Source organism: Sceloporus occidentalis, unplaced genomic scaffold (assembly GCF_023333645.1).
Source record: "Sceloporus occidentalis isolate IW3139 unplaced genomic scaffold, rSceOcc1.0.p SCAF_80, whole genome shotgun sequence".
Taxonomy (NCBI): Eukaryota; Metazoa; Chordata; class Lepidosauria; order Squamata; family Phrynosomatidae; genus Sceloporus; species Sceloporus occidentalis.
This window is the reverse complement of record NW_028317060.1, coordinates 2,292,696-2,436,874: the sequence shown is the minus strand read 5'-3', so window position 1 is coordinate 2,436,874 and position 144,179 is coordinate 2,292,696. Positions and strand designations below refer to the sequence as shown.

At 39.4% G+C, this 144,179-nt stretch overlaps 3 protein-coding genes across 6 annotated transcripts in view; all 3 read right to left on the bottom strand.

Annotated features, from left to right (window-relative positions):
• Positions 1–13,397, bottom strand: part of LOC149285340 (nuclear factor 1 B-type-like) — a 209,334-nt gene extending 195,937 nt beyond the window's left edge. For all 4 annotated transcript variants that reach the window (XM_089495456.1, XM_089495455.1, XM_089495457.1 and 1 more), the window contains exon 1: positions 13,302–13,397. In XM_089495456.1, coding sequence (XP_089351582.1) covers positions 13,302–13,397 — 96 coding nt within the window. The remainder of the gene's footprint in view (positions 1–13,301) is intronic.
• Positions 13,398–39,832: 26,435 nt separating this feature from the next.
• Positions 39,833–53,307, bottom strand: LOC149285339 (palmitoyltransferase ZDHHC21-like). Its single transcript, XM_089495491.1, has 7 exons — positions 53,154–53,307; positions 50,616–50,714; positions 49,058–49,169; positions 48,031–48,169; positions 46,333–46,449; positions 42,337–42,380; positions 39,833–39,965 (listed from the first exon to the last, which is right to left on the bottom strand). The coding sequence occupies exons 1-7, from the start codon at positions 53,305–53,307 to the stop codon at positions 39,833–39,835; spliced, it is 798 nt and encodes a 265-aa protein (XP_089351617.1).
• Positions 53,308–72,401: 19,094 nt separating this feature from the next.
• On the bottom strand, positions 72,402–141,610 carry LOC149285338 (FRAS1-related extracellular matrix protein 1-like). The gene is made up of 36 exons (XM_089495500.1): positions 141,371–141,610; positions 139,179–139,273; positions 136,966–137,267; positions 136,003–136,202; positions 134,482–134,805; positions 132,102–132,210; positions 131,475–131,606; positions 129,932–130,276; positions 129,487–129,629; positions 128,927–129,104; positions 128,126–128,235; positions 127,416–127,583; positions 126,536–126,744; positions 125,399–125,492; positions 121,584–121,836; positions 120,963–121,160; positions 120,552–120,737; positions 119,893–120,089; positions 119,031–119,259; positions 118,719–118,863; positions 110,743–110,884; positions 108,468–108,663; positions 107,506–107,770; positions 104,267–104,681; positions 97,523–97,724; positions 95,668–95,812; positions 93,127–93,256; positions 91,843–91,915; positions 81,420–81,569; positions 80,046–80,266; positions 78,626–78,673; positions 77,369–77,545; positions 74,334–74,462; positions 73,913–74,019; positions 73,315–73,400; positions 72,402–72,601 (listed from the first exon to the last, which is right to left on the bottom strand). Exons 1-36 carry the CDS (start codon positions 141,608–141,610, stop codon positions 72,402–72,404), a joined length of 6,543 nt encoding a protein of 2,180 aa, XP_089351626.1.
• Between the last annotated feature and the right edge of the window lie 2,569 nt (positions 141,611–144,179).

The following is a 144,179-nucleotide window of genomic DNA, read 5'->3' as shown; positions in this document are numbered from 1 at the left end:
CTCATTACCGGTAAGGCCAAACTACTGTGTTGTGAGAACACAACCCTATAAAATATCTATTGTTACAGTTGATTATCCAAATAGTAGATTTGGATAAAGAGACTAGAAGAAAAAAAGACTAGGCGTATTCCGTAAATAGTCCTAATTAATAGATTTCCAATAAATTCAGAATATTAATCCTCTTTATTAATCTAATGACCTATACATGCCATGTGGTAGAATAATACATTGAGATAAAAATCAATAACGGCTCTGTAACTGTAAACAGGGGTTATTTATATTGTTTTAAAGGACGCAGTTTAAAGGAATACTCAATAGCCGTAAATACTTGTGCTAAAAATCTATATGGTAAATCTATAAAAAGAGGGCTCATCTTACTGCTGTACATACTTATATACCAGAGTCCCATTTTATGCAAGTCCCATTGGCTTTGATTCAATGGATCTGACTAAATCTAGACATAGAAAATACAGACCTGTCGATCCAGTATGTATGAAGTAATTCAGTGCCCCTGACTAACAACCTACAAACAATAATTCCTAGCCAAAGTGCACATAAGAAGGAAGAGACCTTATCACCCAATCACACCACAATGTGCGCGGTGAGAATGGCAAAAACACTTAAGCACTAATTAGATCAAAGGAAAAAAATGTTGGAACCATGCACCGATGGTCACAGAAAGTGCTGATTACACCAGAAGTATTGGAGGAGAACGTTGCAAAGTAAATTGCATATAATACACCTTTCCACATATTACAAACACTGCATCCATAAACATTAACAAACACCACAATTTTTCAATTTTTACATAAACTTTTATTTGAGCAATGTGATGGTGTTAAATAGGAGTGATATGCATGTGCACATGGGTAGTGGTGCATTTGACATTCATGGTGGGATTTTGGGCACATACCTAAGGTGTAAGTAGGGGCAGGAGTAGCTTTATGATATCTTACGGTCAGGGCCGGCCCTACCATGGAGCAGAGTGGGGCAATTGAAGGGGCGGCACTTTCCCGCCCCAAGCCCTTTTTTTTAAAGCGGAGGAGAGAGAGGGGGGCGCCCCAGGAGGCATTATGTCTTGAGCCGGCCCTGCTTATGGTACACAACATGTGTCAGCTTTGGAAACATTAACTATCCTTGTGTTAATTGGCTCTTGTACAGTGTCTACATTTAGTTAAGTCAGGTCTAGTGGAGGTTAGACAAAGGATTCAGTGTTCTAAAATGTCTGAACAAAAATGTATCCATTTTAGTGCCCTTACACGCTGTGCACCTCGCTGAATCACTTCAAGGGAAGGGTTTTCTGTGTTTCACTGTAGCATTTTCTGTATATTCGTACTGTTGAATGTACAAGTGTTCTATCAAGTTTAGTCAAGCTGTTGACTTGCTTGCTCTGTTTTTTTTCTTATACCGTTTATTAACGGTATTAATTAATGTTTAGTCAGGTCATAGAATTGAGACCCTTATCTCTAGCATCTTCTGTCAGGTGCATTAGGAGGAATCAACAGCTTCCTTATCTCCGGCGCTCAGGTGAGTAATTGACCATACCATAGCCTTTATTATGCTTATTGGTTTCTGTTTTTGACTAAGGCTTTGATTTTCACTTTGGACATCATTCTGCTCAACTCCTTGACTTAAGATTCTTATATTGATACACAGGTAAAGGCCACAGGTGTCTTTTAGACAATGGTTAAGGCCTAATAATACCCTATATCACACTCACCTGAAACCAAGGGTTCAACCTCAAGTGGACGTTAGTAATTCCAAAATTGCTGACTAAATATTCTATAACATATCATACAAGGATGTCAATTTGAAATATTAACATTTTTAAATCAGAAATTGCTGTTGCATATCTATACCTTTTAAAGCAAATCTCTACATGTCATTCCCTGATACCAATACCCTTTTAGGCTGAGTTTGACACTGGAATAGTGATCTACAAAAGTGGTCATCTGTTCAGAGGACATTCAAATGCCCAAGTTGATATGTTACATCTTACATGCCGCTTGATTTAACCAGGTGATCCCAATCCATTTTTTTCTTAAGCCCTATCAATAAAGTTAGTTAAACCCAAAACCATAATGCTGTGACTTAATGGCTAAAACTTCCCAGGTACTTACAATTACTTGTTATGGTCTATGTAGGGCAGCCTGTTAACCATGGTACCACCAATCTGCTCTCTTCACATTGACTATAAAGTCATATCATATGGTGCTATTCAACATAAGCCATGTCTTCCCCAATATACAAACCCAATTAGACAATGCCCAATTAGACACCTTAGCTAATATGCAATGCCTACAGGGAGGTAAAGGGCTATGGCATGCCCAATGGTTCATGTAGGATGAAGTATTTGCTTCATAACATAAATTTATGATGGGAAGTAAATTAAACTACATTAGAATTTTAAGCCATTTTTTGAAACTCCATTCTTTTTGTTTTAATTGGGTTGCAATACAAATATTGCTTTGTTAGCATTAGCAAGCAAAGGGAACTTTTTTTGCTTGCTTTTGCTTTAATCTACCAAAATTCAAACTCAACTTAAGTCACTGTGGAGTTCAGTTACTTCACTTGGCTTCTTCGTGGTTGTGAAATTTCATAGACATCCCTGGGCACTGGACATTTTGGGGGACTTATTCTATCTGTGTCATAGCAGATCCTTTGTTCACTTGTCTGGCTTCACATGAAAGCTTATTGAGTTTGTGAAATTACAAAATGATTATCCACTGCTGGGTACGATGAATTATCCCTCTGTATTATGTATATACAAGTTAACATTTGCTCACCATGCTGCTTCTTATGAATTGCCTACAGTAACTGACTTTACAACAATAACTCTGCAATATAATTATGTAGCATTATCTACGCTTATGCGCATGATTATAATTAACATCTGAAATCTGATACAGAGTTTCCATGAGCCTGTGTCCTCCTACCATTCCTTGTCACCGAGGTACCTTCCTATTACACAGCATCACTGGCTCAAGGAAAAAGCGAAACACACAAGTGCCCACACAATGCCTCTCTACACATGTCCGATTGTTCTGCGGGTAATAGACAAGATAATTACATCCTGCCAATGTGTTTATAAAAAGCAGGAGATCAAAAGAATGACAGAGAGAGGAAAATGGTGGTGGTGAAAATCAGTATACTCTGCCTTCTAACTCCCTCCACTAGTTTTAACAATAGTAAAGTCAGTGGGATATAGCCAAGGTAGCCAATGCCACCATTGTTGCTTTAAATACCCTTACGGGAATTTACATTTTTCACTTACAAGCTTTTCTTGGTCTGTATATGAAATTATGTTACGTATTCAGGTAATGGAAAAACAAACACACAAAATGTAACTTAAAATGTAAAGGAATATGTGATAATGGGGACACTAAAAAAGTGCCAAATTTGCATAAAAAATGGTTTGTTCTGGTCATAATAGTAAAAAAACAAAAACAATAGCCAAAACAAAAAATGAATTTAATTAGCCTCCCCAGTTCCCTTTTTTATATTCTAAAAAGATGGTTTCTTTAGAATGCCAATGTGTTACATCAAGCAGCACATGTAGATATCAGAATATAATCAGTATATCTGTATTATAAAATGACATTATCTCTCTTGATAATGATTGTCATCAGTGCTTCAAATATATCACTTATGTTTAATCACCTTGGCATCTAGTTAATTGAGGACATGATATTATGACGTGGCATACACATATGGTCTTGTCCCACAGAGCCATGCCAAAGAAGTCGCAGCTGAGATGAATGCCCGGGGATCTGCAAACACACTAATTAGGGTATGAGATAATCGGAAATCACTTCTGCTTTACATAAACAACTGCAGTGTCCCCAGAAATAATCTGCTAAATTATCTCACAGTATGAGAAACAATCCTGAAGTCACTTTCAATGGTGACATTGATAAAAACGGTGATATTACAGATAGACTGGTATGTACCTGGGACCTCTGAAACCTCTCCGTCCTTGGCTTTTCCATATCTTATCTGATCTCATGCCTTTACTTATCCGCTAAGCTCTGCTTATGAAGGCATCTCATTTGCACTGTTTACCTTCAGCCTCTCATTGCAATGCTTGTGTATCTATGTATCTGTGTATCTGTTAATATGACAAAAGGGGATTAATACCTGGTTAATGTAACTCTATTGCTGAAAACCCAACAGGAGTCATTTTGGGACATGATGAAACAATGATTCACTAAATGACTTCAATTTAAAGAAGTCAATGAATGGAAACAACCCATTGCATATGTTGGTGCTATAATACAATAAATCAAATCTAATTACAATAATAATAACTGCTTTACTGGGTTGCTTGGTCAGGTTCTTCTTTCTCTGGACAGTCTAGGCTCTCTGACTTTCTGCTCACATGGCTAGACCTGTCCCCACATGAAGTCACTCCCCCAGAGAAGAGATAGAGAGCTCCAGGTAGCCTAACCTGTGAAGTTCCCATTTGTGATGGACTCAGACAGTCCATACCCTGTGCATTTAATGCCTATGGGCATAATACAACACCATTTCAATTCCTTGAAAAATAGTGTCCCTGCACTGTTCCATGCCAGGGTTATGAAGGTCTGCGAGGTTGACGTAAGGAAAGTGGGAGCAACAGTGATTATTTAATGTCTAGTATTATAAACCTTATATAGTAAAAAGCACATAGCCTTGTTTTCATTCGTTTTTCCCCCACAAAAGATAGATCAGTCTATGATAAAAAAAACATTAATTGGGATGGTGCAGGATATTTAAACAAACCTTAGAACTATTTCATTTTCCTGTGTTATAGTTTCTTTAATGGGCACAAATCATCAGTGTATATTGTATTACATAATATCGTTTCAGCTTATTATTTGTACATATGATATTGTTTTTGTTTTTTTTATTGGAGCCTAAGATCTGGTCCAACCTTTGAAGTTTCTTAGCCATTCACTGAAGAAAGATCATCTTGCACTTTAGTTAATGAATTCTTGCGAGACCTAGACTTAACATGCCGCTCTCAACCATTAAAATCTCTGACATGGAATGCAGACGCTGCAGCTGAGAATCCCAATCTGAAGAAAAGCTTCCAAGGAAAAGAAAAAAAGTGATATTTTATTTATAGATGCAACCAATATTGGTGTAATTATTCAGACATGAATAATTACACCAAGTCTAGTTTTTCTTAGCCTTTGCTCCATTACATATGCAAACCAGACTTAGAGCATTACATATCTTGGTTTAATACTAATCTTCAACCTTCAACAACTGACGTGGTAGGACATCTCCCATGATGCCTAGTCAGACATTGATATATACTCCTGATATGATCCAAGCTTATTTTTGGACTTCGCCGGATCATGCCAGAGTTGGTTTAACCCTTTGAGTGCCGGGGGTTGGGACAAATTAATTTCTCTCCATTGCACTGCAGAATTGTCAAATGATGTTTGCAGATGACGTCACTAAAGGAGCATAGTTATTATATTTAATCCCATTTAGTTCAGCAATATAAATGTCTTTGCAAATCAGTTGAAACATAAATGTCTCACAAACTCTTCCTTTACACAAGTAATGAAGAAAAACACATATACATCAGAAGTATGTATTATAATACTGAACCAGAATTTACTATTTAAGGTTATTCAAAACTAAGGTTTCTGTGACACCCGCCATCCAGTTGTATACTTGGAGAGTAAATAAGATATTCTTTCTCTGGTTTGTTAATTCAAAAATGCTTGCATTTAGGATTATAGGCTAAAGTGGCTTTACTGTGTGTGGCCACAACCGGTTATTTGGCCAACAGCTTCCTCTTCTAACCATATCTAAACATATAATGAGTGTAAGGTTTCTTTTAATTATTATTTTGGTCCATGTTGAAAAGAATCATCACTGCAAATTGTACCTCACAAGCTTCTGTAAACGATATAATGCCAATCTTGATGCAAAAATAAAATGTAATATGCTAAGCCACCATGAAATGGCCACCCATTCCAAATGAAGCCCTTCGGTGATATGCATCAGCACAAAGAACAGTTGTTGAGTAACACCACAGTGTCTTGAAACTTATTTAAACACAAAGAATTATCCCTCTAAATATTTTTTATTATAATAGATAATATGTATTATTTTAGGCTTTCTATTCCCATCAATAAGAAAACTCTAATTTAATTTAACTAATTTCCCCCCTAATTCACTTTCTTATATTCTTCTATTCAGGAATACATACAAACAGAAAGTGAGCAGTACAGAATAAAAGAAATATCTCAGATACAGGGTTTATGTTTCCCATCGGGATCCTATCCCTTTGATATGAGGAATGGGTGATCCAAAGCAGGTGGAAAATCAAAAGGCATGGGACACTTGAGATTGCACAAAGGCCCTTTCATTATCATACGAGAGGAGGAATAGTCTGGAGGAGGAGTGATCTGGATGACTGTCATAAAGCCCGTTATTGTAGCACCTGTTAAAGCTAAGTTGGTGAAGAATACGGTTAAACGTTTCAATTCCTCCACTTCTTAATGCAGGATTGCTTCAGCAAAAGTGTGAAATTTGACCATTCTTTCACCCAAAAGGAAAAAAACACTGTTCAAATGTACAAATGTTTACCAGACGCAGAAAAAAATGACTTGTTTCTTTTACATTGTCAGAAAAAGTGGTACTTACACAGTTTCCTCCCAACTAATGGTTTCTGTAATTTATATTACAATCAAGATCTTTTTTTTTTTTTTTTAAAGAAGATGATTGTTATGCAGTGTAAATGTTGGATTATAACCGTTACATGCCTATATGCACATTATGTTGCTGGTTAGGATCACCTTTGGTCTGTGTTGCCATCACCAACAATGGGGGGCGGTTAGACTTGATTGATTGTACTATTACATCAACATATAGTGTGGTAGATAGGTGGAAAAGTCTCCAAGCAAAAGTGGTAAAGGTTAATACGGGGGGGGCTGGGGGGGATGATATGCATGGGGTAGGTATACGGCTATCGTGAAGATATGATAAGAACAAGGACCAAATAAGGTTTGAATAATAGAAAGGCTAGGTGAACCAAGTGTTTTCGCCAGATTCTATGTGTCTGTTATTCTTCTGTATGTCCGTAACTCATTAACACATACAGAAGACAGTCCAAGAACATTATGTACATTATGTAGCTGTGTCATCTATGGATTAATGTTTTATTAATGCCATTATTAGATAGTGTAAAAATAAAAACACAGCACATTTGACATTTAGCTACTGGGTGCTACTTTAAGTTCCTTTTACTATTACATGTCGAGCAACATGCTCGTTATTATTTTCTGCATGAGCTATTACTCAGCCGTGTGTGCGTTAACCCGCTGTAGCATATGTTCATCTCCTCGAAGCAAACGGTCTGTGAAAGCTCATTATTAAGGTTAAAAATGTAGGCCATGGACACCAAAAGAAAGACTTGATGCTTTTAAGACTTATGATAGGATTACAAGAGACAAGTAACAAGTTAATTACTAATTTGTATGACGCAGGCTGTTATAGGGTTAACAAACAATGTGTCGCATGGTTAGCTGGACTTTAAAAGAAGAAAGAGACTTGGCTATACTTGTGGCCTGACAAAAGCTGACACTATATTGATTTTTACTGATTTCTTTTATAGTTAGGAACTTTACACCATGGTATCATATACCAGAAGGCAATTATAGCGTTAACTTGCTTTCACTAGAAATCTTGTAAATTAACACGTAACAAATTACTGAGAAGTTTAATTCCAGACTAGGGAAAAATCAATAAACTTTTTCGTATTATGTAAAAGCCAAGAAAAACAAGGGAAAGTAGGGTTCAGACGTTCACTTCTCTGCTGCTTGCTTTTTAATTTCCTTTACTAAATTATATTTTTTATATATATATATAAATCCAAATTTTTTTGGGATAGAGTATGTTTAAAAACCTATAGCAGCAAAAACTATTATATTTTTACTGGTCTTATATTTTAACATATTTTTATTTCAAACCATAAATTCAGCATCACAGATCTTGTTGGTACCTCAAAAATAATTGGAAAAAGGTATTAAAATGAAATTCTCACCTCTAAGATACAGTCATTACCAGATTCAGCATTGAAAACATATATTACTTGTGTTAATCTTATTTTTTTCATAAATGTTCCAGTTCGTAGAGATTCTGATTTAGATCTTCAAGCTTTAACAAAGAAGACTTAGCCAAAGTTAAATCCAGAGCATTTCATGCAAATGTTTCTTTATTTCCCATAATCTCTTAGACTACCTATGCTTTGGTGTATTGTTTTAGTACACTCATATCTGAGTCTCTAGTGGTAGAAACTTACATCTTTGCAGTTTCTCTGTAAACATTATTATATGATATTGGCGTATATGGCTATCATTATAGCCCTCTTCCTTCAACAAACGACATATATAATATACCTTGTGTCATAGGTTCCGACTATGTTTCTACTAAATATATATGACCTAATGGTTGGAACTATTTTTTCATCATTCAACTTCACTATTCCATCACGTGACAAAATCTCTTCCATACCCGGTGATATGACACTACCAGCCGTCCAACGCTAAGCAGGACAGGCCGAAGTCATATAAATGGCATATGACTGATGGGAATTATCAGTTGTGCCAGGCAGGGCTTAATGCGAGAGTTCAATCATAATACGCCAACTGTGCTAGGATTGGATCTTCGCCTTAAGATTGCCCAACATGACCAACAACTCCCAGTACGCCATGTCTTTTATATGTGCATATATTATTATGTGCTTAACTAGTATTTTCTTTCTTTAATTTCCCATTGCCTGGGTATTCTATGCAATATTAATATGTCGTTTCCCCCTTGGTGTTGCGCTTTTAACCATTGTAAGTGGCAGGCATCCAGTCACATTTTTCTTCTGCTGAGAGGCCTGGCCAATATTCATAGATTTTCACTACACAAGTCAAAAGCTTAACTACCATTTTTTATTTAAAAATATAAATATATTAATGAGCATTGGCTTTTTGAAATTATCATTTTTTATTATTTATTATTATTAATATTTTCTTTTATATATATATAAGGGGGGCTTTGACCTTTGTGATTTGTGGTCTGGTTATGTCACAATGCCTGACCCCTAAATGTTGGAAGCCATTGACTGTTTATCACAGTCTCTCTTCCTCAGATGACCTCTTAACAATTAAATGTAAAAGTGAGGGTTCCATCTATAATGGAAGTCTTGCATGTACATTTACATGTTGTTCTCCATGAGAAGTTTACATGGCTCCTGATTGGCAGCATCACTGCGCTACAGAAAATGTTCTTCATTTTTACATTAATTAGTAGTGTCACTACGTATGTGATATGTAGTTGATGGTCTCAGAACACTTTGCCATCAACATATCACATATGTAGTTATCACTCTAGGAGTTAAATGTCAGTATTTTCTTAGAGGCTCCAAACATCAGTCACACCTCATTCTTTCTCGTAACTAAATATAACATATTTCTTCCCATTATCGAGCATTATAACCTTTGCATTCAATAACCTAGTAGAGGTGCGACCGGCTTTTGAAAAAAACACATACTAGTGTGGATTTTCCTTAGATAGTCTCATGATCATTAGATTCATTTATTGAAATTACCTGTAGTCTGCACATTTCACAATCTAATCAATATATTTGTTTTAGAGGTATTTTGGTAACAAAAAACGCAAATATTATACCACACTTTGAGACCACTGACAAAAGGGAACCTGTATGAAACAGTACAGTTGCAGCGTAATTGTTCATCCCACAGTAAACTCGCAAAAACATGGCCGCTCGTTTCCCCATAATTAAGTCGCCATTGATATCAATGGATATGCAAGCTGGCGAAATACATGGAAGCGCTGTGGGTTGGGAATTCACAAAACGCACCAACATACCAAAGTATCCATATGTACTAGTCATCAGTATATATGTTCATCCCAATATTCTGTACTCATCCATGTATACTGTACTCAGATATATTAAATTCTGTGCTTATTTAGTTTACTTACTGTGGTTTTTGTACTCTTTAATTTTAAGTAACCAATCAGTCTATATTAGCTGACCCAATTGTTTCTACTTATTAATTCTTTAGGGTACTTTTACAATTATTCATTTATTCTTTTACTGTGTTTGACTGTACCAATACTACCACTGGTAGTCAATGCTAGGGATCCACTACTATTTCTGTAACGTATGATCTTCTCAACTTTCCCCCTAGTCTTCCACCCTATAACTTGAAATCGTGTACATGATTTTAACACTCCTCTTTATATAGAGAATCTGTCCCTCTTGGACTTTTATATAACTTATTGACATCATATTATGTGGCATTATTGAAAAGTAAAAGCAAAAAAAAGATGGAGTTGCTTGTAGACATAAAAATGCAATATGTTCTGTTTATTCATTGGCAAAGTATCGGCAAAACATATTTGCAAATTTTATTTTTTCTCTTGAAAGAACATGTAAGAACATCATATTGCAGGTATTGTTTAAAGTCACAATAATTTTAATGTTGCTAAAAAAATGTTAGGAAGAGACCTTCGGTAAAATGGAAAGATAATGTCACCAGCCTTCATTAAATAACTTGGATTTATATAACATGTGTGTCCCAAACCATAGTTGCAAGGTTTAACATCACCAACGCAATACATTTTCAACCACCATTCACTTTTGCCATAGAAATCTGATTGATCAATTAAGTTAAATAATTCATTCTATGACTGGTGTCCCCCCAAAGTTAAAGTTTAGCTATTTGTCATGAACATTAATCAGTTCTTATATGAATCTATAGCATTAATCTTGGTAAATCTGTGTAAATGTTACAATCTTATATATTTACAGTAACTGTATGATTTAACACAGCGGACAGAACATTCACACGCACATTCACACACTTCTAACATAGAACTCAATTCTAGAAATAGCACCATATATCAGTAAATGTCCAATGTTCATATCTCAGGCAAATTACTGTAAATCATTACTACTTACTCTAAAGCTTGAAGTGGCAATAGTTATTAAAACTCTAAAACAAGCTGGTTAACTATTACTATATGGAAAATCACCATTCCACATAAAGATTGAACTTTAAATTTGCAATATTTAATACATTTCTAATAATATTGTGCGGCACTACTATGAAAGTGACTTTAAGCAGAACATTACAAATGCTTTATGTATAATCTATATACACACACATATATATTTATATATATATATATATATATATATATGTGTGTATATATATGTATATATATATATATATATATATATACACACACACACATACTTACATACAGATACAGATGGACTATTTTAATTTGACTCATTCAGCTACCCATACTCATCTCCTGATAGCTTACATCATTCCGATTTTCACTGCAATATGCCATCTGTTTTGAGTGATTAAATAGATAATTGAAGCAGAAGTTAGCTTGTTGCGTATCATAATTAATATTTGTCTGGTTTCTTACATAGCATAATTATGTTTTGTTAAATCCACTTTTCCCCTCGTTTGCATGCGTGCATAAACACAAACTTTTGCAATGTACACGTGCTTTATTTCACACTTTTGGCTTAACAAATTTCTGAGAATGTAACATACAATCATCATCATATATCAACCCTAGCAAGACCATGCTATATATCACTTACCAACTACAGCATGTTTAAAATAACTCTTTTATAGTAGTATGGCATATATTACAAAAGCACCTCTTTGGTTTAGTTAGTAAATCAACTAAAATACCAAAGCTTTTAAAAAAAATTAACTTGCACTTACTAATAACAGGACGGTGTTAAATTTTAGTTTAACATTAACAAAAAAAATAAAAATAAAGGTTGTCTTAAACTCACCAGACATAAACTACTATTGTCAAGCCACATAACTCATTAACACTGTAAAGTTGATCACTCAGAAGTTGGTACTTTTGTTTGAGTTGAGTGTCTAATCTCAATTTCTAACAGCAGTATATGATGCATCGTATAGCAACAAGATTATACATGAACATCACAAGGTATATATTGAAAAAAATGAAAACAATACTCCCTGATTTGTACACCGGACGCTTCAGAAGGCTTGTTTTGCCGCAATACAACCTTTTCAAGTAATAAATTCGTTTTTTGTTTTAAAAAAAAATCCATTTCAGAATAATCATTAGCAATAATAAAAGAACTCCTGCCAATCCAGAGACTGGAACTCACTGTCCACTGGTGTTTCCCATAACAGCCAGCAAAGAATAAAGTGCCTATTGTACTGTACTAATTGTGAAAAGATACTCTGTGCAGTAAGCATAATAATTATCCAGAAAAACACAAGCAAAATGCAATCAAGTAGGGAATAAAAAAAAAAAAGAATGAAAAAAAGCTCTGCCAAACAAAAGAAACCCAATGAAAATTAATATTCATAATGAAATATCAGTCAGAAGTTTCTCCCATTCATAGCATCGTTGCCGGGTACAAGAGACCATTGTCTCTCTACAAGAAAATCAGTATCTGAAGAGGGGAAAAAAATCTCATGTAGCATTAGAGAGAAGAAAAGGCTTTTTCTTTCTCCAGACACTTGTTACCGATCCACTGTCCTCAAGCAAAGAAACTTCTAAGTTGTTCTCCGGCACCGGTGACATAAAAATTGGTTTCGAAGATCCACCCTCTCTATCACAGCTGCATTAATATGAACAAAAAAATCCATGCTCTACCAAAGAACGCGGGGAAAAAAAAGGATGGAATATGCATAAGCTTCATAACTAAATTTAATTACGCCAGGCAGAATATTAATCGGTGGTTGCTCCAATTAGTGTATTCACTGTTAGGAAGGAGGACTCCAAATTAAAGACAAGCGTGGAGAACAATCGCATACTGATTAGGAAGCTGTGTGCACTTTTTAAATAATTATTCAGAGGAAAAACAGAATAAAGAAACAGATTGCTCTGTTTTAAGACCAACTCAAGAACAATTAGCCAACAATGAGATGACATCGCAGCTTTTTTCTTTTTTTGTCCTCTGACTGCTTCCACTCCTGTACTCGCTCAACATTCATCTTGGCGCATACTAGAAACATTTGCATTTTTCTGCTCACAGTGTCCTTGCAGTATCTTTCAAAAGAAGGCCAAAACCGCATCAACAATAGAGTAGAGAAATCCTATCTAACGCACTGATACAGGCTCCGCAGAGTCGCTGAACTCGAGCCTGGGACTTTGGACAGACGGTGAACTTTATAACACGTGCATTGTAACAATGAAGGAGGAGTTCGAGGGGTGGGGGAGAAAAAAAAAAACTTTTGGAGAAAGAAAAAAAAAATATTATCATGCCAACTTACCATCCACCAGGTCCTGGCTGACATGTCATAACATAGTTGCCATTTTATGGAGCTGTCTGATGTTTTCCCAGCCATTACGCTGTCAGCAACCTTCATCAGATGCAGCTCAATGGGGAGATAAGACACCTAATCAAGAAACCCATCAGCAGTGGCTTGCTAGGCTACATGTAGGCCAATCCTTATCAGACTGCATCATGGGAAAAGATTCTTTATTAGCAAGAACTCCAACCTCATTGATATAAAGACAAGGATCAGTTTTTTCTTTCTTTTTTCTTTTTGGTCTGAAGGGGTTGGTGAAACGAACGTGTGCTCCTTGTGTATCATAAGCACCAGAATTAAGTAACTTCAAAGTAGGCGTCTGACTAAATTGCCTGGCTGTGCAGACTAAAGTTTATTTCCATTCTCATCTGTTGAATATTGTTTGACGTGGTCCTCACTGGGTAGATAAAGAAGGCATGTGGGGAAAAGAAGACAGAAGGGGGGGGTGCATTCTAAGAGCTATAATTGCTCAGTGTTAATATCACCCACCCCCTCAAAGACACAACAGTCCCTTTAATACAAAAGGGACATGGTTCATACGTCAGTGTTTCATACAGACACTCATAGACAAACAGAGCGGACAGAACACACAGGTAGAGGCTGCGGCTGGACAAAACCTTGCCCGAGGCTTCCTACCGCTGTTTACAAAGCTTTGACATATGGAAACAATTTAACTCTTTGAGAAATGTAACTTATTTCGTGTAAACTATCTTTTCATATGAAAAGAAGTTAAAGGTTTTTGTTGTGCGACAGCATGTAATACACCAGGGCACCTGTGTTTTAATATTGCTTATCTGATTTTGCTATGCTAAATTGGGTTACAAATATCTTTTTTTTTTTTTTTAAAGAAAGATGACAGTTGCTGTCCAGACAGTTGTTCAAAATGTGTAGATCTGTTAGATTCTCTCTTTGAAGATGATTTCTGAAATAAAAACAACTTTTAAAATGTTTTTCTCCTTGAAAGTTTATCTAGATCTAAAGTTGCCATAAATGTCAAAAATGTAATTAGATGTGGCAGAGGTTTTAATACAAATATAATAATGAAATAAAATTGATGTCAGTCTTTAACTATAATGTTTCTGCATTATCAGAACATACTGCTTCAATGAAATAAAAATATTTACTAATAACAATAAGTCAGCCTCAATCTTAATAACTTTTTAAATCTATTTTAGCAATAGAGATGCTGCATTCAATAAATAGGTAATTTGCAATACCTTTTTATTCAACCTCCTGTAATTAAATGTAAAACATTTAATGTAAAACACAAAGAATATAATTCGACACAGCATATGAGCGTGGTGGCATGGAATTCTAGTTCAATATAGTGAACTTAAACATTAAAGATATTAAACACAGCTTCTAATACGTCATCACCATAATGAATTTTACTTAGAATATGTTAAATACATGTACCCCTTAAAACGAGTGTCCATACAAATCATTTTATTCCTCTTTTACAAAATATAGACACAGTTTTCTTTTCTTACAACTTCTGAACATTTTCTGAACGTTTCAGGATATGGCAGCACTGTTAAATGTAGGAAATCAGTTCTATCAGTGCTGTCCATCAAACACTGTTACATTTAAAGCAGATCGATACAACTGGAATTATGGTCTTAGGGAGATGTAGTGTCCGGTGTCATTTAGAAAGTGAAGGGTTAATTACTTATCTTTACCTTTTTGGATGGGAACAGTGATTTAGCATAGGTTTCAATCCACAAGTAATACTTGAAGCGTTAACATGGACAAAGGCCCATTGTGGGGCTTATTCACCAGACCTTGAGTTTGCAGGTAGGTTTTAGTGATTTGAATTATAACCAACCTAATAATGCATTATGAAATGCAAGCCCTAGTGACTTTTTACTGCAAAAAGAAATGAGTTAGCCCAGCATAATGCCTGGCTTAATATGTGAGATGGTATCAAAGTAATCTCCACACTTGCATTATGTAAAGCTAATCTGGTCCACCACACAAGAGATAATTATCACAGATTGACCTTCAACTGGAATGCTCCTATACACCTACATATTCAGTTTAGTGAATAAACCTGTTATCTAAAAATGTTTATGCCATTGTACAAGATGATGTATTAAATTATTTAATTAAAAAAAATACAATTATTTAACTCTTGGTTCCTTATGTTGGCTACATGTGGTTCCTGTTAATTTCGGAATATTTCTTAATATTTGGTACAACCACCATTTGCTTTCTGCAGAATTTCACAATCCACATTATTCCAGCACTCCCTTAGAGCCTCACAGATTGTCTAGAGAGGCCACAGTGTGTTTCACCTTTTCAAATGTTCCCAAATACTGTACGTTCAGTGGAGGTTTTCAGTCTCCTCTGTGAAATGTCTGTATTGTTTGACCCATTGTTAAACATTTACACTTGTTTGTTCGATGAAGAAGTGGTTTAGAGAGCGTGACTTTGCCATAAAGGCAGCACTTTGCCAGTTATCATTTGACTTTGCTTTTGCTTACTGGCGTTGGATGTTGAATTGTGGATGCAGATGCTGTTCTATCACGTAACAATGTTAGCTTGATATTCTGGTCTTCTGATGATGTAGGGTTACTATTGGTTTGCCTAGCCTTGCTTTGGATGAAAGTAAATTGTTATAAGAAAATCTCATCAGTGTGTGTTGTACTGTCCCCTAAGAAGTATTAAACTTAGCTGCAATTTGTTCCTGGGAAAGTTTTTCAGCACTCAGAAGAACGGCTTATCTTCGCATCTGACATGATTACAAAAGGTATTTCAACTGATGTCCTTCTTCAGACGCCCTAACAGGAGCACTAGTAGAAGAATTAGCAGTACCATAGTAATAAATGGAATATCAGACGTTAATCATTAACAGACAAATACAACTCACATGTGTGCTAGAATGTTACCCGTTGAATGAAATATATAGTGTCACAACAGTTTTGGAAATGCATAATGTAGTTTGTGAGCTTAAATATTTACCATATATTTAGTTAATGCACCATTATGCCATGTTGTAAATACTAAACCAGGAAAATGTAGGAAGATCTAAATATTCGCTCCATCAAATTCGCTATGCATTATGAAGGGCCAACCCTGATAAGATTCTTCTGTGAGATGATGCATTATGCAGGGCCAGCTCAGCTCTTTTCTGGAGAAATACATTGGAGTACCTATTCATAATGCAACGCAAATTCTATCACCAAATTCTTACTGAGTTCATTGAAAGTAATCCTCCCTCTGTAATATGTAAGTCTTCAAATTGCTAGTAATACTTTGTCCAATACAATAAAAGGAAAAAAGGTAAGCGAGTGTCATACTGGGAAAAAAATATGCTTGTACACATGCATGTATGATGTTTTAAAGACTATTACAGATAACATGTAGCCTTGTATTCTTTAAAGGCCAGTATAGGGTATTGCCTACTGTAAGAGCATTTATTGCCTATAATAGGATATCTGAAAACTATGCAACGATTGCCTTGGCCATATTAAGGAAATATGAAACAATACATTAATCTTCTTTTTCTCTGTATTTTACAGTGTACATAACAAAATCATAATACAGGGAGCCAGGCCCGGACTGGCCATCTGGTACACCGGGCAAATTCCCGGTGGGCCACTGGCCGTCATTACTTCATACATACCCAATCCGCCTATCCAGAGACAGATAGGGTGCTACAGTTGTCACCAACTGGATATGACCGGCAGCACGCTATGTGACCGTAAACATGTAGAGTGTGACCTCATATCCTCCTGTCAGATGCACTTACATCATTGGCGGCCATCTGGCTTAAAGTTCTAGGGCTGCGTTGTCGTCCCAGTCCGGCCCTGCGAGTGCTGCTAGTAGTATGACAGTATACTCAAAAGAAGTGGGTGCGATAAAAACAAGCATTTATTGTGCTAGATGCTGGGAAAATTACATGGAAAAACTCCCACTTGCATTTCTGAATTCTGAATGAGGATAACTTCACATTGTGGGATTTTCCCTGTTCTTTTCTCTGTTTCAGAAAATTGTATCCAAAATAAACTTTTGATATTCACATAACTCAAATGTAAAATAAGACTATTGAGGCCCACAAGTATGTGGACGTGGTAGCATTTTTGTATTGCCTAAAGATTTTGTCAGTTGGCATTATGAACAGACTGTACTGTTACACAAATGGCATGGCCAGAGTTTGCTTTAGGTCTGATAATCAAGAACCTGTTCATACTTAGACCCCCTATTTTAGTTCTAAAGTGTAGAATATGGGGTTCCTGGCAAGGCCAACTAAAACGGTGAACAGATTGCATGATAAAAATATCAAGAATGACTAAGCAATCCCTCTCTATATAAAAAGCTTGGAGCAGAGAACAGATATAATAGGAATTATAAATACACAAAGGGATTTAACAAAGTACAAAAGGAAGTTTATTTCAAATTTCATAATGTAAAACTATAGGGTCAGAGGCATAGATGTAAGGAAATCTTACTTTACTGAGAGGTTAGTAGTAAGTAAAAAGTAAATGGAAAAGCCCCCCAGCGGACATAGTAGAGGATAATACAATGAAGGAATTTAAACATGCATAGGATAGACATATGGCTATCCAGAATCAAAGAATAGATCTAAGGCTGATTGAAGTTTGAATCTTTTTTGAAACTCCATTTGCCATCTGGATTTTTACCATTTCTAAACACCAGCCATGTGCTCTGACCACTGGACTGCTGTATTGACCTTGCCTATTACCTACCTTGATTCTGGGTTGAATTTTTTGTGGTCCTATGAGAGTGTCCTACATCCTGGTGATGATATTGGTAAGGAAATAAGGATGTTGAAGATAAAAGTAAAAGAATCCTTCTCTTTGTTTCTGTTGTCCAGTGATCACTTGGAAACCAACAATTAAATTACATGCAAATGCTTAGGAACCATAATAAATATACACTATATGGCCATATATATGACTATCACTCCTACATAAGCTTGTTGGACATCCCATTCCAAAACAATGGGCATTAATATAGAGTTGGCTCTTTTACAGCCTCCACTCTTCTGGAAAGGCTTTTCACAAGATTTTGGAGTGTTTGGGAATTTGTGCCTATTCAGCAAAAAGCATATTTGTTAGGTCAGTCACTAATGTTGAATGAGAGCCCGGTTTGCATTCAGTGGTCCAATTCCTCCAAAAGGTGTTCAGTGGGGTTAAGGCCCACGCCACTTCTTCATAAACAAACATGTCTTTATGGACCTTGCTTTGTGCACTGGGGCACAGTCATGCTGGAATAGACAAGGGCCTTCCCTAAACCAGTGCCACTAAGTTAAAAGCATAACATTGTCCAACATGTATTGGTATTGGTATGTATTGGTATTGGTATGTATTGGTATGTAGCATTAACATTTCCATTCATTGTAACTAAGGGGGCTAGTCTAAACCCTGAAAACAGCCTCAGACCCAGACTCCTCAACCAAACTTTACAGTAGACACTATGCATTCTGGTAGGTAGAGATTTCCTGGACACATCTAAACTCAATAATTAGGAGGTTTGTCCACATACATTTGGTCATATATTTGTCCATAGATCCACTTGCACTATTATTTGTTCGCTACCTACTTCAGCTATTGTTTTACCCACTTACATATAATGCTTTACTTACAAAGCACCTTAGTTTGTTTTATTTTGCAATTATTTATTTTCTTATGGCTTGGTGGGATCAGTAGTATGTATAGCTAAGAGCACCAAAGATATACTTTTAAGGTTTTTATGGACTGTTAATATTTCTATATATTATAATATGAAAACTAGATATTATGGATATAGTTTCTGTCAAAATGAAATACACTTTCACAAAAGGATAGTTTTTATATGCCAAGCTGGTTTAATTTTCTAACGCTGCATTAAATAATAATTGGCACATCTGCTTACGTACATATTATAGAGGGACCATCAATTGCAATCAGTTTAATGTATCGCCAAACTATCCTTATTGTTACGGTCAGGTAGACGAGGGATCCAACAATGCAGGTAAGCACAGCTATAGAAAGTCCAGAACACAATCCGAGGTCAGGGCAGGTAGATCTGGTGCAAAAACGGTAAACAGGTCCGGGTTCGTAGGCAGGCGACGCGCCTGGAGCGTGAGCGGGTGCGCGCGCCCGAAGAAGCAGGACCGCAAGCCTCCCGAGTGACTGCGGCAGGACTGGAGGTGGAACCGCCGACGTCAGGGGACCCAGCGTGAGCGGCAGAGGGAAGAGCCGCAGTAGCGTGTTACCCTTCGGCAACTCGCGTGTGGGACGGAGGTGGGGTTGCCGACGCCCGGCGAGCCGGCGTGAGCAGCCGGAGAGGTAGACGCGGCGGCGGCGCGCGTGACACTTATTTCAACTGTATAGCATGTATGATTAGCCAAAGTCTGTAACGATAACTATTGTGATGTATGCATTGCAATGTTTGAATACGTAGGGTATTTAGATTTAGCTGTCTGACACTTAATGCTGTTAAGTTAAGTGAGATCTAATAGAAGTGATTACTCAATCAAACTCTTTCACAGGCTCAAGCCATTCATTCCTCAAACTATTTTTCGTGGCAGACAAGCAGGATGGTTTGTAGGTTAATTCAGACTTTAATACAGAGTAAAAGGATTTAACATGAATAATGATAGCAAATTAAAAAAAAAAAAATTCTAGACAACCTTGTGATCTGTACTCAGTCAGGTAGCTTTAGAAGCCTTTTTATTTGATCATTTTATCAAGATATAGTCATACCTCCTTAGTGTCCTATTTTCCGTGGAACAGTTTTTCCAAACTCCTCTTACTGTCTCACTGCAACACAGACCTAAATCACAGCTCCCATGTGGCTTCACTATCTCACAAGAAAGTATGTGCGCCTGGCCCTTCCCCTGGTCCCTGCCCAAGCCTTCATATAGCACCACCTCTGTCTGTTATAGCCACAACTTCCAAAGAAGGTGTCCCGGTAAATGTTAATATGGAATTTGCCCAAAATATTACATTTTATACACTAAGGGATTAAAGGGACGTCTAATAAGACCAGATGCACAGGCAGAAAGTGCTCCTGCTGATTTAATTTGGAGCACTTTTTTGACAATGGTCAAAAATCCCTATCCAACCCCTTGGCACTCCAATGAGGACACATGCAACAGTTATCAGTGAAGCCCTCAGTTTGGGCCAATAAAAAAAAAAAGACAGAGAAAAAAAAATTGACCATAGCCTCTGGTCATTTGGAATATATACTGGTATATACTCCTGTACACAAGGGGCCCCCACTGTTTGGAAGCTGCATTGCATTTTCCATTGGCAATGATGTGTATAGACTTAAATGGTACCCACTAGAGTGTTTGTGTATATATATATATATTTTATATGTATAGATATATACTTGCACGTGTAAAAAGTGGCCATTTTAATTCAGCAGCCAAAAGTATTCCTTCTGGCTGGCAAATATTACTGTACAAGTACACAGCTGCCTGTAATTCAGCCTTCCAACTTAGTCCCAGCTTGTGCAACACTCTCATGCATATTTTGGGCTTGAAGCCACAACAACTCTCAAAGCTCTCTACTCTGCTCCAGCAAAACTTTCATGTCAGGCAATCATTTACTCTAAATAATTGCATACATGAGCCGGTGTGTATGCAAAAATATTTATAGATTGTTAAAAAATATATTTATTATGTCTGTGCCTGGCATTTTAGTATGTATTCTGCTTAATGTTAATACAGTCAATGGAATTCATTTTTATAGCTGTCAAATAGTTAATTCTAGAAGTTTGTGAGAATATATTAGCCTCTCTTAGGCCCTCATTTCATAGAGTCAGCCTTTCTCTTCATGGAATGTGAATACCTTTTGGCTAGGACAAAAACGGTTCTAAGGGCAAATCTTTACCTTCCAAGTCCCTTATGAATTGCTCTTTATTTCCCTATGCACAGATATCTCCCTGAGTCCTCATTGAGTCTGCAGTTTGTGGGTCTGCCAGAGGAGTGAGGTGCATAAGGCATCCATTGTTTATGTGGCTGGACTTGCACAATATGCCTGCCTCAGATAAAAGCTCTCCTTTCGCTTCATCAAAGCCATGTTTATCTTCTCTGAATCCTTCCTTTCTCTCCTTCATTTCTTCTTTGTTCTCTTTCCCTTATTCATTTTCCATGTATATTCTACACTGGTATTTAGACATGAAGAACAAACTATTACAATAATCCGATAGAGAAATGAGGATTTCATTAAAGGGTAATACCAATAATTTGGAAACACGTAAACATGTTTAATGAGTCTTGTCATTTTGTTAATCTGGCTGGTCAGGAAATTAACTATTAAAGCCTACTTTTCTTGAATTGTTGTTCTTTTGCCAGTGTTATGAAAAGAGTATTTTAATCATGGTCACTAATTATGTATGTCGGTAACATACATATATTCTCTTTGTGTTCACAACAAATATGTAGAGATAATCTATCTCTGTGTTTTACAATATTACAATATTCACAATTGTTCTATTCTATCAACTCAGCATTCAAAATGTTCCATTATTGTATAAATCAACCTTTCTACACACAAAACTAAGGACTTAAAATCTTGATGCTTACTTTCCTCCTCTGTGTATTTTGTCTCTGTTATTTACACTTGTGTGAAACTTATATACTCACTGGCCAGTTTATTAGGTACACCTTGCTAGTACCGGGTTGGACCCCATTTTGCCTTCAGAACTGCCTTCATTCTTGGTGGCATACTTTCTACAAGGTGGTGGAAACATTCCTCAGAGATGTTGGTGCATATGGACATGATGGCATCATACAGTTGCTGCAGATTTGTCAGCTGCACATTCATAATGCGAATATCCCGTTCCACCACATCCCAAAGGTGCTCTATTGGATTGAGATCTGGTGACTGTGGAGGCCATTGGAGTAGAATAAACTCATTGTCATGTTTGAGATGATGTAAGCTTTGTAACATGGTGCATTATCCTGCTGAAAGTAGCGATCAAAAGATGGGTGCAATGTGGTCATAAAGGGATGGACATGGTCAGCAACAATACTCAGGTAGGTCGCGTTTAAACGATGCGCAACTGGTACTAAGGGCCCAAAATGTTCCAAGAAAAGGTCCCCCACACCATGACACCACTTGTTTACGCCAAAGTCTGACCCTGCCTTCTGAATGTTACAGCTGGAATCGAGACTCATCAGACCAGGCAACATTCTTCCAGTCTTCCAGAATGCTCATTAAGGTAAAAAAAGAACCATAGAGTAACAGCTAAAGACATGAAGGAATCATTGGAAATGGTTAACATCTCTGTTCATTAGGCAACCATATACAAAACACGGAGTCCATGGTAGGACACCACAGAGGAAGATGCTGCTCTTTAATTTAACATAGCTTTTTGCCGAACAACACCTTGACACTCCACAACGCTACTGGAAAAATGTTTTATGGACTGATGAAACTAAGGTTGAATTGTTCAGGAAAAACACACAGCATTGAGTATGGTGTAAAAAGTGCAGTGCGTACTTACATGAAAATATTATCCCAATGGTGTAGTGAAATGAGCATCTTGATTTAGGGCTGCTTTGCTGACTCAGAGCCTGGACAGTTTGTCATCAACTTTCTCAACGTATCATACAGGATAATGTCAGGATGGCTGTCCGAAAACTGAAGCTTAGTAGAGGATAGGTGATGCAGAGGGACAATTACCCTAAACATCAAAGTAAATCTACTACAGAATGGCTTTAAGTAAGAGCCCAGACATTATCCCAAGAGAGCAGTTCACACCAGACATCCTAAGAATATGGCTTAACTTGTGGAGGTCTGATCCGCAACTACTGGAGGCGCTTGTTTGAGGTTATTGCTGCCAAAGGAGGTTCAACTAGTTATTAAAACAAGGGTTCACTTACTTTTTCCACCAGCACAGTGAATGTTTACTGGGGACTAATCCTCCTCCTTAGCAAGCTGAGGATCAGCCTGCGATACCTGTTCCCTACTCAGGATCCGGCAGTTTCTGGCAAACCACATAGTGTCCTTAACACAATTGATTAGGAACCATGTGAGTTCCAGGTAATGGTCAATACAAAGCTGAATGGTAGGAGGGTACTGGGACTTCAATAAGGCCTATGCAAAAGGATGCTGCCAGAACAGATGCAGTGAAGTCTCCTCAGCTATGATGCACTGTGGGCAGTGTCTGAAGTTGCACACCCCCTAGCATTCAAAAATGTCCTTAGCAGGAGGCCACCCTTGCTGACCATCAACTCCAAGTTTATCTCCACAAACTCTCTGCTTGACCCTCTAGAATCTAGTTTCCGTCCACAGCATTCCACTGAGACAACTTAAACAAAAGGTCATTTCTTACTACGTAGTACTTTGACCTCTGTAGCTTTTGACACAGTTGACCACCCCTCTTTCTTCAAACTCTTCATGTCCATAGCATCAGTGACACAGCTCTTTCACTGGATCTTGCTCCTCCGCACCACCTCTATCTATTGGTGGTCCTCAGGGCTCAGTTCTTGGGCCTCTACTCTTCTCCATCTAAACCACTTCACTTGGATAACTCATATCTTCCCTTGGTATCCAAAACCACAAATTAGGCATATGACACCCTAATCTATATCTCCTCTCCCGACTTTTCACCCTCCCTTTTAACCCATGAGGCTGCATTACCTGAAGCTTAACATCTCAAAGACTGACTTACGGTTATCCTGCCATCCCTTCAAAACCTGCCTCCTTTACCTGAAAACCATATTCTAAATCCACCCATTAGTCACACAAGAAGCAACCAAAATATTAATCCATTCCCTTGTGATATCCAGTCTGAATTATTGCAAGTCCCTATTAACTGGTCTCCCCCTCTCCCACCTTTCACAGCTACAATCTGCCCACAGCAATACAGTTAGATTAATGTTTCTCTGTCATCTCTGCTTCACTGTACCAACTGGTCCATAGGCTTCCGATACCCTCCAGAATAAATTAAAACCTCTGATCCTGACCCTCAGTGCCTTAACAACCCTCCCCCCTTTCCTTATCTCTACCCCCCTATATAAAAAAAACCTGTCCTCTAACTGTATCCTCTGTATCTCTCTTCTACCATGATTCCCACGCATTCAGGATTTCACCCATGCTGTATCTTCTCTGGAATTCAAGTTCTTGTTCCGTCAGATTTTCTCTCTCATATGCGACTTTTAAAAGTTCTCTGAAAACACACTTTCTTCAAAAAGCATACAGCCTTTCTTCCTAACAGTCTCTGCCAGCATCCTAATCAAGCCATCTGAATGACCAACAACCTCTACATATCAGCCTGACTCGACCAACTCATCCTCATCCGAGCAGTAGTATCCTACTGTTTCACTTACCCCTTAATTACAGACTAGATTGTAAGAATGCAAGAGAAGCGCCCTCTTCTCTTTTTGTACCGCTTTGTTATGGTTTGTAATTTAAATTATTCTACTGTTACTGTTGCAACAGCACTACATGCTATGTCCTTTTGTTTATTGGTCAGCCTGCTCAATGCCACATTAGTCTAAACCATCTCTGGTGTGACATCAGGGAAATCTGCTCCATTGTGTCCTTGGCTCTTTTGAGCGTGTAGATCACCTTAAGGGGCCACAAGTCCGATTTGTTTGTGCATAACTGTGCTCTTTACTCTTTTTACTTTGGAGCCCTTATGAAGTAGAAAACTTAACTGGTGATAGCTCAACTGACTGTAGCCAACGGGAGCCACATACTAAAGCTAGTCTAGTTGCGCAGAACCAGAACTTTCCCCTCGTGATAGGCTCCATAGTCCAATCTTTTATTGTTCACTCTGGCTTCCTAACTTTTCAGGGATGCGCCATCTCTGCCAAACCAGACAGGATCTTGAGGAAGTCTGTAGCAATAATGGAAGCCAGTAGGTCCGAAGATAGATCTCAATTTTTATAACCCCTACAGTTCCAGCTATAAGGGAGATATGTGGTAGGCAATGTAGATCAAAGATCTTATGTAGTAGTTTGGGGTTAATGCGGAAACAATTGGGGGTGTATTTTTTTACATTTCTTTACCACTATGTCATGCAATGGAATAAAATAGGTTTCCCTAGGTAAAGTGTAAGCTGTCTATAAGCTTGTCACCTACATATAACTTTTGCAAAACAATGACAATTAGCTAATTGTCCCACAGGGAAAAATGCATCCCGCACCCTTATTACTTAAAGGGTTAATCATTAGAATCATACCTGCAGGGGAGAACTGGCACCAGGGGGGCATGTCACGTCACATAAAGAACACACTCACGCTTACACTCATAACTCAATCTAACATGTACACACACACACACACTAATTTGTGTGGAGCCCAAGTCTGTCTTTAGAGCGTTATATGACCCCCCTGATTCCACCTCGGGCAAGTAGACTGGCCCAAGTTGTCCTCTGGCTGTCCCTTAAGCCTGGTTTGGGGGCCAGGCAGAAGTCGAGCATGTTGTACTGTTGAAAACTCTTTCATGGGTTTTTATTTATAAAAAATTTTTGATGTATAAATTACATAATGTAATATGACTGCAACTTATCTTAAATTTGATTTCTGTATACAATATATATATATATATACTGTAATACCGGCTGGCTCTGTCTTGTATTTCTATGGATACCAGGGGCAATCAATGCCCACAGATCTTGCTTCTCTAACGAAGGGTATTTTATTTCCATTGAACCGGATAATTTGAGCATTTTTAGTTGGGTAAAAAAAGTAAATGAACACAGAAAAAGCTTCGTCCTCATTTCAGCTATGATTCATATATCAGGTCAGATTTTGTTTATAATATCACCACTTATTTGTTCAGACATTTGAAGCATACAAGTATACTGTCTAATCTAGAAGACCCCTGTTTGTACAAAAAAGGGGACAGCACCATAATTTTACATTTGCACTGTAAATTATATATAGGGTTTCAGTACAAAGGGGGTATTTGCATACATCCCAAGTGTCCCTTTTTTTAGGATAGACAGTCCTTCTTTGGGATCCAAATCCCTCTGTACCTTTTTTGTCCCCTCTTTTCTGGGAGCTCAGAATGTTTGCTTGGTATGCCTGTATCCCAGTGTTCTTCAGCTACATTAATATTTATAGAAACAGCAAAAAATGGGTTTATAAATTAAATTGTATAAACACATTTTTATTCTCTGAAACACCTTACTCAACTAAATAATAGCTGTCAATAGGTCCCTAAACCAAATAAATTAGGTATTGGTAAAAACCCTGCGCCTTCCTGCCGTGCATCTAATCACACCATAAAACATGTGTCTCTTTGGCAATTTGAAATGTCAGGCAATATGGTATTGGGTAGTAGGTATCAGGTGTCTCACCTTGCAAAAGGCCATCATCCTATTTAAAGGGGAACTGGGGTTTTTTTTAGTACAGCTATGTAGTCAGTAGGATACCTAGTAATGTGTGCTTAGGTGTTACCAGACATTTTGCATAGGTGTCCCTAGTTTAGGTTTTGCTCCATGTGGACAGGATGCTTTCCATTGTCACCTCTCCCAGCCAGACCACAGACCAGCACTATCCTTGCCTGGTGTGATAAGTCTCGATTCCAGCTGCGACAGTCAGATAGGAGGGTCAGACTTTGGCATAAACAACATGAAAGCATGGATCCAACCTGCCTTGTATCAACGGTTCAGGCTGGTGGTGGTGTAATGGTGTGGGGACATTTTCTTGGCACACTTTGAGCCCCCTAGTACCAATTAAACATTGTTTAAATGCGACAGCCTACCTGAGTATTATGCCGACAAAATCTGCAACAACTGCGTGATGCCATCATGTCCATATGGACCAAAATCTCTGAGGAATGTTTCCAGCACCTTGTAAAAAGTATGCCAAGAAAAATTAAGCCAGTTCTGAAGGCAAAAGGAGGTCCATCCCAGTAGTAGCAAGGTGTACCTAATAAAGTGGCCATTGAGTGTAATTATATATAAATATAAATTAATACAAAAATAAAGTAGTCAGCTCAGTGATGTCACCATGATATCACTGACATCAATAAAATATAAGAAATATCACAAAAGAGATATTGCAACCGAGCAAACAATAAATTAAATCTGAAAAATACAAAAACATCATTTTAACCCCTTCGTAACAATGGCTGATGTTATTTTTGTACCCTTTGGGTCAATGGCTGTTTTATCATTTCTGCGGTGCTCGTGTTTTGCTGTAATTTTCTTTTCTCTCATTTACTGAACCCACACAAGTTATATATTGTTTTTCCCCAACAACAAAAGCCCAGGGCTTTCTTTAGATACCATTATTTTGATCACATGATCTCGCACACATTTTACTACCAGCCTTTGTCAAAGTTTGCAGTAGTATTTTTTGTGTGTTTTTTTCCACACACATTTTACTTTAGGTATAAGTTTACAGCTCCTGGTATATGTCAGTGTCAAACACCACCCTAAAATGTGTCCAGCAACATCTCCTGAGTACAGTGATACCACCCATGCATAGTTGATTTGGGGGCCAAAGGGCTGCATTTGGGAGGTGCATACATGGACATTTGGTGATCCTGCTTGTGATTTAACCATTTCCTCCAGCCTTTGTCAAAGTTTGTTCCCCCACATACATTTACTTTAGGTTAGAATATATAGTTCCTGGTATATGTCACCGCCAAACAATATTTTTGAGAAATTGCCAACCCAGGGTATTTTAAATGCTGGTATTTTAACTCTTTTCATAGCAGGATTTATGAAAAGATAGCGACCAATTTTAGGACTTGCTTATAAAAATTTATTCTTTTATTTTTTTACATTTTTGGACATATTTTCTTTAAACTGGATGGTGTCTCTTATCATGTCATGGAGATATCACTGGGGTCTTTTTTATTTTTACATTTCTTTGACATTTTTTTTTAAAAACTATTTCTAAGCTTATTTCACTGATCACATAGTGATTAGTGAAGTGGACTCCATTGACCTGCATGGTTGGCTGCAGTACTTGCAAAGTCTGGAAAGACCCTATGGGAACTCTTATTTGTAAAGGAACACTGCCTTGTTAGAGGCAGCATGTTTCTAAAAGGGTGGTGTTTGAAACGCTCCTAGGACTTTTTTTGTGTCGCTGAATGCCTCTATATAGAGGGACTTCAGCAAAACTCGCTAAGCTTAGGTACTTTTTTTATCCGCCAGGTGCCGCCATAATTGACTATTATGGTGACTACCACTCCTGCTAGGAGCAATCGTACTGGGCCCCTGCATTTATTTTTGGTGTCGAGTCGAGGCATTGCAGCAACACCAGCTGAGAGAAGAAAGCAATCGTTAATTGCTTTCTACGCTTGTTTAACCCAATGACATGCCAGACACGTCAATTGTCGCTAAGCAGATGCATTTTCGTGACTAGCCTGGCACACTAGTTGTCATCAAGGGGTTTAAAAATGCCCCGGCATCATATTGCCCTAGCTCTAAAAGTAAAAAAATATATATAAAAAATATGCACTACTCCAAATTCCTTAAGCCAGTAGTATTAAAAAAATGTACACTATAGGGTAATATCTAAGGGATGATCTGGCCCTCTAAGCATAAAAAAACATTTGTTTGTAGTTCCTAGCATTGGAAGTCCCTTTTTCTGCCTACAGAAACTACAGAAAGTGGATGTCAAAGCCATCTGTCTTTTAAGAAATAATGTCAGTTTTGAAAGTTTTTGAGCTAGATATAAGATGTTTACCCTCACCTGTTCTTTCTGTATGTCATTATATACTAGTTGTCCTAGCTACTCTTTGTACAGCGCTGTGGAATCTGATGTCACTATATAAAACAATAAAAAAATAACAGTTCATATAACAGAGATGGACCAAGCTTAACACATTTGGAAAAATATTTCATTTTTGTGTTCAGTGATTAAAAATCTACTTTCGGTTAAATGTGGAAATGAGGCATTTCACACCATTTCGTATCACTTAGACACTGAAATGGTCTGTATTAAATTATTTTGAAGCAAGCATAGGCAGTCTCGGGTATAAGTGTCCAAGAATATTAATTCCCAATAGCAGTTCAACTCTAGATACATCTGGAAATTCTACAAGTAATGAGCCCCCCCTTGTGGAAATAAGACAATACTGCACAAACAAGAGAAAGACGAGCAAACGTGGTGTAGTAACATTAACATTTTTGTGTCAAAGAATTAGCAATTACACATGCACTGGATAGGCATAGTGCTATCCTAAATTTAGGGTGAGACCAAGGACTGATTAAAGCTATTATTCAGTGAAATGTTTGACTTCCTTAATAACATTATTATATATATATATATATATATATATATATATATATATATAAATATATATAATTTCGCTTAAACTGGTTAAAGTAAAAATCCTGATTACCTTGGATATATACCTGGATTTGCACAATTTCTGGAAAATAACTGGATATCTTGGAAGCAGATAAAAATCCACTATGAAAAAGCCTTACTGACTACTGTTCTTAAAGAACAGAGAAAATTAGATGTTCCCTCATATCTGGAGATTAAGTTGCTGTCAAAGAGCTGTTGTTGCATGAAGCCTTTAAGTCTGCCTATAAAGTGAAGCATGCTAAGTTTCTCCGTTTCCCAATTTATTGGTATGTTTTCATGTTATATGGACATGTTTGGAGTGCGGTCCACCTCAATGTTGCATGAAGAGCAGATGTTTTACAATGGCAGATTATTACACACACACACACAGAAACATCTCATCTCACCAACCTAAGTACACATGAAGAAGGGCAAACCTCAGTGGATCTCTCCTATAAAAAGGGCTGGTTAGTACGGAATAATGCATGATATATTCCAGATTGCCTCTCATTTTGGTGAATGAACCACAAGCAGCAAAACACTTACAGTGACTTCACAACATTGTTGCGCTTACCAGCACCTGTTTTGTTTAGTATTTCTATTTCTATCTTCATGCACTGGCTAGGCATACGGGGCAGGCGTTGGTTTGTTCAGGCCCATGTGTGGAAAATGCTTCCATCTGTTTCAATCATAGTGCTTTCCTCCTACTGATTGGCTGTTTCTACCTCAAGTGCTTTTCCCCCTATTTTGTTTTGGAAGACTATGTATTAAAGTACTTCCAGAAAACGTTATCTGCTTCTTTAATAGTGCCGTCAGGGACACTAAACCGTGGCCGAGAATCAGCCTGAAATTTGGAGAGTCTTGGAGAGTTCCCTCCTTAGGTTCAGGTGGTTCCTAGCTGACCACAAAACATCCCTTATACCACACATTAGCAGCCAGGTCACAATGGCACCCTCCATAAGAGTTTCTCTGAACTGAATGGCCATCCATGTCATGGTGTCTATCTGTGAGCATGGTCAAGACCACATTACTTCTGTCTCTGCTGAGTCATAGATTCTAACAAGCTTAATATTCACCCTAGGGGGGGGATAAATCCAAATTAACTCTCTCCATTTGATGTTCCCTCATTTAATTTTTATTTTTTTTAACACCCAGGTAAACCAGGGTGTAGTCCAATTGTAAGGTATAGGTATGTCCCATTCCAGCCTCCTACAGAGAAGTAGCAAGAGTATATCTCTGTACCAGTCTTAGAAAGGTCCTTCTACATCACTGTACATTTTACTGTCCTAGTGATGGTTTGAACTACTGTAGCCAACAGAGGCTGCATACTGCATCTTGTTGAGCAGAACTAAAACTTTCTCCTCAAACTCTTCTGGGAAGGCTTTCCACAAGATTTTGAAGTGTGTCTGTGGGGAATTTGTGCCCATTCAGGCAAAAGAGCATTTGTCAGCTCAGGCACTGTTAGACATGAAAGCCTGGCTCACAGTTATGGAGTTACAATTCTTCCAAAAGATGTTTAATAGGGTTAAGGACAGAGCTCTGTACACAGTCACGCTGGAAGAGTAAAGTGCCTTCTCCAAACCGGTACCACAAAGTTAGAAGCACACAATTATCTAAAATGTCACAATACACTATAGCATTACGTTAACATGGCACTAAAGGGCCTAGCTGTTACTTCTGCTTCACAATAACACAATGGACCACTTAGGAAAAATTGCAAAAGTGCCAATAAAATTTTTTATATATATATATATATATATATATATATATATATATATATATATATACACACACATACACACAGATACATATATATATTGTGACAGTGTAAACCCCCAGGGAGATGCTTAGTGTGGCATTTGGGTACAGGTGCTATCCAGATCATAAATATGGGTCCCTGGGGGTGGAGCAATTGGAGAGCAGGGTGGGCCAATGCTCAGTTTCCCCATGCTGTGGAAATTCCATGCCCGGTTTTCCAGGAGGCAAAAAATCTGCAGGATCCGGTCCGGGATTCCTATGGGGCCGGCGTCAGGCACAGGTGCTGGACATTAAAAACCCCTGGAGCTTGATACTCAGGGAGACTGTTGGGGGAAGAGGAAGTTCCCTGTGCTCCTAGGGCAAGGAGAGGCCCTGAAGAAGACAATCCCTGAGCCAAGTGAGGATACCTGCCTGGACATTTTGTGTGCTGTCTGGGGGAGGTTTTCCAGAGCCTGGCGTAGCTGGATCTGGCTGGGAGGTTTGAGGTAGTGGGTGATTAGGCTGGTCAGTCTGGACCAGCATAGTTCAGTTAGAGAGGGCTCCAATTGGGAGCTAGGTTTTCTTTTTATGATTTGGTGTTTGGGGTTTCAGCAATTAAAAATAAAGATCTGTTTTGTTACAAGCTGGTGTTTCCAAGACTGATTGCCCTAGAGGACTGTGCTTAGGGACCCCTAAAAGTGTGTATATGTATATAAAATCTTTATTGCACTAGAAATTCACTCATGGCATCCTGCAGACAAAAAAATATCATGCAAGATAAAAAGGTAACAATTGTGCCTTGTTTCACTTTTTCTGGTGGTGCTGGGGCTTTTTGTCATGTAAAAAAAAAACAAAAAAAAAAAAACACATTTGTACTACGGTTACATACTAAACAGGTGCAGCCCAAGGAGCCTTAAAAAAAACCCCTCTGTACTTTTTTCAAACACATTACTATTAGATTTAGCATCAGCTGTTTCCATGGCTGCTGCAATAATGTGTGGGTGTTCATTTTAATTTCCCTGGAAGGCCAAGATTTACATGACCAAACAAGACAATATTGAATTGACCCACTGGCAGAGCAATGGAGGATATGATAATTCCTGCAGCAGCAATTGAATTCCTTGACAACAACAAATATATATTTCAGTGTGTTTATTACTACAGTACAAAAGGTTAATTCTTGTTTCTCTTACGTATTCAACTTCAAGATTGGCCAGACTGCCAGAGATTGTGGTCCTTAACCTATAAACTATATAGATTAGCTCATTTGTATCATACAGGCACTATTAATTTATAGTGTTTGAATATGGACGTTATTCACAACACGTCTCTGCTATAGGTTAGAAATGTTGTTATCTATAAAACGGATGGTGAAATAGTATGTTTATGTACTGGTAAAAAGCAAGCCTGGAATGGCCTTCTGGGGGCAACGTCCCACACCAACCCAATTCGAGGCTCGAGTCATACCGGGGTTCATTACATCGTCCTGGCACTTTAAGGTCAGCGGCCTCCAAATAACGTATGTGCAGCACATTGCTGGATACATGCAGGCGGGCTGCTGTGCAAGTATTAAAACGTAAGGTGAGCCAGCAGCTGGACCGTATGTCATTTGGTGGCTGCTGGCCTTGAAGTGCCAGGGTGGTTAAGCAATTTAGTAATTCCCAGTCCCAGTAAAGACTATCCATGCTTGCCCACAGAATTGGTTTACAGACAGCAATTCAAACATATTGGGGGTTACGTAGAAACAAAATGACGTAGAGAACCAAGATCAAAGAATGCAACCATATTTCAATTCAGTTACTCAATAAATGCAATCTTCTATCAAATTTGCTATTTCCAAAACTTTATCTACACCATTTTCTAGCGGATTGCTATATTGTACCGTCTCTTCAAGAGTATTTTTGTTTTCCCTCTGTGCAGCATCACCTTTTAAGTCTAAGATATACCAGATGACATGAAAAACATAAATAATGTGGGCTATGGTACCTTTATTCACTGGAAATGAAACAAAGACACAAAACATACCAGATCAAAATATGTATATTTAAAAATCATATTTATAAAATTACAGTACATAGACAAAAATAGCTTTACTGTTAATAAAAATAACTTACAACAAAATTCAGAAAATCATAAAAAGGACACCGCAACAAAGGAAAAAACAGGATCTGCTCTGTGTGTATATTTTATTATTACTTAAATACTATATTTGACATGAGCAGATGGATTTCAAAGTAGTCTGCTGTATTTCTGTAAAACAGGAAAGCCCATGCTGTGTATTACAGGATGTAAAAAGCAAAAGTATTCTTACTTTTTAAGGAGCTGGTTCCTCAACTGTAGGGAGGCTGTCTACCTAAGATAATTCTACACAGCTATAAGTACGGACATACATAGGTTTACATTTTTACAGCAAATTTGAGGCATCTCTTTCCAGTGGGGGCCTCCGCAATGTATTGTTGGAGAAGATTTTTCTTCAAAAAGAAAAATTGTTTGTGCCACAGAGTTCCTGTAATGACAATCTTAACTCGCAATATACTGGAGGCTTCTTATCAAGTCTTTATAGACATAATATAGTCTGTCCTTCAAAACACATCAGAAGCACAGGAATGGTGGATCTTTCCCCCGCTTGAAGATGAGGCACCTTGGCTGATCTCTCCTAACCAGGCAACTTCTATTTTCTACATAAAGGTGGTGGTTGTCATGAAGCGAGGATAAAAAAGAGCCTTGAAACTTCCTAACGTCCAGAAACATTGTAATATTTACACACTTATCCATCTGATTTGAGAAACTAGTTGGTGGAACCCTTGTATCTTTATATAGTAGAGGGAATAATATTAAATATTACAATCTAAGCTGGATTCCTCTGATGAAATGTATGGATCTAAATGAAAAACGAGTATAAATCCAGTCATGGCTCTTACTTGCGTAACGCACTTAATTTAAGAGGAAATTCATACTAGTGTGCATATACAGTATGAATTATGGTATTGTAAGTGGCAAATCTTTGTTCCACAGTTAAATTTATATGCAGAGCACCGCTTTAGTGTACTTTACAGACCTACGAAGGCTCTTTATCGTTTGCAACAGGATGTATTCTGAATGAACAAGCCTCCCTCCGCCGCTGTAAATGAGAACTAACCAACAAAGCTCAATGCAGTCGCATGGGCCAACCATACCCAGTGGGTGAAGACTAAATGTCTTCATAGAAATTGATCTGACTCCCATGAAATCCAATTTTTACAGAGTGAGTACAGAAAGAATACAGAAACAACTCCGGTCATAAAATGATTTACTATTCTGTATTTCTGTCCAAGTGTCCAGATGTTAGCTACCCTCTCCTGTGTGTAGATACCCGGAAGCAGCAGACTCCAGGCATTTAAAAGGTCAGCGTTAATGTCAAAGTTACTAAAACTTTGATTCCATTAGATATAGATATTAGATACATAAACTGTATACAAAGTGTACTGGCGTAATCATAGAATTTTCCTTTTGTAAGGAACAACCTCCTTTCCCCAGTTTACATTTTGCCTGGTCCTGATGAAATCCTACAGTTAACTACGCTACCTACGCACCTATGGAAAAGCATGCAGATTAAAACACCGATATTCCTCCTATTTTGTTGGCAGCGTTAGAAGGGAAGGAAGTAACCTTAGGACAGTAAGCATGTTGATATACAGTAATGTTTATGTTCATATATATATATATATATATATATATATATATATATGTTCATATACATATTAAGGTTTTTCCATCATGATGAGTGAATGGAAGAGGAATGTAAAAGCAATGTCAGTCTACAGCTGGGTCAAATGTCACTTACAATGGAGGTGACAAATGGATGACTTGTGACTGGATGAGAACTACACAGGAATCTTTAGGGTCAGCTAATGATCCATGACACTCTTATTGTATTGGAATACAACACGGAATCTACGGCACAGAACTGAGATCTTGTACTGTGTGTGATTCTATGGAACTGGAAGTACTTATGGAGGAATAAAGTCTTTGGAAACAAAAAGCCATCTTCTCTATCTCACATGGCAACATAATGGACATTATTGACTGTACTACACTGCCCGAAACACCCCCCCCCCCCCCCCATTTCTCTTAAACTGAACAAACTAATCTAATTTGTCATAAAGGCTTTTATGTCAGAAAACTAATAAAAAATAATGTGACACATACAGGAACCAAAGTACACTCCGCCGAATGGATTCAGAAAGTAACTGTTTCTGCGTCTCAACTTTAGTACCCTGTGCCTGTCAAGGAAGGCAAGTGTGCAATGTCATTAAATGTGGTTTACAGCAGAATGAACCATGGATGACCAGTTTAGATTGAAATCAGAAACAGGATAGATAAAATCCCCCGATGAGATGTCGCGGCTCTGATGTTGGATGAGTGGATAAAGGATGTTTAAACTCCTTGATCCCCTCGTGTAATGAAACAATAAGGTGCTTTAAATAATGTAATATGCAATCTGTCCTAGTAACAGCAAGTCAAACACAAATAATAAAAAAACTCTAGTAGTGTTAAACCACATGCAATTGATGCGAGACAGATGACTAATCAAAAGATTATACTGAATTATTGCGGCAAAAGATACAGTAGAAAAAATATATTTATACATGTGTGCATTATAAAGGGCTCACGTGTGCATTTCTTTTGCAACAATGTCAAATAGTTCTGATAAAAAAAAAAAAAAAATTAAAAAAAAAACCCAGAAGACGCGAATACAGGATAATCCCTTATTACAGTACTGAGCTGGAAAATCCAGCGTCTTAGATATATTTTTTTTGTTTTTAATTATCTGCATGCCAGTTACTGTATAGGTGATCAATGATCCCATACAATTAATAGTCATAGGCATATTAAAAAAGAAGCAGTGGGTCAAACTGTACTTTTGTAAATTGCCAGGCAAATGTGCCCCTGTTTGAACTTCTCAATAGATTCTACGCTATTACTTATTTGTAAAGGCAGGTGTTCCAAAAGTTTTTTTTTGTTTTTTTACAGAAGCCATTGACAGCTGAACTGTCAATGTACCGTATTTGCTCGATTATAAGACAAGGTTTTTTCCAGAGCAAATGCTCTGAAAAATACCCCTCGTCTTATAATCAGGGTCCGTCTTATAATCAGACCTCAAATAGGTCTGATTATGAGACTAAGATCCAGATCCCCCGCAGCGATGCAGGGGGACCTGGATCCTCCTGTGTTAACCCCCCCCCCCCAACTTACCGGTGCTTCTGAGTCCCCCGGTGCTTAGTCCCGGGCTGCATGTAGAGCTCTACACGCTTACCGGACTAAGCACTGGGGACCCAGATGCAGGGGGACCTGGATCCTCCTGTGTTATGCCCCCCCCAACTTACCGGTGCTTCTGAGTCCCCCGGTGCTTAGTCCGTGCTGCGTGTAGAGCTCTACACGATACAATCGCCTAGAGCTCTACACGATACAATCGCCTAGAGCTCTACACGATACAATCGCCTAGAGCTCTACACGATACAATCGCCTAGAGCTCTACACGATACAATCGCCTAGAGCTCTACACGATACAATCGCCTAGAGCTCTACCCGATACAATCGCCTAGAGCTCTACCCCGATACAATCGCCTAGAGCTCTACACGATACAATCGCCTAGAGCTCTACACACGATAGAATCGCCTAGAGCTCTACACGATAGAATCGCGTAGAGCTCTACACGCTGCCCGGACTAAGCACTGGGTACTCAGAAGCACCGGTAAATTGGAGGGGGGGGCATAACACAGGAGGATGTAGGGACCTGGATCCTCCTGTGTTATGCCCCCCCCCCCCTCCAACTTACCAGTGCTTCTGAGTCCCTGGTGCTTAGTCCGGGCAGCGTCTAGAGCTCTACGCGATTCGCGTGGAGTTCTACATGCTGCCCGGACTAAGCATCGGGGGCTCAGATGCAGGGGACCTGGATCCTCCTGTGTTATGCGCCCCCCCCCCCCAACTCAGAAGCACCGGTAAGGTTTGGAGGAGGGAGGGGGAGTGTTAAATGGGGGGGTGTAAGGCATTTCTGGGAGTGCCCTGTGAAATGCCTTTTAACCCCTTTAATGCCACTCTGCCCTCCTGAAATGCCTTTTACCTCCCTATATGCCACTCTGCCCCATAATATGCCTTTTAAACCCCTAAATGCCAGAGTGGCATATAGGGGTATAAGGTATTTCTGGAGGCAGAGTGGCACACAGGGGGTCAAAAGGCATATCATGGGGCACAGTGGCATATAGAGGGTTAAAAGGCGCATCATGGGGCACAGTGGCATTTAGAGGGTTAAAAGGCATTTCATGGGGCACAGTGGCATATATGGGGTATAAGGCATTTCTGGGGGCAGAGTGGCAAGCCTGGGGGCAGATGTGCATAACTGGGGGGGCAAGTTGAGAAAAAGAAAAAGGAAATAAACAAAATTCTTCTCAATCATAGCTTTTATTAACAAACAATTGTTCACAGTTTACATGAACTAACATTTACTGGTAAAACTTTTTTCCTACAGGGTCGTCTTATATTCAGGCTTTTTTTTTCCATAAGTTAATATTCAGATTTTGGGGGGTCGTCTTATAATCGAGCAAATACGGTAATACTGTAGAGCACTTGGCTTCAACATATCCTTCCTTTAAAATGTGTCACATATATTAGTTGTAGGAGAGTATCCAACTGTGTGATAAATACGCATCTATGCACTATGGACTCATTTAACGGAAAGCATTTCATATAGAATCAAGGGGAAAACAAATCTAAAACTTGGCACAGTGAACAGAATGGGCCTAAAAGAAAGTTAATTCTCTACGAAAGTTCAATATCTTTTAAAAAGCAGTTCTAATTATTTTTTCAAGATTTAGATGCACCGGTCCAACCCTACTTCATGGTAGACAATTTCCTCTTGAAATATTAAGAGCTGGTTTCCACCGATCATACGGACTAAGTACCATGCCAATTTATGGAGGCTTAGTACCCACTGCAGGTTTCAACAGAAGCAGAGTAATCTATTTCTTAAGCTGTATGGTGGCCAATATTGTAATCCCGAATTTAATCTTTTACAGCTGCATACATTATCCTCATGGCTGATTTGGTTACGAGAGGAGTGTGAGGGGAAGCAGAGTTGCTGCATGCAGTGTATGGCTTCCTGTTCTAACCCAGACCTCCAACGCTAATTAACCTCTGGGACTGCCAGAAGTTATCAACAAGCGCTTAAAAGAGACAATGGCCGCTAAGTGGTTTTAATTGTGGTAATTTACCGTTTTGTTTTTTTTTTAACATTTTAAAATAGAATTACTAAAGTAAGTAAACTAAGTAAATGTCCCCTACTCTGAACATGAAACTGCATTACTCTCTACTTCACATGGTAAATACTATGTAGGTGGCATAATTCCTTTCACTATATCAGATAACACTGCAAAAATATTTATCCACCTTGTAGGCGCTTTAAAATAAGCATGTCTTCTTTTAGGAATGCCTGTCGTCCTCCAAATTAAAAGCAGCCAAGAGGAACACGGAAAATGGTCCATGGTCCTCTCTCACTCACTGGTAAAATGATGCTTGTTTCCAGTAACAGTAATGCACAATGTATTTTAACAGTAAACCCCTGTGTTGCTCTTCCCCATGATATGCTGTTCCGAAGAAACAGGTGTGTCCCTTTGTAAAACAGAGGCTATTAACACTTAGAACCATATCAACTATATACTAGAAGTATAAGAGACCAATACAATATATTAAGACAAATCTTCATACATTACAGTCATGAAAAAAGGATTGCCATTAGCAGTTGTAATGTTTGGTTAATGTACAATATATACAATCAGCATCTCCTAGACAAATGTACATTATTATAACCATAAGAGCCACTGGAAAAGGCATAATATTGAAGAAAATAAAAATTATATATAACAAACAAAATATAGTCAAGTATAAATACAATTAACCTGTACTGTTAATAGAAACTGTTCGTTTCAGTTAAAAGCAATGTCAAACAATATATCCCTCAAAATCAATTATATATAGAACCTGTACAGTAAACATTTGGTGGAGGTATAAAGGGTACAGGGGAAAATAAAATGGGAATAGGGAAAATAAATCCCACTTGGTTCACTAACAATGGCATGTGAGCGAACATAGTAGATATGAAAAACAAATATACAATCAGTGCATTATTAAAACAAATTAAAAACAAATAGAAACCCCCTCCCGAAATTAAAAAGAAGAGGCGATTTAAAACTTTCACAGTAGAAAATAAAAAACATGATTTTGATTTTTAGCCTGAGGGAGTTCATATGTCCTGAGGGGGAAATAAGACAACTTAAAAGAAAAATAAAAAGGAAACAAACTAACACAGAAATACATATCATGTATTGTTCCCATAACCGCGTTAAGATCACTATTAAAACAAAGCCTGGGGCACTTTGTGATGTCTGAGATCGGTGGGTGGATTAGAACCGACTTGAAGACAGTCATAGCACGGTTATGATAAAAACCTGTAACTCGCTTCCAGCGGGGCGGACCCATCTGTGCCCACCATCCATCTGTTTAGACTTGATTGGCAAAGTAGTAGGAGACTCTCAGTGGTCGCCTCTGCCTGAAAGGAATGAACCACAGGATCTTCCAGCGAGTGCCAAAAACTTCTGAGAAGGTCTGCTGCCATGGTTTTCGAACTCTAGATCTACAGAAGACAGCATTATTAGTGAAAGACAGCATTCCCATGGTGCACTTCTGTCAGCACAGACAATACAGGGTTGGCTGGGGATCTATTAGAAAGCTCAGATGAATTGTGTTTCCTAGCATCACAAATGCAGCTTTCCTTTCGCTGTGACATGCAGCTGCGTTTCAACGCCACCTAGCAGGGGCTGCAACTTTATTGTCAATCAATGGAGGGCAACTTCAGAAGCTGTAGACAACCCTGGGATGACAAGAATTCATGTCATTTCCACAGTGGCACATCCTTTCATTCCTCTTTGATTCCTGGAAATGCCATTTTGTGATACTGACAGCCCATCGCAAAAAAAGAAACCTATATGCATGTTAAAAAGTGTAACCTGAAGTTTGTTTTAAAAGGTTTTGACTCCACAACCAAGTGACATAGATGAAGTAGCAGCAAAATGAGTTTGCATGTGGGAGTTTTTCTCCTAACCACAATTAAGTGCTAAAGTATGTAAAGCAAATAGTACATGGTGGCGTTTCCCACATTTCCTGTTTTTGCATAATAAAATGGTTTTTCGGGCAGCTGCAAAAAAGCCATGGATTCCCTATCACACTGCCTTGTGGTAAAAGTTGCAAACCTCAAAGTGCCAACACCGCTTGGTGTGTGTGTGTATATTTTATATATATATATATATATATTCTTTTGGGGGAGGAATTTAAAGAATAATCTGCATTGTTTAACCCTTCTTTTCTCATATTTTAACGTAGGCAAGGAAAGTGGCAGCAGCACAAACACCCGTACCGTTTACTCTAAATGTATATAAATATATTTAGATTAAACAGGATGGGTGCAAGGTGTTCAGTTGCTTTTCAGATGGAACCCATGTGTTGCTGCTGCCACCACTATGTCTTTCCTGCATCTCTTTATCCATTTTATTACTACCCCATTCTTTCTCCTCATCGCTTACCTTTTGTAATTGGAGGGAGTGTGTGGTATGTTCCTATAGACCTCTGTTTCAATAGCTTCCCTGCCCAGCATCGATAGCTGGGATGCTTCACAAGGGAAGTATCACATACAGAGGTCTATATGAGCAGGCCCTTTATTTTTTAAAAACCCTTAAAAAAAAAAATCAAACAAAAAATCAGTCTGCAACATGGCCGTCTACCACAACAGAGGTGTTGGCATGTCCGTTGTGGCCCACCTGCCATAGGTTCACCATTCATACTCTAACTCAGTGCTAACCAAACCCTCTCCTCAAGGCACACCTAACAGTCCAGGATTTAGGTATTTCTCAGGTGTTGCAAATCTAATAACCAAAAATACCTCAAACACACATGAGTAATACCTAAATCCTGGACTGCTGGGTGAGCCTCGAGGAGAGGGTCGAAGAGCACTGCTCAAACTTATCCAAGTCACAAAAATGACCGACAATGGCAGCCTCCTGGGTTTTAGTGGAACAAAATTAAAGCACAATTTTGTTACTGCTAACCTAACATTATTGTGTGTGTGTGTGTGTGTATATGTATATATATATATATATATATATATATATATATATATATATATAGTGCTGTGTTTTTTGTAAATTGGCAGGAAGTCAGCTGGCAGTATGTGTTTTTCCTATATTTTCACAGATTGATGTGTAATGGGGCTAAGAGAAACTAGAAAATAAAAACAGTACTATTTAATGGACAACTTCCTTTTTACCAAAGCAAAATGTTCAGTTTGCTTCAGTTGTATTTTCTAACTATGAAAAGACATGGAAGTTCTACCTACGTTTCTCTTTTTTTTTTTTACACCCCTGTATGTACAACTGCAGCAGTTACAGAGGAGACACCTGCCAGCTATTTCAATAACACTAATGTATACTATATGCATATTATATATCCTCAAGTAACAGTAACACATTCTGCTTTCATCCCAGGAGCAGGAATCAAGGTTTTCTTATCTCTCCTAGAAAGCTGGAGCTTTAAAACCACTGGTGCAGTCACTCAGAAGGATGCATCTGAGTGTGCCAACCATGTCTACAAACCTAAACCAACAGGGTAAAATAGATTTGTTGTCTAGAACTGTTGTTGTTGCAGTAATAGTACTAACGCAAATGTATAATTTTAAGTGGCACTAAATTTTTTTTTTTTTTTTTTTTTTTCCTAAGAAAATGATTTAGGAAAGCATACTTTTCTACTAAAAGTATGGTTTGTAGAAATATTCCCTTCAGGTTTGGTAGAAGAAAAAAATCCCTTTACTGTCTGTCTTCACTTGAACCTGCTGCTGTCAAAGAAAAAAAAAAAAATACAAAGTTTAGTGCCACTTTTTTACCCACAAAGCGAATAAAGAAGGATAAAACCCACACACCTAAATACTGAAAAATACATTTTTAAAAGATACGTACGTTTCTTCGCAGCAGTTCGACATTTTTTCTATAGTTGTTGTGTCCTGTTGAAAGATATAGTGACAAATAAATAACATGTTGGATAAATGACCAAAAAATGAATAAAATCAATTAAAGTCTAGGTAATACGCTTAGCTGATGGTCAGTGTTACTTTTTGGGGATCTTAACTACAGTCCTCTATGGCAAAGAGGCACTGAACTGCGGACGGCCATGCCCAGTTTGGCAAAACTACGTTCAACTGCTTTAAGTATTTGTCCAGCTAGTAGCTGGAAATCATTGACCCTTTGATGCTGAATGGATTTTTTACTACTGGGCGAGGTCTTCATCAAGTAATGCCTTCTATATTAAGCACCATAAGAAGCACACTAGACTCGCCTTCAGTCACAAACCTCTAGAACTGAATAAAACAGAATAACCAAGTAGGTCAAGAGACTAATGGTAAAACATTTGTGTCTCGGATAGCCAGCCCGGAACCGTTCAGCATTTCAGGATATTCATCGTAATAAGAGAAGAATAACCAAAGCCTGCCAAGCTAGGAGAAAGCATGCACGAATGCACAAAAAAAAAAAAAAATAGTTATTGCCTGACCCTTTCACTTTCCACAAACGGAAACAAATCAGACCAATGTCCTCAAGTGTTAAACATTGCCTCGTAAATCTGAAAGAACATGATTCTTAGCAAAGCATTTCTATCCAGAGGAATAAAATGGTATGTTGAGGACAATAGACGTTTCTGAAAATTACAATGGGATCAAAAGGAAAATACTTGCTTGACTGCGACTGAACCATCAGATTCGGCAAAGACTAGTAAAATGTACACAAACTCATGGGGCTTAGCAAAGTGCAAACACGACACATAGTAAAATAAGATTAGGAAGGTAACGCGTGTTGGGCACATTTTTCTTCTTTGATTACTTTTGGATTAATACGCAGCAAAGCCGCAAAATGGCTGTTCGTTCATGCCTACAGAGAGGCACCGTACTGTGGCCAGAGATAAAACGAGGACTGGAAGCCATGTAGGGATAGCACAACCCATTTCAAAGGAGTTACTTTTAAAATAAATAAATAAATAAATGTAGCAAGCACAACGGAAATGGTAAAAGCAGTAACATGAAAGTGAAGATAAACCATAATCTTTGCAGACATTGCATTTCACATAGTCAACACTGGACCACTTGAACTAGACTGGACTAAACACATAAATCACCAGAGAAAGCCTAAATCTACTCAAGGAAACCATGAAAGCAAACATTAACTAAGTTTTAGAATATTTTCCTTTGGGGTTCCTGCTATAAAGGTTGACATCATCACTAAACGCACATATGAGGCATTGTATAAAGTAAGCGCTAAGACACCAAGTAAGCGCCAGTCCACTTCTTATAAAGAAATCATGATTGGAAGGAGGGTTTTAGAAGTGGAGTCTCATTATGGGGCTCCTCAGATACCTTTAAAAAAAAATATATAAAAGGTTTCAAGACATTGCCATATAAGCCTTTATGCAGTGTCATAACATATATTTGAACCTAGCAATAAGCATTATAGAGGGAATAAACAACAAAAAATCCTTAAATTCCCAATTCATTTCCTTTAAAACCATCCGAAACCAGCTTTATAGTTTTCCTACAGTGAAAAAAATAATCATTGTAATCCCTTAAAATTAGGCTAAAGATTAGTCTTCTTGAAGGATGCATCCTAATTGAAACATCTGGTCATGTTATAAGAAACATGTTATAAGGAATGAGGGACCTTTTAACTTTTGGAAATGAGATTACAAGATCCTTTTCTTTATAAGTGTCTGAGTAAATTCTAATTACTTTATCTGGGTCACAGATAATCTGCTTCTGCAGGCTACATTCAACAGCATGGAAGAGGGGATCATTCCTGGAGGCCCATCCAAAGGAAATCATTTTTCCCTGTTATCTCCAGTGGCATGGATACAAATTAGAGGAAGAAAACGACAGATATCTTAAAAGAAAATCAAAGGCGTACTGCAAGCACCACAAAAATGGCACCATATGTTATTTGAAATCCTAGAGGCAGATACTGAGTGAACACACACATTAACATAAAAAAAATAAAATATAACTCTTAAAATTGTTTTCAAATATTAAATCAGATGGCTGCATCCTCCTTTGTCATCACAATCCATTTAAAATGATCAGCAAACCTGTGGTCCCCACATACTTTGAATTTTTTTTTTCATTTTTCTATTTATTTAGATGCGTGTTGGGAATACGTGATTATCTACCATTGATTAAGCAGTACTCCTTAATGAAAACAGCTGCTAGAATAACCATTTAGTTATTAATCCTATCTATTGCTTGTGATTTCTTCTTATTGACTGTGGGCGTTATTTTTTATTTTTTTTGAAGAAAAACAAAAATACCCCCCAGCAAAGCTAGCATATCAATCAGAACCAGAATTCCCCTCTTTTCTTTACAACCATCTTTAGAATGTTTACAAGAGAAACCCAGTTTCTATTGGAAATAATCATCAAAATCATGGAAACTGGAAAGGGGCGATGACTGCTTCGTTCTATCAGCAAAAGGCAAGTTTCTAATATGCGGGGGGGGGGGGGGGGGGGTGTAACACAAAGGTTACAGAAGGCTTTGTTACTGTATCGAAATGCAAAATGGAGTATTCCATAACATGCAACAAGCCCAAATGCCTTTCATACAGGATCACATGAGCTGGATTCTTCAGGTCCGTGTTATTATGCTCAGCAAGATTCGGGGCCATTTTTCTTGGACACGACAGGACGTGTCTAAGTATATAGACATCCACTGCGCATCATATTTTGTCATCTACTCTTGTACCTGTTCCTTCCCACGCGAATAGAAAGGACTCATTTGTTTAATATCTACATTTGCTTAATGTTTCAGTGTGCACATGAGCGCCAAACTGTCTGAAACATCCCCCTTATTTAATCAGATTAACAAATGACTATAAGACATGACTTACAGCCCATTAATCAAGGTCTATGGGGCAGATGGGACTATAACTCAAAACAAGGCAGCAAGGCTAAAAAAACAAAACACAAAACGACAAAAGTAAATAAAAGATGTGCATTTCCGAGACTGGGTACATGACCATAGTCTGAATTTCCCAGGATAAATGGTCTTCAAAGCCTAAAGAGTACTGTGTTTCCAGAATATTGCACAAAGCAAGGGGTATAAACAGACTGTATGCTATTAAGTTGTGCGTGTGTAAACGATTCAAAAAACCACTACGGTATGCCATGTGAGAACAGATTTCATACCATGGGGCTGTCAACTGGAGTTATCATTTTTAATAATTAAATGAAGACTGCAGTAAAATACATATAAACACAAAAGCCAAGAAAAAGTGAGTGGGTATTGAAGGAACAAAAAGGAAAGGTTAGAGCCTTCATACACCGTCAGCTGTTGAGACATCACTGGGGCTTGAGACTCACGCAACCATCACTGTCCTTCACATTGTACCTGCTGACAGTTCTCACTACCACTTAATTATGTCATCTTATACCTCTCAGTCATGTTACACCCAGAGGAATACTATACTACACAGTGAACATGTGTGTGGCATCTGCCATCAGTGTGAGATATGAGAACTGGCAGCAGGGACCACGTCCTGAGAAACACCTGTGTAGCCTTATGACCATTGCATGCATGCTTAAACCCGTATTTATGTCTACAACTTCTGCTGGAAGGCGATTGCCCTCATCTATCACCCTTCCAGTGGAGAAATGCCTTTCAAAATTAAAAAGCTACTGAATCTATTTGTAGTGATACAACTGGAATTAACTGTTAAAAGGATAGCCTTTATGAGTTTGAAGCCGTCAACTGGGCAGACATTGGGGAGTCTACAATATATTTGCCCTCCTAAAGCAGATGAAGATGCGTATGGAATAACAAATACAAAAAAATAATTCTATAAAATCAAAGAAGCTGCAACAAGGTTATTTTGAAGGAAGAGAGACAAAAACCAAACACATAAAATAAAGAAAATGTCACTTACCGTTAATATACCCATGATCTGAGTGTAGAAGAGGCTACACATGCCTCCAAACATGAGGAGACCCATAAAGGTGGACATCCTAAGTAAAGCCAGCTCGTGCCTGAACACAAATAAATCCTACAAAAACAAGCATAAAAACATGGCAGATTGCCTCTCACAGACCCAAAACTGCAATCAAGGAATTTTTAAATTTTTCAATTTATTTATTTTTTAGCGTTGTTTGTGTTCCCATGATACACGGCTAAAATTATGATTAAAATATACTTTTCAAGCATAATAAGCAACTGTATTACCATATTTGCTCGATTATAAGATGACCCCCCAAAATCTGAATATTAATTTAGGAAAAAAAGAAAAAGCCTGATTATAAGACGACCCTGTAGGAAAAAAGTTTTACCAGTAAATGTTAATTCATGTACACTATTTTTTTGTTTTTAATTTCCTTTTATTTACCAACCTGCCCCCAGTTATGCTCATCTGCCCCCAGGCATGCCTTATACCCTCCTATATGCCACTCTGCCCCATATTATGCCTTTTAACCCCCTATATGCCACTCTGGCATATAGGGGGTTAAAAGGCATATAATGGGGCAGAGTGGCATATAGGGGACACTTACATACCCTGACACTTACCTACCCACCCTGACACTTAGATACCCAGACACTAATATACTCACTCAAGCACTTCACTCACAACGATGCCTCAGCAGGCGCTTGCTGCAGCTCCCACAGGATTACGGCATGACGCTGTGTGACCCCGCTAGGCCCCGCCTCCTCCAGAAAATTGAAGAGGTCTACTGGATCCGCTCTGGGACGGCACAGTGCAGCCGGGTCCCGGTCCTGCTTCTGGAGAAATCTCCCCAACCCGCTCTGCTTCCCCGCAGTGGGCGGGCTATCCCGGGAGTAGGAAGGTCCGCGCGTATGCAACCTCGGCTGCTGCCGGCACTTTCGCCGGCGCTCGGTGATAGACGCCGGCAGCAGCTGAGGTTACCATACAGGAGGATCCAGGTCTTAGTCTAATAGTCAGACCTCATTTGAGGTCTGATTAGAAGACAACCGCGATTATAAGAAGAGGGGTATTTTTCAGAGCATTTGCTCTGAAAAAAACCTTGTCTTATAATCGAGCAAATGCGGTATATGTCAAAGTTTATGTTTCCACTGGCAACTGGTTATACAGAACCCCCGTAATCTAGATTGTAAACTCATTTGAGCAGGGCCCTCCTCACCTGTTTATGTAAGTCAAGTGGTAATGTTACACACTACTTGTTATGTCCCGTCTACCCGGTGTACAGCGCTACAGAATATGATGGTGCAACATAAAAATAATAATTCCACCATTAGGAAAATAGGTTGCAAGGAGCACTACTCATAGGGCTACAATGCAAGCACAATGACAACGTACTATACAAGACTGCCCTCTGCCGATCACTTCCAGAAAATAAATTTTCCAAAAATTTCTTGTCAAAAGGAAAATACAAGAATCACAAGAAAGGCTAGTTATTTCCTAAGCTTTGAATATAAAACACATAAAACTATTATCATTGACAACATATATCTTAGAAATTAAATGTTGTATTGCCCGACCCAGTGAATATAATTAAACAATACTCAAACAAATAAGAAAAAAAAGTATACAGTGTGTTGGGAAAAAAACCTGCATTTTAATATATTTAGTAATAAACATGAGACATGTACGTACCCAATTGATAGCGTTCAGTGGTAAGAAGTAATAGTAGTGGCAGAAGTCTAGAAGCAGAGTGTAACCACTGAGGACTTGTGTGTAGAAACAGAGCTGGAGGAAGAGCCAGTGGTTGTCTTCACCAACACAGTTGTTTATCCTGGAGTCAAGGGAAAGAAAATCTATTAAGAACATCACAGAAACTAAATGAGAAAACATGAATGGGTGCTACCTGAAATTGGTAAGGTGGAATGCCGTTTTGGATTGAAGGGGAGCTCCTCCTGTATATGGTATATTTCAATTGCCAGTAGGGTACATAGCAATGTGTGCCAAGTAGGGTTTTGTTCACTAAAGCAGAAGAGCAGGAAAACTTACATGAGATTTTGTATGGGTGTGCCTTGGTTCCCATTTCCCCAGAGTGATTAAAAAGGCACTAGGATCCATTGTTCACTAGCACAATGAACGGTACTAGCACGACTGCCGTACATGATGTGTTGTTGCAAATACAGAGGCATTTTGCTATTTTTACACCAACAGGTGGTTTGCTTTTGGAGGTGGGAGACCACCCGTGGCAAATACATATTTACAAGATCGCTCTCTACATCATGTGTGAACAAGTCAGGGGCTGTGATACGATCTCCAAAAGGCTTCTCAAATAGAGGATCACAGGTACGTGAATACAAATTAAAAAAATTCTAATGAATTTCACAGTTTATTAGACGTTTTGTGACATCACATAAAACCATAGGAAATTAACAAAAAGGATATAAAAAGTATGGCGGGAGTTCTCCCTCAAGTTGTCCGTCTCCACGTAATCTAATACCTGGAGGTTATCCCCATTAAACTCATTTGAAATAAACAGCACTATATTTAGAAGGAAGAAGCGGAAGAAGTAGTCTAAAGATTTGATTAAGTCACATGTAGTACATATTAAAGAGTGTGGTTTATCTACAAGTGACTATGCTACGCATTTGACAAATCATGATAAACAGCAAAATATTATTAACTGTCGACATTTCTAGACAGAGGTAAGAGCGTCACATCTTACCACGGACAATGGTGATCCATTCTCCTGACGCAGTGCCCGCAGCGGCTGCAATGGTGGGAACGCTTTGGTCGCATCATATTGCATTTATTACATAATTCCCACAACTCTTTCTCTGGCAGGAAAAAAAAGGTGAATAAATCAATGGGTTAGGTAATTTCAAACTAACCTACACATTTCTTGAATTTATTGAACTTAAATGGACCTGTCACCATTCGAAATCCTGTCACACAGTATAGTATACTAAATAATCCCGTGTACCACTACTTACATACATTGAAATAACTTTTATAATTGCATGGATTATTATCCCTGCAATTATAAATTATTCCACTCCCCCATTTTGCAGGTCTCCTTATCTACAAAACAATCAAACCGATTGACAAAGGAAAATACGTCAACTATGGGTAGAGCTGACAAAAAAAACAAAAACTGGTCAGACTATGTTTTCATTTTCATGGTTACTGGATATGTGGTTGTGACAGAAACGGACACATGAAATTGTGATGCCTAGGACCATGCATAAACTAGGTGCATTAAAACAAGTACACACATAGTCAATGCACTGCATTGACTAAAAGTTACATTGAAGTACAATTTTTACCATGGAACTACAAAACCATAACTAAATCCAACACTGAAACCAATATTTTATTTAACACTTAAATCATTTGGATTGTTTCTTTTGTGGTGGAGGTTGGCACTGGTAAAGCTAGGGCACTTCAAGTAGCTCTCTGTTCAATTCCCATCATCCTTTTGTAAAGGTAGCATTGTGGTTGTACTGTAAGAGAATATTTAAATGCCCTTTCTGGACTCCTCATACATCCCAATTGAAGGTTTAAACGCCTTCCTACGAGCACCATCACAATAAATGACACACAAAGATTTAGTAAGACCGAAGGGTCAGTTACTCAAGAGTTTTCCCCTTTTAGTTTGGTTCAGTGAAACAAAATTGAAGGAAAATAGAAATAAAGAACCCCCCCCTTAATAGACAGGAAAACTGGAGAACACCTGTAGCAAAGTGTACCAATATATCTAATCCAATAATACTCAAGTATATATATATATATATATATATATATATATATAATATATACATATACACACACACACACACACACATATATATATATATATACACACGCATTTTATATACCATATATTCAAACTGAGACCATGCGTATATCCTTTATTATTTGTGTACTGTAACCGCTTACGCAAACTGACTTCAAATTCCAACGGTGGAATTCTTTATGAACTTGCTTGACATGCAAATCATGTAGCAGTAAACCACAGTGCGAGCCAACAGGAGCTGAACTCATTACTGTATCTGATACCACAACTCAGTCCCCGCTAAAGATGCTCAGCTTTCAGGCAAAGGTGATTTTTTTTTTTTTTTTTTTTTAAATAAAGGTGCAACACAGACTCCAGTATTCGTTAAATACAGGCATTGAGGGCTGCACACAATCCAGATTTACATGCTTTTTTGTGATTTCATCAATTTCAACCTGTTTTGATCTCTGGCCTAGAGAGTTCATTACATATCACTTGAAATTATTACCTGTCATAGGGATCTTTGGACTCTCTCGCAGTTTGCCAGGGTCTGCAGTTGACGCTCTTAGAAGTGAAACAATGCAAAACAATGAAGCCATATAGTAAGCTGAAAAGAAGAGGGGGAAAAAGGGAAGGTTCACTATTCAAGTGAAAAACCCATTAGGATCAGAGACAAACACTTCTTTCTCTTCCATGTTTCATGTAAATGCTGCACACAAACAGTTCAGCTGATGGAAATTACCTCCAAATCTTAGATTGTTCTTGGATTCTGGATAATGCTTAACACAGAATACCCATCAGATTTTTAGAAAATACAGTGATAATATTTGACAATTGCTAACACCTCTTCCAAATACGTTTTAAAGACCTGGTACATGATAACAGACAATAGGGCCTTTAAGTCTCTCGCTCACATAGAGACATACACACACACTATATGGACAGAAGTATTGGGACACCTGACCATTACACCAACAGGGACTTCGACGACATTACATTCTAATATATAGACATTAGTATGAAGTGGGTCCTTCCTTTGCCTCTATAACAGCTTCCACTCTCCTGGGAAGGCTTGCCACAAGATTTTGGAGTGTTTCTGCGGGAATCTTTGCCAGTTCATCCAGTAGAGCATTTGTAGGGTCAGGAACTGATGTTGGGCGAGAAGGCCTGGCCCTCAATCTCCGTTCCGGTTCATCACAAAGGTGTTCGATGGAGTTGAGGTCAGGGCTCTGTGTGGGCCAGTTCAAGAACACACTCCAACCATGTTTTTATGGACCTTGCTTTGGAAGCTGTAATAGCTGCAGGGGGGGAGGGGGTCAACTAAATAATATCTATGTATTTAGAATGTGATGTCATTTAAGTCCCTGTTGGTGTAATGATCAGGTGTCCCAATACTTTTGTTCTGTTTAGTGCATGTTACCAACAGGCTTTTTACAGTGACATGATGATTTTAGCCTATGAAGCTGGTCCTTCCTGATTTTAATTTCCTAACTTCACATTGCTGATTCAGTATTTTCAGTACCACGCTCTCCTTTTTGTGGCATGCTGTGGAGACACTAAGGCATCTCCAGAGTCATTCAGACTCCCTTAGAATGATTTGCAAGTGGTACCTACCCTGAGTCACACCACCCTTTCCACCTCTACTAAATAAGTCTCCCAAGCACTTACTGTGTGTGGTGGCTGTGCCCTTGGAGCAAACCTATCATTTCCTGGACATTGTCATTTAATATTGTATATTAATGTCACTTATGAGTGACGTGGCTAAAGCCCAATCAGGGACTGACTGAACAGACCACACCACCAATATAAATGATATCTGCTTATTGCTACCATTATAACAACCATGGCTAAGCAATGAACAGGAATTCCACCATCACTCCATTACCCTTGTTAAAAGAGCAGTAGTGTTGCAGACTGTAGTACCGTGGGTACTACAATTTTCATAATCGTTACACAGTACATCAGATTGAGGTCCCAATAAGAACAAAGGGGCATTAGTAACGAGACTAAACATCCAAAAGGTCCAGGTTCAGGACACTGCTAATGGAACAAACTAAGTACCATATTGGCTCGGATATAGGCCGCCCCCGTATATAGGCCGCACCCTAAAAGTTTGGTGCTTTTTTAAAGAAAAAGTTTTTTTCTTTAAAAAAAGCACCAAAAAAAACATGCTGCCACTCTGTCTCCCCCCCCCCCCGAGATATGCTACCACTCTGTCTCCCCCCCAGATATGCTGCCACTGTCTCCCCCCCCCCCCCCCAAGATATGCTGCCACTGTCCTCCTCCCCCCCCCCCCAAAATATGCTTCCACTCTGCCCCAAGACTTACCAGAGGAGACTCCCGGGTGTCTTGCGGGGCCGGCGGCGGACATCTACGCAATAGAGGTAAAACGCATCGTGCGGACGGTCACCGGCTGCGGCTATGCGGGTAAACAACCTCCGCAGCCGGTGACAGTCCGCACAATGTGCTTAGACAACCTCCCGTGCCGGCACCCCCCCCCCCGTGGAAAGTGCTGGCAGGGGAGGCTGTCTGAGCGTACCAGGGAGTAGGATGCAGGTCCCCTGCACCGCTGCGGAGGATCTGTATCCTAACCCCGCTGCCTGGGCGTCTGGCGCTAGACCCCGAATATAGGCCACACCCCCACTTTAAAGACTTAAAGTGGGGGGGAAAAGTGCGGCCTATATTCGAGCCAATACGGTATTTATATCAGCATCCAAAACTTGTAGCTACTATCATTAAAGTATTTTATTAAAAGTAAGCTTGGTGTTAATAACTGTTAGGCAATCATTTTCCACAAGGGAAGAAAGAAATGAGGGTGAAATCTCATTAATCCTTAGTTTTGATCTTGATTGACCATATTTACGGATTTAAGGATGCAGAACTCTACCTAGATAAAGTTCTAATAACATGCACACCATTAGCGATACATTTTAGGGAAGCAGTTATTACAGAAAAATGCAATGTCTGTCAGTACATGTCATTCCAGATAGAAAAAAGGTAGGAGGGGGGAATCTTAAGCTCCAAAACAATGACTTGTGCCACTTACTCAGTATGTGAATTGAGGAAACGTGTCCTTCCTCAAAGTGGGGGAAGAGAATAAGCTTTGGAACAAACAACGTGTTGTAGAGCCAGATGAAGAAGATCACTCCCACGCAGCACCATCCCTGAGGGTCGACAACAAAGTGTATAGGCAGGCCCATCGTGCAGTGTCAGCTGCCACGTCTAGGACCGACAGGCGGGTGAGTAAGCACAGCTCTGCGGAAAGGACAAGAAAATAAGTCAAAACTCAAAAAACAATCAAATAAAACGGCAAATAAACTGCAGTTTCATCAAGAGTTTTCAAAATGATCCTGACAACGCCGGCTTTGATGGCATTTCATTTGCAAGTAAGAAATGGATACCGCACAATTGTTCATTATGTGTGTGTTAAGTTCCCTGCAACTCATACACACGTGTTGGTACCTATTTTAGAAGTATGGTTTTGTTAAACCTCCTAGTCCCTGGGCACTAGTTCACTTTCAAATATTTAAGATCCTTATTGAATGCACGCTCCTGCCATCATATGCACTTTAATGCATATGGAATCTGATTGGTCCCACGAAATGTATGGGGGGGGGGTGTCTATAGAATCCCACATACACATTTGCCTATTTTCCTGCAGAACTACTACTCACAAAACCATGTGTGTGTTTTTTAAGTGAAGCAAACATATGAAAGGTTAAGTTGAAGAATGCGTATAAAAGTACATACATAAGTATACATTCTACATTGACGGGGCGGCCCTTTAAGTAGGGCTGCAACAACTAATCGATAAAATCGATAATAATCGATAATGAAAATCGTTGCCAACGAATTCCATTATCGATTAGTTGAATCGATTTTTATCAATTATTAAATGAGGGTTTTTTCAGAGCAAACGCTCTGAAAAATACCCCTCATTATATAATCCGTTTAGTCTGACTCACAGCAGCAGCTCCTACTTACCAGCCCCTCCCTGTAATCACTGTGACAACTGGCCCCGCCCCCTTCCTTCTCCCAGAAGGCCAGAACCACATGGCTGTGACACTCATCTAAGTATAAAATTAATATTTGGGCTACTGAAAGTTAGGGGAGGTGGGAGTTAATTTAGGGGCAGTTATGGTTAATGGGGTGTTTAGGGTTAATTTAGGGGCAGCTATGGTTAATAGGGTGTTTAGGGTTAATTTAGGGGCAGCTATGGTTAATGGTGTTTAGGGTTAATTTAGGAGCAGCTGTGGTTAATGGGGTGTTTGGGGTTAATTTGAGGCAGTTTTGGTTAATGGTATGTTTAGGGTTAATTTAGGGGCTGTTGTGGTTCATGGGGTCTTTAGGGTTAATTTAGGGGATGCTGTGGTTGATGGGGTCTTTAGGGTTAATTTAGGGGGCAGTTATGGTTAATGGGGTGTTTAGGGTTAATTTAATGATGAGGACTGAGGGTTAATTTTATTAATTTATTAAAGTTAACTTAAGGTGCAGTTAGAGATAAAGGGGGGCAAAATAAGGGGAATCTAAATCCTGGGGCAGTGAAGATTAACCCAGTACTTATTTATAAAAGTATGGTCTGTGACTCTATGAGGGGACTATGAGATATCTGGGGGGTATAAGGCATATCTGGGGAGGATGGAGTGACATATCTGGGGGTATAAGGCATATAGGGTATATAAGGCATATGTGGGGAGGGCAGTGTGGCATGTCTGGGGAGGACAGAGTGGTGTATCAGGGTGTATAAGGCAGATCTGGGGCCACAGTGGCATATCTGGGGGTAGAGTGGAGTGGCGTATGTGGGGAGGGCAGTGTGGCATGTCTGGGAGGCAGTGTGGCATGTCTGGGGAGGATGGAGTGGTGTATCGGGGTATAAGGTGTATCAGGCACAGTGACATATGTGGGAGGCAGCGTGGAGTGGCATATGTGGGAGGCAGAGTGGAGTGGCATATGTGGGAGGCAGCGTGGAGTGGCATATGTGGGAGGCAGCGTGGAGTGGTATATGTGGAGGCAGCGTGGAGTGGCATATGTGGGAGGCAGCGTGGAGTGGCATATGTGGGAGGCAGCGTGGAGTGGTATATGTGGGAGGCAGCGTGGAGTGGTATATGTGGGAGGCAGCGTGGAGTGGTATATGTGGGAGGCAGCGTGGAGTGGTATATGTGGGAGGCAGCGTGGAGTGGTATATGTGGGAGGCAGCGTGGAGTGGTATATGTGGGAGGCAGCGTGGAGTGGTATATGTGGGAGGCAGCGTGGAGTGGTATATGTGGAGGCAGCGTGGAGTGGTTTATGTGGGAGGCAGCGTGGAGTGGTATATGTGGGAGGCAGCGTGGAGTGGCATATGTGGGAGGCAGCGTGGAGTGGTATATGTGGGAGGCAGCGTGGAGTGGTATATGTGGGAGGCAGCGTGGAGTGGTATATGTGGGAGGCAGCGTGGCAAGCCTGGGCTCAAACGTGCATAAATTGGGGGGGGGCTGGTTGCGAAATAAAGGCAAGAAATGCATTTTATCAAAGTTTTTTTATTATGCTGTTTGTATTTAATATAATTTGTTTATTACATTATTTTAAATAAATGAAAAATTTACATTCATTTTTTTATCCGATTAATCGATTAATCGAAAAAATAATCGGCCAACTAATCGATTATGAAAATAATCGTTAGTTGCAGCCCTACCTTTAAGCAGTAGTGGGTAAGTCAGCCATGGAGAGACACTAGCTGAGATTAGGCGAGTCTGGCTTACTGAGCACAACCTTGTGCACTCGCGAGGCACAAAGGGAGGCAGCACCTTACTGGGTTCATTCTGCTTCATCAGAGACCAATCTGATTCACCCAGATCTACCATAAAGATACTGAACCCAGGGTTGCAGTCTGACCTAAGCAAATGCTCAACTTCAAAGAGTTTTAAAATATATAATATTTTTTATTTTTTTTTACAATGTATTTCTGCTGCTACAATAAAGTCCAGAAGAAAATTTCATAAAAAATAGAGTGTTTGGATACCTTTAAGATACAGGTAACTAAATGGTGCTTTCTAATCCTTGTAGACAGCATTCAGGAGAAAGAGTCTATTGGTTTCCATGGTAACTCATTTACATATACAACTATTCTTTATACAGAACACCAATTACATTCTAGTAACGCGGGGAACCAAATGACAACGCTAAACGAGGAGTTTGGAAACGCTTTTTTAAAAAAAAATAAATTGAATTGTAGTTGATCTGAAAGGCAGGGTGCACAGAAGTCGATATTTACGTATATGCATTACTTAAATGCTAGATATTTATTTAAAAAGTTTAAATGAGGATAAATGATCTCATAATGGAACATTTGTAAATTAAATCTCCAAAAGGGTTCTAGGTAATTAATCTGTTATCTACACAGATAGAGAGACCGTATTTGCCAGAGTATGTTTTATAAAGCATATTGTCCGACGGTATAAATCAAACGGATATGTCTTACAAGGATTGCCGAAGCGGCTCGGAGGACATTGTCACATTAAAACAATTTCCTCATCACGGGTTATTTGAAATCCAGGAGTAATCCGATAGAGAGGCCGGTTGGGTAATAAAGGACCTAGCCATTTATACTACTAAAGTGGCATTTTATGGCCTGCTAAATATTAAAAGCAACCTCCTTTTAGGCCAGTTTGTATTTTTTAAACTTAATTTTGGAGCTGTCACTTTCCTGGTTTTCACTAAAGTCAAAGTTGGCTGGAGTGCTGCAGTTTCAACCTAATTCCCCAATGTATTAAGAACCAGGTGAACTTCCACCTGCAAGAAAAGCTTGATTGACTCTGCAGAATCACAATAAGATTTGTTGAAAACCACCTTGCTAGCGGAATATGTTTTATGTGGGGGGGGGGCAGATCAGCTCTGCTTGCAAGGAAAGCTCACAGGCGTTGGCCCTTCATAATGCAGAATAATGTGTGTGAATTAATAAAAAATTAGATCTGCCCACTCGCCCCAGCTTCTTGGGGGTTATAAAGAACGGATTTAATGCCAAAGACGTTGTCGCACCCTGTTGCAGTGAAATGCTATGAAAGTGCAGGCAAACCGAACATATCGAACCAGCCAACATCACTAGCTGTGTTGCCCTGCAGCGATGAGAGTTTCAGCCGCTGCTGGAATACTGGACCCGAGATATATCACCAATGCAAATGGTAAGCGGCCAGGTTTTAAGAGGAAAGCCAATGATTTCCATTTGGAGTGTCTTGAGGGCTTCTTTTCACGCTTACAAGTATTGTAAATGCATTAAAAGAGAAAAAGCAACAGGTGCACCTTAACAAAAGCATACACATGTACGGATACACAAAAGCAACGGAAAAATGTACCTGTTCCTTGGAAAACAATACGGACAGAGAATAACTGTATAACCACACGAAGGGTCTACATAAAGACAAGCTCAGTAAACACATCAATAACATTAAATACCACCAACAGAGCTTTCTCTTACACAAAGCAGTTATTATTATACTAAAGAATTGTGTAGGAGCATAAACTTCTCATAAAGGAAAGTGTTTCGTTACCAAAATGAATTCTTTCAGATTCAATAATAAAAAAAATGAAGTAATTAGAGCTATTAATCATTACTGCTCACCACTTCTCAAACGATTACAACTGTATTCCATCCACAGCATATTGTTTATTAATAATCAGCACCAAGAGGTGGAGAAAGCCTGTGATATAGAGGTTAGGTTTAAGCTTTTCTACCCATCAGTATGGGACACCCCAAGATAGTTATGTTTTATTGTGATCTTGTACATCCAAGAGCAGGAGGCAGGTGTTTAACTTCTGCCTAGCCGAAACAGTAAGACCCCGCAACTCTGAAGATGTTGAAAGGAGAACCCCAGAATGGAGCTTAGCTGGTACACCACAGCAGCAACAAGTATCACATCAAGGTTTTTCTGTACTGTGTATTTATAAAAAGAGACACTAATTATGTCGAGATTGACTTATCGTAACAGGATAGGCAACGTCATGGCTGACTGGTTGAATGTAGAGTGAAATTTCTATTCCTATTCTAATCAGGGAATTAAGCATTGGTGACCCTCAACATCTTCTGTGGACACATTGTAAGGCCACTCTGTTGCAGAAAAAAGTTTGGGAGAGATGACCAGAAAGCTGCCAACAGCGCTGTTATAGAAAAGATGACACAGATTTATACTCGCTTGTTTCGTGTAAACCAGTCAGGGTGGAGACTACATGAGTAATACATCCCCACCCTTTAAAGACAACATCATCTACCCCTACTGTCACCTTTGACCACCTTATATATGGGTTTGTCTCTCTATATCAGCCTTTGCTGGTCATATACTGTGTACAAAGTTGGGCTACAGAAGCAGACGGATGTAAAGGAGAATAGTGAAAACCTCTGATCGTTTGAGGAAATGCCTCTATCATTTAGGTACTCTGTCACTTAAACCCCCATAATTTATAATAAGGCCACATAGCACACAAAAAATGTACATGCTAAAGATTAGCCGCCTGTTGTAAAAGGTGTGGGTATTATCAGCGCTATTCTAAAAGCGTTGGAGAAAAAAAAAGCATTTACTCTCTTCTTTGTGATTATGGATTAAACTACTAAAAAGCAAAAAGTGTCACGTGTGTGTGCGTGCGTGCGTGTAAATGCGTAGTAGTGAATCTATTTATGGCAAGACAATTAACCAGTGCCTAGTTTGTTTTTACATGAGAAACCTTCCCTGTACAATTATGAACATGAATGCATTAACTAGCATTATAGGACACTAGATATGATGCTTTTAGCACAATGTGTTATATTCAGCAGAGTGGATAGAACACACAAGCTGACCTGTTGGCTCTTTCCATAAGGTGCGTATTACTCAACCTGCAATGCCAACGGGCCATTCATCTTTTTAAACTGCTGTAATGACGAGTAATAATAAGTCCCATAGAGCATTTTATATTACATAACGGCATGGTTTCTGTAGGAAACCGACGATCTTACAACTCTTGTCCACATCTTACGGCAGCTTTCGTTGCTCCAGGCCTCTGCACGTTATGTTGAAACTATTTAGACATTTAGAGGTTTCGCAAACAGGGAGAAGGCTTGGTAGACAGAGCTCACCAAAAGGAAAACTGCTGAAATAAACGTGATAAATGTGCAACAAAGTCGTTGACTTGAAGCAAAAGCACCATCTATTATGTTCTTGTAGAGAACGCCTATAAGTTATGTAGAAAAAAAGGCAATGCTACAAAAATATTTTAAACCAGGTGTTATCACTATAGCAACCGATAGCATGCGCGGTCTGGACCATGCCTTTGGTCGATGCCATAGGACCATTTTTCACACCTTGCATTAGAACCGCCAGGATGTGTATCTGTGTGTATGTGTGTGATATACATATATACATTATATATTCATATATATATATATATATATATATATATACACATAGCATAATGATAGTTTCTATAATATGTATAGTTTCTTAGGTCTGTATTTTTGGTGTATTAAAGCATTACCTTTAACCATGAAGCACTCTGTGGCATTATTCTTGAGGGTTTTCTATTTCTATAAGTCAGCATTCACTACTTGCCTCAACGACGTACATTAACACACCCATACAAACAATACTGAGGCCCAGTATGAAAGCATCGATAGTGATTTCACCCCCAGCCCCCACCTGCCACGCCTATCCCTCTAAGGGTTAAAGCATCGCCTCGGAGAGCCCAGTGACCAGGATTACTATTGTGACAATGGGCTCTCCGGTGCAGTAACACACAGCTAATTCAAAGCAAGCAGTGCCCGGTACCGACAGTATTTAATACCATCCTCCTCGCCTCCCTTATAAGAGGAAGCACGGGCTGTGCACTCCTCTCACTTGTGTCTTTACCTTCCCTTTAAGGTGCAGATGGTGACCCGGGGAGGGTAACAACAAGGCAGAGAGACAGCCACCAAACATACCCGGCGCCCGTACACACAGCACGGACTGCATGCAAAGCGGCGAGAACACACACTTATCCCACCCCGGCTGCCCCTGTCACCAGCCTGCACTCACCGGCAGTCTCATCAGTTCCTCGTTACAGCGGCAGCTTCCTCTTCCTGCTACACACATCATGCACCGCCCCACGCTGACTAGCAACAACACTAACACACGGCACGCGCCGGCCCGACTTCCGCTTCCTGCGGCACACAAGTCTAGTGATGGGAAGTTCGGATCATTAAAGTGAATCGGATCATTTCGATTCGTTCACTGAAATGATCCGATTCATGATCCGGATCTTCGGATCACTCAGTGTGTCTGCACGGAGTTACTGTTTTCCAGTAACTCCGTGCAGGCACACTAACGATTGGCCCCGCCCCTTTCATTATGAATCCTCCCCCCTGCCTCCAGTGATGTCAATGAAGGCAGAGAGTCGTTCAAAGATTCGGATCTTACAGGGATCCGAATCTTACAGTGATCCGGATCACTGTAAGATCCGGATCATTGTAAGATCCGGATCATTGTAAGATCCGGATCATTGTAAGATCCGGATCTTTGAACGACTCTCTGCCTTCATTGGCATTCTAATCATTCAGAGAATGTCACCATACTGTTATAAATAATACATTCATAATCACTGCCCCCAGGATTTACATTCCCCTTTACCTGCAACTGCACCTTAAGCTAACTTTATTAAATTAATTAAATTAACCCTCACCATTAAATTAACCCTAAACACCCCATCAACCATGACTGCCCTAAAATTAACCCTTAACACCCCATCAACCATGACTGCCCCTAAAATTAACCCTTAACACCCCATTAACCATAACTGCCCCCAAATTAACCCTAAACACCCCATTAAGCATAACTGCCCCTAAATTAACCCTAAACACCCCGTTAAGCATAACTGCCCCCAAATTAACCCTAAACACCCCATTAAGCATAACTGCCCCTAAATTAACTCTAAACACCTCATTAAGCATAACTGCCCCTAAATTAACACTAAAGACCCATTAAGCATAACTGCCCCCAAATTAACCCTAAACACCTCATTAAGCATAACTGTCCCTAAATTAACACTAAAGACCCCATTAAGCATAACTGCCCCTAAATTATCCTTAAACACCCCATTAAGCATAACTGCCCCTAAATTAACACTAAAGACCCCATTAAGCATAACTGCCCCTAAATTATCCTTAAACACCCCATTAAGCATAACTGCCCCCAAATTAACACTAAAGACCCCATCAACCATACCAATTTATTAGGTAATTTATCTGGAGTACATGCAATTAATTTAGGGGCAGTTATGGTTAATGGAGTATTTAGGGTTAATTTCAGGGGCCGTTGTGGTTAATGGGGTCTTTAGGGTTAATTTCAGGGGCCGTTATGGTTAATGGGATCTTTACGGTTAATTTCAGGGGCAGTTATGGTTGATGGGGTATAAGGGTTAATTTTATGCTGATGATTGAGGGTTAATTTAATTAATTTAATAAAGTTAACTGTAGGTGCAGTTATAGGTAAAGGGGGGCAAACTCAGGGGAATCTAAATCCTGGGGGCAGTGTGAACATTATTAATGTATTTATTTATAAAAGTATGGTATCAGTGATTTTCTCTGAATGATTCGAATCTCTGTAAGATTCGGATCCTTGTAAGATTCGAATCATTCGACTCTTCGGTTCATTCGACTCTTCGGTTCATTCGACTCTTCGGTTCATTCGACTCTTCGGTTCATTCGACTCTTCGGTTCATTCGACTCTTCGGTTCATTCGACTCTTCGGATCATTCGACTCTTTGAACGAATCTCTGACTCTATGAGTCATCGTTCCTGTGAGAATTAATGAGCTGTAACCTGACCCCAGAGTGCTCTGCAGATGACTCACAGCTCTAGGATCAGGTTACAGCTGCATGATGATTCACAGACTGAACCGCTACAAACGAATCGTTCAGTCTAGTGAACCGACTCATCCGGATCACTAAAAAGAACCGGATCAAATGAACGATTCGTTCATGATCCGGACATCACTACACACAACGTGCACCCCTCCCCTACAGGTGCAGCGATGGTAAACATTTGGACACTGCCTCTCGCATACATATAACATAATCTCTGAGTATCTGTGCACTGCACGCTTTGCAGCCATGCATAGGTTGCCTGCAAATGTGTGATATGTAATAAGTGCCATGAACTCTCCATGATTACATTCAGATTTTGGTAATAGGGCAATATTTTATTTCTATTTTTTTCTTGAAATTATGTGCAAACTATTTTTAGGTACAAATGTCCGATTTCATCTTGTTTTAGGCAGTAAACGATTGATGCAGACACACACACATGGACAGCCCAAAACGCTGCTGATAAGGGGGTCACGCTGGAACATGTCTAATAATAAATGTAATTGAATAGCAAACCTCATATTTATTAGGTTGCAATGTATAAAAATGAGATTAAAAACAGCGATACTTTTTAATGAATATAGGCCAATACATCTCTGTTTTTGCACTGAGATCTGCGTGGCAATTGCCATCCATTAAAAGGGACACTCCAGCCAACTTATGCGTTGTCATGCATAGAAAAGCTGTGTGGTCCTTTTAAATTTTCATGGTCTTCCTTTTACAAATGCAGAATCCACCATATTATCATATTTTATTTATTTAGCACCAACAATTTACACAGTACTTACAAAACATATATTCAAGGGCATGATAAGACTAGAATTGACAGACTAAGACAAACCGATACATTAGGTGGAGAGAGCCCTGCTCGCAAGCTTACAATAATTTATTTGTCCATTTTTACAACCCTGTCAGCTATAGGTGCCACTCAGCTCCAGCACCATCTTGGCTAACACTACCAGAGGGGTTCTATTCATTTCTGTTGATTACAATGAGAGTGCACTCCTTCTACTGATTGGCTGCTTCAAGCAGCCAATGAGTGGCAAGAATCATCAGACCACGAAGAAGGAAGGCAGCTGCAGGTATGTGGCTTCTATCTCAGGTGTTTTATCTATTATTGAGATAATTATCTATTAATGAGAGTACATTAATATGCATTCTTATTTAGTGGGGCTGTCAGGGACATTAAACTGTCGCTTAAAGAAAGCTATATTGATTTCCATATTTAAAGTGATGGGACTATTTACAGTTTAAAAAAAAAAAAGGACGCAAACTCTTGATTGATTGGTTCAGTTATAGCAAGTATTTGAGTTTATTAAAGTGTTTATTTTTATATATTTTTTGTGGGAAAAGCATACTTACCATGGGTCTCCCATGTATGGTTTCTAAAAACTAATGTTGTATCCTTGAAATATGTTTCTTATGTATAGTCTAATGCATTTGGATTATCAAGTGTTCTTTCCCATTAGCATCGAAATGGTAAACAATGTAAATAATTTATAAGCAGAGAGGAAAGCTTTATTAAAACGAGATCACAAAAATCTTATGGCTCCTTAGATTCTACAACTACTGCACTCAATTGCTGGACTCAGTCTAAAACCTGCAGATTAAAGGCACACTTCAGCAACCCTGGCAGCCCGCAAATTTAGAATGTGAGTGCTTTTGTATGCGTTCATTTAACCCCTTAAGGACTGGGCTTATTTTTTCTTTTTGTACCCTTTGGGACCGAGGCTGTTTTAACACTTTTGCGGTGCTCGTGTTCAGCTGTAATATTCTCCTCACCCATTTAGTGTACCTGTGGTGTTTAAACCAAATAGAAAAATATAATAAAGGTTCGTCTACATTCAAAGGTATTTATTATATGGTAACAACACAGCAAACACATTTATCTCATATACACACGCATAGCCAAACCCCACAGGACACCAACCCCCTTTTATCTCTCTCTCTATACATATAACAATTCCCTCCAACACAATTTGATCTCACCCAATGTTAAGCCTCCAGATCCGATAATAGCTCACTGCTGGAAGCTAACTCTTACCCCATCCACCATGGAGGAAAAGGAAAAAGAACTGAAGGAGTCCATGTGTGGCATTAAATTATATACCCTTCATTTGACATCACATCCTGTTTCATCACTTCCTTTAGTGAACTGTGGGAGGGAAGGATTCTAAGAACGCCCACCTTAACCTATTCCCTTTGTTTATGGGGACAAGACAAGTTACCACAGTACCTACACAAGTTATATATTGTTTTTTTTCAAGGACAAGAGGGGCTTTCTTCAAATACCATTATTTTGATCACATCATCTTATTTACTATAAAAAAAATAATAAAACATGGTGAAAATTTGAAAAAAAAACACCTTTTATGACTTTTATTTGAAGAATCTTTTACTCACCTACAAAAGCAAGTAAGAAAACTAGCTAAATCGATTCTACTATTTGTCCTGAAATACCCAATGTTTGTATGGTTATAGGGCAATAATTACAAGTAGCTATACTTCCTCACTTGGGAAACTTATCGACAGCTTTGGCTTCAAATACCACTTCTATGCAGACGACACACAAATCTATCTCTCCACCCCCAATCTCTCTGCATCTGTCCTCTCTCAGATCAGCATCTGCCTATGTGGCATCTCTTCCTGGATGCCCTCTCACCACCTCAAGATAAATATGTCTAAGACTGACCTCTTTCTAATCCCTCCCTCCAACTCTATTCCCCTCTCTGACCTTTCTATCACTGTCGACGGTACCACTTTCTCTCCTTCACCACAAGTCCGCTGCCTCGGATTGACTCAAACCTCTCGAAATCCTGCCACAACCAAGTACGCAACATTTCGAAAATTCGTCCATTCCGTAATCACCCGTCTAGACTACTGCAACAACCTACTTACCGGCCTCCCTCTCTCCCGACTATCCCCCTTCCAGTCTGTCCTCAATGCCTCTGCCAGACTAATTTATCTCACCCGACGCTCTGCCGCACCTCTCTGTGAGTCCCTCCACTGGCTCCCCATCCATAGCAGTATTAAATTCAAAATACTAACTCTATCCTACAAAGCTCTAACTAACGACACTCCCCTCTACCTAGCCTCCCTCATCAGCAAATATACTCCAGCCTGCCATCTAAGATCCAACAATGACCTGCTCCTTGCATCTTCACTTATCACCTCCTCCCATGCCCGCCTACAAGACTTCTTTCGCGCAGCACCAACCCTCTGGACTCTCTTTCCCATGCTGTCTGACTCTCACCAACTCCTTCAAACGCTTCCTAAAAACCTTTCTCTTCAGGGAAGCCTACCACTGACATCAAAACTTCTCTCTCACCCACCTACAGCCCTTATCTCGCCCTACATTAACATCATTCACTACCACGCAGTCCTCACCTCCTGTTTCTCACCCCTTATCCACCTAGAATGTAAGTTCCTGCGGGAACAGGGCTCTTCATTCCTCTTGTATCTGTATGTCAATTGCTGTACTGTACTTGTCCTTATCTGTTTTTTCATCTTTGTACAGCGCTGCGGAATCTGTCGGCGCTTTATAAATAAAGTATAATAATAATAATAATAACCTAATAAATTGTCTGATCTTTGATTAGTGACTCTCTGTCACTGATCTTTGATCAGTATCATAAACCATTACCCAGTAACCTAATCAATCATCCCATGACTAACGCTATGCACTGATTCTAACCTTAATATCCAACAAGTCACACTTTCACTATCCGCTAATGTCACACTATCTCTGAATGCCCACCCTTACAACTAAATATAATCACCAAGCTGTTTTGTTAATTATTTCTGTGCTAGTTTTGAGACACAACATTTCAAACCCAAAATATGTAATTTGGAATGTTTTTGCACTTAAGACTTTATATCTTTTCCTATGATGCAAAAATCACCAATGAAAAATATATACCGTATTGGCTCGAATATAGGCCGCACTTTTTCCCCCCACTTTAAGTCTTTAAAGTGGGGGTCCGGCCTATATTCGGGGTCATGCAGTCCCGGGCGCCGGGTAGGCAACGGGGTTAGGATACAGATCCCCCGCAGCGGTGCAGGGGACCTGCATCCTACTCCCCGATACGCTCAGACAGCCTCCCCTGCCAGCACTTTCCGCGATGGGGGGCCGGCACGGGAGGTTGTCTAAGCACATCGTGCGGACGGTCACCGGCTGCGGAGGTTGTTTACCCCGCATCGCCGCAGCCGGTGACCGTCCGCACAATGCGTTTTACCTCTGCCCCCAAGACTTACCAGAGCAGACTCCCGGGTGTCTTGCGGGTGTCTTCCGTTGTATACGCGTATTGCCTAGATGTCCCCCGCCGGCCCCGCAAGTCGGGGGGGGGCAGAGTGGCAGTATATCTCGGGGGGGGGGGGAGGACAGTGGCAGAATATCTCGGGGGGGGGAGGAGGACAGTGGCAGCATATCTCGGGGGGGAGGACAGTGGCAGCATATCTCGGGGGGGGAGAGTGGCAGCATATCTCGGGGGGGGGGACAGAGTGGCAGCATGTTTTTTTGGTGCGTTTTTAAAGAAAAAAACGTTCTCTTTAAAAAAGCACCAAACTTTTAGGGTGCGGCCTATATACGGGGGCGGCCTATATCCGAGCCAATACGGTATATTGCTCTGAAAGGGTTAAACATGGCAGTAGGCAGAAATGGTAAAATATGAAATCTAAAAACTTCTACAGAAGCTATTTTCATGCTAGATTTTATTTCTGGAAATGACAAGAACGTCAACGAGCAGATTTCCAGAAACATAACATTCACCACCAGCTCGAGCACATTGACTGGCGGAACTAAAGCTCAATAGATGCCGCAGACACGTTTTTACTTGCTAAACATTTCTTCTGAAAACCCTAGCTGACAACATTTTAAATATCCTGTTTATATGAAGAAAGGACTTCAAGATTTAAGTATAGCCTCACAAACCCTGACAGCAAGATACAAAGAAATACCTATTTCCAAGGCTGAGTTTGACAATAATTGCTAGCTCAGTGCCAGGATTTGTAATCTACACACCGCTTGATTCAATTGGAAATTTCAATCAACAATTAGGTTGGCAGCCATTTGGTTCAAAACAGTGTGATGATTACTGCTAATTATTGTCATGTTGATCTGAGCTAAATACGTTTGACATTATTTGCATCTTACTTCAAAGGGATTCATTTTTATTACCTGCTAATTTAGCCGAACCGAAGTGCCACTTACTATGGTGACACAGGACAGAGATTTGCAGGCTCCGTATCTCTCATTGTGCATTTAGATATTTAAATCTCAAGTGTTACCTCTTGCTGGCGAAGATAATTTTTTTTATTTTTTTACATTGCAAATTATCATGGCGGGGTTTTATTTCGGCTTTTATCTACTCCCTCCCCCTTTCTGAAGGAATAAACTCGTCTTGGAAGTTTTGTATGAGGCGTGTAGACTACAAATTAACCTTTTGGGAGAATAGGGAATTTGTTTTTAATAAGGTAGTGATTTGCCCTTATCCTTGTTTGATAATTTAATCAGTTTAAAAGGCAATAAATATTCAAGTGTTCGGGGTATGAGGTATAGCTTAATCGGCAGGGTTCTGGCCTAAGGTATGCCAGTCGCAAGCCACATGGATAGTTAAATGCAAATTAACAGGCTCTAAGTTACTTATTTATAAAGTTTTTTTTTACTTGTTTCATATGTTGGTAAAATCAGCCTATCACTGTTCCTTTTTGTGTCTGATAATCTAAACATTTTTCAGTAGTCAATTTAAACATGTCAATTTAATCACGTCAGAGTCCTTTAGGTTTTTATATAAAACATTTGAATTTAAAATACAATAGCATCTTGTTTTTATAATGGTCCATGTATATACACTATATGGCCAATAATGACTGATATAGCTGCAAAGGGGGGCAGGACTCCATATTAGATGTCCAACAAGCTCGTATAGGTACGATGGTCAAATGTCCACATATTTTGGTAAGATAGTGTAAATTAGGTGTAACCAACTTTTTGGGGGCTGTGGCCAAAGGCTGCTGGAGTTTATTGTGTATTTTTTACACCCAGGTGTCTGTTTTCTGTCTGTCTTATGCCCCCAGTCCCTTAGCTATCTGCCTTCAGTTATTCCACTTTGTTTCTCTAGTCTCGCTCGCTTTCCTCAGTCTCTCCAATCTCTTTATTCCCTTTGTCTCTGCGGTATTCCTCCAGTCACTTATATTTCCTTTTACTCAAAGTCTCTTTTTTAACTCCATTACCACACCCCATCATTTATTTTAGCATAGATATTCTGCAAAGAGGGTTGTTCCTGCGCTGTTTCCCATAAAACCAAAATAGATACTTGTCATCCACCTTGCTTTTGCTTCAGGTATAATATGCCTGAAGAAGAGACCTAGATAGTCTTGAAAGCTTGTCATACATTATACGCCAGTTAGCTAATAAAGGTAATAAAGGTACCAAATTTGCTTCTGATATTATCACAGTCTGGGAAAGTATACATCATAGCTTTGTTCAAGTAAACAGACAATGAAAATTCTGCTAGACTGGTGGTGGCACATTCCCTCAGTATAAACCACTGACCCATATATGTAGGTAATTATGACTCATCTTATCGTGAAAAGCGTGAGGAAGGAATAAAATGATGTAGAGGAGTTTACCTCTTTTGTGCTGCCTATAATGTTATCTCACATAAGAACTGAATTACTGTAATGACATCTGATTGGCTATACTCTAGTTCTGTAGGGACATTTTAAAATGGCTACAACATTGTAGCAGAATTTGTAACATGCATTGTCAGAATGACAACTATCTCAAATAAATCTAATTTTAACAAATTAAAGAAAGTTACCTTCATTTTCCCCGGCATTAGCATAATATCAAGATTTTGCCTTAAAATGTCAACTGGTTTCACTTAAAACAGTGTCTGCCTTCCTAAGTCCATAGTGAGAATGAGCACATTATTTTAGCATTGTTTTCTTCCAAGCAAGCACAGAGCAAACTGCACAGCGAAAGTGTCCTACATCAAGGCATGCAATTATTTGCAAATGATGTAGAAGAATGTGGCATTACCTGTTATTATGTGCTCACTTGCAGGAAAGCATGGTATTTTATAAATGCAACACTCAATAGAGTCCATTCATGAGTGCTTCAATATGTCTGTAAAGGCCAAGGTATAATGTCAACTGTCTTTATGGGATAATTACAGTTCAGTGATTTGTAAGAAGATAGAATTACCCATAGTGTAAATGCCAGTTTAGTTAGGTAGGTACATGTTTTCATGAATGTCATTTCCTTTTTAAGGCCTGTGCTCTCAATGCTAAGAACCTTAACTATGCTGCTTCAGATATCTCTATACATCATAGCCTTACCACTGTGGTAATAGTAGATCATGCCAAATGGGGCTATAATTGGACGATGCTGTATAACCCAGCCAGTATGACCTATGATTCACACCAAGGCCCTGCAGGGAGGGAGGGTGTACCTGCTGGATAATGTTGTGTGCAGGGAAGGAAGGAGGGAAGACCTGTTGGATTGTGTTAGTTTAGAGAGGTGTCAATGGCCTGCCAATCGTATTGTGTGGAGGGAGGGCCTGTCATATAACACTATGTATGGTTGGAGAAGAGGCTGCCTGACAGAACTGTGTATATATATTATAACAAAGAACGCTAGGGGGCGCTCGTGTATACCGGTTTTAAAGAAAATAAAAAAGAAGAAAAGAAAAAAGAAAAAATATAATCGTGTAATATTCAACACAGGTGCTGTCGCTGTAAGTCTATATAATGCACTTACAGTGTTCACATGTGTTCAGGCTTCAATAGACAATCCTATCCTCCGGATGGATGTATAGTGAATATATGTAAAGAAACAGAGAGACAGGTAGGGACCCCAATGGTGTATTATCATGCAATATTTGTAGCACGCAAATACCAAAATGCACTTACACTTTTGAGGGGTTCAAAAGGACTCCGCATCAACAACGAAGAATACTCCTGATGAAGCCACGGAATTGGCGAAACGCGTCGAGGATTTTAAAGAGCTCTTCTTATTCTTTTACTTTGACTTTTAAAGCATCCCTTGGTGGATGTATGTGAACATTTTATTATTTTGGCATGTTAGCCCTGAATAAATAGGATTTTATATTATACTATAGAGTGATTTTTAGCCTGATTCCATCTTGGGACATAGTCCCACACATACAGATCATCGGAAGGCGTTACAAGAGGAGCAGAGGAAAGACATTTGACGTGTAAGGGTTTAAAAAACCCCCTCAAAAGTGTAAGTGCATTTTGGTATTTGCGTACTACAAATATTGCATGATAATACACCATTGGGGTACCTACCTGTCTCTCTGTTTCTTTACATATATTCACTATACATCCATCCGGAGGATAGGATTGTCTATTGAAGCCTGAACACATGTGAACACTGTAAGTGCATTATATAGACTTACAGCGACAGCACCTGTGTTGAATATTACACGATTATATTTTTTCTTTTTTCTTTTCTTCTTTTTTATTTTCTTTAAAACCGGTATACACGAGCGCCCCCTAGCGTTCTTTGTTCTCAATTTGAAACACCTGGAGAGTGTTTGTACGGGCTGCAGCTGAGTATCTGGAAAAATCATACAACATAAAGGGAAGTATTTTCTATTGTTTTTTCTCTATACACCCACTCCACACTGGTTTTCATCACTCCTTTTTTTCACATATATATATTATATGCAGTATTTTATAGGGCCCTGCAACACTTTGGTATTTAAATTGAATATGAAACATCAATGAAGGTTCGTATTTTATGTTTTAAAATGGATAATCCTCAGCTTCTGAAACAGTAGTCTGTGCTGATGATGTGGTGGCCCATCAACATCACATCATCAGCACACTATGTCATGGCAGTGCTGCAGGGACACTCCCATGTGCTTAACATTCTACAAGCCGCTATGCAGTTAAGTCAGGATAAAGATCGGTCTTCACTATTGGTATAACAGAAATGAGTTACAAGCTCCACTACATGTATATTTTGACATTATTCAGTCTTGTTATCTTGGTTTATTACAGCATGAGTGGAAGCAAACAGTACAAACAGGGTGAAGGAGTGGTGAAGGTGGATTTTTTTGTGTGATTGATAATGTGTCAGTTATAATAACTATGCATCACATGATATACTGTATAATGCAGCCAGCAAACGCTATAATTTAACATTTTTATACATTTCTTTTTATAATTGAAAATGCTATTTACACAACCTTTAGAATAACATTGTGTTCCATAGTATTCTGTATGAACAATATTCCATTGGGTCAAAGGTATAACTATTCCACAACAAATATGTTAGATACCAAAATACATTGTACACAAATGTATTAAACAAAAAAAACTTTTTTTTTTCTAAATATACCTCAAGAACCATAAATAATCTTTATTTTCATGTGTGATGATATACGGATTAATACTGTGCTATTTCTAAATATTAAGTATTTAAAAGGTAGTTTATCAATCATGACACTACCTACACATTGGAAAATTGCACAAAGGCACTCATTTTTGGGGGTCCTACTTATTCCACCCGGCCTTTTAACTTGTTAAGTAGGTTTATGTTAGGGCAAGTTAGGTTTACACAAGATGTCACTTGCTGAAAAGTGGACTTCAGTTAAGAAATCTGCTAGAAAGTCATTCAAAGCATGTGTAAGAAGTTATTCTGACACAAAGTGTTAAGGTGGTCGTATGACCATATTATACCATTAAATGGGGTTGCCATGGTGTCAAGACCAAGTTAAAATGTTTTGCCAAAGTCTCTTTCTATACATCACTTCCATTAAATTAAAAAATACTAGGTACTGATCTAGTCAAGTAGTAGTAGTCAACCAGACTAATACACACATCTGGACGCTAACACAAGCTGACACTGACATTCACACAGACACACAAACTAACACACACAGGCACACACATTGACGTACCCACACAACTAACAACTAACTTACCCTCTGATGCTTCAGGCAGTCGTGCTACTACCATGTGGGTCACCCAACATGACATTACTTGACCCCGCTCAACCCCGCTTCCTTTTTTTATTTTATTTGGGAGATAAAGATGTAAGTCATTTAACCCTACTCACGGAACATGCCTCTTTGCTTTCTAGAGGAGGCTGGGATTGCCTTGCTGGCCCCGGATCCACACATGCATATCCTTGCTTGTTCTTGTTAAGATGATTAAGCTAGAAAACTAACTTCCACCAAAGCAAAACAGATTAACTAGGTGGAACAATAATGCAAAATCCAGGGCAGATAAATGCTCCCAGTGAAGTGAGGATTTGGGAAGTTGACATAATTTAATAAATTGTTTACGTAAACATTTGGCTCCTAAATTGATTGTACTTGAAAAAGTTGAAGCTTTGAAATGTTTTAAGATCATCCATCATACGTGCTAAAAATCAAAACAATAAATATTGACAGTATGTACATAACATGAAAATATTATATTACAACTTTTTTGCACATATATAATTATGACCCTTGCCCTTCATACAGTCTTTTGCCTGCCATTTCCCTCTCTTTTGCACCAAAGCACAATTCTTCCCTTTTTTTGACAAACGAGGAGGACCTCTTTTCCAGTTGGTGAAGATGACTTTCTCACCAGTGTTCCACTCCCATTTACCAGGAAGTATTCTGTCATTAAGGCCTTTTGGGGAAAACAAAACAAAACACTGTAACTAAACTGAGAACCCCATAAACACACATCCAGAATTCACAAAATGTACACTAGGCAATACAGAACCATAACTTTTGGGAACTCGGAGAGGAAAGTGGACATGTTTAATGATTATCTCCACCTCATTCTTTCCTGCATGCTCCTCACCCATATATATTTAGAGCCCTTTGACTAACTGATATGTTGGCAATTGATGTAATAGAGGGTATCTGAATATACTTAATAATTGTCATGAATATTTATTAACATTGTATAACTTGTTTTTATGTATATTATACTTATTTTATTATATTTAATGTAAATAAAAAGTGCTTGTGACCTGAACCTGTATGTGTTACACTGACATCTATCACATTAAATGCCACATTATCAATCCAGGAGCATCTGGGAACAGCTGCAAATTTCTAAATTTGGTGTTTTGGCTGCTTCTTTCTTTTTTCTTCTCTTCTCTGTTCTTATCTGTCTATCCCCTCTTATAATCTAAATACCCTCCCAGTCCTACTCCTGGCGCAGAACTACACACAATATCTTTTTCACTGATGCCTGATTAATCTAAACCCATCTGACAAGTAATTTTAATAATTTAGATAAGTTTAATATTAACTTGTGTGTTCAGATAGGTATTGCTCAGTTCATGACATTTCAAATTCTTTGCTTGTTATCAGGAAATAAAGGATACTTGCCTGTCCAAAAAGAAGTTCTGCCACTGAAATTCCATAGCCAATCCATTTGCTTTTTACTGAATATCTCTACAAGAGTTGCATGGTTCCTAGTGTAAGAAGGCATAGGACATATTGTGTCAATATGATGAATAAGAATATCAATATCCCACGTAACAGATTGTAATAAAATCAGACATGTCCAGTGTAGAGGGATAGGGCAGGGAAGCATCTGGTTGAGTCTCCCGATAACCAGCTATGTAGTGAATCTAGAGTTGTGTCTGAAGGTATTTTAAGCAATGATTGAATTTATTATTTAAGCACTTTATATTAAATATGTTAAAGAAACCACTTGTCCTGTCAGTAACCCATTTAGGTAATCACATCCAAAACAGGGTACATAAGTGGGTGACCATGGTAAATATATTTGATAATACATGTAAAATTGTTCTTTAAGTTTCTTGCATGGTAGCAACACTTAGGTTTGGAACATGCTGCTGAACATAACAAAGTTAGCATAAAATTGGGTTTGAACTTTTAGATAACTCCTTGCCATTAAATTATCAGTTCAACTTCATATTCAAGTGCTATTACATTGAATAAGACATGCTAGATTACTTACTGTTCTCGACAGGCTCTTGCTGCTGTAACCCACGTGGCCTTCTGCTCAGTGATGAGTATATAACAGCTGCTATCATGTGGAGTCCAGCCAAATGGGCATTTTGTTGCCTATAGCACAAAATAATTATAATTAATGAGCAATAAACCCACGGAGTCTGAGCTGTAACAAACTTCTCAGATATTACAACAATCACACAGGAAAATTCAAATATGGCAATATTTCTCTACAATTACAGAATGGGATGTAATATATGGGGTTTTCATTGGGGCTATGCTTCAGAAATACAGATAAATAAAAACAAAACATCTGTTCATAGTAAGAGATCCTCGATGGTAGATTAAGATGATATATGTGCAAGACATCTGCTTACACATATTCAAAATTAAAGCAAAATGATAACAATTTAGTTAAATGATAGGACCTTAACTGTGGTGGACCAGGCATTCCATGACACCCCATCACATTGGAATAGCTGCTGAGCCTTCTCATCAAAATGCAATAATCCTTTTAAATTCGAGGAACACTTCTTAGGAACCTGAATCCTTTGTATCTGGAAAACCGAAGGAGTAAGTTTAATTACAGAAGGACATAGAGATAGAGACTTTTTAAGTCAATGAATACATTTTGTTGGGCCAACAAACCCAAGAGGTATCTTCCATCTGAAGAACAAACCTCCGTGGTCCTGAAAGCTTTTTTGGCTCTACATCTTTCCCAGTGTTGGCCCAATAAGAGGTACCCTTCAACTAAAGACTTTATATTTTATGAAAATATGATGAAACAAGAAACAATGTATCACTTTACAAAACAACAACTAATAACCTAAGAATCTAGAGCCCCATGGCAATAGAATTGAACACCTCTGTACTAAAACATGTTAAATTGTCTTTGATTGTCGTTGAAATTATTCAGTTATACCCATCATTCTTATGCGTAATAAAAACCTCTTTCTTCTGTAAGATTTGGACATTTCAGAAATATGTTTTATTGACAACCATGTTGACCCTAATGTGCTTAGTGTAGTTGTGATATGTGCAGATTTTCCTTACAGCTTAATAGAATGAGTGTCCATAGCTCATAGTGGACACAAATGGGTAATATTTCTTTGTAATTCCTTTGTCCTTCACACATAGGCAGGCATTCCGACAGGCCCGGGCAGTAGCGTACCTAGCGGGGGGCGGCGGTCTGCCCCGGGTGCCGCTCGTCAGGGGGGTGCCACGGGCTAGGGTGACCACATGTCCGGATCCACGGCGGCATCGTCACTTTTTTTTTTTTACAGGGAGGAGAGAGAGGGGCGATGCTGCTGGGGATCCGGGGCATGTGGTCACCCTAGCCCGTGGCAACGCCCCCCGCTAACTCCGTCGCGGTGCCGGCATGTCATGCTGAGCGCCGAAATATGATGTAATATTTCAGCGCTCAGCAGTGAAGCAGCGGCAGAGCAGGAAGACGGAGGCGCCGTGCTCCCACCGCAGGACTTCTGAATGGTAAGTCCAAAACCAAAAGGGGGAGAGGGTAGATAGTGGGGAGGGAGAGGGGGTAGATAGTGGGTGGAGAGGGGGGTAGATAGTGGGGATAGAGGGGGGTAGATAGTGAGAAGGGAGGGAGAGGGGGGTAGATAGTGAGAAGGGGTAGAAAAGGGGGAAAGGTAGATAGTGAGAATGAGAATGAATGTGTGGATGAATTGTCTGAATAAGGGAGATAATTAATGAGTTTGTGAGAATGCATTAATGAATGTGTAAATTTGTGTGAATGAGAGACAGAATAAATGATTGTGTGAATTATGTGAATGAAAGTGTGAATTAGTGAGTGACTGTTAAAGTGTTTGTGTGTATGATAGATGTATAATTGATGTGGAGCAGGATGTTTGAGCCTTGGGGACCAAGATGACACAGGCAGGTGTCACGTCTGCAATACAGCAGAGGATCCTCGCTGCAGAAATTGGGAAGGCGCCTCCTGGCGGAGATGAAGGGCCCAGATACGAAACACCAAAGTGAATCACGGACACAGGAGCGTAGCGCAGTACAAAATCCAGGAACGAAAAATAATAAATAAAAAATAATAAATTCAGGGGTCAGGCAAAAGAGTAGTCGGGGTCACGAGCTGAGGTCAGGGCAGGCAGCAAACAGCAAGGTCAAAAACTAGCCGGAGTCAGAACCAATAAATAACAAAGGAATATGGAACGCTAGTGAAGGCTATTAGGCACTATCACAGGCAAAGGTGAAGTGCCTACTGAGGGTTTAAATATCCCTCTACTCACAGGATCCTCCTACCCACCTAATTAGGGGGAGGAGGAAAAAAGATAAATGTCGCTTTAAGAAGCGACATGAATATTTATGAGTTAGCCGTTCGCGCATGCGCGAACGGCACTCCTGACGTCGAGGCGCGCGCCCCGTCAGGATCCAGTGATCTCTGCGGGGACGCGCGTCTATCCGCCGGACGGACCTGGCGGCGGCTCCCGCCAACGGAACGAGCAGGGTGCTGGACGCGCGGGCTGCGTCTCAGCTCCCCTACCCGCGGGACCACGGAGGAGGTAACAGCAGGGTGTTTATGGGACAAAGATGACTCATGCTGGGCTGTTTGGGGACAAAGATGGTAAATCCTATGTGTGTAATCTGGGTGCTGGTCAGGTTCTATGTGGGCAGTGTGGACGCCAGAGCTGGCTTTAGGTTGTGCAACCTATCATCTATGCCTGTAGTTTTATCTCTTGCTATGTTTCCATACATTATTATTGTATACCTGCAAATACGGGATTTGCATGTCTGATTCTATGCCTCTAGTGCTGAGTTCACATGTGAACAATAATAATAACAATATATATATATATATATATATATATATATATTCATATATATATATATATATATATGATTGCTAACAGCAATCACACTCCTATCATGCCAAGTCAGCTAGTACATGCTGGGTATGCCTGGGATCTGGGCATGATAGGAGTGTTATATATATATGTATAATATATTAATATTGTTATTGAATTTTTTTGTCCTATTTTGCTGTGTTACTAACTTTAAATAAAAGTGTGAGATTTTTTTTTATGGTGGAGGGTAATATTTGGTTTCGGACAGGTAAATGCTGGATTTTCGGTTTCAGTCCAGAATTTTCGTTTGGGTGCATCCCTAAGCCAGACAATGAGGTGGTAGGCCTACACCACATCAATGTCTGCCTCAGTATATAGTGTTAGGTGTCATGCTGTACCGTCAATGTCTGCGCCAGTATATAACGATAGAAGCTATGCAGTTTTAAAGTGTTTGTGTGTGTGGGGGGGTGCCACATACAGGATCTGCCCCAGGTGCCAAATACTCTAGGTACGCCACTGGGCCCGGGTTTCTTTATCAACTGCAGCTATTTAGAGTTTAAATACCTTTACTTTGTTTTCATGTTGGCAAAAGTAGGTGGCCCCTAATCAGGATATACTTGATAAGCGAGACGCTAATTATGGCTTACCTTACTATCAGCTGGATCATCGTATGTCCCCATGGCTCTGTCTGACTGCAAGATCTCTTTATTTTTATCTGGAATTGCTTTTTTTTGCCCATGGTTGGTCACCAATATTTTGGCAGTTTTGGATATACTGAGTGACGGGTTGTCTTCTTCAACTCTGAGCGACATAATCCCATGGTACTGTGAGCGGAAATATAGTGAGTCTTAAAGATTAGGTTGAATATGCCATAAAACCATAAGTGAATACAATATCAAACTGTATTCTGTTTTAACTCACTAGAGATTGACTCCAACTCCTCCAAGGAAAACTGTAGTGAAAAAAAAATGTTTCACTAAATCCATTAAATACTAATAGCAACATAAGTGCTGTAAAAATGTAATGCAAGGATAAGGGAAGTAATTTTTTTAGCTCCCCGTATGGCTTGCTGGGCACATCCATATTGAATATATCAGTGTCACTGATAAACAATCCGGTACCAATAATTAACTATATATTAATTTATTAATAATTTGTGTGTGTGTAGTTTTTTGGGTTTTTTTTTAACTTGGGTTGACCTCTCTATAGGGCAGCTGTGATTTATGGGATGTGATCAAGTCATTATGGTCATTCTTACTGGTCAAGAGTGATCAGCTCACTTTTGATTGGCTCTGCAGCAGAGCCTTGATTAACTGCAAATGACCTACAGGCACCTTTGACTTCCTTATCAGTGCTGGATTTATTTATTTGTTTATTTTCAACTCTTTTAATGCTGGTTCTCCATATGAGCACTGCATTGACTTTGATTTGGACCCAACAAGCTTGTGGTGACCGAAGAAACCAACATTATCCCTTTAAACGCCACAAATGAGTCACAAACAAGATGTACTAGGAAACGGTTCAAGGACAACAAATGTGAATGTACACACAAATGGCTGCAAAATATAAATTATTGTTTTTGTATTTCAATATGACTTATCCTTTCACAGTCACAGATGAAAAACATCTGCTTAGAGTTACACACATAAATGCTTGCAAAGTAATGAGGCTCACATTTCTACAACATTGATTATGTTGTTGAGTCTCATACCCTAAGGAACCAATGTAAATTTGTAACTTTTGCAAGTTTTGTATGTTCAAAATGTTGCTTTAAACTCCTTCCTCCACATGTACTCATATTCTGTTACTATGGAATCTCAACCTGTTTTATGTATGTATGGAAGAAACATCTACGACAAATACTGATCTGTTAAAATGTGAGAAATTATCCAAAGTACACTTACTTGATAAACCGTATCAGTTCCATTCCTGAAGACAGATGAAGGTTTTACCTGAAGAGAAGCAGAAACAAAACACAAGTAAAAACCACAAACTATTGTATAAAATTTTCTTTTCCACCTATTGTAATAATGTAACACATTTGTGAATAAAGCATTAAACCAAAATCCTTCCCATAGGCAATTCTTTAATCATGTGCAATTTTGCCTCATTCACAATTTTTTCCGACAACACTTAATAGTCTTTTTTTTCATAGAAAAAAAGCTTCTCTTTGGACAAAGCCCACTCATTCATCTCCACAATATTGTCCTGGGACGTAGCGGGTCTTATGGATGCTTTCCTACTGGAAAGAGCCCAACAACAACCGCATAGATCTAAAATAGATGGGACAATAAATTAGGCAGGCTGTTGGCTGCTACGGCACATAAATATTCTCTTAAGTATGATATCCTTAAAATAATGACCAATCATAATAAACTTCTTACATGTCCTATGGATATGAATCAAACATTTAGAGGCTAATATGAAAGTTTTTTCACTGCTCAACTACACGACTCACAGATAGGTCTCTCATTTGTTCTGTTGACTAAGCCCCCTAAGTTAACAGGGGACCAACAAAATGTTTTAAACAGTCTACATACAGAAGAGGAAGTTAAATTTACAAGGTGATTATTGTTAACCGCATATGCATACACCTACCCAGAATCCCTTGTGGTTGTGGCAGCAACACAAGATTTCTGAGGGGAAAAACAAGCCTTCTAGCATGTCTGGTTGATGTAAATTAGTGTTTAATAATGCTTCAGCTAGCCCCTTCATTTTAAGTGGAAGGGTTTTCCATTAACTATACCCCTCCATAACTTTGTTATGTAAAATGTTACTGGCTTCACAATTAATCTTGAGAAATCAACTACCCTACATCTTGGGTAGTTACAATTACCCTACATACCCTACTTCACAATCCAAATTTGTTATTGGAGTGGGCTCATAGAAATTACCTGTTTGGGAATCTGCCTATCTCAATATGCTCGCCATTATATCAAACCTGCTGAACACTCAGGCATAGCTTACTGGCGACCCCTTATGCCCCAGCTAGATGAAGGTTTCTCTCCTCTTCTTTTGTTTTCTTTTACCGCAAAAGGAATAAAAAAGATTGACTTGTAAAAAAAAAAAGATTTTAAAAAGTTTGTGTCTGGTCGTAAGTAATTAAACCTTAAAATAAAAGTATGAAACTAACATACTAGTGAACGCAAATAATATTTTGTCTCAGTTGAACTGTATCTTTTATATAGAGACCATGACATATAAGAAGATGGCTGCATTTTGACATTTTGTTTAGGAAAGACAAAATTATATGAAAACATTACTTGTATTCATTCTGAGAAAGATTTTTGATTGTGTTTCCAGTAGGAGCATAGCTATACTTACTATTTTTCTGTTTCCATGAAGCCTGAGCCTTCTGATTGGACGCTGTGATGAGATAGAATATTCCGAAATGTCTTCCCTTGTTTCCTTTATCGATGTTAATGCAGGTTCTTCTAAACCTGTCCTGCAGGGTTTGCGTAATGGTAGCACAGTACAGTTTGTGGCTCCTGTTTTACTAATCTCTTCTCTTTGTGAACTGGACATGCCAAGTAGCTTGCAGGTACCTAGAATTTTAAGAATAACAGTTATCGGCATGGCCTGTATATACCGTATTTGCTCGATTATAAGACAAGGTTTTTTTCAGCGCAAATGCTCTGAAAAATAACCCTCGTCTTATAATCGGGGTCATCTTATAATCAGACCTCAAATAGGTCTGACTATGAGACTAAGATCCAGATCCCCCGCAGCACTGCAGTGGACCTGGATCCTCCTGTCTTATGTCCCCCATTTAACCCCCCCCCCAACTTACCAGTGCTTCTGACTCCCCGGTGTGTTGTCCGGGCAGCGGGTAGATGTCTACGCGATTCGCGTAGGCAACTTCCGCTGCAGCCGGAAGGAGGTGGCGTTAGCAGCGGGGGTTGTCTGCGTCCATTGCGCAGACCTTCCCCGACTGTCAGAGATCAGAGTTCCCCGCAAAACAGCGTCTCAGCCCTAGTCCCTTAAAGGTGGCACAGCTAGCATTATATGATTGATTTCCAGTCCTAAAGTTTTCTTCATTTAGTAACTTAAAAGGAGCGAGCAAGGTAATGGGAAGGAACAATCATGCCGATCCAAAAAGAAGTTTAGATTGCTATTCCCATTCTAAGCAAATGATGTGTGATTCATTTAAGGTGACGTGTCTGCTTAAATCAGTTATCAGTTATCCCCCACTTTTCATACTTATATATAGATAGAGAGCACCATGCCCTTCTTCTTTGTTTCTTGTGCTGCACTTTAATCTGTTTTATTTGTTGTATATTTACAATATTATTGAAATGGTAATTGATAACTCAAAATAAAAGCCTTTTAAGATTAATACAAAGATTGTTTGCAAATGAACAGCTTGCTAAAAGTTTAAATAAATAAAAGATAAAAAAGATTTTTAGTTTGTAAATGGAATTCAAGTATTAATGATATGAACAAAGCTTTATTCATGTAAAATAAGTAATTTAAGAGGTGTCTAAGTTAACATAAAGACACAGCTTTGAGTAACATTGTTTTATGTGTCATTTAGGTTTATATATATATATACATATATATATATATATATACACACACACACAATAATAGTAATAACTTTCTCATTTTGAAGGTTATCATTAACAATGCCATTTTGCTGTTGAAAGGGAATATATTTTCTGCTGTTTCAGATTTTAAGATGGAGATCAAAAAGAATACCTCCTCTGGGGTCCACAATTTTCACTACAGCTTTTGTGTTGGTGCCAAGAACAGCATTTATGGGAGAGTTCAGAACCACTTCAAAGATCTCATCGTCTTCTTCTAATCCATCCTGGGTAATTGCTATATTCCAAATCTTGGTTGACACTCCTACAACAAGTAAACATTTCAATTACTCTTTTAATTACTATTTCAAACAACCTGGTGATAGAGAAATATATTAATTAGCGTGTCTGCTGTTAGACGGGAAGAGTCGATGGATGCTATTGTGCCCACAGAAATCTGACTGCCCTCCTGCTGGTTCCTCAAATCACAGAGAGAGTTTTCAATGGTCCCTGGACAGTGCCATTTAACTCATACTTGGAAGCAGATCTGTTGTTTATTACCTAGCAAATGAAGAGAAGCACACCTCTTTATGAATCTTTTAACACACTCTGTAAATGGTAAATCTGAAGGAATTTTTTACTCAATGAAAATTCCAAAATTGACCTGTGTTTCGCATTTAGATTTTTTATGTCGTTATAAGTCCTCCCTGATGCATACAATGATCACCAGTAGCCTATTGTAAGAAATTAAGGGTGCCTTTAAAATGGGACATTACATTTATTGCATAATGTTTTGGGGACGATTTGGGTTTCTATAAGGTGAGATATCTGGTTTTACAATGTAAGGTAATTTGCATAGTAATGCATTACAAAGGGTTTGGAACAAAGGCTCCAACAGAGGTGGGATACCCCACAGGGGGTCAGACAACTGAAGCCGATGTATATTAACATAACTGTGTGCATGTTTGCATAGACTACCTGTCTCCTCCATAATTGGGTCATACAGGAAATGTCTGAAAAGAGGGGTTGGGTGAACCACTTTCTGGGAGGTACAAGGAATTCTGGGATGACTAGTTAGGGGCTGCAGGAGAAAGAGCAGTCTGAGAAAAGAAGAGTAAGAGAGAAAGAAGAGTCGGAGAAAGAAGAGTAAGAGAGAAAGAAGAGGGAGAAAAGAGAGTCTGAGAAAGGAGAGCGCAGCAAACAGAAGTGTCCTGGGTCAGGAGACTCAGAACGAAGCTGCGCAAGATGGCGTTCGGGAGAAGCCTGTGAGCTGAGAGAGGTTTCCCAAGAATGTGCTTAAGTATCCCTTTTGTTTTGTATTATTATCAAATGTTTTCTGTATGTTATATGTTTTATAACCGGTAACAGTGGCCTAGTTCAATATCAATATACATTTTTCTATGCGCTTGTATTTGTGCTTTATTCGTCACACATTCCCTAAAAGAATAACCCTGTAAGAGGGTCATAATTTCTTACATATTGGCGAGCCAGGTAGGAGGGATTTAGTGTGATTTATGAGTATATTTATAAGTGTATATATTGTGTGTTGAATTGGGATAGTGTTCGGGTTTTGCATATACAAATTTCAGTGAATTCTGCTTTGTTAATGATGGAGGGTTTATTGAAAAAGGTTGCTAGGGCCACAAACCCCGATGGTATTATTCAGTATATAGTAGGAACCTCAGATCCATGGTTCCAAGCTCAGGAGTATGTGGCCAAGGCAATTTATGAAAATAAATTATCCAAATCAAAGGGGAAAACTGTTCTGGATTTTGCTGCCCGTTGGATAGCGGAGCAGTACAAATCAATGAAAGAGCAAAAAGAACTTTTGGAAGCAAAAGTTGTAAGTTTGAACATTGAACTTGAAAAGTGTAAGATTTTTGCACAGAATGCTGCAGCTTTATGTGTAAGCAACCAGCAGACTTTGCAGGAAAATGAGGAATTGCGTAGTGCAAATGAGCGGCTTACTCAGAGGCTAAGGGATGCAGAGGGGGAGATTAGGACCCTGGCAGCTTGCAGTAAGAGGGAGGCTGATCGTGTGCATTGCACAGCTAATGGTAACACCTTAAATGTACAGCTACAGAAAAGAAATGATGTTGTGGCTGCAGTCAAAGTGTTAAAAAATGATGATGTGAATGAAATAGATGGGCAAGGTTTAGATGAGAAGCACAATAATGCTAATCATAAAGTCATCCGAAATCACAGCAAAACCATTGCAAAGCCTGTGTCTATATTAAGCCCCTCGCTTCAGAGACAGTTATATCAAATCAGGCTCCAAAAGAATCAAGGACCCATAGGTAAAAGGGAAGCCTTTAAATGTTTTGCTTGTGGTAAAGTAGGGCATTTTGCCAGAAATTGCCACTCTCGCTCTGCCAAAGAACACCATGTTCAGGAAAGAGCCATGGTTGCTAATTGGAGGCAGGGAGATAAGATTTGTTTTAATTACCGTATTTGCTCGATTATAAGACGACCCTGATTATAAGACGACCCCCCAAAATCTGAATATTAACTTAGGAAAAAAAGAAAAAGCCTGAATATAAGACGACCCTAAAGGAAAAAAGTTTTACCAGTAAATGTTAATTCATGTAAACTATTTTTTTAAATAAAAGCTATGATTGAGAAAAATATTTTTTTTGTTTTTATTTCCTTGTATTTTCCAACCTGTCCCCCAGTTACGCACATCTGCCCCCAGGCTTGCCACACCAATATGGCACTGTGGCCCATGATATGCCTTTTAACCCTCTATATGCCACTGTGCCCCATGGTATGCCTTTTGACCCCCTATGTGCCACTCTGCCTCCAGAAATGCCTTATACCCCTATATCCCATTCTGGCATTTAGGGGGTTAAAATGCATATTATGGGGCAGAGTGGCATATAGGGAGGTATAAGGCATTCCAGGAGGCAGAGTGGCATTAAGGGAGTTAAAAGGCATTGTATAGAGCACTCTGCCTCCAGAAATGCCTTATACCCCTATATGCCACTCTGGCATTTAGGGGGTTAAAAGGCATATTATGGGGCAGAGTGGCATATAGGGAGGTATAAGGCATTTCAGGAGGCAGAGTGCTCTATTAAATGCCCCCTTAACGCCACTCCAGAAATGCCCTATGCCCCCATTTAACACACACACACACACACCCTATACCCCCATTTAACTAACACACACACACACACTCTCCCCCCCCCCTCTCACCCCTCTCACCCCTCTCTTCCCTCTCTCCCCTCTCTTACCGGTGCTTCCAGCCGGGGCAGCAGGTTGACGTCGCCTTCCGCTGCAGCCGGAAGGAGGTGGAGTTGGCAGGGGGGGGTTTGTATGCGTCCGTCGCGTATACTTTCCCCGGCTGTCAGAGATCAGAGTTCCCCGCACCGGTGCGGTTCCGGTGCGGGGAACTCTGATTTCTGACAGTCGGGGAAGGTCTACGCGACGGACGCAGACAACCCCCGCTGCTAGCCACACCTCCTTCCGGCTGCAGCGGACGTTGTCTACGCGAATCGCGTAGACGTCAACCCGCTGCCCCGGCAGTACAGCAGGAAGCACCGGTAAGTGTGTGTATGATGGGGGGGGGGTGAGACAGGAGGATCCAGGTCCCCTGCAGCGGTGCGGGGGATCTGGATCTTAGTCTCCTAATCAGACCTCTATTTGAGGTCTGATTAGAAGACGACCCCGATTAGAAGACGAGGGGTATTTTTCAGAGCATTTGCTCTGAAAAAAACCTCGTCTTATAATCGAGCAAATACGGTATACTAGGTGGGGATCTCAGGGAAGAGGTAATGGTGTTAGAAAAGACTACATGAAGCCCTGGGTTCCTTACAAGGTTATTAAGGCACACAAAGAAAGAGTAGAAAAAGAGAAAAATGAGCTACAGTGTAAAGTAACAGAGTATATGAAGGAACTGGACACTGTAAAGACAGAAGTGTCCAGAATAAAAGAAATGCTAGGAAACAAAAAGATAGCTAAATCAGAAGAAAACTAGTGTGCTCTTCTAGATTTGTTGTAACATATGATGCTAATTTATTTGTTTAAAGTTTTGTTTTTCAGACAAAGAGACGATACTAAATGAAAAAGGAAAAAAGAAAGGAGACAAACCTGTGAGGAGATCGGGACATTAACAGGAAATTCAAAATATTAATAGAGCACCTTAATATCTATTTTTATTTTTCTTAAGGATAAGCCTCTAAATTCGTTCAGTACAGTCAGGTGGGCAAAATTTCAAATGATTTTTGTTTTATTAGTTTAGGACGCCTGCACTGCCAGCTACAGATACCTTAATTTTTGTTTGTTGCTGGATTAAATACATTTAAAATCATAGATTAGGTGAATTGTTGCCAATATGGGGTTTATGTTTTGATCACAGTGGAGAGATGTGATTATGTAACATTATTGTTGGTCTTCAGCAGTATATATTTTTGCTGCTCTAGATTTTTGTTTTGTTTTAATTTTTGGTTACAAACAAAATATAGCCTCAATCTGATTTTTATTCATATTTCTGAATGGCAACAGACTTTTTATATTTTATTTTATATAGATTGCATTCTGCCAAGACATTGTGAATGTAATGGTAGCATTTAGTCACCTTTTTGTTCTCTCTCCATCTTCGTAGGGATTGGTTAAAATTAACATTCTCAAAGTGGATGCCGAAGACACCACAAGGTTACTGTTATGGGAAGTCTTAGTATTTTAGTATCTGTTATGTACTGTATGTATGTTTTGTGTATTTTATGTGTTTACAATGTTTTAGATCTGTAAAACCAGATATTAATGCTGAGACAAGAAGGATAAGAGAACCACTAGTAATTTGGGCAAGATAACAATACACACTTTCTGTGTAGAGTATCTTTTAATTTCCAGAAGCCATGGGCGAAGTATCAAACACCTTCAAGGGCTGAAGCACAAACCCACTCCAGCTATACAGGTTTCAGTAAACGTGCGCAAACACCTTCACGAGTATTACCACTACACACATTCAATAAACCGAGTTTCTCTCTGGTGTGGTCTCTTCAATACACTGTGTAAGTGAATAGCAAAGGGAATGCTGTTGGTGTGAAAATACACCAGATGTCACGGTGGGCAGAGGTCAGAGGCCTAGAACAAGGCATGCAATTCGAGGGTTAAAGGAAGCTATGGTGGGAGCAGTGTTGGTGGCACAGGTACCTGAGAGTGATGGGAGTGAACACAAATGGTTGCAGTGATGCCAAGTCTGAGAGGGTAATGGAAGGTTAAAGATATGGCTGAAGGAATTCAAACTATTAGTGAAAAATGATAACTGTGAGTGCCTCTATGATTTGGATAAAATATGCCTTACAGTACCCTAAATTTTAAATATCTGTGGTTGTCAGGTCACTCGTGTCTCAGTGAAAACATACAATCTTCAAAGCACACGTGGTAAATGTACTCATTTATTTGAGAGGGCTCATTTTCTATGGGAGTCATTCGCCCTCTAGGTGGGGACTGTAAGAAATGAAGGGTGCCTTTAAAATGGGACATTACATTTATTGCATAATGTTTTGGGGACGATTTGGGTTTCTATAAGGTGAGATATCTGGTTTTACAATGTAAGGTAATTTGCATAGTAATGCATTACAAAGGGTTTGGAACAAAGGCTCCAACAGAGGTGGGATACCCCACAGGGGGTCAGACAACTGAAGCCGATGTATATTAACATAACTGTGTGCATGTTTGCATAGACTACCTGTCTCCTCCATAATTGGGTCATACAGGAAATGTCTGAAAAGAGGGGTTGGGTGAACCACTTTCTGGGAGGTACAAGGAATTCTGGGATGACTAGTTAGGGGCTGCAGGAGAAAGAGCAGTCTGAGAAAAGAAGAGTAAGAGAGAAAGAAGAGTCGGAGAAAGAAGAGTAAGAGAGAAAGAAGAGGGAGAAAAGAGAGTCTGAGAAAGGAGAGCGCAGCAAACAGAAGTGTCCTGGGTCAGGAGACTCAGAACGAAGCTGCGCAAGATGGCGTTCGGGAGAAGCCTGTGAGCTGAGAGAGGTTTCCCAAGAATGTGCTTAAGTATCCCTTTTGTTTTGTATTATTATCAAATGTTTTCTGTATGTTATATGTTTTATAACCTGTAACAGTGGCCTAGTTCAATATCAATATACATTTTTCTATGCGCTTGTATTTGTGCTTTATTCGTCACACATTCCCTAAAAGAATAACCCTGTAAGAGGGTCATAATTTCTTACACTATAAGCTACTGTGAAGAACCATGTCTGATCTTCACTGTTGTTATTATTATTATTATATTTATGTGTACCCTGTTTGAATGTGGCTGCGGCTCCAGCCTTCAAAGAGACGATCCTATAATCTGGCTGGGGCTCTTAATCAACCAGCACAGCCCTGTCTGCCCAGACGGCACCCACACTACAGGGGGGATAATACAGGTGGGGGAAACCCATTGTATCCCTTAATCCCCTCACCTGATACATCCCCTGTATACTGATGGGATTTGTGAGGGGATGTGGCTGATGGGATTTGTGAGGGGATGTGGCTGATGGGATTTGTGATGGGATGTGGCTGATAGGATTGGGGGTTGGGTTCGGTGCACAGTGAATGGAGATTGTATATAAGTTCTGTGTGTTTGTAATAAAGAGAGTTCTGTTTTAACCTCAAAGCATGAATTCCTGTCTCATGATTGAGGGAAGTGCTGGTCTGTGACTGCTTTCTTCGGACAGCCACAGCGTGTCCGCTTACTGGGAGAGGGAAGGAGTTGACGGGCGGATGTGTCCAGTCTGGGGCACAGGACGATCCGTCACAGCTACCTACTAACGATTCATGAGTTACAGAAAGTTGTGACATTTTTCTGTGTCACAACAACAAGCTGTCACTCTACTCTTAACGGGCTCTTATGCCAGCAATAATGGGGGGGCGGTTTGATCCCCAATGGAACTACCTGACATCAGGAGGCGACCTTTAAACAAACTGATCACAGACATTACTACCTTACTACTATGCAAAATATAAAAAAACATAGGCTCTCTGGGAACCCTTCAGGTCGCCATCAAGACTGAAAGTACAGTTAATTACTAACCTCTGGCGTAGACTTTTAGCTTGTGATGGAAGGAGTGATGTTTAGCTCCACTTATTTCATGCCAGTCCACTTGCTGCTAGTTATGCCCTATGCCATGGCTGGCACTGATTCTCCTTACAGGCTCCATGTCCGCTGGCTCTAATATGGAGTGGGATTGGGGAGACCTCCATGCTTGACTGCATGGTAAGTTCCCATGTATGTATTAGGCATACCCTATAACCGCTGGCTTGGTGCTTATATTCAGTTATATAAAGGATGTGCATATGGACTGCAGTTGGCTTGAAATGCTACAAACCTAAACCTTTCTGATGTCTGCTATACAACAAGTATCAAAGACATACTACAATTCCCAGTTACAAAGGGCATCTCTAGTTTAGATTTATTACAAAACTTCATAATACAACAGAACATTTCACTATATACCCCAACACACATCTTTACTGTTTCCAACTATATTGACTTATTTCACCAATGATATTTTTGGATAGACAAAATGTGTGAGGTGGGTAACAAATCTCCCTTACGACAACAAATCCAATTTAAAGTGAAATAAAAAATTAAACTGAAATCTGAGCCCATACTCTAAGGTTGTTAATCTGAAATGTGAATAATGTTATGCACATGTTTGGTGCAAAACCTTTTGCCTCTTTTTTTTTATTTTTACTATTTTGCCCACCAAGCTGCTTCTCTCCCTAATTTTATGCTGTCAGAGATTAAACTCTACAGTGCTACATCTGGCTCTCCAGTCATCTTATTGGCACTGCTTACCTACCAGCCTACACAAGACTGGCACATTGTCAGATTGTGTTAGAAAAAGCACTTCCTAGATGATTAAACATTTGGCACACTTTTACCACTCCTAGGATCTTTACTGTCTTGTTATGAGATAATGATTAACTGTCCTATAAGCCTGTACATTCAATCTTGGCACTGGAATATACAGGTTTTTTTTTATTTAGTCACTAAAATATCATTCATGCTTTGTCGTGAAATTTAAAAAACTGTTTTCTATAAGATCTTATGAGTGGTTTAAGTGTAACAGCTTCGCAGTAGTAGTAGAGGCTAACACAATCAGGGAATTTAAACATGCACGGGACAGGCATATAGCTATCCTGAATATAAGATGAGACCAATAACTGATTAATAGACTTGTGCAAATAGACCAAAAACAATTCTCTTACACTCTCATTCACTCTCTCGCACCTGTGCCCAGAGGCTCCACCCCTTTGCAGAAGTTCACTGGGAGGCCATGTCCATGGAGAAGCGGACAAAGAAAGGAGCAATGGATGAAAAATGAAGACAAAAGAATGATGACAGAAGAACAAGAAAATGCAAGAGAAGAACAGTACAGAGATAGGAATCAGTCAGCAGAGAAGGTAGGAAGACATTTAAAGAGAGTGTGAGAGAGAGTGAATGAGAGTGTAAGAGAACATGAATGACTGTGAGAGAGTGGGTGAAAGTATGAGAGTGAGAGTGAAAAAAACAATGAAATTCAAATAAAAGCTATCTCTCCCCCTCTCTTTGTCGTAGCGTTTGCAGTTGTGCTTTCTTTTATTAGGATATAAAAATTATCTTAATTGAGAAGTGATAAGTTTGAGATATATGTTGACTAATTTATTTTCTTAGCTTTCAAGTTAGAAATCAAAGCAATACAAATATACAACTTTCCGAGAGGTATCATGTTAATCTTTACTGTTTCCTTAAAACAATTTGTTTGTATAGTACTTTAAGATATGACAATATCTTTTTAGGGGTGGAAACCAATGTATGCCCCTAGCAGCTGGTTTCAGTGTCACCTCATCATACCACAGACCATTTAACATGCTGGTGCATCGAAAAGGAAAGGCTTATGAGTTTGACACAGAAAAAGGGTGAAGGAAGGGAACCTTCTTTTTTACATTAATTAAGAAAAAAATTGAGAGTACAAGATTCTTGTCCGCTAATTGCGGATAACTAACTACATTTTTATGACAATCTAAGTTTGGATAACCAGAACCAGCACTGGATGTCCTCAGTAGAATGTTTTGAAGTGCAATAGCCAAAAATGATAATTTTATCTTGAGATGTAAGCATAAAGTCATGCTGTTGGCAGCCGTAAGCAAAGGCTCTCTTTTTAAAAGGTTTTCGAAATGTAAAAACATGCCAAATTCCCTCTGCAAATAGCTATGTTTTACTACTAATTAATTAAGTATAATGTAACAAAGATAAAGCTTTGTTATAGTACATTAGACTCCTGCTGTTTAGCAAAGCAAGGACTTCAACATGAATGTGTAGACATAAGATAACTATGTTATTAAGTTTGAAAAGGGTTCAAATGGAGCTTAATAAAACAGCTCAGGATGTGCAGATTTGAAATTGGTTTTGCATTTTGCGTTATGAAAGCTTTGACGCATATTTTTTTTTCTGGTGGGCCTATGTACTTTCATAGTTTTTTTTTTCATATTGATAAATAAAACTGAAGATCTCCCTTTTCAGTTGGCAAAAAGTGGGTTAGCATTTTTAAGAGTTTTATTCATCCTGTAATAATGTTTCTATTGTATTAACATAAATATACTAAAAGGGTAATGTACTGATTGTCAAAAGATGCAGCACTTTTTGGTAAGTCCATGAAATGAAAGAATCTGCTTTAGGTGGTATAATCAATGGTATCTATTTTTGCTCTGCTTTTACAGAGTACCAGGGCGTTCTTCCCTTACGCACATATAATTTCTCACTGTGACAGAATGCATTGCTTTTGTATACTGATCTGCATGGTGCATACTTGGTGGCCATATAGGCATACCTGGGAATACCTGGTTTGACCCGGAGATTGCTGGGTGAGCTCCGGGTTTGACCCAGAGATTGATGGGTGAGCGCTGCTCCTCCGGTTCTCCGGGTCAAGACCCGAATCTTCCGAGTCGCGGGAGCGGGGTCTTGACACGCCCTGCTCCACGCCCATTTTTTCCTTGAAATGGGGGTGTTTCCCGCTGCCGTGAGCGCTGCTCCTCCGGTTCTCCGGGTCAAGACCCGAATCTTCCGAGTCGCGGGAGCGGGGTCTTGACACGCCCTGCTCCACGCCCATTTTTTCCTTGAAATGGGGGTGTTTCCCGCTGCCGTCAGCGGGACTGCCCACCGACGTCAGCGGGACCGCCCACCGACTTCAGCAGGACAAGAGCTAAGAAGTTCCCAGGTATGCATATAGGTGGATTTAGTCTTCATGCCATTTTATATATAATGCTACTTCTCAAGCACAATATATAGATTAGATTCTATTACCTAAAAGTGGCATTATGCCATTAATACCAACAGGGTGTTTTTCATAGTTTACGTACATGTGTCATAAGAAATTTTAATATATATTCCCAGGTTCAATTTTACTGGACAAAACACACACACTGTGAGGATGGCAGATAAATGAAGCAACCTCCCATCAGAAGTGGTAGATGCTGATACAGTAAGGGAATTTAAACATGGTGTAGGCATATGAATCTAAGACAAGACCAAAGACTGATTAAGGCCCGAGTCTCTACATCAGGAGAAAAATGTCAGACCAGACGAATTGTCAAATTCTATGTCTGTATGTTTACCTGGGTCAAACTGTAAAAGCCTGGATGAACTTGTTGAAAAATCTTTCCCATCCATAGCACTTATTCCATTCACCTTAAAGATATAACAAGACGTAATTAGCCATTTTTAAGAAGAGAAAAACCACAGAAACTAATGGAATGCATCACGTGTTTGCGTAAAACTTCACATTTTAATACTGTTACTTGTACTAAAACCATACATTAATTTTATTTTTTAAAAAAACAACTGAAGATTGATAAATTTTTTCACACTCCCCTATTGTAGCATCGCTAGAAAATCTGCTGGCAGAATATAAATGTAATGTAATAGTACAATAAGCAACTATGAAAACTCTATTTTGCTATCGCACCCTGTGCAGGAATAATGTTATTTATACCCCTCTTTTCAACCATGGCAGTAAAATGTGATGGAAAAAGCCAAACCTTTGCAGGAAAGAGTCCAATATTATTGTGATAGATATATACACTATATGACCAAAAGTAAGTGGATGCCTTACCATCAAACCTATATGAGCTTGTTGGGCATCCCATTCCAAAACCATGTGCATTAATATGGATTCACCCCCTTTTTTGGTCGCTATACCAGCCCCCACTCCTCTGGTAAGGTTTTCCACAAGAATTTAGAGTGTGTCTGTGGGCATTTGTGACGATTTAGCCAAAACCGCATTTATGAGGCGAGACCTGGCACGCAATCAGTGTTCCAATTCATCCCAAAGTATACAATTGGGTTAAGGTCAAGAATCTCTGCAGGCGACTCAAGTTCCTTCACACCAAACTCATGAAACCATTGTATGAATGCAGATGCAGAGTGCTTGTGCTATGTTATCGAAGACAATTTTACAAGCTACACACTTCAGAGTTGTTGACCACATTCTGTGAGTGTACAGGGTCTAGTGCTTTGTGGCTCAGCTGTTGTTACTCAGACACTTTCACTTTTTGCTATAATAACACTTACAGTGGACCAGGGCAGATCTAGCAGGACAGAAATTTCAGGAAGAATGCATATGAAAGTACTTTGTAAACACGTTTCTCACCGACTTTGGCTCCTCAAAGCAGTGAATCACTGGCAAGATATAGCGCCCATTAAAATGAATTCAAGAACTATCTGCACATACCGCAGAAGACTCTCTTTAAACTCCCCTGGAACTCTCAAGTGAGTCACAGCTATAGCTGGATGGCAATGGGTATGACACACATACAAGTGCATTTGATGGTTGAAGTGTACCTTTCATGCAAAGTGATCTGCATTACCAAACTGAAATAACAGCAGAGATGTGGTGTTACCTTGAGTGAAATGAAAGCAGAGTCCACAGGGTAACCTCTTCTTGTGATTTTCAAAGAAACCATTGCCTCTGTTTCACACACCTCATACTTGGCCTGGAGCAGTTCAATTAAAGACCATTTCAATTCTAAGCTGTGAGAAATAAAAAAATGGCTGGTTACTAAGCTGATAGATGTAAACTTCTGATGGCAATGGGTGAACAGCTGCATTTTCGTATTGTGTGATGTAGACTGGCTCCAAACCGGGCACCGTGGCTGCATGGATAGAGGCTCATGAACACAGAAACACAACTGTGTGGTTTAAATTCACTTCTACTCAGATGCTACTATTTATCACCTATACAATGGGTGCATACAATCTTTAGTTATTAGAGGTTGAAAGGGGAACTCTCACTATACTTTAAATATTATATATAAAATATATTTTTATATATATACATTGAATTACCAACTTAACTGAAATAAAAACAGTAGTTTTAATAAAACTATGGAAGAAAGATTAGAAAGAAAAAAAATAACAATTTCCTTTATTTAATTTCCGGAAAAAAACATTTTTGAAATAGAAACATAGAATTTGACATCAGATACGAACTGTTCAGCCCATTTAGTCTGCCCATTTTTCCTGATGTAAATGAATGAATGTTCAAATAAGATTGCTACTTTGTGATTGTGCTGCTTTACATAAAGACATCACAGTTTTCTTCAGCTTTCTCACACACACTAAGAAATGTTAAAACTTAAATCAACAGGGCCATCTCCTGGCAAAATTCAGAAGTGTTCAACGTAGCAACATCTGCTATGGCTGAAAAATGTCACTGAGCAAAAGACTGTATTTGATTCATATGCCCCAATTCTAAATGTAAGCATTTACATTTTGGCAGCCTACACATCATACCACATATTCATAACATAACATGATTGTTAATATTATTGATCACATTACATTAGACACTGGAATTTCATCTGTAGCGTTTATGTTTAAAAAGGTAGTATTCATAATCGTATACCTTTATATAATATAAAGACTTCTAGTTTCCAAGTCTGTTATCTTTCAGAGCTTTATAATATTATTGGTCATGCTTCAAATGGGACACAACTGACCAGCAAGTTATGTATAGAATCTATGATGCAAGTCATAGATGCGTGGTTGTATTTTTTAGTGGGTAGTGGAGGACCATGTGTTATGTGGCTTAGCAATAAATAATATCATGTGGAGCTGGCAACCTCAGGGGCCAAGTGCAGCCAGATGGTCCATTAATATATCAGCCCAAAACTGACATACAATACACAGTCGTTTCCAGCACATATTCCATTCAAAGCAGAGAAACCAATACAATTATAATCATGGTGTAAATGCTGCCTGAAGTTGCTCTTACTATAGAGACATTGCGGCTACGTGTGGAAACACAACAAAAAGAAAAAGACGAAAAAGGACCCAAAAGTAGTGACCCAAAAATCAGGGCCGCATACCCTCTCTATACTAAAGCAGAAATACACTATACACTACTATGTACCCGATTAATCTCCACTATTAAATTACTCTTCCGCTTTGGTGGAAGCTGATTGGCTCTTTCAGTCTTACAACAAGTGAAAAGAAGGAATGTGAGCTCAGAACAGCAAAGTAGTTAATGATATTATTTGTGACAGGTAACACCCTTCATGGTTAAGGATCAGATACATTCAAAAGAAATAGAAAATAGAAATAAACAAGTGAATATATAAAAAAATATATAAAACCTTATCTGGATGTCAAGGTGTATAAGATGTCAAGGTACAACTTGACCAATCTGTCACTATATATATATATATATATATATATATATATACATATTGTGACAGGGAACAGGGCATTGTGGTGGATAACATGTACATTTCCCACAAAATACTGCAGTGCAATGTATTCGATAACCCCAGGGAGAATGTTTTGTTACCAGCAAAGTAATGGTAATGTTGTAGTTATGTTTGGGTCCCTGGGGTGGAGCATTTGGAGAGAAGGGAGGGCCAGTGCTCCACTCCACAGTTTACTTGCAGCAGGTGATGCAGCCAGTCCAGGAGTTCAGAGATTTACTCACCTGTTACCAATGAGCAGCAGGGGGCTGCTACAAAAAGGAGCCCTGTAAGTTAGTCAGGTGAGAAACATACAAGCAGTGAGTGAGACTGCATTTTCTCCTAAACAAATCTGCTGAACGGTTCCTAAACGAAAAAGGTCTGTGCTAAATGTTTTTTTTGTTGGTAGCGGGTAAGCCGTACAACGATAGTTAGTTTTTGTTTGTCAGTAAGTGCTCAGAGAGCAAGGCTTTTCTTTTTGTTTGTTTTATTTATGTTTGTTTACAGACCTTTTAATAAAAAGGACTACAATTCTAAAAATAATTCAGCCTTATGTGGTATTTCAAACCTTAAGACTGTGTGGTTACATGATCCCAGCTCACAATATATATATATATATATATAATATTGCAATAGAACATATTATACTGGAAGAATCCATGCTTTATGTAATACTCATGTTCTCATAGCATATTTTACTGTTTCAATATTGCTTACGTCTGAGGAGCAGCCCGATTTCCAACGGGATCCGAAACTTCAAACTCCACAGTGTCGTTGTAAACATCCAGCGATGGATTTATTATATATAATATTGATTTACTGTTCAAATCCTTTTGAGTAAATCGCTCTCGGATGAAACCGCCTAGGAAGAGAAACACAGAACGATGGGAAGACAGTTTAAATAATGAGCAACTAATGTTCAATACATTAATTTAATGAAAGCAGAAGAAGCATTTTTAGACTGAATGCTTGTGTGGCAAACAAGCTGCAGCTGGTGATATTAAACTAGGATGGCCATTTATCTTTTAACAGAGAGAATATGTACTGCTATCATGACTGTATGAATATAATAGTGGCTCTTCAATTTTATTTACAGTTATCTTCAGTTAGATGGGAGGTTTGACCACTCTATAAGAAGGTAGCCAAAGGCAGATCTCTAGCCAGGAACATTGTTAGGTTTGTATGTGTTACATACCGCTAGCAAGCCTTGAAACAAAACTTTAAAGTCTTATCATACATATACACCCAATATACCAACCTCTATGTGCATACTCTAAACACCATATAGATGCAGTATGCCCATATCAGCCATTTCACACTGAACTCTTACCAAGGGCTGCCTGTCAGTATGCATGGCATATATAACTTTTCGAGCTGTGCTTGTCAAAAAATGACTGTTGATAATAATATTCATAGGTATACAGATTTAAATGGCTGATCTATGCATACCCATAAAAAAAAAGCTTGGTGGTCATACTCATGTAATGAGAGCTCTGAGTGATGTGTGACTATGTGTGGATGTGTGACTATGTGTGGATCTGACTGTGTGTATCTCTTTGTATGACTGCGTGTGTGTGATGTCTGGTAATAAACAACTTGTCTGTGTCATCTTTGCTCCCAAACAGCTTATCTATGTCCTTAAACAGCTTGTGTGTGCCTTCTGTGGTCCAAAACATGAATGGTTACAAAACAATGGAAAGGTTAACCCTTTAAAAAACCCTTCTTAAAAATTTGTTACAGTTCTTTACATTACAAATGCTACAAAAGATTAACTCTTTAAATGCAACACAATTTTAATTCCCTGCTATTAATAGTCAAAGATGAACAATGTCACACACTTTGCTACAACTTGACACCAATATATTTAAATGTTAATGAATATTACATAGCCAGTATTTGAGTCACATTTGTTCTGAAACATTAGGCTTGTCTGTGCCATCCTTACCACAAACAGCTTGTCTGTGCCATCTATGTCCTCAAGCAGCTTGCCTATACCATCTTTACTGCAGATGCCCTTGCCATCTTTGGTACTCAAACCGCTTGTCAGTGCCCCCAAACAGCTTGTCTGTGCCATCTTTATCCCAACCAGCTTGTCAGTTCCCTCAAATAACTAGTCTGCAAGCCAAACGGCTTGTGTGTGCCATCTTTGCCCACAAACAGCTTGTCTGTGCTATATTTGTCCCAAACAGGTTATCTGTGGCATCTTTGCTACAGCTTGACTGCATCACTTGTGCCCCCAAACAGCTTGTCAGTGCAATCATTGTCCTGAAACAGCCTGCCGCTCCATTGCTCCACTCAGTTTTCCTGTGCCATCTTTGCCACCAACAAAGATGAGTTTAAGATCATTGTGGTATAGAGAGGGGTCATCTGGGGAGTGGGGTCATTTGGGAAGGGGACTCAGTCAATTGTTCTGTAAGGCACACCAAAATTTATGACAGTGGCCCTGATTTGTTCTGTAAGAGCCCCAACATTTCTGATCGCAGCCCAGGCTTCATCACACCACTCCACTGATTTCAATCACAGTAAAGAAAATAAAATCAGTCATTATCAATAAAATATAAATTAGACTGACCTGTGGTAGTGTTTTCCAAGTAGCTATAGTGAGGGCCACTCAGAATTTTAAAAGTAATCTTATCATCCGTGGTGCCTACATCTGATGTCTTCAGGTCCCGTGAGGTTATATAAATTCCATACTGACTATTCCTAAGGTGTTCTACCTTGGTAGAGCAGTGAAGATGGAGGATTCTGGGAGGTGTGACATCCAGTAGGTCCACCTTATAAGATATATAATACTCAATTAATAGAGAAAAAACAAATGCATTGTATACCTCACTCCTTCTAGAGATGAATACCTTTTTACTACTGTTTATTTATATCCCCTGTCTAGAAAGAATTAAACTGTTATTGTAAAAATGTACAAGATACATTTTAAATAATTTGATAAAACAGGGAGACGCAATTTACAATTGTAATAATGCATTAAAACAAAAATGGATGTGTAACGTTCACCCTTCGCTGTATGGACTTGTTTAAACTTGGTGCTACTCATTTTACGTTTCCAGCCACTAGTGGCCGCCCTTGCCACTCAGAACCACTCAGACTGATTATCAGGTCCAGCTGCAGTTGATTACCTGATAAAGACAACCTTTATAAACCTGCCCAGCCCTGCAGTCTGGGCCTTGACATTAACGTTTTAGGACTACCTGATCTGCTCCTGGTTTGGTTCCTGATCTGTTCCTGAGTTGCGGCCAGTGCCCCACTAAGTGGACTCCCAAGTCGAGTGCCCTGCAAGTGGGCAACCTGCCGTGTGCCCTGCAAGTGGGCAACCTGCCGTGTTCCTGAGTTGCGGCCAGCGCCCCACTAAGTGGACTCCCAAGTCGAGTGCCCTGCAAGTGGGCAACCTGCCGTTGTGCCCTGCAAGTGGGCAACCTGCCGTGTGCCCTGCAAGTGGGCAACCTGCCGTGTGCCCTGCAAGTGGGCAACCTGCCGTGTGCCCTGCAAGTGGGCAACCTGCCGTGTGCCCTGCAAGTGGGCAACCTGCCGTGTTCCTGAGTTGCGGCCAGCGCCCCACTAAGTGGACTCCCAAGTCGTGTGCCCTGCAAGTGGGCTTCTAGTCGTGTGCCCTGCAAGTGGGCTTCTAGTCGTGTGCCCTGCAAGAGGGCTTCTAGCCGTGCCGTGTGCCCTGCAATAGGGCTTCTAGCCGTGCCGTGTGCCCTGCAAGAGGGCTTCTAGCCGTGCCGTGTGCCCTGCAAGAGGGCTTCTAGCCGTGCCGTGTGCCCTGCAAGAGGGCTTCTAGCCGTGCCGTGTGCCCTGCAAGAGGGCTTCTAGCCGTGCCGTGTGCCCTGCAAGAGGGCTTCCTGCCGTGTGTGCGCCCCATCCCGAGGGCTTTCAGCCAAGAGACTTTCCTTGTTTGTATGTTGTACCATCATCTACAACTCTTAATCCCCTCGTATCCCCTGCACCTGGGCTTCTATCAGACCTGCTCCCCGGTTCGTGACAGGATGGCTTATGGTTTATCCTGTAGACAAATAAGTCGACCCCTTGAAAAAGGAGAACCGAAACGGCGTAGGGGAAGTGGAGGACAATATGGGTAAGGAGCATAGTACTCTTAGGATGCCTTTTTGATTACTTGGATTACCTATATATTCATTATTAATGTCGATAGTGGTCTATATGTTCACAAAATTAATAGGTGCACTCCATAGTGAGTAATATCAATTATATTTGAATGACTTAGCACTTTATGATGTTTTAGGTGCGCTCCATAGAGAGTAATATACAACTATACTTGAATGACTCAGCACTTTATGATTTACTGATGGTTTACATGCACTTGAGCTGGCTGCTAATATTTATTACCAAACTATAAGAAATAAATATGTTATCAGACCTCAGCTTACACGGTCTGTACAATATCATTTAGTCTTTTTAATCAATACTTTAGATGCAATTTATGTGCCTAAGTGAGGTCTGACCAGCAGATCAGATATTTGTATTACATGTTAGGCACATTTGCATGCTATTTTAAAATGTGTTATTTCTGTGTAGTAGTTAATTCAAGTTATTTACAAAATACATTTAGTAATCTTGTTTCTAATACTTGGGCAGCCACATACATAGTTAAACATGACTGTCCCTTTTATTCTTCTTCCAAAGGGCACTCTTTATTAAGTAAACACTATGTTACAACAAATTGTTATATGTTGGAATCTACCGATGTTGAATGAGATCTAGTTTCTAAGAATGCTTCACTAGAATAGCGTAAAATAAACAGAAACAGAATGATTGGGATTTTTCCCTAATATTTTTTTTGTCATGTCATTTATGTGATACGATAAACTTACTACTAGCACATGGTTTCAGTCAACGAGCGTACAAAGATAGAAGTAGGACAACATTAAGCCAGAATATAAGATTAGAAACTGGGTAAGAGTAAACTTGGAAGGTGAAGATACAGAAACAACCCGAAGTAAGCAGCTCTAATCTGTTTAATGATTTGGCTGTGGCTGTAGATGTTCTGTTCAGCCAAAGAACACCGCTATGCAGCAAAATCCTACTGCATTAATGCTTTGATTTTTATAATGAAACAGAAATACAAAATCTTCTGTGAACTGGGAAAAGATAACTTGTTTATTTCCAAATATATATTTTTCTATATAACATACACTTTAAAATGTCCTTGTTTTTGAACCGGCTTAAAATCACTCAAGGGAGCCGGAGATCTGTTAAAGGCCTCCGATACCGCTCCCTCGCGATCCGCGCAGCAACTGCTGCTGTGCGCCGGGGTTTCTTGTCAGATCCCGGCGCACAACACTGAAGCCGCGCCCACCGCCATCCGTGCCCTCTGAACCGGAAGAAGAGGAGCGAAGAGGAAGAAAAGGAGCTGACTGCTGTAAGAAGAAAAGAGGAAAGGTAGGAAATCATTCAGTGAGAGTGACAGTGGATTGGTAAGTGTGGATTGGTAAGTGTGGATTGGTAAGTGTGGATTGGTAAGTGTGGATTGGTAAGTGTGGATTGGTAAATGTGTGAGAGTGATGGGTATTATGCTGTACCATTTCCAATGTCTTTTTCATTATATAATTAAAAGATGAGAGTTGGTACCGTGTTAGCCGTAGAATTACAGGAGACAAGTGGAGTTTGAATGATACCTTTATTGGCTAACTGAGTAAATATAGATTGCAAGCTTTCAAGACCTCTCAGGTCCCTTCATCAGGCATTATGCTCTAAAGTACATCATAACTCCCATCACTCTATACTGTTCCATACAGTGGCAGAGCTGGGAGACAGAGGCCTTGCACGACCACCGCAGGACTCCTGAAAGGTAAGTGAACTTCAAATGGGGGAGAGGGTAAATAGTTAGGAGGGGGTAGATAGGGAGAAGGGAGTGAGACGGGGGGGATAGGGGGTAGATAGGGCAGAAGGGTGTGAGAATGGGTAGATAGGGAGAAAGGAGGGTAGCAAGAATATTGAAATAGAGTCAGAATGAGAGAGCGAAAATGAATGGATTAATGTGTGGATGAATTGTGTGAATGAATGAGAGAATTAAGGAATTTGTGAGAATATGAATGTGTAAATGATTGTGTGAATTAGTGAGTGACTGTAAAAGTGTTTGTGTTAAACATAGGTGTATAGTTGATTTGTCAAAAAGGCAAAGATGGTATAAGCAGGGTGTTTATGGGACAAAAATGGCACAGGCAGGGTGTTTATGGGACGAAGATGGCACAGGCAGCGTGTTCATGGGACAAAGATGGCGTACACTTGGCTGTTTGGGAAGAATGCTGACTCATGCTGGGCTGTTTGGGGGCAAAGATGGCACGTCCTATGTGTGTGTAATTTGGGTGCTGGTCAGGTTCTATGTGGGCAATGTGGACGCTGTTTTTTTTGGAGGGTTATTAAAGAAAGCACTGTTATATGTTCAGTAAATGTTATTTAAACGTATTTTTTACTTAAGTTATTAATTTATTTTTTCAGATTTCTTGTTTACAGTTGACATACAGTTTACAAATTGGTGCAATAAATATTCTTGCCACTTACAGGATCCGCCCCGGGTGCCAAATACTCTAGGTACACCCCTGGTATGTATGTATGTTATACACACTTTTTTTTTCTTTTTTCAGTTATGTGGTAGACTACCCAATGTTTGGAACACATTCAGACTTGATGAGGCCAAACAGGTTGCAAAGACTGGACTAGTAGATGTGAATGCTCACAATATACTGTATGCACAAACAAAAAACAGGAGCCAGTTAATGTTCTTGGAGGATGTGGAAATAGCAGACCTCCTAAAGAAGCCACTACGTTTTTTTAAATTGGTACCACCTTACAGAAAGAAATATATAGTATTCAGTGCTTTTTTCTGAATACAATCTTTTGTATACAAATCATTGTATAATACAATGTAAAACTTCAGTAAGAGTGAAAACAAAAAAATTACCCCCCCAAGCCAACAATCTCTTCTACCCATCCTAATACAACTATCATATAAAAAATCTTTGCAAACCAAAAGTATTACAAATAGTGTTTAGTGCCACCCTCTGTCCACTTACTAACCTCTGTTTTCTCTGGAGTACTAAGGCCCTTGCTCTGCTGACCTTTTATATAATAATGCCTAAAGCCCCCTGTGCATTGGATGGATCTTATGGGTACTGGGAGAAATACTCCTGTATTAAATAAACACAATTCCAAAATAATGCCCCAGCAGGGACAACAGACTGTGACTGTCACTGGTCATAATTGAATTATTTCTGTTGTTAGGACTGCAGCCATCAACAGTATGTATGACCTAATATTAGTGTTACACAGCTTATGTTACTGTGACGTATACCCTTTATGGTAGGACTGGTGTTTTTAAAAATCTTTTTTTGGTTATACCTTTTAATAAACATATTAATAAAAGTCATGTTTTAGGGTGTGGTTATAATAAGGGTATTTTTTGATCCCAGGAACGGGATTGGTTTATTTGTATTAAATAAATACTCCAATAAATACTGGTTTATTACCAAGTACTAAGGAGCAGAGCAAGAATTTAGACTAGGATTTATTCACCAAAGCATGCGTTTTCAGGATTGTTGTGTATTTAACTCATCAACTTCGCTATGTATGAAGGCTAAAATCTGTCTAGAAACCTCTACATTCTCATCTTCCAGGAGAAGCTCACTGAAGTTGGGGTTTCAGAAAGCATGGTCAAACCTACAATGCAACCATCCTGCAAGCTTCCACCTGAATGAACTCCAAAGAAGAGGAGGTTAAAGGTGGTCACACAATTATTAAGGTGACGTAGATGTACTTTTAAAAGTAGGATTATACAAGAAAACTTTGAGGCCTGAGAGGGTTTTGCATCCAGCTACCTTTTGTGCCTTAGGAATTACAGAAACCATGCAATTAAACAGCATGATCTGCTGGTGACTCTGTATCAGACCTTGAGTGTTGTCAACTATGACAATCATTTCATTTTTATTATTTGTGATCAATTCTTTTAGAGGATTAGCAAAGTCAAATATTTTCAACAGTAAAGTACATTTGGAATTCACTTTGCTTAATAATGGAATGTATTTTTCAGTAACAGGTGGTACCCAAGAAAAGCAGGCTGGGCTTCAGGCTTCCCTACAGCAAAGCTAACTTTGGAAAACATGCAAGATCTCAAAGTCCCCATACAAACCTGTAAAAGTGTTTTTTTTGTATATAATTTGCATTTATATCTCCACAGCAGTACAGAGCAGACTCCAGCATATCAGCTGACAACTCCCACCCTCCTCAGCAAGCTCCTGTAAAGTAGGGACCAATCTCCATACACTGAGCTAAGAGAAAAGGCTTTCCTGTAGTCTTCATCTTAATGAACGTTATTGCTTCCTTATGACTTTGTGTGTTTGACCCATATTATGTCTGGCCACTTTGTAGTCCCTGATGTGGGCCCGGTTTTCTGTCTCTCTGCCATCTGTACATAACCCTAAACCTTTCCTACACTATACATGGCCTTTAGCCCAAGGCAGTTTTTCTGATCCATCTCTACCACTCTGTTCTGTATTGTGTTCACTAATAAATTATGGTTCAACCCATGGGGGAAGTGATTACCTTTCCCAGACCAACTGCCTTGTTTACTGCGTAATGGGTATTTCAACCCCCAACTCATTGACCCGTCATTGACTCTTCAACCTATAAATGATTCAATTGTTGACATACTCACCTGTTGTCAGACGCATACCTTGCGCCTACAGCCCGTTTGTCCTTTGCTCCCACGAGGGGCGTCTGCAGGCTTAACGCATATCCTGAGATCCCTTTAAAACCCCTGAGCTCCTTCATGTCGGCGCTCAGATATTCTGAGACACTCTGTGTGCTACAGTGTACCTCCAGCTCTGTGCTCCTGTCTGAACCAGCCTTTTGCTCATTACCTGCCTATTGACACGGATTGCCATTTGAACCTGCCTCCTGCTTGCTGCCTTCCCACTGACCTGGATTGGTTTTTGACCCTGCCTTCTGCTCGCTGCTTGACTATCGACCTGATTGCCTCTTGACCTTGCCTTTTTCTCACTGCCTGCCTACTGGCCCGGATTGCCTCTTGACCCTGCCTGTTGATCGCTTCCTGACCCGGATCTCCCTTTTGACCCTTCCTTTGTTCTTGCTGCCTGTCTACTGACCCGGATTGCCTGGCTGTTTGGCCTTGGACTTCCTCATCACCCCTGCATATCAGGCTCCTCTTCCTACGCCAGCTAACGGGTACCTTACCGTGCCCAAAGAACACTATTGTAAAAATATACAGAAACTATGTTGTTGGGAGGGAATAGGTGAGAATGTATCTATTACAAGAACAATACCTTACCTGTATCACAAAGGACACTGGTTCAGACTGCACCTTCCCATCAATGATAAAGCCTTGATTTGTTTTATCTGTAAGAACAAAGGTAAACCTGTCGATTTGAGCATCTTGTCCTCCGTGTCTGTAAGCAATATCCATTCGGTCAAGGTCTTTTTGGGTGAAGTGATTCTGGTTCAGAGGCATGTCCTGTAGATAGAGTTGACCATACTGAGGAAGTCCCACCAGTAGATATGTAATATTCTGTGTTGGTGTATCTGGGTCTCTGGCTTGGAGAGTGCTGGGAGTGATTGGTGCCAGGGATCCTTTGATTAGCCTTAGGCCCAAATTTCTAGACAGTGTTGGAAGAGCTCTGTCTACTGCCTCCAGCACAATGTTCATGGTCCCGTGCTTTGTTCGCAGCCCATTGCTGACAAGGAATCTAGCAAAAAGAGGCAAGGGAGCCTTCAGCATGTGTTCCTGTTTCCATATCTACACAAAAAAACAATAACACACCTTTACTCAAAGGTTTTTCTTTGAGTATCTTTGAACCTCTGTTTCTGCTTCTACTAGGATTTGGTTTAGTGTGTATATGGGTGGAGGATAAGAACTTTTTCACAATTTCACCATTATGAAATTAGTGTAGGCTAACATTGAGTTTAATTGGTGTTGGTTAGTGAAAAGTCAAGTATGTAATTTGCAACAGTCTAACCTACCTGGTCAGTTATTCTATTACACCATACTCTGCACATTGGTGGAATAAAGATGTTAAAGCATATTAAAATAAACATCTAGAATCCATAGATGTAATGTAATTAGGAGAAGATCGCTGAATATATCTTTGAATCTCTCTTACACAAACAATGTCTTAGAGATGAAAGAAAAAAAATTTTTTTTCACTGCTTTTTTAGCAACCTAAAAATATTTTATAAACAAGTTAATACAAGAATATATACTGAAATTAAAACAATAGTTACACAGGATGCTGGCAACTAGTACCAAACAAGGTGGCTTCCTTCCATATGAGAATTGACAGCACAGTTTTGGTAAAAATCCCAGTTTTTGCTATATAATTTGATCAGAATAACAAATGAAGAATACTGTGTACCTTGGAGCTTCCTAAATGAGGTGATTGCGAGAAGCAGGCCAAGACTGGCCATTGGGCAAACAATGGGCAAATGCCCTATAACCCCTACCACAGTGAAGGCCACTCAGGCGGCCAAGATAGTAATGTAGAAAGAGTCTACCTCTTGGATACACTTTTACACCTCTGCATCTAGGCTCATGTATGCAGCAGGTGGCCATATACCTGCAATCTTTGGGGTGCTGGGGACCATTTTAAATCCCAGTCCAATTCTGCTTAGAAGCTCCAAATTTCCTTCTTTTAGACCTTTTCAAAGGAAATATGTGCCAAGTTGCTGTCTTTGTAATCATTTGGTTTAGCTACCAGTTCTTCTCTCACACTGACTGAGGCATCAGAATATATATTCAAGTTGTAATTTCAGCTTTTACATACTACAGTAATATGAAAATCAAAGGTTTAGGTATTGCTAACTTATTGTAGGATACGAACGCAATAACTCCAGGCGGTCCCGTACTGCCCATTCACCCTGAGAATGATGGATAATTCCTGCCTTCTCTTGGGTTTGATTACCCTACACAAGGAATTCTAGATGAAGCAAACCAACCAAAAGTGTCAACACATCAACTTACCAGTCTATATCAATCCACCTGAAAGGATTGCATCTGGTTATTTGTTCATACGACACTTCAAAATAACAGGGGGAATCTATGCAAGAACATCAACCTTGCCCAAGTAACAAAGGAGTTTGTTCCTGTCTGAACGCAAACAGTTAAAATGCCATTGAGAAATTCCCTGGTGTTTAGCAGGAGAAACATATTCAATTGAATATTACAAATTCTCTCTGTTGCCTGCAGCTCCATGGTGATGGAACTGGCTATAGAGACTGCCATCTGTCATGGAATTTAAAAAGGATAAAGAAAAAAACGCAGAAGCAGTAAATAGTGCCAATTCAATGCTGAATCAAGCCAGCGTGTCAAAATGGAGGACATTTAAGTCTGTAGTTGGCATTATCCTGTCAGCACCTGATGTCAAGGGTTGCTAATCACTCGGTGTCATCTGTCCAAACAAGAACTATCGCACTCCTCTCCCAGCCCAGTATCAACAGACAATAGACAGTCGTATTTCTAACTCTGCTTAGGAACATAAAATGTGAACGCTCAGACACCCGTTAATTAATGTTACCTAGGCTGGCTTGTCCTGCCACAGAACACATACGAAGGAAGGACACTACGTTAATGGCAACTGTGGTTTTGCCAGCTTTTTAACAGGCAGAACTGTTAATTAAAAGATTAAAAAAAAAAAAAGACACATCTTTGTTTCAGTTCCTAATTATATTTCATTTTCAAGCAGCGTGCCATGGATTGGTTTTATATCATTACATTGGCCTGGTGACAATCCCATTAGAAATGTCACTGTAACATCAGGTGGAATAGGGGCTACACAAAATACTCATTACTACTCATGCTTTATGGACAAGCTCTGCTTCTTAAATTTTGAAGGACTGTTGACACAGGACTGTAAATGGACATGTTAAGTACTCCTGGATTCACACCAAAAGATTGGGAAATATGTACGTCTGTTTCTTACCTCCTCATTCTGGGGCTGTCCCAGTGAAACTGGGATGAGTGTCAATCCTACCTTTCCCCTAGGTGCCCCAAGCAGCTAACTGGGGTGTTTTCTACGAAAATCGACCCTGTACGTTTTTTATCCCCGACTATGAAAATCCAGTCTTCAGATGACTTTTTTGTAGTGACATGTCATGATGTACTATTCAATGTTGAATAACATACATCCTAGTCAATGAGCTGTTCTACAATATATTAAGCCAAGAATCGTAGAAAGTAGCCATGTGGGGACTTCAAACTCATAGAAATGAGTAATTTATGAAAAAAACAAAACATTTCAGTCCCTCATAGGGGACTTTAACAAAACCCATTTAAAAGATTATTCCGATCTTGGTAAAAGTCCCCAGTGAATTGTTCCCTGAAAGGTCTATAATTTCTATTATTTTCAAGACTCCTGAGTGCTCCTTTCTCCGTTTGATATATTATCTTCCTGTGACGGCACACCAAATGTTTTCAAGGTTGCTTTTATGCCATGACTAAGGTGTTTTTGGTCTCAAAGTATTGAAAAAAATCAGGTTAATAGAATCAAAAAGATACATTCCCACCCAGACACATACTTGAAGCTATCAGCAGCTGCTGCAGCCTTGCTATTGTGGACATAGCAGACTGTCTGTGCGGTTACATCCATCTGACTGAAGCTTGTTGTTGGAATTCCAGGGTGGTTGACATATTCAAGCTGTCCATACTGAGGTGGAGAAGAGAGAACATACAGCAGCTCCTCAGGTTTATCAGTGCCATCTGTGGCCAGTAGGACGTTGGTACTTAAGATGGCTCGATCTCCATTTGAAACATTAAGGGTTTTCACAAAAACGGCAATATCTCCTGGGCAAAAAAAATTAAAAATGATTGCTTGCGCTTTGTCCACTGTCCTGGTATTCCTATTAAATATGAGATATCACATGCACATCTTTAAACAAAAACAGTACTTATCTATCTATTTATTTAGCTTTGCAACATCCATAGGACACACAACTGACCAATTCCAGCCTCAATAAATAGACCCAAAAAAAGGTCAAATAAATATCATTATGAAACTTTCTCCTATCTTTCCCCACGGCTGCAGTTTGATGGCATCTCAACAGCTGCTGAGACCGTCCATCTTGGATTGAATCAGTGATATATAGGTGAGTTGTAGTCAGAGGAAAAATTCCACCCCAACACACAGACTACATTATGAAAGGACATCCTCTTGCTCTCGAGTTTCTCCTGTGGTCTCAGACAGGATTCTTGGCTTTGCCACCTCAAAACTACTTATTTATTTCAGAAAAATTACACAGCAATGAACTTTAATGTTGTATGCACTATATAAAATATTGATTCTTATTAGAACTTCCCTTTTAAATTTTGATATGATATTTGATACAGACATATTCCTCCTTCAGATCGCACTTTATATATGTTGATAATGACTTTAATTGTCCATCCCAGAACTGCAGTTTGCACTTTAAATCTTAAGACACCTTTGAGGATATCTCATACTGTCTGGTTTAATCATTTTTTATTGTTTGCTTCTTCTTACCCTTTTCCATATCTTTAAACATAATATTAAAGTGCATCTCTGGTGACCGGTTATTCCCATCCCACAGGTGGAAAGTAAAACTGTCTTGCGTGTTAGAACCAATAGATCCTGTGTGAACATATCTAACCAGGTTCATATCAATATCCTCCTGCGTGCATTTTATTCCGGTCTGTATGTCCACCCAGTCGTGATGTATCTGTGAATAAAGCCTCGATAATTACACAGATGCATTATTTAACAAGGAAACATATAATCTGACAGCAGATAAGAACAATTTGGCATTTCTTGTTAGCCCATATCTGTATGTACCGTATTAACTGTATTTCTGGTTGCTCATTGGTTCAAGCTCTATAAAACTATGTGATTTTGGCTACCTGTGTTTCACATCTGGCTGATTTTTAGGGGTGAGGGTCCTAGGGCTTTACAACGACATACCTTCCAACATTTCAAATGGCCAAAGAGTGTAAATTTTCTTTTGATGCTATGGTCAAGGGCTGGGTTTTACTGAGACTTATTATCAATATCTATTTATGTAATCGATTAAGGCATTTAATAAACTAATGATGTGCTTTATTTACTAATTTATAAACACATTTCATGTTCTCTTTATACACATTATTGTGACTTTTAGGGCTGTAGAACATATCTAGAAAACATTCTGAGCTCCTAGAGAAGAGGGGCACCAGGGGAAGAAAGCGGGACAGAGAAATCTAGGTTCGCCAGAGGATCAGTCCCTCCTAAAAGGGGGCACATGGGATGTATGCAACAGATGAGAAAATTCACAAAGGTTTAAGGACAGAAGGCAGATTAGGGCAATGTCACTTTGACACTGAGACATAGGAACAAGCTTGTAAAAATTGATTCACCATGTTGGTGATCTACAGTTAGCTATGTGTCTTACAAGATGAAATACACAACATATATAACACAAGTAAAGTTTTTTTTGTTTTTTAAAGTTATGTAGTTATATCTTTATTCCTAAGATGTTGGTATTTTTTTTATTAAGAGCTATGTAGGTCCTACTAAATCTTTAAAATAAAAATGCTGTCACCAGTGACTCCTCGGTGAACAGGCTGACACCAAAATTGTCTTATGTTAGCTTATGTGTCTCCCGTAGTAGACCACATATACGTATATTTTTGGATCTTTGCAGCCTCCAGAAGTGTGCAGGACAGCAGGCAGTACAGGTCAGTTAAGCGTCTTAAAGCTCTAATGCTATTTTCAGATAGATGGACCTCAACAAGTTTGCCCTAGAGCAGGGGCATCCAACATGCGGCCCGTGGGCCAAATGTGGCCCGCGAGACCTCGAGGTGCGGGCCACGTAAGATCGGCAGCCAGGGCAACCGATCTTACGCGGGCCGCACCTCGAGCCCTGCTACAACAAGAGCCCTGCTACTTACCTGTGGGAGGGTCTTTTGTACTGCATAGAGGAAGTGGAACCCAGCAGAGTTCACGTGACATCACATGACTGCTCCAGTCCTGCTTCCTCTGTGTAGTACCAGAGAACGCAGAGGGAGGCCCCCTGCTGAAGTCTGCGAGCGGCATTGAGGAGCTGCAGTGCAGGTAAGGGGGTGGGGAGGGTGTTTGAATGAGTATGCGTGATTGAGGGAATTAATCTGTGAATGAATGAGTATATGAATGAATGAGTGTGTGTGTGATAGCATGGATGTGTAAGTGCTGGAACCTAGGCATGATGGGACTGTGATTGCTGTTAGCAATCACACTCCTATCATGCCAAGTCATATTGCTAATTTTTTTTTGTCCAATTGTGGTGTGTTACCTACTTTTATTAAAAATGTGAGTTTTTAATTATTATTTTTAAAGGTGGGGGGTCATTTTCGGTTTTGGCTGAGTGAACTGTGAATGTTTTGGTCCAGAATTTTCATTTTGGTGGATCCCTAGAATAAATAGAACTATTTCATTTTTAATTATCCTGACTTTGTAGTCACAAAACTTTCTAGGCCCAGAAATCATTGAGAGGAAAAGTAAAGGTTTTGTGTCAGTTACTTTATTTTAATCTGCATATTTTATTAAAGGCCATATTTTCTCACAGTGAAAAATGAGTGCGGCCCTCGCACGTATACAATTCTAATGAAGTGGCCCACTGCAGAAAAAACTTGGACACCCCTGCCCTAGAGAATGGAATAGTACTATGGAATGGGATACACGGCAAGAGAACCTGAACCCAAGCTCCACAAATTGTAGGAATAAGCAAACAAATACAAACATAGCACAAACAAATTCAAAATTGTATCAGTATGCAAACAGCGCAAACCTTCATCTGAAGCTGTCCTTGTTCAGGATTCCTGTCAATTATATAATAAATATGGCTTCTCGGGGTATCCTTGTCTTCAGCTGACAGCACAGCACTAGAAATAATATAGTGTTCCCCCATGCTTAACACAATATCACACTGCCTTTAAAAAAAATACTGGTTAGTAAAGCACTGGATATCATTCAAAATATCTCTGCTACAGCCTAACAATACAACAAATAAAACAATATACAAAGGCACAGAACCATTAAAAAATATAAAATGCCTATTCTGTATTTGAAAGAATATTTCATGCCTGTCCATGCAGCGATCATAATTTGGGCACTGGGAAGTAGTCCCCATAAATGGGAACAAGTAAAGTTGCTGAGTATGTAAGCAGCTATGATATAGTAAAATCTTACACAATAAATTAAGAACTATAACTGCAGGAAAACATTTTTTACACATCTAATTATGTAATATGTGTCCGACAATAGGGACATTTTATTACACCTAAAGTTTTACAGAATTTATGTGAGCATGTGATATCTGCATCATGGAAATCAGAGGGTCATCAAATCTGTTCTTGAAGGATCGCCAGCACAACAGGTTTTTCAGAAGGTACATTTCTCACAGTGATTATGTGCAAACTTCAGAAATCCTGAAAGTCTCAGAGCGCTCCCTCAAGCACACATCTGGACACAACAGACATATATCAGTCATTGCCTAATTTGCAATTTACATTGTTTTACCCTATTTTCCTTTAGAGTCTCCTCTTTTGTTTTTGTTATTTTTTTTATTACTCTCCTGAGATATTTCCTATGGTTTGTTTATCATCTGCAGATCTCAGGAGGGTTCCATAAGCAGTAAAGGCTTTGATGTCATGCCTGTGACTGTTAATTACAAGATTCTGGTCATGATGCTAAAAACTAAAGATGTGCCATGTACATTATATTGCAATCTGAGCTCACACACCAGTAACAGGTATCATTTCATACATCACACACACATAAGCAGGTGACTAGAAACATAAGACTGACTCGGACTGTCTAGTCTGCTTGATCTTCTTAATGTAGAGACTCAGAATTCAATCAGTTCTTGGTCTTGTCTTATATTCAGGATAGTCATCTGCCAGCGCCATGCTTTTTTTTTACATTTCCTCATTGTATTAATCTCTTTTGCTGGTAGTCTGTTCTACATATCTACCATATTTATCCTCTCAGCAAAGTAAAACTTTCTTACATTGCATCTAATCTTGACCCTTTAGTTTTAGATTATGACCTCTTGTTCTAACATTCCTCCTCTTTTGAAATAAACGCCCCTGCTGTATTTTGTTAAATCCATCCATGTATTTAAATGTTTTTATAGAGTGAATGTTAGTGTGCCCTTCATGCAGGTTTCTTACAGCAGGGCAAACTGACATTGGGCTACATCATAAAATGAGAAATAGAAGGAACATTTTGGTAACTTTTAAAACTAAATAAAGTGAAAGATTTATATTCTTATATAAGACTTAAGTACACGGAATGTATTTATAAACCAGCAGATATATCAAAATACAACTAACAAGATGGCCATCCAAACCTTCAGAAAAGTTGATTTTTAAATACAAAATATTTTTTCCTGTACAATAAATATGCAGTGTCTGTATTTAAGCCATCCGCCTGGGAATATTCCATGCCACAGGACAGCCTTTGGCAAGTGCAGCCAAGCAATACATAAAATTCATCCATGATATGATTTAAGTAATTTAGTGTATTAATTCAACATACTGATTGGAAGCATTTGCCAAATTCTATCCTTCTGCATTAACAATTTAAATGTGACAACATGAGTATGTGGACAGCAAGTATGTGGAACCAAGGAGACAAGAGACAAGCAAGGATGCAGTTCTTTTTCTATACTGGATAAAAGTGGTCAATCATTTATTCTTACAGATGCTGCACCCTTTTGTGCCACTGACAGTTCTGAAGCACTCTATTCTTCCAGTTGTTAACTGTCCTGTTGAGGTGGCTACTCATCAGCCAACAGTAACTTTCCTAATTTTAAGTATACTTCACCGACATTTGAACATTTGGTCTTCCAGATGTCCTGCTGCCTGTTGGCTATGTGACCAATTGTAAGGTTTGTGGGGTTGGAGCACGGCACAGAAAGACACCAGGTGAAGCAGCAGACACAAAACCAGTAGATAATGCAACAGCAATGATTTATTTACTGAAGAAAAAAGGACTAGGCAAAAAGCAGTACCGTTAAGCAATCCGCAGTCAGGGGTAGAGAGAATCAGCAAAGTCCGTATAATCAAGCCAAGGTCAAAGTCCGTAGAATCCAATAAACAAGTGTCCAGCAATAAGGGAGAGGGATATAGCAGGTAACCAGAACAATCAAGTAATGAATGTACAGGGCTGCAGGTTTAAATAGCCCGCTAAAGACTGACTCCTCCCATAAGCCCTCCTTCCCCAATATACCATATTAACGGTGACTGTCCGTCACCTCTTTGTACCGCCTCTCTGCCTGCCCACCTGCGTCACTGGACCGCAGGACACGCCTCCCCGCTGTCAATCTCCTTCTGGCGTCCGCCCTACACGGCGTGCGCCGTAGGAGAGGTCGGGGATGCGGCCTATCCTCCATGGATGCGGTCCGCAGTCGCGTGGTATGCGGCCGCGTGGGCCGCGGACGAAGACACCGGAGTCCAGCGATGTCCCCGCCGGGCGAGGACACACGCGGACGAAGACGCCGACGGACAACGAGGTCCCCGCCAGGCGAGGACACACGCGGACGGCGGGGGTGAACAGTAAGTTCCTGACAGGACCCCCCCCCGTAGACGCGACCTCAGGGGGCGTGCAGGAGCTGGTTTTCCAGGGTGTGTCCTGTGGAACGCAGGTATCTTCAGGGGTGCATGGAAGTTAGATGCAGGTTCCCAGGTACGTTCTTCAGGACCGTATCCCTTCCAGTTCACCAAGTATTCCAGCCTTCCATACCGTAGACGCGAGTCCAATATATCTTCTACTTCAAATTCGTCAGATCCCTGCACAGTGATGGGAGGAGGAGGTGTTTGGGGCTTCCTGCGGTGAGGATCTGGAATCCATGGCTTTAGAAGGGATACATGGAAAGTCGGATGGATTCGCCAGGTGCCAGGGAGGTCTAGACGAACCGCAGTTGTACCGTATACAGCAGTGATAGGGTAAGGACCAAGGAACTTGGGATTCAGTTTCTTTGTTGGTCCGGGAAGTTTTATATGCGCTGAACACAGCCACACCTTGTCCCCTACTTGGTATTGTGGTGCAGGTCTTCTATGGTTGTCTGCATATTGTTTATAGTCCAGTTGTGCCTTTCGTAAGTGGTTCTGTAGGGTGCGGAATCCCTGTTGAATGAGTTGGAGCCTATTGACAGCAAGAGGAACCGTGGAAGACCGAGGCAAGTCAATGTGGAACTTCGGGTCATAACCGTAATTGGCCTTAAAAGGAGACATCGGAATAGAACTCTGTAAGTGATTGTTGTAAGTAAATTTGGCCAATGGTAACATCTGATACCAGTCGTCCTGAAGGTGTGAAATATAGCAACGGAGATATTGTTCCAATATTTGATTGGTTCTCTCGGTTTGCCCGTTGGTTTGTGGATGATAAGCGGAAGACAACAGCCTTTTGAGTTGTAAGCCTCTGCAAAAAGCGGCCCAGAATCGAGACGTAAATTGTACCCCTCTGTCAGATAGAACGGACCTTGGAATACCATGAAGGCGAAAGACATGACGAATAAATACATCAGCTGTTTCCATAGCGGTTGGTAAGTGGCGAACCGGTATGAAGTGGGCCATCTTAGTGAGGCGATCAACCACTACCATGATGGTGTTGTGTTGTTTGGATACAGGCAGATCAACTATGAAATCAACTGTGACTTCCTCCCATGGCCGTGCTGGAATGGCCAGAGGTTGCAAGAGACCAGTGGTTTTGGCCGTCTGTGTTTTCGCTCTGGCACAGGTATCACAAGACTTAACGTAGGAGATGATGTCTTGTCTCATCTTAGGCCACCAGAAAGACCTACTGGCGAGTTCATGGGTCTTTCTCACTCCTCCATGTCCAGCCAACGGGTGGTCGTGTACGGCATTGAGAACATCAGTTCTGACCTGAACCGGAATATAAATCAGATCATCTTTATAAAGGAGTCCATTCTCAGAACGGAGGGAAATGTTTGGTATGGAAGGAGATACAGTGTCACTGTGTTTCTGGATATCCCTGAGGAGAGTCGTCTGAACCGCAAGGAAATGACCAGCAGGAAGGATAGTGTCTCTTGTCTCTGGGCTTTTTTCTTGGTCTTCGTAGAGCCGGGATAAAGCATCTGCCTTACCATTGCGGTTGCCTGGTCTGTATGTAATGTGTAATTGGAAGCGAGTGAAGAAAAGGGCCCAACGAGCCTGTCTGGGACACAATCGTCGTGCTGTTCGGAGATATTCCAGATTACGATGATCTGTGAACACCGTTACAGGGTGTTGGGCTCCCTCCAACAAGTGACGCCATTCCTCTAAAGCCATCTTGATGGCAAGTAGTTCACGATCACCAACACTGTAATTACTTTCAGCAGGACTGAGCCGTTTGGAATAGAAGGATACGGGATGCAGGGTATCCTTATCCCCGTGCCTTTGTGACAGCACCCACTGCAGTCTCTGAGGCGTCTACTTCCAGAAAATAGGCTTTTTCGGGGTCAGGGAGGACGAGAATGGGTGCAGTGGTGAATCTTTGCTTCAAAACCTCAAACGCGTGTTGTGGGGTCCATTGAAACTGTGTCTGTTTTTTGGTCAACTGAGTGATGGGTTGTACAATCCGGGAGAAACTGTTAATAAAACGTCTGTAGAAGTTGGGGAAGCCTAGGAATCTTTGTACTGCCTTTACTGATGTTGGTATGGGCCATTGCAATATGGTTTCTACCTTTTTTGGATCCATTTCGATATGACCAGGAGTGATGATGAAACCAAGATATTCTATTTTTGTTGTTTCAAAAGTGCATTTCTCCAATTTAGCGTATAGATGGTTCTCCTGTAGACGTGTAAGCACCTGGGTCACATGTTTCCGATGTTCCAGTAGTGAGGATGAATAAACAAGAATATCATCTAGATAAATGATAACACAGGTGTCCAGTAGATCTCGGAAGATATCATGAAGAAAGTGTTGGAATGTGGCTGGGGCGTTACAGAGCCCGAATGGCATGACCCTGCATTCAAAATGGCCATAACGCGTACGGAAAGCTGTCTTCCATTCATCCCCCTTTCTCATCCGAATCAAATTATAAGCACCCAATAAATCAATTTTACTGTAAATCTGTGCCCCACGAAGCCTATCCATCAACTCAGGTATCAAAGGAAGCGGGTATTTATTTTTAATCGTGATTTTATTGAGTTCTCGATAGTCCACACATGGTCTGACACCACCATCTTTTTTCCCCACAAAAAATATACCAGCCCCAGCAGGTGACGTAGAATGTTTTATAAATCCTTTACGTAGGTGTTCTTCTATATAGTCCTTTAGCACTTTAAGCTCAGGTTCTGATAGAGGAAATATCCTACCAAATGGAATAGCGGCACCTGGCAACAAATCAATTGGGCAATCATATGATCTGTGGGGTGGTAATTGTTCAGCCTCCTTCTTATTGAAGACCTTAGTGAAGTGCTGGTATGGAACAGGTATGCCAGGGGTGTCGGTAGAAGGTGAGGATTCAATGGGGGAAACGGTGTGGACTGATGGCAGCCTTGTGGAGAGAAGGCAATATCGTCTACAAAGAACAGAAGAAAAGGTTAACGCACCTGTAGTCCAATTGATGTAGGGGTTGTGACAACGAAGCCAGGGTAAACCCAAAATAACAGGGAACATGGGCGATTGTGCTAGATTGAAACAAAGTGTCTCTTGATGTCCAGTCCCAACTGTGAGGGAAATGGGTATGGTTTCCTTGGTGACTGGACCCGACTGTATAGAGCTTCCATCTACTAGACGGATGGTTAGTGGTTGTTTCTTGGTTTGGGTAGGAATGTCCAGTTCTCGGGCCAGTGTGAGATCCATGAAGCTTTCGCTTGCTCCGGAATCAATTATGGCGTTATGCTGTATCGTTTTTCCTTCCCACTGTAATAAGACAGGGATAGACAAGTGAGTAGCCAGACCCCCAAAAAACGCAGGAGACGGTGGTGGAGCACGCTTACCTCTGGAGGCTAATGCAGGGCAAGTGTATGCTGTGTGACCTGGACCCCCACAGTAGAGGCAGAGGTTAGCGTTCCTCCTTCGTTCCTTTTCAGCCGCTGATAGTGGACCATGAGCCATTCCTATTAACATAGGTTCTTCGGTTGTTTCCGCAGTGGATGTTGGAGTGAAGTGGCTAGCAGGAACAGAGCGGAGAGGATGACCTGAAGTACTGGAGCATTCTAGGCGTCGTTCCCTGAATCGTCTGTCCATCTGGGTTACTAGTTGGATTAGACCTTCAAGAGCCTCTGGTACGCCAACTCTGGCCAGTTCATCTTTAAGGATTTCAGAAAGACCCAGGCGGAGCTGGTTCGCCAGAGCAGGTTCATTCCATTGGGTTTCAACCGCCACTCCTCGGAATTCAGCGATGTATTCCTCCACAGGCCTCCTTCCTTGTTTGAGAGCTCTTATGGTGGTCTCTGCTGTTGCGGTCCTGTGTGGATCCTCGTACAAGGTATCCATTGATTGGCGGAATTCGTTCCAGTTGTTCAGCGACGGATGATCAACCTGTAGAAGGTGATGAGCCCAGGACATCGGGGCTCCTGTTAGGAGAGAAATGGTCGTTCTCACTTTAACAAAGTCCGTAGCATAGGTTCTGGGTTTCAAAACGAACAGTAGCTCACAAGTATTGATGAAGGCTCTGTATTTGGATCGATCCCCAGAGAAACGGTCAGGTAGAGGAACTTGGGGTTCGGGTGCTTGAGCAGCCATAGCGTCTCCGATGGGTGGAGGTGCAGCTGGTGCAGGAACGGGTAATTCGGCTGGAGGAACCGCTTGCAATGCTTGTACCTGTGCTTGTAACGCCTGTTGGTTTTCTTGCATCCCTTGCATAGTGTGGGCCAGGGCTGCTAACTGCTGCGTCAGTGCCATGATAGCTTCAGTGACTCCTGCAGGCTCCATAATGACTTGATTGTTATGTAAGGTTTGTGGGGTTGGAGCACGGCGCAGAAAGACACCAGGTGAAGCAGCAGACACAAAACCAGTAGATAATGCAACAGCAATGATTTATTTACTGAAGCAAAAAGGAATAGGCAAAAAGCAGTACCGTTAAGAAATCCGCAGTCAGGGGTAGAGAGAATCAGCAAAGTCCGTTGAATCCAATAAACAAGTGTCCAGCAATAAGGGAGAGGGATATAGCAGGTAACCAGAACAATCAAGTAATGAATGTACAGGGCTGCAGGTTTAAATAGCCCGCTAAAGACTGACTCCTCCCATAAGCCCTCCTTCCCCTCTGTCCGTCACCTCTTTGTCCCGCCTCTCTGCCTGCCCACCTGCGTCACTGGAACGCAGGACACGCCTCCCCGCTGTCAATCTCCTTCTGGCGTCCGCCCTACACGGCGTGCGCCGTAGGAGAGGTCGGGGATGCGGCCTATCCTCCATGGATGCGGTCCGCAGCCGCGTGGTATGCGACCGCGTGGGCCGCGGACAAAGACACCGGAGACGCCGGGCGAGGACACACGCGGACGGCGGGGGTGAACGGTAAATTCCTGACACCAATCTAGACATAAAATCACCCAATAGTAAACGTTTCAATAAAAATAACAATTTTAATTTTCCAGAAATGAATTGTGTTGATAGCTTTGGAGCACTGTTGATTTTTTTTGAGGCAAAAGTCAACGCAAAACTGGTTTTGTATTTGTCTGTGACAGCTTTTGTTAATATTTTTAATTATCAGATAAAAAATCTGCTTCTGGATTAACACATTTACACGATGTTGGAACTAATGTGTACAATGAACATTGCTAACTAAGAGATACATTTTTGTTGGTATGGGCTTACCTGGACATCACTGGTTTTTCATCATTAACAGCAATAATGTTCACAAATATGGTTCTTCTGACCTTATGCTTTCCATCAGATAACTGGATTGTAAACCTATCAGCGAGGTTTTCAGAGTCGTCATGCATATATATCAACTTCATACCTTAGTTTGTGGGCCAAGAGAAGAGATGGGAAATTAAAAATAAAAATATAAGGTGCACTTATCCAGACCCCTGGATAATCTATGATCATTTCAGAATTTTCTGAATATGTTTTTATTCTAATTGGACCAAGCTTTTGTTTTAGTTTGCTGTCTATTAACACCCCTACCATTTTTTAGAAGATCCATTGAAAAATCTTGTATTGTAGGCAGGTGGTGATTTTGATGACTATTAATTATCTCACTGACGTTCATGTGGTCTTTGGCATTTACTTCTTCCATGATTAATCCATGATGGGGATGCTCTGTAATAGTAAATACTAAATGATTCTGTGGCATGTCCATGTCAGACACATTTATCACAGAGGGATTAAGCTGTCTCGTCTGGCCTTCTACAACCTAAGTAAAAATAAAACACAGATCACATGGAATGATATAGAAGAGATAAAAACAAAGAACAAAGATAGATATTTAGGTGACAATCATACATTCGTATATATATAGCAGTGTTTCAAAAAAGGTTTAAAATGCGTAGGGTATGTGTTCCAATGCTTGACAACAGAAAAGTCTAGACTAAATTCAGGGTTTGCTGCTTAGCATGTATTTCAGTGCATGATGTCATAAAACAGCATGAAAGCCTGACCTGGATTCTGATATCTCTGGAAAAACCCAGGGGAAACCTAGTCCCGCTCTGGCTGAGCAGTTGACAGAAAAAAAGTTATACTATACATTATTCCAATCTTGTGAGTTCCACAGGGCATTACCAACATTTAAGTAGTCAATATGTTGACAATTTTAGTGAAATTCTAAAGGCAACGTAAAAACATAACATGATTGTAGTTAAAATGAAATTACTTTCCCATACATATGTATCTTCAAAGATTTTAGCTTTTTACTTGTCAGTGACAAAATGCTCTTTTCCATAGGAAATGAACCCCAAGTATGTCAGTACCTTATTTGTTTTTTGGTTTCATATGAATTCAAATGTATTACTTATCTTAAATTTTGAAAAAGAAAATCTAAATCCCTTACTGTAATGTTTCTGGCCATAAATTCTGGCACTTCATCATTTGTTGGCTTGATTATGACATAAAATGGTTTCTCTACGGATCGATGTTTTCCATCAGTGACATACAGCGTAAACTGGTCAGTGGTTGGTTCAATCCTTTCATGTCTAGACTGCACATAGTTAATCTTTAATGACATTATGTCCTTTAGAAGAAATGAGTCTAGAAAAAGAAAATGACTTTTTAGTGTAAAAAAAAAAACATTTACAAAAAAAACACTTAATATAAACATGATACACATACAAAAAAAACTGGAAACCTTTGGCAACTTATAAACAGAAAATCAGTAGAAAATGATATTCATGTTTACTCCAGACAGGCCACCTAATGTCCATATGCCTGGTCTACCACAGGGAAATATGGCAAGTTTTTATATTTTATAACATCTGGGTATAGCTTATTATTTCACCAATCTAGCCACAAGGAAGATGGCAGCATTTTTTTCAAGATATTGTAGCTGCTCATGGTATTCCACGTATGTTTAATGGAAGGAATTTATTTTAGATCAATCTAACAGGTATATATATTAGTGTGAAACCTGGAAGCATGCCAACATTTTTTGGGTTATGTGCCCAAAACAAGGTTTATAGTAATGACTACTTATGTACTTTTTTATATGCTTACCGATGCTTATGCCCATATTGTTTTTCTCAAATCCTGGAGTAGGGAGAATGTTTTCAATGTAACCGTATCTGGGAGGAGAAGCCAATATGAACTGTAAGGTATCAATGCTGGTGTCGGGGTCTGTTGCGTTAAGGTGATTCGGTGTGATGGCAGCTGATCCTCCCTCATCCACTACAAATATTTCACCTGCACAAAAAAACGTTTTTAATGTGTTATTGTGTAATTTTCTACAAAATGTTTTCATCTTTCATATATTGTATACTCCATTTTCTAACATAATGCTTTGACAACACACTTGCCGTTGATTGACGTAAGACCATACTCTATTATCTGCACTTTCTTTAATACATTTTTTCATTTGGCAATTAAGATACAGCTCACTGTAAAAACTAAGGAAAAGTCTTCACTTACCTATTAAAATAGATGGTGGCTGGTCATCCACTGGAAAAACAGTGATATTTAGATCATAAACAGGAAAGGAGTCATGATTTGGTAACAGGGGAAGATGAGGCCCATTATAACAGCAGGGTTTCACCTCTGTATCAGCCTCAGCATCGGAGATAATAAGGGTTATAATGTCAAAGCAGGGGCTCAGTCCAACTTCACCACCTAAAAGGATAACAAATTTTAAACTGCTGTAAACCTGACATATGAAAAAAAAATCCCCACAAAAAAATAAATGTTGGTCATTGCATTCTACATTACACTGCTACCACCCCAATGCAACTCCTTATTTTGGATGAGCTTCTCATTGGCTGTGACAAAATCTTTGTGCAACCAATAGAAAATACAAAAAGAACAAAACATTGCCAAGTTTCCATACTGTTACTATAGTTATTATAGTAGGTGGACCTTATCATGGATCACCAGTCCTCTATGATATGTGAAAAAAGAATGGGTTTTATAAACTATCTGCTGCAAAAACTAGCCAAAATATAATGCACATATAAAATAACAATAACTTATTTAAAAAAAGAGAAAAGAAAACACATTATTCTAATGAACAATTACAGTCCTATGTTGTTTACATACTGGTATGTTTGTAGATCACTGTTCCTGCAAGGACATCACTCTGCGAGAAACGGTCTACAACAATTCCATCTTTTTGAACAATGCCATAATGGGGCTGACGAGCAATCATAAATACCAGCTTCAAGTCATCACTATCTGCATCTGTAGCATAGATATATTCAGCCGAAATGATCACTTTGTCTCCTTCTGAACAAAATATGGCAGGCAGGAGGTTTGCCTTGATAACTGGTGGTTCATCATTGACTGGGGAAACCTGCATATAAAATGAATAAAATCAAGAAGCAGAATAATCATAATCCAGGTCCATATATAACCCTCCTTCTCAATGCCCCACACATTTCTGTCCATGACCGATCCAGACCCTATTGGTCAGGTGAATATTAGGTAATATAGTCCAATTATAACACTTGATATAAAAGCCATGGAAACATACATCTGTATTTCTGAAAAGTCAGTTTATTGTTCAGAAGCTATTTGCCTTATATTTTGGATCTGTGGGTGAGTTTGTTTATATGTAGACAGAATTGTTTCCTTTTTAAAAGGCTAATATATATATGTCTCAGATGACTGCTGAGGACTGGCCTCATGGCTGTGACATTTGCGTTTATGAATTAATCATAGAAGCTCTCCTTTCTCTTTATGTTCAGCGGTAGGTCTAGAGTTGTTTTATTTTGTAGATTATATTTCATCAGGACTGCCTTTGTGGATCAGGTAGAATGAGTTGAGTATTAGAGTAATCCAGACAAGAATCCATTAGTAAATTTGCCTCAATGAATACTGTACCTCACAGATAAGGTCTACATGTATATCTTGTATAATGGGTTTTGCAACACCCTTCCATTTCTACTGAACCTTTCTTGATGTGACAAACCGTATTACATTATCTTTTCCTGGGTGGAAAAACTACTCTAATCCCATTATTGTTAATCTGACTTTACCATCATTGTGGTATATACCAGAGATGTGTTCACCATCATATCATTATATAGTGATCGAGGCACAGATGGTGGTACAGCATGACTCATTTACTTTACTCTTGTCCCTACGCTAGCTCACATCTTCAACCTCTCCCTCACTACTGGATCTGTCCCATCCTCCTTCAAGCATGCTACCATTACTCCAATATTGAAAAAGCCCTCCCTTGACCCGACTGATCTGTCCAATTACGGTCCCATCTCTCTACTTTCCCTCACCTCCAAGCTTTTAGAAAGGATTGTTTATACCCAATTAACCAAGTTTCTTGATTCCAACTCCCTACTTGACCCTCTTCAATCTGGTTTTCACCCTCGACACTCCACTGAGACCGCCCTTACTAAAGTTACTAATGACCTACTTACTGCTAAATCCATGGGCCACTACGCCATGCTGGACCTTTCTGCTGCTTTCGACACTGTGGACCACCCACTTTTCCTTCAAACTCTTCATGGTCTTGGTCTCTGGTCTCTCCTAGTTCACTTCCTACCTCTCTGATCATACCTTCAGCGTCTCTGTCTCCAATAACACTTCTCCTCCCCTCCCCCTCTCAGTCGGGGTACCACAAGGCTCAGTTCTAGGACCCCTTCTGTTCTCATTTTACACTTCCTCATTTGGCAAACTAATCTCATCCTTTGGCTTTCAATACCACCTATATGCTGATGACACCCAGATCTATCTATCCTCTCCTGATCTCTCCTTAGATTGTGTAACTAACTGTCTCGCCTCTGTCTCTACCTGGATGTCTACTCGTTTCCTGAAACTCAATCTCTCCAAAACCGAACTTCTCATCTTCCCTCCCTCCAACGCTAAGATTCCCTCATCAGTTTCCCTCAATGTTAATGGTGCTATCATCTCCCCGTCCCCTCTTGCTAGCTGACTTGGTGTCACCTTTGACTCCGACGCTTCGTTCATCCCCCACATTCACTCTCCATCTTAAAAACATTGCCCGCATCCGTCCCTTCCTAACACAGGGTGACACTAAGGCTCTTGTCCATGCCCTTATCATCTCCTGCCTTGATTATTGTAACTCTGTCTTTGGGGATCTTCCTCTTAACCGTCTCATCCACCTATAATCCACCATGAATGCTGCTGCCAGACTTATCTTCCTCTCCCCTCAGTCTTCACTGGCTGCCTGTACACTTAAGGATTCATTTCAAGATCCTGACTCTTACTTTCAAAGCCCTTCATAGCAGTTCCCCTATCTACATCTCCTCACTCACCTCTAAATACACTTCTATCCGGTCTCTCCGCTCATCCAATGATCTCCTTCTATCCTCGCCTCCGATTCCTAGCTCTCATGCACACGTACAAGATTTCTCAAGGGCTGCCCCTATCCTCTGGATTGCCCTCCCCCTGCCTATTATTATTATTATACTTTATTTATAAAGCGCCGACAGATTCCGCAGCGCTGTACAAAGATAAAAGTGTTACAGATAACGACAAGTACAATACAGCAATTGACATACAGATTCAAGAATGAAGGGCCCTGTTCCTGCAGGAACTAACAATCTTACTATCGGTCTTTCCCCCTGCCTTCGCTCCTTCAAAAAATCCCTCAAGACACACTTCTTTGAGGATGCTTACAACATTGCACACTAACGCCCTCCCATATTCTGTTAGCTCGCCCTCTCCTGCAATACTTACACTAGTGTAGCTGGTCCATCCCTAAGATTGGCACTTTTACCTTTTACCTATTGTGTAATACATCCTACATCTCCCTCTAAATTGTGAGTAGGCCCCTCCTAACCTGTTTCTGTAAGTCAAATTCTTATGTTACATACTACTTGTATGTCCTGTCTACCCATTGTACAGTGCTACGGAATTTGATGGTGCAATATAAAACAATCAATAATAATTATTATTATTATACAGTGATCTAGACACAGACAGTGGTACTCCTATCACTTTATACTGAGCCAGACTTTGACGGTGGTACACCAAAACTCACATACTTTCACTCATGCTGTCTCACATTCTCATTCACTTTCACAGCCCCCTCGACAGTTGGCATCTTCCATGCATTAAAAAGCACGCAATGCCTTTATAACACAGAGCACCTGCATATGACATCATATCCTGCTGCTTCATGTCTTATAGGTGTGCAGTGCATCTAATGGAGCTGAGTCAGAACAGCTTCCATAAAGTAAATGGGTCGTTCTGTGAAGGAGCAGCTGCTAGAGTGAAGTGGAGGAGACCAGCTAGAGGGAGAGGAAGAGAGCAGACCAAACCACTCTGACAGCAGGGGGTGTACAAAATTATATAAAAGCTTTTTTGCTATACTCCCCTGACTACCAGGTTCTCTATGCCTAGTTAAGTTAACCTACTATGAAGAGCCTACTGTTTCTCCTTGCCTAAGTGACTCTCCTTGCCCCCTCACCTCATTCCTCCAGACGCCCATGGACACACCTTTATTTAATAAATATATAGAGTTAATACAAATTAAATTATATATTACATTCTTTGTCACAGGACATGCTATGAAGGTTTGTCTACACATGGTTACATTCCCTGCATTCTTAATGTTTTTTCCTACTAGTTGCAGATGTGAACCTACTGCTCGATGTGTCTAGAATGATGCAAGCCACCAGCTTACATACATCAGCAGCAACAGCTAAAAGAACAGTTTGTTGTTTAACAATAGCTAAAACAACAGTAATGGTTGTGGTCTACTTTGCTCAGAAATGTGCCCCACCATTAGGGAAAAGGATCACTCATGCATTTTGTAATCTAAAGCTTCATAGCTTGGCTTTTAGTCAGCCCTTGTTGTATTTATAGATCATTTCGTAGTTGAAAAAAAAAAACTCTATATAGCTTAGAAAACAGCATTCAATTACTCTGACCTGGACATTTAGGATAAACTGAGTAGAACTGACACCATCTGTAGCTATAAATATAATCTGATCCAGGAGAGTCTCTGAGCCATCATGCTGGTACCTGTTGGGAAAAGAATAAACATAAACAGTGCATTTATAGTACATAATTACTAAATTACAGTATATTACTGAATGATGAATGTGGTCTTGCTGGAATATAACACACAATAAAGTTAAGGTCTAGTAATGATAACAAAGTGTGCATTAGATCAATCCATAAAAATGTGTCTTTCCATGTGTTTCTTCTGATCAGAGCCCAACTCTGCTGCTTCATTGTAACACCAGTGGTAGTACAAGATCATTTGTTGCTTATTAGTTCTGCAGATTAAGTGATAATACTGTATGTGTTCTGTGAGCAGTAGAGTCATAATTGGAAATACAGACTAACCTAAAACACAAACTGGCATGGAAATGATATGGAGATATGTGAAATAAGCCACTCTAACTCCCTTTGTTGGTTAGCTTGACTGGTCTTGAAATTATCATGGGGTGCATATGTAGAATAGTTTACCTTTCAACCCACTAACTTTTCAATAAATAATGAACAGCTATTCCTATTGGGTTTCTGCTGCAAAAATAGCTTGGTTGTACCTATATAATGCATAATAAAATCAATGAAAAATTTAAAAAGTTCTTAGCCTTGCTAAGTAATGTATATCATTGTTTTTTTTAATTTGCAAAAAGCAAAACAGTGCAGGAAGCATGAATTACAAAAAAGATATTACTCACCCTAATGTATTGGAAGGTAATATCATCTTTACTCAAGTACAGCAATGCAAATCATATGATTATAAATATGTATTTACATACTGCATGTGCATGAATGCGAACTCTCTAGGTTTGACTCGAAGTCTCTGGGCCATATCTCTCTTTCTCTGGGCAGGGGTAGCGACATTTAGCCATGCTAGCCCTGACCATTACAAGGCTAGCCCTGGATACAAAGCTCACAGTGCTCATGCAGCCACTCACCAGATTAGGGCGTGTACCAGGTAACCCTAACCTGTGAAGCCTAGGAAAGCATTAATTTCCTAGATCAGTAGAATGCATTTAAAAAATCAAGAAACTAGCATTATCCATGCATTCAGAACAAAGTAAAATCCTAACCTAACTTTTAATGTGCTGAGGTCCTGACAGGTAAATTGATCTTCTGCATCCATGGAAGATCCATCCAGCTTCACAACACCATGCAAAGGAGCCTTGTGCAGAACGACGTGGAGTTTATCCTGTTGTGTGTCTTTATCACTGATTTGGATACTGTCTGATGTAATTGGACTACTACTGCCTTCTTCAACAATCAAGTCATTGGTAAATACCTATCGAGAAAAAGTATGTGGTTAATACCTCTCACCATTCATGGCTATTTGTTGATACAGTATATTAAAGAAAAAAGGTGATGTGATAATGTGTACTTTAAAATAAACTACATGGAATAAAATACATAGAATCTATCAAAGTACATAGTGAAAAACCCTGTTCAGGTCAGAGTATGGGTTCACTATTAACCAAGTGTCACAGTTCTTCAATTCCTGCTGACTTTTAGGAATCTTTGCTATATCTAGTTTGGCGGCAAGTTTTTTTCCCAGTTTAGAAAAAAAAGAAGTTTGTACAGATATCTGCAATATAATATTGCCCCACAGCACATTAAAAGAGCATATCACTGTTGGCTTGTACAGTGTGTTATGTGTTCAAGGCTTTCTCCTTTTTCACATATACATTTATCAATAATTGATTTTATATATGTATCAACTAGGTTACCCTCTGAGTCTTTTATTATTTTGATTATTTTGATTATTAGTCCCCACTGCTTGCGTCCTTTATAAGGCTGAACAAAGTCAGTTGAAGAAAGTCCTGGATTTGTGTTGTTCTTCCAGGAACTTGTTCACCACATGGCTTTTGGGCATTTGTAAAGCTGCCCCTAGCAGCATAATGTTAGTCAAAGAATTGTAATTACTTACACTAAACACATGCTCAAATGTACTCTCACCTGTGGAGGACTATTATCCTCAGGAAGTATAGTGATATTAAAACAGATGCCGTGTAAGGTACCCCCATGCTGGTTTCTGACTGACAAAACAAATTGGATATGTTGAGGGTTCGGGCCTATGTCTTCCATTGGTGGCATATACGCAACCTTCATGTGGCTCACAGCATGCTGCAAATAAAGTATATGTGTATGATATTACTATAATTATGTTATTAAACAGTGTAAAACAACACATATTGAAATTCTTGAAAAGTCTTACTTAAGCAAGTGTATCCTCTCCTGTAATTATTTATGTTATTATCAAAAGGGTGGTGATTTCACAAGGCTTCTAGGAGTGGCTGATGTTATTAGACCCAACATCCTATATTAATAAAAAGCCAGTTTGGAACATAAAATGATGGAATGTCTACAGCAAGCACTTTGCCCCAGATGCACCTATTATAAGGATGTTCTGCTGTGCCATTTTTTCTTCTTTGTGGCAATTCTTCTTTAACATTTCAAGAACTCAATGTTCACTGCTTGGTCCAGGCTTGGACCTTGACTGTCAGTCCATTTTTCTAATCATCTAACCAGGTTAATGACTAATCCAGAGAAAGAGGTCTACTCTTTGAAGGACAATGAAATTAAGCGATTAGGGACAGCTCTCCATTACCTATGTAAATAATCATTTTCAATAGTCACAATTTACTGCACTGTATGCTATGACTTACTTGAGAGAATGTTGTTGCCATTATTACTGTGTGATCCTTCTCTGCTTTACGAAGATTCTCCGCTAAAACTATTTTCCCAGAGTCTAGGTTGCTATATAGAAATATAAAAACAACACAACATTCAAGACAAACAATCAATTTAGTGGTGGATGTTATGCATCAATGATTTTTTAGACTTAAAATATGGCAAATTATACAAAATATGTTTGAACTTTCTTGAAGTTATATACAGTACAGGTTCCTAATGTAAAGCACAAAATACTAATAATGTTAATCGTGTTTTTAAGGTCTTCTGGATTACAACAAAAAGTGTTAATGGCAAAAGGGGAGAAATCGAATTATTACACTATTATCACTATGGATAATTAAGAACTATGTATTAAATGTAAATTTGGGACTGCAGATCGGACCAGGTGAAAATACATTTACCGTGAATTACTAATATATACATAAAAAAACATGCAAATAGCCACACACAATTGCAGGGCTATAATACACAGTAACAGCTTGAGTTTGGACAAATAGATATAAAAAAAAAAAAAATTATAGTATTAACAAATGATATTACTGGGTAAGGGCACAATGACAAAAATTTAAGGTTTCAGATATTAAAAATATGCTGCCGAAATCTAAATTTCACTAAAAAAATAATTTCACCATTTGGGTCAGTATTGGTATTTTCTATCCTCCAGGCACTGGATTTACAAAATAGATATTTTTCATACAACCACAGTTGTATGAATACATGCATTTTTCATTGTTAAAGCTATAATTAGTAGTACCTGTTTAAAGATACGTGACAGGGTGGTGTCGTGACGGTATAGATTAATTCTCTTTCTGGGGACTCTGTGTCTATGAAATGCAGATGTTTCTTTGTGATAAAAGCAATCTCAGTTTCCTTAACGATCAGATGTCTCACAGTTCCAGGAGCTTCCTTGGGAAGTTGGTCATCCACAGGGTTGATATGTATAATTACAGTCTGCACCACCCCACCAAAAAAAAACCAGACAAGGAACTTTCAATTATGGAAATATAAAATTGCATTTTTACATAGATCGTGGCAGCGGAATGGGTCGTACTTTAAACACTGCACATAGGATGCTACCTTTGCCACAAGTTAGTTTGGGAAATCTCTGCCCTGGTCCACTGTAATATCTTAGTTTTGTAATTTTGTCCCCTAACAAAAGCATTCTTTGCATAAATCATTGTACTGTTTTGGGAACTATCAAAAAATATGTAGGGACATTACTACTTATTGGAGAGTTACTGAATTTGTAATATATATGTACGGGAAAAACATGAAAATTCTAAGCCATTTGTGTAATCCATTCTGAAGTGTTTTTAAAAAGAGTCACAGGTACCTGAGGCCCAGATAGATTTGGAGGATCATGACTGTCGGAGAGAACAAACTCAAAGGAATCTTCAAACACTTCGCCTCCAAGGTGGCGGTAATAAATAATGCCGTTGTATAGGTCTCGTTGTAGGAAGCTTGCAACAGGATATGCTTTTAGCGGAAGAAAGGGACACATGAATTTTTTTTTCCCATGAATCTATTATTTTCTATAACATCTGCTCAGTAGTACTCCCCTAATAACAGCTGAGCGCCTACCGAAATCAAGCCCCAGCCAATCACATGTATGATATCTGTACATTGATGTTTTTCTAGAATAAATTACATCATCTGCTGCTTCAATGGCAGAGATACCAAGCATGGGGAAGAAGTTCATGGTTTAAGTAAAGGCAACCAAGGGAGGACTTAAGTGACACAATTACAAACAAAATGAAAATATATATATATATACATACCTATGAGGTTTTGTCCTGGTTTTTTCACTATCTCCCCAGCCAGGGATGGCTTGGTAATGTTAAATCGTATATAATCATCACTGGAGTCCATATCGGAAGCACGGAGCATTGAACCTTGGATAAGTACAGTTTGGCCTTCAAACAGCTCAATGACAATGTTGGTAATTAGGAATGGAGGGCTATCATCTTTAGGAAGGATGTTAATTGGGAACTTGTGGCGGATGCTGTGGCGCCCGTCAAATATCCTAAAGACTACAAAATCCTTAGTGGTATCACTGTCATCGTGATGATAACAGACAACTCCAGCCTGTATATCTTTAATGGTGAATATGAATCCTTTCCCTCCTGACAAAATGACAAAGAAAAATTTTAGTTTTGGAGAAAATCATTTTAATATGGGTAGCTTATTTGTGTAATTATATATATTTGTACTGTTGAGAAAAATAACACATTTCTGAATAAAAAGGGGGAGCATGTGGCATACTGATCAGATTTTGTCAGGATTACTCTCGGAATGGAGACCTGCCCACTGTGTCTACTGAACAATCTGACATTGGACAATCTGACAATTTCCTGTAAAAGTTAATGGGGGCAGTGATGTAACAAACATTATCCCTTAACCTAGTCGCACACTTTTATGTATGGCCAAAAAGAATCATAGCATTCAAAAGGGAGTTTACCCAAAATATAAAAAAAAAGTTTAACTAGTATGTATGTAATAATATAACGTGTGTGGATACCATTATGTGTAAATACGATAATATATCACAGCTTTCCAGAATGGTTCATGCCCATTGAGTATGTCAAATTCAATACCATCTTGCCAGAATAATACCCAAACTACAAGATTTGTCCTAATCTCCTAATTTTTCAGATGAATGGTTTGTTCCAGTCATGTGGAAATTCAATTTATACTGAATTTTTAATAGGTAGGGGATTACAATGGATCAGATTTAATCTGTCATCTATGTGGATTTGCACGTTTTATTACTGGGTTGGTTAAAATAATTAAACAGGTAAGATTCTAACCCTTCAGTCATCACCACTGCAATTCTATCCTTTACAGGTATGTGTACCATACAGTTGTGTAGTTTTGGGAAAAATGACTTTTATTACACTCTTCCTTCACCTTCACTGCACTGTACATGACCTGTGTGCGACAGGAACAGTGGTAGTTTTATACAATTGGGAGTCTTCAATGGGATCTGTAAATTCTGAGTCTGATACAGATCTTGTCAGCCTACAACAGGCAACTAGAACTAGGGGGAACTAGGTCTGTTCAGTAGTGATGAACAAATTTGCATTGTACTGTTTATGAGGCCAGTGACGCAGCTAGATAATTACCATGAGCCAAGGAGAGTTCAGACATTGCAAAATGGTAGCATGGGTACATTAAGAAAAATAAATAACTACCAGTATTATGGTCGAAGGAAAGGTTTGTTGTGAGAGTTGTTATTCTATTGACTGGTGGTTAAGAGACCCAGTGGTCTAGAACAAAATGAATAAATGTTACACAAATCTAATAAAACCCAGACAATTTTACCCCTTAGAGTTATACGTCCATGCTGCAAACCATCGACGATCACCAAGCGAACTGCACCAATGTTGTCATTGTCAACAATCTGAAGTTGTTCCCACATGATTGGTCGAGACTGGCCTTCTAAAAGATCAAGACCTGTATAGAACATAGTATAATATGTTTTTTTTAAAAGAATATGGTAACTTATATTAGGTAAAAATTGCTACCTATGAACAGCTCTGCTGTTTAATAACCTATTTTTAAAAAGTTGACCTTCTCTATCTTCCTTTCAATGTAATAATCACTTTTATTCATTCCTTTATTACCTTGTGTGAGAAATTGGTGTGCAATAATGCGATCTTTGCAAATCTATGTATTTAGGTCAGCCTAGTATGTGTATGTTAGGCAGAGTGTGTGTGTGTATGTTCATAAGCAGTTTGGAGCCCTATTGAGAACACACCCTCTCCCTGAATCACAGTTATGTGACTACACACTAAATCTGACAATGTAAAAAGACTTTACATTACACATACCATTGAAGGGATGAACACTATTCACTGACACTAAAGTGGTCAGTGTTTTGAAGCTTTTTTTGTATAAGAAGTGAGCATATCAATGGTATGTTTTTATACAAAAATAAAAAAAACTCACCCATATTCCAGGATACCCTAGGGGCAATTGTGTCAGCAGTTCTGATTGATATATGGAGTGTAATAGGGGAACTCCTTTCGAAAAAGAAATCATGAACTTCAAACTCTACCTGTAAAGGACGACATGCATTTGGGATATTTTATCATTAATTTGGCAGAATCAGTTTTTCAATGAGCAAATTTGTAATGGAGGTAAATGGGACATCTTGGTTTTCTCCAAAATTAGCAGTTCAGAAAAAAAACACATTTTGCTTGTGGTTATGTACTACTGATCATGTTTTGTTCAAATAGTCCCTTATTGTATTTCAGAAAGATGGATGTTTTGACTAACATTGTACTAGTGAGATATTTTCAATAATACAGAGTAACAGTTTTCACGCAAGCATGGAAACAAATAAATATAAAATTAAAACATTCTATTGTCCCAGAGTCATTTTGAACTATTTGTATTATTTTCATATGAATGTGTTCAAACCCATGATTATATTTACCTAAAACCAAGACGCTCTAAAAGGACTGCCAAATTGTTACATGGTGTTTTAACAGCTATTACACTGGCCAAAACTCAAATGACTCTAAATGTTTTCTTTTAGTTAGAACAGACTCATTCCCATGTGAAAATAGAATTTTTATGAAATTCAGATGTATTACTTGTCAGTAATATTTTTGTAATATTTTAATAAGTCAAAAGACCTAAAGGCATAAAGCATGGAAATATGGGATATGGGTCATGTTGGGTCAAATCAAAAGGTTTGTGGTTTGCAATGAATAAACCTTAACATTTAACAGCTGTAATGCTCTGGTTTTGCTTCATAGGATAATATTTTAAATGACCTTTATATATCGCCTACTAACTTCCTCTCCTCTAATTCCCTCCTTGACCCTCTACAGTCTGGTTTCAAACCCCTTCACTCTACTGAAACAGCTGTAACAAAAGTCTCCAATGACTTGCTCTCTGCCAAAGCAAAAGGTCACTTCTCAATTCTAATACTACTGGATCTCTCTACTGCTTTTGATACTGTTGATCACCACCTTCTTCTAGACTCACTTGCTTCTATAGGCATTCGAGATACAGCTCTCTCCTGGATCTCCTCATATCTGTCTAACCGTTCCTTCTCTGTTAACTTCTCTGCCAAGACATCATCGCCCCTTCCACTTTCGGTTGGTGTCCCTCAAGGTTCAGTCCTTGGCCCTCCGCTGTTCTCCCTTTTTATACTTCCTCTCTTGGCAAACTAGTCAACTCATGGATGTCACAACGCTACCTCCAACTGAATCTTTCTACAACTGAACTCATTATCTTCCCTCCCTCCATCTCCACTCCACTACCTGAATTCTCTATCACCATTAACCACACGACTATCTCTCCTGACTCTAACCTTTCCTTCATCCCTCACATTCAGTCCCTCGCCAGATCCTGCCGCTTGCACCTAAAAAACATCTCTCGTATCCACCCATTCCTCACCCAAAAATTCACAAAAACTCTGATTCATTCACTTATCATTTCCCGTCTTGACTACTGCAACACTCTTCTGGTTGGCATTCCACTGTCTCGACTCTCTCCTCTACAGTCTGTCCTAAATACTGCTGCTAGGCTTATCTTCCTTGCACGCCTCTCCTCTTCTGCTTCCCAACTCTGTGAAACCCTCCACTGGCTCCAAATTACCTTTAGAATTCAATTTAAAATCCTGGTACTAACATATAAGGCCCTCCATAATACTCTCCTACTCCATCCTTACGTTCTTCCCATGGGCTAAGGCTCTCCTCCTCACTTATCACCTCTTCCTTTTCCCGTCTACAAGATTTCACTCGAGCTGCCCCATAGCTCTGGAATCTACCTTCACCGAACCATCAGCATTCACCCTCCCTCCCAACATTCAAGAAACATCTCAAAACTCACTTTTTCAGAGAAGCCGCACCATCTTAGCTGCTAGAACTTCCTTGTCATTGATACAACCACAACACTACCTCTCACCCTTTCTCTCACCCCATTCCCTCAAGATTGTTAGCTTGAGAGCAGGGCTCTCTCCACCTAATGTATCAGTTTGTCTTAGTCTGTCAATTCTCGTCTTGTCATACCCCTTTGAATAAATGTATTGAATTAAGCGCTGGGTAAACTGTATAAATATAAAAGGGAATAATAATAATATCAAACTGTACATAATGCACACCAATTAGTCTGTTCACTAAAAATCAAGTTATCTGCTGATGTTGTTAAGAGAATCTAAAGCTGGCTATTAAAAATAACCTATTTCCTAAAATGTTCTGAATGGTTCTTGAACTCAAAAATTGGCTACTTTATGGCTGGTAGAAAAAAATAAAAATATTCCAGGTCACCGAACCATTGCCAAAGTTGAACTTCCTTGATCCACGGTTTCTCTTACCTCAAAATTTCTTCGCTCTGTGTGGCTGCTGTTTGGGGGCTGATACGCTATTAACATGTCATTGAGATCTTTCCATGTGAAAGATGTGATACGCTTGGTGTGATCAGACAAATGTGTAAAGAAGCCTTGAGCCGGTGGTTCTGTGATGTTAAAAACCAGCAGAGGCTTGGGGGTTTCGCTGTCCTCAGCATCCACAGCTGCTGTTGTCATTGGAGTCAGAACGAACTGATCCACTTCTAATATGAACATTGACATAAAGGCGGCTTTGGGGATCTGATTGGGAACAGCATCTCGAATGTGGACTGGAATCCATGCATATTCCGACTGCAAAAAAGATGGATTAAAAAGTTTAGGTGACACTTTGATTACATTTGGTTAAGATGAAAAGCAATGGATTGTATAACTGGAATAGTAATTCAGAATTTATGTTTCTCACAGTGAAGTTCACATTACCCAAGACAAATGAAATAATATACTTTTTAAACAAGCAAGTGCATATCATTAAACTTGCTACTCTATCAATTAGTATGGTTATTCATTCATTAATTGTTGGTTGAGTGTTTCTAAATATTTTCCAGTACCATCATTATTGTACAAGGGGCCATTGTCTGGGACCAGAGGGTCAGAGGCTTATATGTAATATCAGAATGTATTTCTTCACTGGCATGGTAACGAATAAGTGGAGTAGCCTTTCAGTAGAATTTTTTTCTGTGAAGTACCAAAAAAGTTTAAAACAAAGTAGATTCTGACTCTAGATTCTAGTACTCCTGAACCCTTCCGAAGCACCGCAAATGTGCCAAAAATGGAATAATATCAGTTCTCTGACATAGTAAGCCTTGAGGCATACATATTTAAGATGATTTCCAGTTTTTGAAAGGTGAAAGTCTTGCAGTCCTGTTCTGTATGACTAAAATAATAAAATAACTAATAATAAATTCTGTGAAATATGTCTATGATAGGACTGCACAAATCCAGTGCTTGAAAGCCACAAACAGGCCAGTAATTCTTAAGATCGAAGCCTGAAAAAAAAATGTTATTCTTTAATTGAGATGCCTGAGCTCAACTTATTTAAAAATAATTACCTGTATCCAGCACCCCTCAAGCACTGGAGTTGTGCAGCCCAGCTCTATGACCTTTTCTGCCAGGAATTAGGTAGTTCAGATAGAACATCATAATCCATACAATTAAGTTCTGTAGCCATTGATTAAACATAAGGTATATCGGATGAAATGTAAAAGGTCTTTCATTAGCTGTCATAATTATAGCAGGTCCTAGAAATAACTTTGTACTCTGCAGTGGTGAACAAGAGTATATTTCAATCAACCACTTGAACCTGAACCTATATTGTGACAGCTGGACATGTGTATTAGGCCAGGATACAACGGCACTTATCTAACCAGATAAACAAATATAAAACGTCCATATCACCTTTTACACAGTACAGTCGAAATCTTCCAAAACACTTTACAGCTTGTTAAAGTGAAATACATTTATATGTTAAGCTTCCGAACAGTTACTCACCTTATACAAAGATTTACTCCGGGTGTCGGTAAGGTCCAGTTGGATGCTAATATAATCTATGTTAGGTGAAGGAGGGTCCAGGTGCTGGTATCTGATTCCCATTAAAAGGAATTCCTCACAGCTAGTCTTTAGAACAATCCCAACCTTCTTAAGCTCTGGTATGCAGTTGCCCCGCTTGCAGAGAGGGCTTGGCTTTTGATCTGTGAATAGCAAAAGCTTCAGTCAAATCAGATGTGTAATATTGATTTTTTTTCTTTTTTAGAGCAGTTGATAAGAGAACTGCTTCTTAGAACCTGACCATTATCTACACATACAATGGACATTTTCCTGGTGCACTATTTGCTTTGATTTACGCAGCAGACCAAAGAAAAGTAGCTTTATGTCACTTCTTCATTCTTGCCAGTCTTCTACCTATTTGTGAGTATATTCCACTTTTGTTCAGGGTCTTCCCAATTCCAGCCCATGACCAACACAATTCTTTTTTAATTTTGCTAACGCAGGCATTGTGGCCACCAGCTTCAGTACCTGAAGTTTCCTGGAAAGCAAACCTAGTATTTGACTATGAATCTAGAACCCTAAAAGAGTAACCATGCCATTCCATTCCACACAAATACAGGTTATCTAGGGTAATAAGTTTGTAGGAGATGCTGCCAACAATTCTCTCAAATTCACTGACCAGACTTGACAGAGGTCCCATGCCATTGCATGGTAGCTTTCTTTCCTGTTCCCGCTGGTATGGAGGGGGTTAAAATAAATGCTACCCTGTACACCCTCCTGTCACCAAAAAATCTATACTTCATTTCATAGGGCAGACTACTACAACTTCGCTGTATTGGGTAACAGCTGATTTGATACATCTTAAGAGCCACATTGATACACTTGTGACAGACATAGTCTACACATGATTCCCATGAAAAAGTAGTAGTAGAAGTACATATTTATGCAAACAAAAATGGAACTCACTGGATCCATGGAAAAAACTTTCAGGTTGATCCCCACGTGGCTGTTCTTTCTCTGCATCTCCAGTAACAAGTTGACCGTGGGTCGGAAGTTTGGATTCTGAAGATGACACTCTTACAGTACATTCAAGGTTGACCCTCTTGCTATAATCAAAGCTCAGTATGTTCTTATCAATTATATTGGAGAGGCCATAAAATTCTCGAACTTCCAGCTGCTTGGGGCCAAGTTTTATGATGTTGCAGTCGGGTTCCACCAACTTTACCCTTAGTACAAATGTTTCTGTGAATGTCTCATTTTCTGTAAACCTAAATGGACATAAAAAATGTCACCAGTTTTCATGAACTGTTTCACATGCATTAACACTTGAAAAAAAGAAGAGAATTTAGGATCTTTTGTTTGCAGACAATAGAAATCTAGTCCAAAATTCATCATTTCCTGCACATTTTGATTAATGTTTTACTGCAAACTGTAGCTAATACTCCAAATTTAATTAATTGACGTGAGAAAAATGAGAGCTTCTGCTATAGTGATTACAATATCACAGAGCAATGTTTCTCAACGCGTGGTTTGTGGTGGTGGATCCAGTGGTGTAATTCTGCTAATTCTTTAAGAAACATGTATAAAAAGAATTGACAATTCGATTTTCATTGATCATTTGAAATATTTTGTTAGGAAATTAAGCTACTATGGATATTTGGTTGCTAAAAAGTTAAGGGAATAGGTAATTTTTTATTCTCTCAACACCTTTTGGAATTCTTATAAAGTATATGCAATTATGTATAGGTATGTGCCAGGTGAATGTAGAAAAGCTGCTAACAACCCCAATGAGATCTTCCTTAGTGCTCAAAAAGGGAAATGTGCAAACTAATTGTGTCCAGTGATCGCTGTTAAAACTACTAGGCAGTTGGAATATAAAAGCAACAAGTTTAATAATCACTTTTCACATATAAAAACAATGAATTCCATAAAAAAAGGATTAGAAGTATAAACATTGATATTAAGATGATATTGATGAAGATGTGCAACATAGCTTTTTTGTCTGATGTTGTGAACTGACATCAAAAGTTGATATTAAGGAGAACCTGACACATTCAGAGATAAGTAGATTTTAGATAATGTTTTAGCTGTGTATGAGAAGCAGATCCACTCAATATGGGCTATAGCATCCCATACATAAATATTGAAATCATGGCAAACACATCAGCTTCTCCTTAAAATCAAGACAGAAAAGCTATGTCACACAATTTCATCAATACATCTTATTATCAATGTGTATATTTCTGATCCTTTTCTTTATGAATTCTTTTTGCACCCTGGTACAGTGGGTTAAGCATCTAACTTCACATTATTATTCTACTTTGTTCGTATGGTTATATACATCAAAATTAAACCACATGTTGTCATGGGAATGGGACTCTAACTTACATTTTACAATCAATGTACAGTCAAAAACATTTGTGGGGTTACTCAATGTACCAACCATGTTGGATTACAAAAACCACTAGTTTGTTAATGGTTTTTAATCCCTGTTAGGCTCCCTAAAATGTATAATACCGAGTCTTCAGCTTGTTGGAGGGAGTGCAATCAGAAGGATCCATTACTACATATATGATAGTGATGCTCAATGGTAAAACCAACATGGGACAAAAGTTTCATAATGTGTTTGAACTGATGGGTGTTTATCTACTTTTTGCCCCAAACTGGCATTATTACATTTTCCTCTGATGATATTATATTGTGCCAGCATAAATTAATTATACAACTGTTTCTTGCTGTTACGCTATCGATAGTGAGAAAATGGGAAACTAAAATTGTTCTTGGTATATTTGTATACAGCTTGATTTATCTTTTCACAGAGATCATAATTTGTACAGTTGTATCTCCTAATCTCTATAATTTTGACATTATACAATTAACGGAGATTACAATGCCGTGCCATGTAATTATTACAGATTACAGATTAATGATTGATTGTAATTTCACTATTTTGATATCTGAAACTTCTGCATTTAGTGAAGTAAGCAGCCAGCACTGAACCTTTAAATTAACATTGGTAACAGAAGTATATAAAGCTCTTTATAAAAACCCTTCCTTTGGTTGTTGGAGAGCTGGAATAAACTAACAGTGCAATAAAGAATACAGCCACACAATGTAGGGTATGCAAAATAAACAATATTTAATAGGTAATATATATGTAATGTATTCTTCATACAAACCTGTAGAGTCTTAGCATGACTTCATCTTCATCTAAAATTGGGCATCCATTGTGAGTGTATTGGACTTCATTAGGCAGAAAATGACAGTCAAATACCTGAGGGAAATACGTTTTTTAAATTATTTTGTAACAGAGAAAATAATACACAGTGGCAAGAAAAAGTAAGTGGACCTTTTGCAATTACCAGCATTTATGTATACATTTGTATTAAAATATAAACTTTACAATGATTTGCAAAAACCTTCTGTTTTAACTAATAACACAAATTATTGTATTGTTCTTGTCCATATTGAATGCATCATTTAAACACTATATAGCACTGTATTATATGCTCAAGGAGAAAAATATTTCTTTCCATGGGACTTTCCCTTAATCACTAGCAGATGCAGAGCCAAATTATGAAATAAGGGAAGAAAGAGCTATTTTATTGAAATTGCAGACTCCTAGCTAGATCACAAGCCAAATTGGTTCTGCTTGATTTTAATAAACAGAGTAAAGGGGAATATCAAAAAGTGTTAAATTGTACCGCACAAAATAATTGCTTGGCCTGTGTAGCATCACTCACTATAGAGTTTCAAACTGCCTCTGAAAGCAACAACAGCTCAAGCACTGTTTGTCAGGATCTCCATGACATGGGTTTCCTTGGCCGATCAGCTCTACACAAGCAAAATATCACTGTGCACAATGTCAAGCATTGTCTAGAGCGGTGTAAAGCACTATGGTTTACTGAACACTGGAGCAGTGGAAACGTGTTCTCTCGAGTGATGAATCACACTTCACTATATAGAAGTGTGATGGACGAACCTGGGGGAAAAATGGTCTTGGACTGTTTTTCAGGGTTGGGACTACCCCCCTTAGTTCCAGTGAAGAGTAATTTTGTCAATTGTATGATTCAACCAAGTGGCTTGCACGAAGCCCTTACTTTAACCACATTGGACACCTTTGGAATGCATTGGAACACCAAGTGGAAGCAAGGCCTACCGGTCTTACATCAGTGCCTGACTTCACAAATGCTCTTTTTGGCTGAATGGGCATACATTCCCATAGATACACTCCAAAGTCTTGTGGAAAGCCTTCCCAGAAGAGTGGAGGCTGTTATAGCTGCAAAGGGGCCAACTCTATATTAATGTCCATGGTTCTGGAATGAAATGTCCAATAAGCTCATATAGGTGTTACGGCCAGGTGTCCATATACTTTTGGTCATAGAGTGTAACCTCCTCATGTGATGGCAATTCCATTTTATCCATTGCTAAGTACTAGAATACTATATCAATTTATTGTATGCAATCCCATGAGCAGCAGAGGAAAAAAACAGCTCTTACAGTTATACATAGGTCAGATAACCAGATCAAAGAGACGCCAATGAATACATAAATAAATAAACTAGTTAATCCATGGGTTTAGCACTGTGTTAAACCAGCAGAGTTCTGTGCAAAACATACAAACATATTCTAAAATCATGTATGCTTTTGCCTAAATTAACATACTTCATACTAACAAAATGTTTGAGATTGCGAGGATTATTTTAAATGTGTACTTTCCTGCCAGTAGGGGGCAGCAAAGTAGTGGGGCAGCAAAGTAGTAGGTCAACCTTGAACCATTTCACAACATTCTACATTAGTTGTGGGGTCACATAAAGGTTAGGCTAGGTTACTAGAAAAACAACATGTATTCAAATTGAGAGATTTAAAATATCTAGTTGTATGTGTCTATGTGTATAGGATTTTCAGACCTCATGCAAAACTGTCTTTCTTACTTACACCTCATTCACTGACAAAAAATGTAATGATTAAAACCAATAAAAACCTGTTAAGCTAGTTACAGTTTGCATGAGAGTGGGCGGTAAAGAACAGAGGCAACGGAACATAAATGTAAGAAAGACTGTCCTTGGGCGATATCCAGTTTAATTCAGTGCATATTGAGCTATGCCGCTTGTATATTCTAGGGTGGCATGTATCAGCCATGCTTTTTTTGGTTCTTAGATCTGTACTGCATGTTATTCATGTATCCATATAAATTAATTTTCATCTGCAAGGACATTTAAACTGAACACATATCTCAGTCTGAAGGATACTGTGTGGTGTACTGAAGCCAATGGTTTGAACAAAGGAAAAAGATGAAAGGGGTGTACAAGTATGGATGTCCTCTTAGGATCGGACACCTTAAATCATATTTTTAATTAACATTACCTACCTGAGGGGATAATATCCCAACCCTCTGTGTTATTGGCTCATTGGCAATTACTTCCACTTTGCAGGAATCTTTCTCCCTTGGAATGGAAAACTGCAGGTCTTCCTCTGACAGGAACGCACTCTGCCCTTTCATCACAGTCAGTCCCTGGTTTTTTCTGATGAAGGTTGAGTTGACATCCCTCAGTATGAGCAGTAACAACGCAAGACAAGGATACAAGCGGCAACCTAAAAAGAAGCTCATTTTGTCTGCTGGAAACTTTTCAAAAGTGGGTCATCCGGCAACAGATAATGTTTTTAACCTTCCATATGATGCATCCATGCAACACAGGTTTTAGTCCTCCGTTGAGTAACGGTGAGAGCGGTTCTTTTGTCTCCAACGCGCACACAACAAGCTCTTTCACAAAGTTTGGTACTTTAATCAAAAGTCGTTGAACAATACTGACAACGCCAGATATTAACGTGCTTCTTGGGATTTTCTAATCCTGCAAAATGAGGGGATAAAAGAAGTCAGCTGAATGCAAACAAATTTCAAAGGCTAACAAGTCAATAGGAGTCTTTCATCTTACATTCAACAGGGACCACATTAGAACAACTGAGCGACTTGACTTCTATACAGAGGATGTGGGCCACATAATGATTTCCACCTGTAAGAAATCAACGGCTGGTATTTGTAACTACATTCTCGATGTATTTTTACTCCAGATCAAATAAATTAAAAATCCACCTAGAAAGTTAACATAAGCTAAATATCTTTAACCCTCTGTGTGCAGAAGGAAATAACATTGCTCTAGCAATCTAAGCGGAAATTGGATTTAAATTAAAAAAGCCAAATAATATTAAGAAATATGTTGGGATAGTAAGGGTATGATGCATCTATAGATTATACTAACAACTTTTGGTATTATATATCTATAAAATGTCTATTTTCCAGAAATACAGTCCCTCATTTTGACCTAAATCCATCTGTTGTTTTTCCGCTGATGTGCCTAAAGTCACAATAATTGTTTATATCAACAGAAAAACATAGGTTTCTAGGTTAAATTGTCCAAATATGTATTAATGCCAAAAAGTTGCATAAAATGCATCACTAAAGCCCCAAATTCCAACAAGACTGGTAAAGAAAATATTGTCCTTCTTTGGAAATGGTGGAAAGTAGACTTGGGTGCCAACCAACTCTTCGTGTTCGTTTTGGGCGAATATTCGTGTCCATTCTTCGTGTTTGTTTTATTTTTTTGCTTTTGCCGTTTTTTAGAAGGGGTTAATACGCAATACGCACTACACAGCAGCTTTGGCGCCAGGATTTTAAAGGTCCGTATGAGCAACTCTATTGGTCGCCGGCAGGGGCCTCCTCTGCCATAAACCAATGAAGTGCAGTTGCATTTCATTGGTTGATGCCAGACGAGCCCCCTGCTGGCGACCAATAGAGTCACTCGTACAGACTTTTAAAATCTTGGTGCCTAAACTGGTCTCCCCACTCCAGGAGTTGAAGGTCCATAAGTGCGACAATAGAGTCGCTCGTACAGACCTTTAACTTCTGACGGCCAGGCGAAGTTTCACCGTCAGGGGCTAAAGGTCCATGCGAGCGACTCCATTGATTGATGGCACATGAGCCCCCTGTTGGCTACCAATAAAGTCGCTCATACAGACTTTTAAAATCCCGGTGCCGGAACTCAGCCTCGGGAGACCACTGGTCGCTCGTACGGACCTTTAACTCCTGGCGGCGAAACTCTGCCTGGGCCTGCTCCAGGAATTAAAGCGACCAATAGAGTCACTCGTACAGACCTTTAACTCCTGACACGGAACTTGGCCTGAGGCGACCATTGGTCTCTTCACTCCTCTGGCAGAGGAGCTCCCTGCCGGTGACCAATAGAGTTGCATTTGCAGACCTTTAACTCCTGACGGTGAAACTTGGTGAAAGGTCCATAAGAGCGACTCTATTGGTCGCCGACAGGGGCCTCCTCTAGCATCAACCAATTTGTTGATGCCAGAGGAGGCCCCTGCAGGTGTCCAGTAGAGTCCCTCACACAGACCTTTAACTCCTTGCGTGAACCTACAGATTTCCGCTCCCATTAACCCCTGCGATGCCGCATAGATAAGGTAGGCTAAATGGGGAAAGGACCCGGAGATTAGTAGATTAACAAAGACGAACACAAAGATTCTTCGGGTTGTGTGTCTTTGTCTTTGTGTATGTTTTGCCGTCGCCATGTTCGTTTCTTCAGTATTCGGGCTGAACAAAGAAAACGCGCCCTTCGTGTTCGTTTTCATGTTCGCCCGAATATGAATGCACAAGTCTAGTGGAAAGTAATATTAGTTTCATTCTTATTAGAATTATATGGTCCAGCAGAATTATGAACCAATGCTTTATGAATAAACCCTGAAAACATTTAATCTGGTTTGGTAAACAAAGGGTACTGGTAAAATTAAGTATTGTTTTTATTAATATACCTACCACCATTTCAAACGTCAAAAAAAGGCTGGTTCCTCTTTAAGTGATTTCTCATGTTTATATAAAAAGCGATGTAGATAAAAAAACAGCTATTTTAGGCTCAACAAATGTTTGTTTAGCAAATATTTTTTATTTAAGACAATTTATACAGATACAACAACGGGATGAATTATTTGGCAGGATTAATTCTTCAAAATTCACACTGCTGAACAACCCAACAAAACAGCACCAGAGCACACGTATCTGGAAACATGAAACCTTTGATAAATATGTGCTTCCCTGTGTTGTTAGCAGGTTTCCTGACAACAGTTTCAACCATATAAATAATAAAAATTGCTAAATAAGGCAGAGACTACCTTTAATC

What these genes read in the sequence shown, in the direction of transcription:
- LOC149285339 (XM_089495491.1), bottom strand. Translation starts at nt 53,307, where the DNA reads ATGGGCCTGCCTATACACTTTGTTGTCGACCCTCAGGGATGGTGCTGC. An exon ending in TCCAAAGATCCCTATGACAG is followed by an intron (nt 49,170 to 50,615) that starts GTAATAATTTCA and finishes TTTTCCTGCCAG; the next exon opens with AGAAAGAGTTGTGGGAATTA. An exon ending in AGATCATGGGTATATTAACG is followed by an intron (nt 42,381 to 46,332) that starts GTAAGTGACATT and finishes ATCTTTCAACAG; the next exon opens with GACACAACAACTATAGAAAA.
- LOC149285338 (XM_089495500.1), bottom strand. Translation starts at nt 141,610, where the DNA reads ATGAGCTTCTTTTTAGGTTGCCGCTTGTATCCTTGTCTTGCGTTGTTA. An exon ending in CTCAGCACATTAAAAGTTAG is followed by an intron (nt 125,493 to 126,535) that starts GTTAGGATTTTA and finishes TTTTCCCAACAG; the next exon opens with GTACCAGCATGATGGCTCAG. An exon ending in AATGGATCTTCTAAAAAATG is followed by an intron (nt 118,864 to 119,030) that starts GTAGGGGTGTTA and finishes CCACAAACTAAG; the next exon opens with GTATGAAGTTGATATATATG.